The 144,179-nt window shown below is 46.1% G+C and overlaps 5 protein-coding genes across 7 annotated transcripts; 4 read left to right on the top strand and 1 right to left on the bottom strand.

The window, feature by feature from the left end:
• The first annotated feature begins 79,526 nt into the window (after positions 1–79,526).
• Positions 79,527–81,586, top strand: LOC140355971 (uncharacterized). Of its 3 annotated transcripts, none has more exons than XM_072440643.1 (2): positions 79,527–79,962; positions 80,802–81,586. In XM_072440643.1, exons 1-2 carry the CDS (start codon positions 79,662–79,664, stop codon positions 81,311–81,313), a joined length of 813 nt encoding a protein of 270 aa, XP_072296744.1. In that variant the 5' UTR covers positions 79,527–79,661; the 3' UTR covers positions 81,314–81,586. The 3 variants fall into 3 exon arrangements, with proteins under 3 accessions (XP_072296744.1, XP_072296743.1, XP_072296742.1); XM_072440642.1 differs by having other exon boundaries at positions 80,799–81,586; XM_072440641.1 differs by having other exon boundaries at positions 80,796–81,586.
• A 2,491-nt stretch (positions 81,587–84,077) lies between these two features.
• Positions 84,078–85,660, top strand: LOC140355972 (uncharacterized). Its single transcript, XM_072440644.1, has 2 exons — positions 84,078–84,511; positions 84,952–85,660. Exons 1-2 carry the CDS (start codon positions 84,211–84,213, stop codon positions 85,461–85,463), a joined length of 813 nt encoding a protein of 270 aa, XP_072296745.1. The 5' UTR covers positions 84,078–84,210; the 3' UTR covers positions 85,464–85,660.
• Positions 85,661–88,267: 2,607 nt separating this feature from the next.
• Positions 88,268–91,178, top strand: LOC140355970 (uncharacterized). The gene is made up of 2 exons (XM_072440639.1): positions 88,268–88,686; positions 90,491–91,178. The coding sequence occupies exons 1-2, from the start codon at positions 88,380–88,382 to the stop codon at positions 91,063–91,065; spliced, it is 882 nt and encodes a 293-aa protein (XP_072296740.1). The 5' UTR covers positions 88,268–88,379; the 3' UTR covers positions 91,066–91,178.
• A 1,907-nt stretch (positions 91,179–93,085) lies between these two features.
• Positions 93,086–121,743, top strand: LOC140355770 (uncharacterized). Its single transcript, XM_072440423.1, has 8 exons — positions 93,086–93,359; positions 97,598–98,086; positions 100,670–101,245; positions 104,209–104,704; positions 108,224–108,609; positions 114,729–114,793; positions 115,117–115,186; positions 119,839–121,743. The coding sequence occupies exons 1-8, from the start codon at positions 93,119–93,121 to the stop codon at positions 120,822–120,824; spliced, it is 3,309 nt and encodes a 1,102-aa protein (XP_072296524.1). The 5' UTR covers positions 93,086–93,118; the 3' UTR covers positions 120,825–121,743.
• An 8,811-nt stretch (positions 121,744–130,554) lies between these two features.
• LOC140355964 (purine nucleoside phosphorylase-like) lies at positions 130,555–139,949 on the bottom strand. The gene is made up of 6 exons (XM_072440633.1): positions 139,858–139,949; positions 137,541–137,710; positions 136,329–136,432; positions 135,662–135,837; positions 134,610–134,800; positions 130,555–132,713 (listed from the first exon to the last, which is right to left on the bottom strand). The coding sequence occupies exons 1-6, from the start codon at positions 139,875–139,877 to the stop codon at positions 132,475–132,477; spliced, it is 900 nt and encodes a 299-aa protein (XP_072296734.1). The 5' UTR covers positions 139,878–139,949; the 3' UTR covers positions 130,555–132,474.
• Positions 139,950–144,179: the final 4,230 nt, after the last annotated feature.

Raw genomic sequence — 144,179 nt, 5'->3', positions numbered from 1 at the left:
TCTGTTAGAATACGCTTAAAAGTACATTTTGCATAATATAATAAAGTGTCGGTGTAATCCCTCATTCGTCCAGGCGTGTTCCATAGTAGAAAAAGCTTCAGTTGTAGTCATCTGGACTCAGTTAGAAAAAAAAGACGTTTCGACTCTAATCCAAGAGTCATTGTCAATAACAGAATTTAGGTCGGGAACTCCGATATTAATACTGTTCTGTGGTAAGACCCGCCCATTGGGAGGAGCCTTCCTGAAGTAGAAAGAGTTGTTTGTTTCAACAGAAACTCCCCCCTTGTATCTACCGAGCTAGCCTATTCAGAATCTTAATGGGCTATTAGAATCCTCTTTGTCTTTGTGAGACCCTGGCTCAACCACCCTGAGTACCTGATTAGCATCTAAATGTCCTGGTCCTGGACCACTACCTTTCCAGGGGTTCAGTATACCATTATAGATACCAGGCAGATTGAATCTTAGCCCTCCATTCCTGTTTAAAGAAGGTCTTTCTTTTTTAACCAAAATAGCTTCCTTAACTCCTCTTTCAAACCATCTTTTCTCCCTGCTTAAAACCTTCACCTCACCGTCTTCAAACGAGTGATTAGAGGCTTCAAGATGGAGATGCACGGCACTCTGAGGTCCTGAACTTGTATTTCTTCTGTGCTGATAGAGCCTCTTGTGTAGAGGCTGTTTAGTCTCACCTATGTAACGTTCTTTACAGCTTTCTTCACTGCATTGGATCGAATAAACTACATTGCTCTGTTTTTGAGTCGGCAACTTGTCCTTAGGGTGAACCAGTTTTTGTCTTAAAGTGTTTCCTGGTTTAAAATAAACAGGGACTTCGTGTTGTCTAAAAATTCTCTGCAGTTTTTCCGACAGGCCAGACACATAAGGGATAGAAACACCCTTCCTTCTCTGTTCAGTTTCCCTTTTGTCTTGCTTCTTGGTTCTCTTCACTCTGTTGAGAGCCCAAGCGGGGTAACCACAGGCTGAGAGGGCATTTCGGACATGTTTTTCCTCTTTCTTCTTGCCCTCTGAGCTGGTGGGCACACCTTGAGCTCTGTGTTGTAAGGTTCTGATCACACCCAGCTTGTGCTGTAGTGGGTGGTTGGAACCAAAGAGCAGATACTGGTCTGTGTGTGTAGGTTTCCTATATACTTCTATTTGGAGTTTCCCGTCCTCTCCTCTGATCGTGGAACAATCAAGAAAGGCCAAGCGATTCTCCTTAGAGTCTTCTCTTGTAAACCTGATATGTGGGTCCACAGCATTGATGTGATCTGAGAAGGTTTCCAACTCTTGTTTCTTGATTGTTACAAAAGTATCATCGACATAGCGAAGCCACAGTTTTGGGGCTATGCCTGAGAAAGAGGCCAGTGCCTTCTTCTCAAAGTGCTCCATGTACAGGTATGGCCACTATAATATAATAAAAACAACATCCTTTTAAAGAGAGAAAGGTAATGAGCGTTTTTTGCTGTCATTTCTGAGTCTCAAGTGTTTTACTCACTAAAATTCAGAATGTCATGATGATTCAAATGAGTGCTGTATCACCTCGGTGGCAGATGAAGGGGAGAAGGTTTGCACATCTGTCCGTGATCCACTGATGCGTTCCCTCCTCCTCTTTCGCACAGTACCTGTGCTCTTCTGCAGGGATGATGGGTTTTCCTCCCTGCCAGTTGCTATAGGTGACTGGGCTCCCATCGGCCCACGCCCAGGCCTCTCGGGACAGTCCAATCCAGACGTTCAAGTCTGGTTTTGAGTTATAGATTTTTATATTAGTTTCAGCGTCCTCGATCATCACCAGGTCCGTGTGGTGCAGGCGACAGTAGGCTACGGCATCAGCCCACGTCTTTCCAGAGGCGACATACGTATGAGTGATGTTTGTGCCAGTCTCTGAAAGCATAAAGAGGATTTGTAATGAAGCTGAAGCTTAAATATGTAATTCAACCACCCTCATCAGTGCTATGCAGATGCTACAATGTTGAGCCAAAATCTTGAGCCAGCTTTTACCACGTTTGAGCAATGTCTCCATTCTCATGAACATGTTTTAAAACCAGTCCAGCCTGTTATTCTAACTCTGGAAGGAAACCACATACTTATGGTCAGCTCCCACAAGTATTGGGACATTAGGATAAACACCAAACTCTCCTTTATGTCGATAAGAAATACTTTACTTTTGATCGGAGGAAACACATAAATGACAGCACACTTTCAACTCGTTTCATGTTCTAATGTAAATGATTTGTTCAACTGTTTAATTTGTTTCTAGTGTTTTGAATGTTCTGGACACCATTGCCACTATGAAAGCTAATTCCATAAAATAATAACCCTAAAACCACCTAGACACTTAGAGCTAACTCACTTTGCACCTGTAACTGGCAAAACTGTCCATGAGATGATCACCAGTCTGAGTTCATCTACATGCTGCCTACATGTGTGACCCTCCAGATTTCTAAAGTCTGTGCTGAACAGTTTGTTAGCACCATTCACTCACATAGTTAACATGTCGCTTCAATCTGGAACATTCCCAATGTCTTTGAAAACTGCGGTCATAAAGCCTCTCCTAAAGAAGAGCAGTCTTGATGCTGCAGTCCTGAGTCATGACCGGCCCATCTCTAATCTGCCATTTTTTGGCAAAGTCCTTGAAAAGGTTGTTTACAACAGCTCACAGATTTCCTCTTAATAAACAACTCATTTGATGTTTTTCAGTCAGGTTTTAAGATAAGATAAGCCTTCATTTGCCCTAAAATGGGGAAATTCCTGTGTTGCAACACAAAGTAGGTACAGAAGTAAATAATAAACACTGAGGCGGCTCTTGTCAAGGTGACAGATGACATCCTGAACACTGACACGGGCAAAGCCTCAGTCTTAATTCTAGAGGACTGGGCGGGCATCACTGGTACTGCCCATTCACTATGTCACTGCATCCAACAGATCAGTTTGTGGAGCAAAACAACTTTCTCCAGCTGAACTCAGACAAGACTGAAATCATCGTCTTTGGCCAAAGAAGCAAAGAGAAAGTGTTCACCTCCAGAGTCTCACTCTAAAACCAACAAACCAAGTTAGAAATCTGGGGGTAATAATGGACTCAGACTTGAACTTTAACAGACACATCACATCAATAACATCAGCAGCTTTTTACCATCTAAAAAACATTGCCAAAATCAAAAATATAGTGTCTAAACCAGATTTGGAGAGACTTATCCATGTTTGTCTCCAGTAGATTAGACTACTGTAACGGCCTGCTCACTGGCCTCTCCAAACAAGTTGTAAAACAGCTGCAGTACATCCAGAACGCTGCTGCTCGGGTCCTGACTAGAACCAGGAAGTATGATCACATTAGTCCTGTTCTCAGGTCTCTGCACTGCCCCCTGTGGCTCAGAGAAGATACTTTAAAGCAGCTCTGCTTGTGTACAAGTCTCTCCATGGCCTAGCACCAAAGTACATCTCGGGCATGTCAGTGCAATATGAACCATCTCGGACTCTGAGGACCTCAGAGACCGGCCTCCTGCTGGTGCCAGAGTCAGGACTAAACATGGACCGGCCTCCTGCTGGTGCCAGAGTCAGGACTAAACATGGACCGGCCTCCTGCTGGTGCCAGAGTCAGGACTAAACATGGACCGGCCTCCTGCTGGTGCCAAAGTCAGGACTAATCATGGACCGGCCTCCTGCTGGTGCAAGAGTCAGGACTAAGCATGGACCGGCTTCCTGCTGGTGTCAGAGTCAGGACTAAGCATGGACCAGCCTCCTGCTGGTGCCAGAGTCAGGACTAAACATGGACCGGCCTCCTGCTGGTGCCAGAGTCAGGACTAAGAATGGACCGGCCTCCTGCTGGTGCCAGAGTCAGGACTAAATATGGACCGGCCTCCTGCTGGTGCCACAGGACTAAACATGGACCGGCCTCCTGCTGGTGCCAGAGTCAGGACTAAACAAGGACCAGCCTCCTGCTGGTGCCAGAGTCAGGACTAAACATGGACCGGCCTCCTGCTGGTGCCAGAGTCAGGACTAAGCATGGACCAGCCTCCTGCTGGTGCCAGAGTCAGGACTAATCATGGACCAGCCTCCTGCTGGTGCCAGAGTCAGGACTAAGCATGGACCAGCCTCCTGCTGGTGCCAGAGTCAGGACTAAACATGGACCGGCCTCCTGCTGGTTCCAGAGTCAGGACAAAGCATGGACCAGCCTCCTGCTGGTGCCAGAGTCAGGACTAAGCATGGACCAGCCTCCTGCTGGTGCCAGAGTCAGGACTAAACATGGACCGGCCTCCTGCTGGTGCCAGAGACAGGACTAAACATGGACCGGCCTCCTGCTGGTGCCAGAGTTAGGACTAAACATGGACCAGCCTCCTGCTGGTGCCAGAGTCAGGACTAAGCATGGGCCGGCCTCCTGCTGGTGTCAGAGTCAGGACTAAGCATGGACCGGCCTCCTGCTGGTGCCAGAGTCAGGACTAAACATGGACCGGCCTCCTGCTGGTGCCAGAGTCAGGACAAAACATGGACCGGCCTCCTGCTGGTGCCAGAGTCAGGACTAAACATGGACCGGCCTCCTGCTGGTGCCCAGAGTCAGGACTAAACATTGACCGGCCTCCTGCTGGTGCCAGAGTCAGGACTAAACATGGACCGGCCTCCTGCTGGTGCCAGAGTCAGGACTAAACATGGACCGGCCTCCTGCTGGTGCCAGAGTCAGGACTAAACATGGACCAGCCTCCTGCTGGTGCCAGAGTCAGGACTAAACATGGACCAGCCTCTTGTCCTCTCTCCTGAAGATAAACTGTGTGAACTCTCGGACATGGTTGACATGGGGAAACTTGGAAAGACAGCTTTTAGTTTTTATGCTCTGGAGAAGTGGAACAGGGTCCAGGACCCTCAAACTGGCACGACTTGTCCACATACAAACATTTCGATTTTTAAGGGAAGATGTTGTACATGTTTTGTTTTATTGTGTAAATCTTTTCATGTTTGGATTGGGTTCAGGGCCCTCTTGTAAATGGGCCCTCCCCGTCTTAATAAAGGTTAATACATAATATTTGTTACAAGGAAGACCATGAGACAGTTAACATGAGTAAAGTGAGATCATCGTGTCCGATGTTTTTGTAATCGAGAATAAATCAAATCTGGTATCAGTAAAAACTATATATACTTTGATGTGAACATCAAATATAGTATAGCTCGTATCAGGGGACGAATTGTGACATATGAAAAACAAATTCTTGGAAATACACCCTACCTTACAAAATGTACTCACCTGTGAAGCAGACAAAGTGATCAACTCTAGTACAGCCGATATCGCGCCATAAGCCATCATTAGATATAATGACACACAGCTCACTTGCTTCATAGTAATCTGGATCGCGTGGATAGGCGAAGTTTTGGTAACCGGTTGTACTTGGTTTCCCTGTCGCCGACCACATCCATGAGTTAACGGCGTTCCCCATGTGTGGTCTCCAGACCGTCTCATCATCTGACAAGCCGATCCAAGCATAGACACTGCTGAAGGGTTGAGGTCTGGACAGAAGTTGGATGTCCTCAGAGTTGTGGAATATGGCGATGTCGTGGTAGTTTTCTCTGCAGTACGCTCGAGCGTCCTGCCATGTTTTCTTAATGTCGATGTAGTAGTACTTTCTCGGAGGGTACAACTGGCCGTAGACTTGACCTGAACATGTAAAAATATGTTAATTCATTTAGGATGTATTGACAGTAACCTATTCTGAACACAGCTGTCCTGTGTGTCAAATCAAATCGCCCAGCCCTACTTCTCATGTCTCTCCTTTCACTCTTCTTTCCCACACTGTTATTATCTTTAGTTAATTTCTGGTCCAAGTAGGCTATCTCCAATCTAGCCAGCAGATGGGGCCCTAGGCAGATTAAGCTGCAGGACTAATTGTGCTCAGGTATACAGGTGTGCAGGGCACAGACCAAACGCATGAGTGAACAGGAGAGAACAAAGATGAGAAATTCCTTTATTGTCCCACATGGGGAAATTTCATTGGTGCAACGCAGGAAGATACAGAGGTAGATATAGAAGAACAGATCACTTATAGGAAGTCTGAAAAACACTTTCAGTAGAAGATCTCCTATAAACAAAAACTCCCATAGACAAAACCTCCCATTACCCAACAAGGGATGGAGGGGAAAATAATAAAGATAAAAATAAATAAATAAATACATAAATACCATTGCATGTGATCACGACAGTAATTGCACATATGACAGAATTGCACATCAGTATTAGGTTAGGTCAGTATTGCGAGTGTTCAGGACTAACAGTGTTTGTTATAAAGTCTGACAGCAGCAGAAGGAAAGACCTGTGAAACGTCTCCTTCACACAGCGAGAGTGGATCAGTCTCTCACTGAAGCTGCTCTCCAGAGCGGACAGAGTGTCCTGCAGGGGGCGACACTCATGGTCCAGCATAGATGTGAATCTAGCCAGGACCCTTCTGTCCCCCACCTCCTGCACCGAGTCCAGAGCACAGCCCAGGACGGAGCTGGACTTCTTGATGACTTTGTCCAGCCTCTTCCTCTCCCTCTCTGTGATGCTGCTGCTCCAGCAGGCCACACCTACAGGAGCTGATGCCACCACAGAGTCGTAGAAGGTCTTCAGGAGTGGCCCTGTCACTCCAAAAGACCTGAGTCTCCTCAGGAGGTAGAGCCGACTCTGGCTCTTCCTGTACAGTGCGTCTGTGTTATGAGTCCAGTCCAGTTTGTGGTTCAGATGAACACCAGGTACTTGTATGAGTCACTCTCTCAATGTCCCTTCCCTGGATGTTCACTGGTGAGTGGATTTGCTAGTTATTTTAACTTAGACCTGCTCAAAAGTCGAGATCATTTTGGCCTCATCTTAGGTTTAGCAACTTTTAAACTGAATCATTGTTAGCATTGAAAATGTTCATTTAGATCTAAGATAGGACATTTATGTAATGGAATATTTTATTTAATGTTTAAGATTGGGGAATAGTCATTTAACCTAAAAGCAATTTGGATCATTTAGAGCGGGTCGTGGAACTACTTGGAACAATGTATTTCTTTATTCATTAAAAACTGAATTAGTTTATTGTTTTAAACACATTAAAAGTTAGCATTGATAGAAGTGGATAAATTCCTATTTTATGGTTTGGAAAATTAGAAACATTAAAAATATTAAAATACTATTTCTGTATAAAATGTTTAAAACATAACAGAAATGAAGTGCCTTATTTTTGCATTTGTTTAAAGGTTTTTGACCTGCTTCCGCTTCTGCTGTTACTGCTTCTGCTTCTGCTGTTAACGGAATAAAAGTTTGAAGCTGAATTAGGACTTGCGTTTTTTTTCCTGGGTCTTTCAAGTTGGACCAGCATTCGTTCAATATAAACTTGACACTGTGTGGTAACGGAAATGAGACTGTTAATCCACTCCATCACGGGGGGCTCAGACTACCACCAATTACTCACACACTACGTTTACATGTACGCCAGGAAAACTGGATAACTTGCCGACTCCCCTCTTCTTTGCCCTGTCAGTCACTCCCAAAACCTCGGCTGGTGCACTTTTCATGGAAATGATAAACTTTAAAGGTTTGTGGCCCTTGTGGTGGAGTGAATAGCACACATGCCTGCCATGTGGGGCTGCAACGTTGTGGGATAGAATGAGCTGCATGTCTGTCCCATCTCATTCCCATTTCACTCTGCACTCATCCTTTTACAGGATCAAATAAAGCCTACGGGCCAAAAGTTTAACTCCTGTAATTGACAAAAAGTTTTAAAGTCTTTAAAATGTGAGTCTTTAAGTGTCTGTGTCGTCACACTTTGAGGAAACTGCTAATGAGATTTTACAAAACGTTACAAAAATAAATTGAATTGAATATTTATATCTGAGTTCTGCTTTTGACACTGTCAATCATGGGATTCTCATAGAGAGACAGGACAGGGTGGGCATCACTGGCAGGGCTCTAAATTGGTTCAAGTCTTATCTGGAAGACTTATCCATGTGTTGGTCGGCCTTGTTCACCGTTTTATGACATGCAACACCACATGCTGCGGAAATGTACTTGTAATATGTAAATATGTAAATGTACACATCCATGAATAGTAGAAAAAGATTCAGTGTAGTCTTCTTCTGGATAGGGATGTTCCGATCCGATCACGTCCAATCACGTTGTTTCAGACTCGATCGAAATCGGATGTTGCGTCCCGATCATTGATCGGATATACATTTTACTCTTATTAGTGTTACCAGCCTGGCTGGCCCTTTAAGAGAGAGGGGGGCATTGTGGGTTGCCCAGAAGTGTGTTGGTGTTTTTCGTTGGGTTTTCAGGGCGCGCGTGTGTCTGCCGGTCCTTTAAACGCCCCTGCACCGCTCGACGCCGAAAACGCAGGACGCGTTCGCTGCGCGTTTACATAGACTTTGAATGTAAACTGGACGCTTTGGACGCCCCGGTCTGGGGGCCCCTTTATGCTCTCTGCATCCTTGTTCATAACTAAATAAAATGGTGTTGCAAACGAGTCATCTGCTCAGCCTCTGTACTATGGTCAGGAGATGACTGGGCAGGGGAAGAATGTAACATTAGTTTGATCAGTGCTATACATTTCAAGCTCATTATTAGACATGAAAACCGCAGTAGAAGTCTCTCACCTCTGTAAAATGCATGAATGGATCACCACATTTTACACTTTTTTTATATTTACATTTTTATTTTTATTCAAATTTTGCACTATTATTTCTTATGCAAGCTACCTCAAAGAAAGGTGCACTGTGAAAGTGTTAACAAATACAATCATAACTGGGAACAACCTGTTAATGTTGCATTTGTAATTTTTTTTAATGTGTTACGAAAGTATCGGATCGGGACTCGGTATCGGCAGATACTCAAAATCAGATGACTCGGAATCGGATCGGGGCCAAAAAAAACCTGATGAGGACATCCCTACTTCTGAACTCTGTTTGTGGAAAAAACAAGACGTTTCGACTGCCACCAAACAGTCATTGTCAATCTGAGAATCAAGTCTGGGAACTTAGATATTTGTCCTACTCCGGGCGGGACCTCCTGATAAAGGGAGTTATTGGTTTCACTTGAAAAGACCCTCTTTGTTTACTTACAGCCCTGTAATGGGCTATCTACATCCTATTGTAACTTGACCTTGGCTCCCTCCTCTCTGAGTACCTAATAAGCATCAGAATGTCCTGGGCCGCTCCCGCTCCGGGGTTTCAGACACTATTATATTCGACCGGAAGGTTGAATCTTAAACCTCAAGGTCTGTTTAAGGAGGGATTTTCTTTTTTAACAAAGATTGTCTCTTTAACTCTTTCAAACCATCTTTTCTCCTGCTCAGAATCTTCTCCTCACTGTCTTTTATAGAGTTGTTTGTGGCTTTAAGATGAAAATGCACAGCGCTCTGTGGTCCTGAACTTCAGTGTCTTCTGTGCTGATAAAGCCTCTTGTGCAGTGGCTGTTTAATCTCACTATGTGGCGCTCTTTACAACTTTCTTCACTGCATTGGACAGAATAAACTACATTGCTCTGTTTTTTGTTCGGCATATCCATCCATTCATTCTCTTGCGCTTATCCGGGGCCGGGTCGCGGGGGCAGCAGTCTAAGCAGGGACTCCCAGACTTCCTCCTCCCCAGACACTTCCAACTCCTCCGGGGGGGATCCCTAAGCGTTCCCAGGCCAGCCGAGAGACATAGTCCCTCCAGCGTGTCCTGGGTCTTCCCCGGGGTCTCTTCCCAGTGGAACGTGCCCGGAACACCTCCCCAGGGAGGCGCCCAGGAGGCATCCGGAACAGATGCCCGAGCCACCTCAGCTGGAGGAGCAGCGGCTCTACTCCGAGCTCCCCCCGTGTGGCCGAGCTCCTCACCCTATCTCTAAGGGAGCGCCCAGCGACCCAGCAGAAAAACTCTGCTTGTATCCGCGATCTTGTCCTTTCGGTCACTACCCAAAGCTCATGACCATAGGTGAGGGCAGGAACGTAGACCGACCGGTAAATAGAGAGCTTTGCCTTTCGGCTCAGCTCCTTCTTCACCACAACGGTCCGATGCAGCGACTGCATCACTGCAGCCGCTGCACCGATCCAACTGTCAATCTCACGCTCCATCCTTCCCTCACTCGTGAACAAGACCCCGACATACTTGAACTCCTCCACTTGGGGCAAGGACACCCCACCCACCTGGAGAGGGCAAGCCACCTTTTTCCGGTCGAGAACCATGGCCTCGGATTTGGAGATGCTGATTCTCATCCCAGCCGCTTCACACTCGGCTGCAAACCGTCCCAGTGCATGTTGCAGGTCCGGGTTTGATGGAGCCATCAGGACAACATCGTCTGCAAACAGCAGAGATGAGATCCTGTGGTCCCCAAACCGGACACCCTCCGACCCCTGACCACACCCTCCGACCCCTGACCACACCCTCCGACCCCTGACTGCGCCTAGAAATTCTGTCCATAAAAACTATGAACAGAACCGGTGACAAAGGGCAGCCAACATGCACTGGGAACAGGTCTGACTTACTGCCGGCAATGCGAACACAGCTCCTGCTCCGGTCATACAGGGACTGCCCTCTGAGCTGGTGACCTCTTTCCCTTCGTGTGTGTAGGTTTCCTAGATACTTCTCTGAGCTGGTGGGCACCTCTTGCCCTCTGAGCTGGTGGGCACCTCTTGCCCTCTGAGCTGGTGGGCACCTCTTGCTCTCTGAGCTGGTGGGCACCTCTTGCCCTCTGAGCTGGTGGGCACCTCTTGGGCTCTGTGTTGTAAAGTTCTGATCACTCCCAGCTTGTGCTGTAGTGAGTGGTTAGAGCCAAAGAGCAGGTACTGGTGTGTGTAGGTTTCCTAGATACTTCAATTTGGAGCTTTCCTCCAAATGGAACAATGTTGTACATGTTTTGGTTGTTTGTTTAGTCCTGACTCTGGCACCAGCAGGAGAACGGTCCATTTTGAGTGAAGAGGGACACAACATTATATGAAACCATGAGGTCATCTGGGTCCATTTGGACATGTTTCACTTTGTCCACAAACTTCTGTGTGTTTTCCACATGATGTTCCGAGTTTCCCACCAATGGAACCAAGATGGTTGATAAATGTTTGGCCACATTGTATGTGATGGAGTCTGTGCTGCACACTATGGGTCTGAGTGGGACATCCCTTTAATGGATTTTAGGGAGGTCATAAATGCATGGAATCACTTCCCCAGGATACAGTCTGTAATACAGAAGTCTGTCTATCACCTCCTCTTTTTCAAGCTCTTGTAAACAGTCTCACACTTTCTTCTTGCAGCCACTGGTCGGACCTCTTTTCAAACGTTCGTATGTGGTTGTGTCCACGAGGAGGCTGTGCACTACAATCTGGAGCGGAACATCTTTTTATGAACTAAATGTCTCTGTACATTGTCCCTTCAAATGAAGACATAACAAAACTAGACCCTTTATAATAAAACATTAAAACATGAGGCTCACATTCTAGAATTTACCAAAACCTCAGACATACAAATAACAAAAGAAAAGGATCTTACCCAAAAGAAGCAGCAGAAGGAAGGCACAAGCCATTTTCAGGTCCAGTTCACAGACCTGCCATCAACATCACAGTGAAAATATGACATTCAAAAGGATTGATCACATAGTTCCATAAAGAGCTGGAGACATTTAACTCTCAAAATGGTAAAACTGGACATTCAGTATTGAAAATGGATTATATTCTGTATTGTTAGCGTTTTATCAATGATTAACGCAGCTTAGATGATGATGACAGGGAGATGAGGCGTCCTCCACTCCGATGCCAGGCCGGTATGCAAACTGCAGCGGGTCCATGGCTGAGCTCACTGTGGAGCGGAGGTGGTCCAGGACCAGCTCCAGTGTCTTCATCAGATTGGATTTATGGATAAAATTGTTTTCATTATTTTGGAGTCATCGAAATACTGAATATTTGTCTTTGCAAACATTTTGATATGATCAAAATTAAATAAACTTTAATTTTGATCTTTCAAATCAGGTTAAGGCGACACACTGCAGGCAAAACTCTTTTGTTTTGGGTCAGTTTTGCTCTCTCAACATATACTCTAGACTTTCATATGGAAACAACAAAGTTGTTGTTTTATTAGTTCTGAGTCCACTACATTCACATGGGAAATAACTTGTAAATCTGTGGGTGTAAGTGGACCGTTTATCTCACATACAGATCACGTCTTGAGGGTTCCTGGATGATGGTCTTCCAGCTCAGACAGACTTTGTTGTTTGCAGTTGAATCAGTTCGATTTATCCTTCTATATTACGAGTTCATCATGTCTGCGTGGGAGCAGATATATAATGAGCTTGGACACACATTTCTTGAAAATGCCTAAGAAACCGAACAAACACACCATCACGAGAGCCAGGCTAGTGATGCTACACCAAAGAAAATAAGCCCCGCCCCAGCTCCGCCCCTGCTTCCACGTCTGCCCACAAACGAAGCTCAAGCTCTGATCAAGGCGCTGCTCCGGAGGAGACCAGGAGCAGGATAGACCCAGTGATTTTGACAGCTCTGTGGAAGTTAACTGATAACATTTCACCAAACGAAATAAACGTTACTATTTCTCGTACGGGGACAAACAGAGGGGCGTGGCCACATCGGCCTCGAGCAGAAAAGCCTTTGAACAGAGTTTTGAAGACAAAGATAAAAGAAACTATTAGTGTGTTTACTTTGATAAATGTATAAGCATCACCAGGAAGCGACCTCACTTTCTTTACTAAAGTTACAAGAAAACGAGAATAGACTACTTTTTATTGTCAATAAAGATCAAACAAAAAATCCCAGAGAATAGATCAAAGTGATTATGACTCGATTTAGAACACTGTAGATTTGGAACAGAAACAAAAAAACTCACGTTTGGAGATTTAATGCTGGTCTAATTATGCAGATCTAGATCCGACTTTTTACAAAGAATAAATAGTCATTTGTTGATGAAATGTATTCATTCCTAAGTATTCACTTTTATTCTGAAAATACTTTATGATTTGCATATGACGTCTATTCTATTCTAAAATCATCTAGACTTGTCTTTAATGTAGATATTAACAACATAAAAATGTTCATCTTCCCTTAACAAAGTGCGTATCTCTGACAAGAATGAAATGAGCAAATGTCTCCTACGACGAGCGTTTACATTTGCAAAAAATGAATATTACTTTGTATCGTCATATTTTTTAGGAATATTTTCTTCAGGATTATTGTGGCTTTAAATCAAAATTTTCATTTTTGTCAATATTGCTCACAACGACCACAACATGTTTAAAATATAGTCAAATATATTGTGTTTACGGATATTGACAATGTAAATAAGACAAATGATAAAAATGAGAGTTTATTACTCACCAATATAATAGAAGTGTAAGCTGGAGTGTGCAGATGGTCCACAGTCCTTCTGAGGACGCTGCTGGATGTGGCACTGACTAAATAGAGCAGTATTTTCATATGCAAAGTCTGAATCAAGGAGAGTTTTCACCTTGTAAGGCATATTTGTGAACCCGAGCTGACAAAATATATATAATAACAATACAAACAGATACAAAAATGTACAAGGTCAGTCAGTCATATGTTACTCATGACTGTTTTCAGTTCAAAAGGCTCAATTCTCCAGCATCCCTGGAACATTCTAAAAGTGTACTCTACAGGATCCATCCTGTCGCTTCTATTGAGTTTACGTTTTAGTAGTAAACAAACAGGTCAAACAAGTTAGACCTTTTGTTACATTGAATCTCAGTGTTTTTTAGTACAACATTTTCATCAACCATCTTCGCTAACACTAAAGTGGAACAAAAAAAATCGACTATGCAAGGTGGAGATTTGAATCCCAGCCTGCCACGTGAGGGGAAAGGCAAATTGACTTCATCGACCAATTCATTACACAAATGAGTGTTGTTCACTTCTCCTCTGCACATGCTCAGTTAGAGCTTCTCTTCTCCTCTGCACATGCTCAGTTAGAGCTTCTCTTCTCCTCTGCACATGCTCAGTTAGAGCTTCACTTCTCCTCTACACATGCTCAGTTAGAGCTTCTCTTCTCCTCTGCACATGCTCAGTTAGAGCTTCTCTTCTCCTCTGCACATGCTCAGTTAGGGCTTCTCTTCTCCTCTGCACATGCTCAGTTAGAGCTTCTCTTCTCCTCTGCACATGCTCAGTTAGAGCTTCTCTTCTCCTCTGCACATGCTCAGTTAGAGCTTCTCTTCTCCTCTGCACATGCTCAGTTAGAGCTTCACTTCTCCTCTGCACATGCTCAGTTAGAGCTTCTCTTCTCCTCTGCACATGCTCAGTTAGAGCTTCTCTTCTCCTCTGCACATGCTCAGTTAGAGCTTCACTTCTCTGCACATGCTCAGTTAGAGCTTCACTTATCCTCTGCACATGCTCAGTTAGAGCTTCTCTTCTCCTCTGCACATGCTCAGTTAGAGCTTCTCTTCTCCTCTGCACATGCTCACTTAGAGCTTCTCTTCTCCTCTGCACATGCTCAGTTAGAGCTTCTCTTCTCCTCTACACATGCTCAGTTAGAGCTTGTCTTCTCCTCTGCACATGCTCAGTTAGAGCTTCTCTTCTCCTCTGCACATGCTCAGTTAGAGCTTCTCTTCTCCTCTGCACATGCTCAGTTAGAGCTTCTCTTCTCCTCTGCACATGCTCAGTTAGGGCTTCACTTCTCCTCTGCACATGCTCAGTTAGGGCCACACTTCTCCTCTGCACATGCTCAGTTAGAGCTTCTCTTCTCCTCTGCACATGCTCAGTTAGAGCTTCTCTTCTCCTCTGCACATGCTCAGTTAGAGCTTCTCTTCTCCTCTGCACATGCTCAGTTAGGGTTTCACTTCTCCTCTGCACATGCTCAGTTAGGGCCACACTTCTCCTCTGCACATGCTCAGTTAGAGCTTCTCTTCTCCTCTGCACATGCTCAGTTAGGGCTTCTCTTCTCCTCTGCACATGCTCAGTTAGAGCTTCTCTTCTCCTCTGCACATGCTCAGTTAGAGCTTCACTTCTCCTCTACACATGCTCAGTTAGAGCTTCTCTTCTCCTCTGCACATGCTCAGTTAGAGCTTCTCTTCTCCTCTGCACATGCTCAGTTAGAGCTTCTCTTCTCCTCTGCACATGCTCAGTTAGAGCTTCACTTCTCCTCTACACATGCTCAGTTAGAGCTTCACTTCTCCTCTACACATGCTCAGTTAGAGCTTCTCTTCTCCTCTGCACATGCTCAGTTAGAGCTTCTCTTCTCCTCTACACATGCTCAGTTAGAGCTTCTCTTCTCCTCTGCACATGCTCAGTTAGAGCTTCTCTTCTCCTCTGCACATGCTCAGTTAGAGCTTCACTTCTCCTCTACACATGCTCAGTTAGAGCTTCTCTTCTCCTCTGCACATGCTCAGTTAGAGCTTCTCTTCTCCTCTGCACATGCTCAGTTAGGGCTTCTCTTCTCCTCTGCACATGCTCAGTTAGAGCTTCTCTTCTCCTCTGCACATGCTCAGTTAGAGCTTCTCTTCTCCTCTGCACATGCTCAGTTAGAGCTTCTCTTCTCCTCTGCACATGCTCAGTTAGAGCTTCACTTCTCCTCTGCACATGCTCAGTTAGAGCTTCTCTTCTCCTCTGCACATGCTCAGTTAGAGCTTCACTTCTCCTCTGCACATGCTCAGTTAGAGCTTCTCTTCTCCTCTGCACATGCTCAGTTAGAGCTTCTCTTCTCCTCTGCACATGCTCAGTTAGAGCTTCACTTCTCTGCACATGCTCAGTTAGAGCTTCACTTATCCTCTGCACATGCTCAGTTAGAGCTTCTCTTCTCCTCTGCACATGCTCAGTTAGAGCTTCTCTTCTCCTCTGCACATGCTCACTTAGAGCTTCTCTTCTCCTCTGCACATGCTCAGTTAGAGCTTCTCTTCTCCTCTACACATGCTCAGTTAGAGCTTTTCTTCTCCTCTGCACATGCTCAGTTAGAGCTTCTCTTCTCCTCTGCACATGCTCAGTTAGAGCTTCTCTTCTCCTCTGCACATGCTCAGTTAGAGCTTCTCTTCTCCTCTGCACATGCTCAGTTAGGGCTTCACTTCTCCTCTGCACATGCTCAGTTAGGGCCACACTTCTCCTCTGCACATGCTCAGTTAGAGCTTCTCTTCTCCTCTGCACATGCTCAGTTAGAGCTTCTCTTCTCCTCTGCACATGCTCAGTTAGAGCTTCTCTTCTCCTCTGCACATGCTCAGTTAGGGTTTCACTTCTCCTCTGCACATGCTCAGTTAGGGCCACACTTCTCCTCTGCACATGCTCAGTTAGAGCTTCTCTTCTCCTCTGCACATGCTCAGTTAGGGCTTCTCTTCTCCTCTGCACATGCTCAGTTAGAGCTTCTCTTCTCCTCTGCACATGCTCAGTTAGAGCTTCACTTCTCCTCTGCACATGCTCAGTTAGAGCTTCTCTTCTCCTCTGCACATGCTCAGTTAGAGCTTCTCTTCTCCTCTGCACATGCTCAGTTAGAGCTTCTCTTCTCCTCTGCACATGCTCAGTTAGAGCTTCTCTTCTCCTCTGCACATGCTCAGTTAGAGCTTCACTTCTCCTCTGCACATGCTCAGTTAGAGCTTCACTTCTCCTCTACACATGCTCAGTTAGAGCTTCTCTTCTCCTCTGCACATGCTCAGTTAGAGCTTCTCTTCTCCTCTGCACATGCTCAGTTAGAGCTTCTCTTCTCCTCTGCACATGCTCAGTTAGAGCTTCACTTCTCCTCTACACATGCTCAGTTAGAGCTTCACTTCTCCTCTACACATGCTCAGTTAGAGCTTCTCTTCTCCTCTGCACATGCTCAGTTAGAGCTTCTCTTCTCCTCTGCACATGCTCAGTTAGGGCTTCTCTTCTCCTCTGCACATGCTCAGTTAGAGCTTCTCTTCTCCTCTGCACATGCTCAGTTAGAGCTTCTCTTCTCCTCTGCACATGCTCAGTTAGAGCTTCTCTTCTCCTCTGCACATGCTCAGTTAGAGCTTCACTTCTCCTCTGCACATGCTCAGTTAGAGCTTCTCTTCTCCTCTGCACATGCTCAGTTAGAGCTTCACTTCTCCTCTGCACATGCTCAGTTAGAGCTTCTCTTCTCCTCTGCACATGCTCAGTTAGAGCTTCTCTTCTCCTCTGCACATGCTCAGTTAGAGCTTCACTTCTCCTCTACACATGCTCAGTTAGAGCTTCTCTTCTCCTCTGCACATGCTCAGTTAGAGCTTCTCTTCTCCTCTGCACATGCTCAGTTAGGGCTTCTCTTCTCCTCTGCACATGCTCAGTTAGAGCTTCTCTTCTCCTCTGCACATGCTCAGTTAGAGCTTCTCTTCTCCTCTGCACATGCTCAGTTAGAGCTTCTCTTCTCCTCTGCACATGCTCAGTTAGAGCTTCACTTCTCCTCTGCACATGCTCAGTTAGAGCTTCTCTTCTCCTCTGCACATGCTCAGTTAGAGCTTCACTTCTCCTCTGCACATGCTCAGTTAGAGCTTCTCTTCTCCTCTGCACATGCTCAGTTAGAGCTTCTCTTCTCCTCTGCACATGCTCAGTTAGAGCTTCACTTCTCTGCACATGCTCAGTTAGAGCTTCACTTATCCTCTGCACATGCTCAGTTAGAGCTTCTCTTCTCCTCTGCACATGCTCAGTTAGAGCTTCTCTTCTCCTCTGCACATGCTCACTTAGAGCTTCTCTTCTCCTCTGCACATGCTCAGTTAGAGCTTCTCTTCTCCTCTACACATGCTCAGTTAGAGCTTTTCTTCTCCTCTGCACATGCTCAGTTAGAGCTTCTCTTCTCCTCTGCACATGCTCAGTTAGAGCTTCTCTTCTCCTCTGCACATGCTCAGTTAGAGCTTCTCTTCTCCTCTGCACATGCTCAGTTAGGGCTTCACTTCTCCTCTGCACATGCTCAGTTAGGGCCACACTTCTCCTCTGCACATGCTCAGTTAGAGCTTCTCTTCTCCTCTGCACATGCTCAGTTAGAGCTTCTCTTCTCCTCTGCACATGCTCAGTTAGAGCTTCTCTTCTCCTCTGCACATGCTCAGTTAGAGCTTCTCTTCTCCTCTGCACATGCTCAGTTAGGGTTTCACTTCTCCCCTTTACATGCTCAGTTAGGGCCACACTTCTCCTCTGCACATGCTCAGTTAGAGCTTCTCTTCTCCTCTGCACATGCTCAGTTAGGGCTTCTCTTCTCCTCTGCACATGCTCAGTTAGAGCTTCTCTTCTCCTCTGCACATGCTCAGTTAGAGCTTCTCTTCTCCTCTGCACATGCTCAGTTAGAGCTTCTCTTCTCCTCTGCACATGCTCAGTGCTCATGGTCAAGCTGCTGTCCGCTCTGGTTCTAAATGCTCTTGTTAGAGATCAGAGCATGAACAAGTCTCTGAACCCTGGCTCACTCTCTCTCCTCCTCGTGTAACTGATTAGCACCCGAATGCTCTGGGTGTCTACCTCTCCACGGATTGTTGAAACCAATAACACCTTTTATCAGGAAGCCCTGTGGGCGGGGCCCAATTCCATTATACATATAATGGAATGAAATGGACTGGAAGAAGAACTTTTAGGACTACGACAAAGTCTAAGGAATAAAGTCTGGCGGTAATGCAACACTCGGATGTCAACCGCCATAAAACAACAACAACAACAACAACAACAACGGACTACGACAGTCTGAGGACTACGAAAAGTCTGAGGAATAAAGTCTGGCGGTAATGCAACAATTGGATGCCAACCGCCATAAAACAACAACAACAGTCAGCGTTGGAATAAAGTCTAAAGAATAAAGTCTGGCGGTAATGCAACAATTGGATGCCAACCGCCATAAAACAACAACAACAACAACAACAACAACCATCAAACACGGCGTTGACAAAAATGCACCTTGTCATACTTTTAGCATCTGCTCCTACAGTTTTGAGTAAAAACACAAGACACAAAGCTGATACACTTTTGGGTATGGAAATCGTGAATATTAAACCAAGTCAAATTTTTTTGAAAATTTCTAACAATTTCAAAATTGTTAATGGAGCTTAATGCAATGATATGCAAATGTAGTGGCTAGCTAATAAAATGGCTCTCTAGCACCCTCTCCAAATTTGATATTTAATAATTCATAATAGACAATCTATTTGTCGTAGACAACAAAACATTTTTATTACAGGTTAATTTGTGACCGGCCACAATGTGAAAATTGTGGAATTGTGGAAAAATGGCCAAAAAGAGTTTGTGTTATTCCATCCATCCATCCATTTTCTACCGCTTGTTCCCATTCGGGGTCGCGGGTGATTGGAGCCTGGAGTTTGTGTTATTATTATTCTTTTTTTTCAACAAAACACCCCAATTTTGACGTAAAATGTCTCGCTAGCGCCACCCAAATTTTCAAAATATATTAGACTTATGTAAATTGGTACAAATGTACCTCATGTCAGGACAAGTAAAAAAATGATTATGACCCCACCCTAAATCCAACCAGGAGTCAGCCATTGTGGGGGCGGAACCCAATTTTTAAAACTTTTTACACCTCATACTTTATTTATTTTTTTAACTAAATAGTGTAGCCCCAGGAAGGGGCGTGAAAGGGGTGTGGTCCTGCTCCCGAACTTAAGATAACAAATTTTCATTTTTTGCCATTCTAAACAAAAAAACAATGACGGCACACCTCTAGCTGCAAGCATGTTACCGTGGCAACCTGACAAATACTGCCATAGACTTACATGCGTTTTGATTTGCACGACTACCACCCCACTGTAGCACCTGGCATTCAAGTGGTCTTCCAAGTACTAACCGGGCCCATCCCTGCTCAGCTTCTGAGATCTAACGAGACAGTGACAAGTCGGTTTGACAATAAAGTGAATTATTCAAAAGCTTTTGTTTTAGTTTTGTTGAGCCACCACACAAATGTGTATACCATCAACATGTTTGTTATTTATGGTATAATAGCAGAATGTTTACATTTTTACACTAAAAAGTACTACCTTTGGTTATTTTGGCCAATCTAGAAGGAAGCCTGAGGGCCAACAAAGAGGGCCCCCGCTCAGTATATTGATTGTGATATGTCATGATGGACTTCCTCTGATACTGAGGACAGTGTGAACATGAAAACACATTTTGTTATTCTACTTATTCAACACATCATTTTAGTAAACTTTTAACACCGGTTTTAAGGGATGAACCGGGAAGCGTATCGTATCATGTTCCATGTATCAGGATTCGTATCGTATCATAAGATAAGATAATCCTTTATCATGGAACCTGTATCAGGAAAAGTTTTGTATGTGAGGTACTGGGCAAGAGCCATGAAATATAATGGTATATCTGAGTCGTAATGAAGCAGAGAACTCAGTCTGTATCTGTCAGGACATTATTACTGAACATGAATAGTCACCTTACTATGTGTGTCACCATAAGCACACGGACTGATCTCTCTTCTGTTTACTTCACAACCATTACTATCAAAGAAGAATCTATTACCTAAACCTAAATATGTTTTTTCAAGATGTGTTCACATTAGTTTGGCAGAACATGAGCAGAACAATATTATGTCCAGCTCACTTAAATTAATATGTATGAGTTTTTCAGTCAATTTTTCCACCTTGAGCTGGGACTGGACGCTCTCATTGTGAGCCTATTCTCAGGCCGGTTTCCTGTCTAAATCTCTTCATTTGTTTGAACTTTGCATGTTCTTCTCAAAGCTGCTGATGACATCCCGATGTGAGCGCTGCAGATCCTGGTGTGGCTCAGCGTACAGCGTGATGTCATCCGTGTAGAGGAGGTGACCGATCACGGCACCGTTCCTGAGTCGGTGTCCATAAGGAGTCTTGTTGATTATTTGCCCTGAGGGGGTTCAGACCTCTGCAGAATAGCAGTGGGGACAGGGCACCTCCTTGATACATGCCACATTTGACGGATACTTGTGCAAGTGGTTTACCAAGGGCCTTGAGGGTGCTTTGCTCGTGTGTTGATCCATGTGCCCACTTTCCTTAGTCGCAGTGATGCCCGAAAAATGTGCACAATTTAAATAAACAATAAAAAGAAAATTGAAATAAGGTGGAGTGAAGGGTGTGTTCCAACTTCAGAGGGATCACACTCCTCAGCCGCCCCGGGAAGGTCCATTCCAGGGTACTGGTACGCTTAGTGCCCATCCAGTCCACAGGTGCTTTGTGGATCCGGGGAAGGCATTATTAGTCCCTTGTGGGGTCCTGTGGGGGGGCTCCGGGAGTATGGTGGGGGAAGTATGTTCTGGTGCAGTCAGTCAGCTGTTTGCAGGTTATGTTGTCCTGATGGCTCCATCAAACCCGGACCTGCAACAAGCACTGGGACGATTTGAGCCGAGTGTGAAGCGGCTGGGATGAGAATCAGCATCTCCAAATCCAAGGCCATGGTTCTCGACCCGGAAAAACGCTGCTTGTCCTCTCAAAAGAGGAAGCTCAATGAATAAATGAAAATGTAGGGAGTCCTTGCCCCAAGTGGAGGAGTTCAAGTATCTCTGGGTCTTGTTCACGAGTGAGTGAAGGATGGAGCGTGAGATCGACAGTTGGATCGGTGCAGCGGCTGCAGTGATGCAGTCGCTGCATCGACTGTTGTGGTGAAGAAGGAGCTGAGTCCAAAGACAAAGCTCGAGATTTCCTGGTACATTCCAGGTTCCTACCTCCCACTGGAAAAAATACCCTGGAACACAACTCCAGTTGGTCAATCCTTCTTGTGAACTGGTAACTGGGAATGTTGCACTTATGAAAACATGATATAGACATTTATAAGAAGTTGAACCACTTTGTGCAAATATCGAGTTCTAAATGTGATATTTAGCATTTCCACCCGTTACTTATGCCATACTTCAAAATGTGTATTAAAAATAAGGTGATGGAAACTTAGTTATTGAGAGCTTTTTGCCACGCAGTAAAAAAAAGATTGACGTGACAGGGAATGGTCTATAGTTAAAACACAGAGCTACCAGTGTGTGTTTATAGTCCCGGTTTATAGTTCCTGTCTTAATCTCTTCATTTGTCTAGGTTTCACAAAGGTTTATGGGGTTTCGCTGACGTCGCACCTGAAACACGCACCTCAGGTTACATCACAGCTCCTGATCGTTCTGTATCACGTTATGTAATATCTTATCCACATAAACTGTGTAACGTCATTATTTCATGACAGTTTGGGTCTAATTTGTAAAACTTTCATGGTATTAAAAACGGCCAACATTTGGGTAATTTGCCCAGCTCATGACCGTCTAGACCAATCAGAGCGCGTGTAGGTGAAGTGAACGCGCCGAGATGCCTTGAAAGAGCCCAAATGCCACGAATGAGCTACAGGCGTAAAACTATGAATAAGTTTAATAACAGAACAAATCATGGAACTAATGACTACCACGGATCTGAGGGCCGTGGATCTGAGGGCCCTGAGGGCCGTGGATCTGAGGGCCGTGGATCTGAGGGCCCTGAGGGCCGTGGATCTGAGGGCATTGGATCTGAGGGCCCTGAGGGCCGTGGATCTGAGGGCCGTGGATCTGAGGGCCCTGAGAGCCGTGGATCTGAGGGCCGTGGATCTGAGGGCCCTGAGGGCCGTGGATCTGAGGGCCGTGGATCTGAGGGCCCTGAGTGGATCTGAGGGCCCTGAGGGCCGTGGGTCTGAGGGCCGTGGGTCTGAGGGATCTGAGGGCCGTGGATCTGAGGGCCCTGAGGGCCGTGGATCTGAGGGCCCTGAGGGCCGTGGATCTGAGGGCCCTGAGGGCCGTGGATCTGAGGGCCCTGAGGGCCGTGGATCTGAGGGACCTGAGGGCCGTGGATCTGAGGGCTCTGAGGGCCGTGGGTCTGAGGGCCGTGGATCTGAGGGCCCTGAGGGCCGTGGGTCTGAGGGCCCTGAGGGCCGTGGATCTACTGCTCAGAAGCGATGTCTTGAAATGTTTATTCCTGAAAAACCAAATAACGTAATAAATGCTGTGGAAGGAAAACAAGGAAATGGAATGTTTTGCCAGATATAAAATAATGATGTTACTTTTCATGTCCATCAGTGTTGATATGTGCAGCATGAATACTGACTTCATCATGACTTTAGCATAAGTACTGACTTCATCATGACTTTAGCCTAAATACTGACTTCATCATGACTTTAGCCTAAGTACTGACTTCATCATGACTTTAGCCTAAGTACTGACTTCATCATGACTTTAGCATAAGTACTGACTTCATCATGACTTTAGCATAAGTACTGACTTCATCATGACTTTAGCCTAAGTACTGACTTCATCATGACTTTAGCCTAAGTACTGACTTCATCATGACTTTAGCCTAAGTACTGACTTCATCATGACTTTAGCCTAAGTACTGACTTCATCATGACTTTAGCATAAGTACTGACTTCATCATGACTTTAGCATAAGTACTGACTTCATCATAACTTTAGCATAAGTACTGACTTCATCATGACTTTAGCATAAGTACTGACTTCATCATGACTTTAGCCTAAGTACTGACTTCATCATGACTTTAGCATAAGTACTGACTTCATCATAACTTTAGCATAAATACTGACTTCATCATGACTTTAGCATAAATACTGACTTCATCATGACTTTAGCATAAATACTGACTTCATCATGACTTTAGCATAAATACTGACTTCATCATGACTTTAGCATAAATACTGACTTCAGCATGACTTTAGCATAAATACTGACTTCATCATGACTGTAGCATAAATACTGACTTCATCATGACTGTAGCATAAATACTGACTTCATCATGACTTTAGCATAAATACTGACTTCAGCATGACTTTAGCATAAATACTGACTTCATCATGACTTTAGCATAAATACTGACTTCATCATGACTTTAGCATAAATACTAACTTCATCATGACTTTAGCATAAATACTGACTTCATCATGACTTTAGCATAAGTACTGACTTCATCATAACTTTAGCATAAGTACTGACTTCATCATGAATTTAGCATAAATACTGACTTCATCATGACTTTAGCATAAATACTGACTTCATCATGACTTTAGCATAAATACTGACTTGAGCATGACTTTAGCATAAATACTGACTTCATCATGACTGTAGCATAAATACTGACTTCATCATGACTTTAGCATAAATACTGACTTCATCATGACTTTAGCCTAAATACTGACTTCATCATGACTTTAGCATAAATACTGACTTCATCATGACTTTAGCATAAGTACTGACTTCATCATGACTTTAGCATAATTACTGACTTCATCATGACTTTAGCATAAATACTGACTTCATCATGACTTTAGCATAAGTACTGACTTCATCATGACTTTAGCATAAATACTGACTTCATCATGACTTTAGCATAAATACTGACTTCATCATGACTTTAGCATAAGTACTGACTTTATCATGACTTTAGCATAAATACTGACTTCATCATGACTTTAGCATAAATACTGACTTCATCATGACTTTAGCATAAATACTGACTTCATCATGACTTTAGCATAAGTACTGACTTCATCATAACTTTAGCATAAGTACTGACTTCATCATGACTTTAGCATAAATACTGACTTCATCATGACTTTAGCATAAATACTGACTTCATCACGACTTTAGCATAAATACTGACTTCATCATGACTTTAGCATAAATACTGACTTCATCATGACTTTAGCATAAATACTGACTTCATCATGACTTTAGCATAAATACTGACTTCATCATGACTTTAGCATAAATACTGACTTCATCATGACTTTAGCATAAATACTGACTTCATCATGACTTTAGCATAAATACTGACTTCATCATGACTTTAGCATAAATACTGACTTCATCACTACTTTAGCATAAATACTGACTTCATCATGACTTTAGCATAAATACTGACTTCATCATGACTTTAGCATAAATACTGACTTCATCATGACTTTAGCATGTTTTGTGATAGATAAACATGTGAATACATTTGACATGTTGTAGAATGATTGGCATTAGGCAGATAAAAAATCCGTAATTTAAGAAATCAAATTTAGATCATACATTTTTTATGGTTTTATATTTTATTTGCGATAAACCACAAAACACTGAATAATTACACTTAAATATTGAGCCATGACAATTAATAGATTTTGGTAAATACATATATAAAATGCACAGTTTAGCACTATGTATAATATAATTACATTGACGTATAAAAACAAAATTGCGTTAATGATCAAATGTTCTGATGTCAAAGTGAAGAAGCAGCACAACAGCATTAGACCATGAGCTGGACTTTAAGGTGAAGCTCATATTTGAATAAATCCATGAGTGAAAACGGCTTGATTTTATGATGACGCAGTGACAGCTGCTCTCTGCTCTCTGCTCTCCTCGTCCTGTGCTCGGGTCATTTATTTTTTTCCGGTTCAAAATCCTTCAGTTTTCTTAAAACCAGTTGTTTAATAATTTACTTTATCTCACACTGTGCTCTGCACTGCTCTAGTAACTCTCTCTGATTGGTCAGCACGGTCACATGGTGCGCAAACCTGACACAAACCTCACTTCCGGGCCGTATTGCCCGAAGAGCTAAAGGCTCTGTTATAGGCCTCCGATGTTACCATTTCAAGAACAATATTCCTTTAAACACCTGCGCAGTGTCAGACCTCCACCCTTTAGAAACAATCTCACCTTTGTGAGTCATGGAAACGATTACCATAGTGATAAATATGCCCCTTAGTTCATGACAGATAAGATGGTGAACTTTCAAGGATAAAAGAGATAGTTAGCCCAAACCAGGTTAAAACATTTGCATTTACACATTTAAAAGCCAAATTCTACCATAAATATCTGACCTAGATGATAATCTATGAACAAAGCAGAATATTCTGATGACTCGTCAACACAACCTAAAACCAATAAATATATCATACTCTGTCTTGACCATCACTGATGTCTCTACTTCTACCAAATCACCAAACGTTATCTATTTAATACTCTACTCTACTCATGACACTTCATTTGTCTGGTAAACAGGACAGAACCATTTCTCCCCAATGAGAACCGTCTTGTGGTGTCTTCACTTCTCTCTCTGAGGCTGGATGCTCCAGCTCAGTTTGGAGACATGGTAACCACGAGCTCTGAGCACCTCCACCAGCTACAAAACAAGACCAGGATTAAAACTGTAGTTTATCAGAGAAATGTACTTTAAAGGCAGATGCTTTTTACCTTCTGCAGGATCTGGGCCTGAACAGAAGGGTCAGCCAGGTTTGCACTGCTATGGATGTTCACTTTGATTCTGTTCATCAGGGTGTACTCTGTTAAGAAGAATATTATTTACTCATCATGTTATTACTATTCTATTACTATGTTATAACTGGGTTTACAACATATACAAAGTAAAGCCTCTTTTCTTCATGAACTAGATTGTAACACTTTAGTAACATGGAACTGGGGTTTGTCACGTGTAAACTTAAGTAATGCAAGAATCATTTTTTAACTTTGCTCTTCACCTTATTCTGCTTTATTCTGCCCATTTTTGCCTCTTTTTGCTACAGATCAACACTTCTGTTGTAAAGGCACTTCCGGTCGAGCGGGAACTCTGTTCATTTAAGTGGAGAACAAGGGAAAAGCCTCATTGCTAAAATATGCTATAAAGTAGATTGATTTGTATAAAATGTCCAATGTTCATGTGATCAACAAGTCAACAACATAAAATATATCTGTATTTCTGCTGTTTAACAAGGGGCGACCTGTGTTGCGCCATCTACTGGCTACAGAAGGAATTACACCAAGAGCCACATCGTGGATTGTTAAAACGCAAGTTATTGAGAAGATTAAGAGTGTTTTTGACGCTTGGAGGGAGAGAACAGGAGTCATCAAACTAAAGTGAATGAGGCTAAATGCTCTGTTAGAATACGCTTAAAAGTACATTTTGCATAATATAATAAAGTGTCGGTGTAATCCCTCATTCGTCCAGGCGTGTTCCATAGTAGAAAAAGCTTCAGTTGTAGTCATCTGGACTCAGTTAGAAAAAAAAGACGTTTCGACTCTAATCCAAGAGTCATTGTCAATAACAGAATTTAGGTCGGGAACTCCGATATTTATACTCTTCTGTGGTAAGTCCAGCCCATTGGGCGGAGCCTTCCTGAAGTAGAAAGAGTTGTTTGTTTCAACAGAAACTCCCCCCTTGTATTTACCGAGCTAGCCTATTCAGAATCTTAATGGGCTATTAGAATCCTCTTTGTCTTTGTGAGACCCTGGCTCAACCACCCTGAGTACCTGATTAGCATCTAAATGTCCTGGTCCTGGACCACTACCTTTCCAGGGGTTCAGTATACCATTATAGATACCAGGCAGATTGAATCTTAGCCCTCCATTCCTGTTTAAAGAAGGTCTTTCTTTTTTAACCAAAATAGCTTCCTTAACTCCTCTTTCAAACCATCTTTTCTCCCTGCTTAAAACCTTCACCTCACCGTCTTCAAACGAGTGATTAGAGGCTTCAAGATGGAGATGCACGGCACTCTGAGGTCCTGAACTTGTATTTCTTCTGTGCTGATAGAGCCTCTTGTGTAGAGGCTGTTTAGTCTCACCTATGTAACGTTCTTTACAGCTTTCTTCACTGCATTGGATCGAATAAACTACATTGCTCTGTTTTTGAGTCGGCAACTTGTCCTTTGGGTGAACCAGTTTTTGTCTTAAAGTGTTTCCTGGTTTAAAATAAACAGGGACTTCGTGTTGTCTAAAAATTCTCTGCAGTTTTTCCGACAGGCCAGACACATAAGGGATAGAAACACCCTTCCTTCTCTGTTCAGTTTCCCTTTTGTCTTGCTTCTTGGTTCTCTTCACTCTGTTGAGAGCCCAAGCGGGGTAACCACAGGCTGAGAGGGCATTTCGGACATGTTTTTCCTCTTTCTTCTTGCCCTCTGAGCTGGTGGGCACACCTTGAGCTCTGTGTTGTAAGGTTCTGATCACACCCAGCTTGTGCTGTAGTGGGTGGTTGGAACCAAAGAGCAGATACTGGTCTGTGTGTGTAGGTTTCCTATATACTTCTATTTGGAGTTTCCCGTCCTCTCCTCTGATCGTGGAACAATCAAGAAAGGCCAAGCGATTCTCCTTAGCGTCTTCTCTTGTAAACCTGATATGTGGGTCCACAGCATTGATGTGATCTGAGAAGGTTTCCAACTCTTGTTTCTTGATTGTTACAAAAGTATCATCGACATAGCGAAGCCACAGTTTTGGGGCTATGCCTGAGAAAGAGGCCAGTGCCTTCTTCTCAAAGTGCTCCATGTACAGGTATGGCCACTATAATATAATAAAAACAACATCCTTTTAAAGAGAGAAAGGTAATGAGCGTTTTTTGCTGTCATTTCTGAGTCTCAAGTGTTTTACTCACTAAAATTCAGAATGTCATGATGATTCAAATGAGTGCTGTATCACCTCGGTGGCAGATGAAGGGGAGAAGGTTTGCACATCTGTCCGTGATCCACTGATGCGTTCCCTCCTCCTCTTTCGCACAGTACCTGTGCTCTTCTGCAGGGATGATGGGTTTTCCTCCCTGCCAGTTGCTATAGGTGACTGGACTCCCATCGGCCCACGCCCAGGCCTCTCGGGACAGTCCAATCCAGACGTTCAAGTCTGGTTTTGAGTTATAGATTTTTATATTAGTTTCAGCGTCCTCGATCATCACCAGGTCCGTGTGGTGCAGGCGACAGTAGGCTACGGCATCAGCCCACGTCTTTCCAGAGGCGACATACGTATGAGTGATGTTTGTGCCAGTCTCTGAAAGCATAAAGAGGATTTGTAATGAAGCTGAAGCTTAAATATGTAATTCAACCACCCTCATCAGTGCTATGCAGATGCTACAATGTTGAGCCAAAATCTTGAGCCAGCTTTTACCACGTTTGAGCAATGTCTCCATTCTCATGAACATGTTTTAAAACCAGTCCAGCCTGTTATTCTAACTCTGGAAGGAAACCACATACTTATGGTCAGCTCCCACAAGTATTGGGACATTAGGATAAACACCAAACTCTCCTTTATGTCGATAAGAAATACTTTACTTTTGATCGGAGGAAACACATAAATGACAGCACACTTTCAACTCGTTTCATGTTCTAATGTAAATGATTTGTTCAACTGTTTAATTTGTTTCTAGTGTTTTGAATGTTCTGGACACCATTGCCACTATGAAAGCTAATTCCATAAAATAATAACCCTAAAACCACCTAGACACTTAGAGCTAACTCACTTTGCACCTGTAACTGGCAAAACTGTCCATGAGATGATCACCAGTCTGAGTTCATCTACATGCTGCCTACATGTGTGACCCTCCAGATTTCTAAAGTCTGTGCTGAACAGTTTGTTAGCACCATTCACTCACATAGTTAACATGTCGCTTCAATCTGGAACATTCCCAATGTCTTTGAAAACTGCGGTCATAAAGCCTCTCCTAAAGAAGAGCAGTCTTGATGCTGCAGTCCTGAGTCATGACCGGCCCATCTCTAATCTGCCATTTTTTGGCAAAGTCCTTGAAAAGGTTGTTTACAACAGCTCACAGATTTCCTCTTAATAAACAACTCATTTGATGTTTTTCAGTCAGGTTTTAAGATAAGATAAGCCTTCATTTGCCCTAAAATGGGGAAATTCCTGTGTTGCAACACAAAGTAGGTACAGAAGTAAATAATAAACACTGAGGCGGCTCTTGTCAAGGTGACAGATGACATCCTGAACACTGACACGGGCAAAGCCTCAGTCTTAATTCTAGAGGACTGGGCGGGCATCACTGGTACTGCCCATTCACTATGTCACTGCATCCAACAGATCAGTTTGTGGAGCAAAACAACTTTCTCCAGCTGAACTCAGACAAGACTGAAATCATCGTCTTTGGCCAAAGAAGCAAAGAGAAAGTGTTCACCTCCAGAGTCTCACTCTAAAACCAACAAACCAAGTTAGAAATCTGGGGGTAATAATGGACTCAGACTTGAACTTTAACAGACACATCACATCAATAACATCAGCAGCTTTTTACCATCTAAAAAACATTGCCAAAATCAAAAATATAGTGTCTAAACCAGATTTGGAGAGACTTATCCATGTTTGTCTCCAGTAGATTAGACTACTGTAACGGCCTGCTCACTGGTCTCTCCAAACAAGTTGTAAAACAGCTGCAGTACATCCAGAACGCTGCTGCTCGGGTCCTGACTAGAACCAGGAAGTATGATCACATTAGTCCTGTTCTCAGGTCTCTGCACTGCCCCCTGTGGCTCAGAGAATAGACTTTAAAGCAGCTCTGCTTGTGTACAAGTCTCTCCATGGCCTAGCACCAAAGTACATCTCGGGCATGTCAGTGCCATATGAACCATCTCGGACTCTGAGGACCTCAGGGACCGGCCTCCTGCTGGTGCCAGTCAGGACTAAACATGGACCGGCCTCCTGCTGGTGCCAGAGTCAGGACTAAACATGGACCGGCCTCCTGCTGGTGCCAGAGTCAGGACTAAACATGGACCGGCCTCCTGCTGGTGCCAGAGTCAGGACTAAACATGGACCGGCCTCCTGCTGGTGCCAGAGTCAGGACTAATCATGGACCGGCCTCCTGCTGGTGCAAGAGTCAGGACTAAGCATGGACCGGCTTCCTGCTGGTGTCAGAGTCAGGACTAAGCATGGACCAGCCTCCTGCTGGTGCCAGAGTCAGGACTAAACATGGACCGGCCTCCTGCTGGTGCCAGAGTCAGGACTAAGAATGGACCGGCCTCCTGCTGGTGCCAGAGTCAGGACTAAGAATGGACCGGCCTCCTGCTGGTACCAGAGTCAGGACTAAACATGGACCGGCCTCCTGCTGGTGCCAGAGTCAGGACTAAACAAGGACCAGCCTCCTGCTGGTGCCAGAGTCAGGACTAAACATGGACCGGCCTCCTGCTGGTGCCAGAGTCAGGACTAAGCATGGACCAGCCTCCTGCTGGTGCCAGAGTCAGGACTAATCATGGACCAGCCTCCTGCTGGTGCCAGAGTCAGGACTAAGCATGGACCGGCCTCCTGCTGGTGCCAGAGTCAGGACTAAACATGGACAGGCCTCCTGCTGGTGCCAGAGTCAGGACTAAACATGGACCGGCCTCCTGCTGGTTCCAGAGTCAGGACTAAGCATGGACCAGCCTCCTGCTGGTGCCAGAGTCAGGACTAAGCATGGACCAGCCTCCTGCTGGTGCCAGAGTCAGGACTAAACATGGACCGGCCTCCTGCTGGTTCCAGAGTCAGGACAAAGCATGGACCAGCCTCCTGCTGGTGCCAGAGTCAGGACTAAGCATGGACCAGCCTCCTGCTGGTGCCAGAGTCAGGACTAAACATGGACCGGCCTCCTGCTGGTGCCAGAGTCAGGACTAAACATGGACCGGCCTCCTGCTGGTGCCAGAGTTAGGACTAAACATGGACCAGCCTCCTGCTGGTGCCAGAGTCAGGACTAAGCATGGGCCGGCCTCCTGCTGGTGTCAGAGTCAGGACTAAGCATGGACCGGCCTCCTGCTGGTGCCAGAGTCAGGACTAAACATGGACCGGCCTCCTGCTGGTGCCAGAGTCAGGACTAAACATGGACCGGCCTCCTGCTGGTTCCAGAGTCAGGACAAAGCATGGACCAGCCTCCTGCTGGTGCCAGAGTCAGGACTAAGCATGGACCAGCCTCCTGCTGGTGCCAGAGTCAGGACTAAACATGGACCGGCCTCCTGCTGGTGCCAGAGTCAGGACTAAACATGGACCGGCCTCCTGCTGGTGCCAGAGTTAGGACTAAACATGGACCAGCCTCCTGCTGGTGCCAGAGTCAGGACTAAGCATGGGCCGGCCTCCTGCTGGTGTCAGAGTCAGGACTAAGCATGGACCGGCCTCCTGCTGGTGCCAGAGTCAGGACTAAACATGGACCGGCCTCCTGCTGGTGCCAGAGTCAGGACAAAACATGGACCGGCCTCCTGCTGGTGCCAGAGTCAGGACTAAACATGGACCGGCCTCCTGCTGGTGCCAGAGTCAGGACTAAACATGGACCGGCCTCCTGCTGGTGCCAGAGTCAGGACTAAACATGGACCGGCCTCCTGCTGGTGCCAGAGTCAGGACTAAACATGGACCGGCCTCCTGCTGGTGCCAGAGTCAGGACTAAACATGGACCGGCCTCCTGCTGGTGCCAGAGTCAGGACTAAACATGGACCGGCCTCCTGCTGGTGCCAGAGTCAGGACTAAACATGGACCGGCCTCCTGCTGGTGCCAGAGTCAGGACTAAACATGGACCGGCCTCCTGCTGGTGCCAGAGTCAGGACTAAACATGGACCGGCCTCCTGCTGGTGCCAGAGTCAGGACTAAACATGGACCGGCCTCCTGCTGGTGCCAGAGTCAGGACTAAACATGGACCGGCCTCCTGCTGGTGCCAGAGTCAGGACTAAACATTGACCGGCCTCCTGCTGGTGCCAGAGTCAGGACTAAACATGGACCGGCCTCCTGCTGGTGCCAGAGTCAGGACTAAACATGGACCGGCCTCCTGCTGGTGCCAGAGTCAGGACTAAACATGGACCAGCCTCTTGTCCTCTCTCCTGAAGATAAACTGTGTGAACTCTCGGACATGGTTGACATGGGGAAACTTGGAAAGACAGCTTTTAGTTTTTATGCTCTGGAGAAGTGGAACAGGGTCCAGGACCCTCAAACTGGCACGACTTGTCCACATACAAACATTTAGATTTTTAAGGGAAGATGTTGTACATGTTTTGTTTTATTGTGTAAATCTTTTCATGTTTGGATTGGGTTCAGGGCCCTCTTGTAAATGGGCCCTCCCCGTCTTAATAAAGGTTAATACATAATATTTGTTACAAGGAAGACCATGAGACAGTTAACATGAGTAAAGTGAGATCATCGTGTCCGATGTTTTTGTAATCGAGAATAAATCAAATCTGGTATCAGTAAAAACTATATATACTTTGATGTGAACATCAAATATAGTATAGCTCGTATCAGGGGACGAATTGTGACATATGAAAAACAAATTCTTGGAAATACACCCTACCTTACAAAATGTACTCACCTGTGAAGCAGACAAAGTGATCAACTCTAGTACAGCCGATATCGCGCCATAAGCCATCATTAGATATAATGACACACAGCTCACTTGCTTCATAGTAATCTGGATCGCGTGGATAGGCGAAGTTTTGGTAACCGGTTGTACTTGGTTTCCCTGTCGCCGACCACATCCATGAGTTAACGGCGTTCCCCATGTGTGGTCTCCAGACCGTCTCATCATCTGACAAGCCGATCCAAGCATAGACACTGCTGAAGGGTTGAGGTCTGGACAGCAGTTGGATGTCCTCAGAGTTGTGGAATATGGCGATGTCGTGGTAGTTTTCTCTGCAGTACGCTCGAGCGTCCTGCCATGTTTTCTTAATGTCGATGTAGTAGTACTTTCTCGGAGGGTACAACTGGCCGTAGACTTGACCTGAACATGTAAAAATATGTTAATTCATTTAGGATGTATTGACAGTAACCTATTCTGAACACAGCTGTCCTGTGTGTCAAATCAAATCGCCCAGCCCTACTTCTCATGTCTCTCCTTTCACTCTTCTTTCCCACACTGTTATTATCTTTAGTTAATTTCTGGTCCAAGTAGGCTATCTCCAATCTAGCCAGCAGATGGGGCCCTAGGCAGATTAAGCTGCAGGACTAATTGTGCTCAGGTATACAGGTGTGCAGGGCACAGACCAAACGCATGAGTGAACAGGAGAGAACAAAGATGAGAAATTCCTTTATTGTCCCACATGGGGAAATTTCATTGGTGCAACGCAGGAAGATACAGAGGTAGATATAGAAGAACAGATCACTTATAGGAAGTCTGAAAAACACTTTCAGTAGAAGATCTCCTATAAACAAAAACTCCCATAGACAAAACCTCCCATTACCCAACAAGGGATGGAGGGGAAAATAATAAAGATAAAAATAAATAAATAAATACATAAATACCATTGCATGTGATCACGACAGTAATTGCACATATGACAGAATTGCACATCAGTATTAGGTTAGGTCAGTATTGCGAGTGTTCAGGACTAACAGTTTTTGTTATAAAGTCTGACAGCAGCAGAAGGAAAGACCTGTGAAACGTCTCCTTCACACAGCGAGAGTGGATCAGTCTCTCACTGAAGCTGCTCTCCAGAGCGGACAGAGTGTCCTGCAGGGGGCGACACTCATGGTCCAGCATAGATGTGAGTTTAGCCAGGACCCTTCTGTCCCCCACCTCCTGCACCGAGTCCAGAGCACAGCCCAGGACGGAGCTGGACTTCTTGATGACTTTGTCCAGCCTCTTCCTCTCCCTCTCTGTGATGCTGCTGCTCCAGCAGGCCACACCTACAGGAGCTGATGCCACCACAGAGTCGTAGAAGGTCTTCAGGAGTGGCCCTGTCACTCCAAAAGACCTGAGTCTCCTCAGGAGGTAGAGCCGACTCTGGCTCTTCCTGTACAGTGCGTCTGTGTTATGAGTCCAGTCCAGTTTGTGGTTCAGATGAACACCAGGTACTTGTATGAGTCACTCTCTCAATGTCCCTTCCCTGGATGTTCACTGGTGAGTGGATTTGCTAGTTATTTTAACTTAGACCTGCTCAAAAGTCGAGATCATTTTGGCCTCATCTTAGGTTTAGCAACTTTTAAACTGAATCATTGTTAGCATTGAAAATGTTCATTTAGATCTAAGATAGGACATTTATGTAATGGAATATTTTATTTAATGTTTAAGATTGGGGAATAGTCATTTAACCTAAAAGCCATTTGGATCATTTAGAGCGGGTCGTGGAACTACTTGGAACAATGTATTTCTTTATTCATTAAAAACTGAATTAGTTTATTGTTTTAAACACATTAAAAGTTAGCATTGATAGAAGTGGATAAATTCCTATTTTATGGTTTGGAAAATTAGAAACATTAAAAATATTAAAATACTATTTCTGTATAAAATGTTTAAAACATAACAGAAATGAAGTGCCTTATTTTTGCATTTGTTTAAAGGTTTTTGACCTGCTTCCGCTTCTGCTGTTACTGCTTCTGCTTCTGCTGTTAACGGAATAAAAGTTTGAAGCTGAATTAGGACTTGCGTTTTTTTTCCTGGGTCTTTCAAGTTGGACCAGCATTCGTTCAATATAAACTTGACACTGTGTGGTAACGGAAATGAGACTGTTAATCCACTCCATCACGGGGGGCTCAGACTACCACCAATCACTCACACACTACGTTTACATGTACGCCAGGAAAACTGGATAACTTGCCGACTCCCCTCTTCTTTGCCCTGTCAGTCACTCCCAAAACCTCGGCTGGTGCACTTTTCATGGAAATGATAAACTTTAAAGGTTTGTGGCCCTTGTGGTGGAGTGAATAGCACACATGCCTGCCATGTGGGGCTGCAACGTTGTGGGATAGAATGAGCTGCATGTCTGTCCCATCTCATTCCCATTTCACTCTGCACTCATCCTTTTACAGGATCAAATAAAGCCTACGGGCCAAAAGTTTAACTCCTGTAATTGACAAAAAGTTTTAAAGTCTTTAAAATGTGAGTCTTTAAGTGTCTGTGTCGTCACACTTTGAGGAAACTGCTAATGAGATTTTACAAAACGTTACAAAAATAAATTGAATTGAATATTTATATCTGAGTTCTGCTTTTGACACTGTCAATCATGGGATTCTCATAGAGAGACAGGACAGGGTGGGCATCACTGGCAGGGCTCTAAATTGGTTCAAGTCTTATCTGGAAGACTTATCCATGTGTTGGTCGGCCTTGTTCACCGTTTTATGACATGCAACACCACATGCTGCGGAAATGTACTTGTAATATGTAAATATGTAAATGTACACATCCATGAATAGTAGAAAAAGATTCAGTGTAGTCTTCTTCTGGATAGGGATGTTCCGATCCGATCACGTCCAATCACGTTGTTTCAGACTCGATCGAAATCGGATGTTGCGTCCCGATCATTGATCGGATATACATTTTACTCTTATTAGTGTTACCAGCCTGGCTGGCCCTTTAAGAGAGAGGGGGGCATTGTGGGTTGCCCAGAAGTGTGTTGGTGTTTTTCGTTGGGTTTTCAGGGCGCGCGTGTGTCTGCCGGTCCTTTAAACGCCCCTGCACCGCTCGACGCCGAAAACGCAGGACGCGTTCGCTGCGCGTTTACATAGACTTTGAATGTAAACTGGACGCTTTGGACGCCCCGGTCTGGGGGCCCCTTTATGCTCTCTGCATCCTTGTTCATAACTAAATAAAATGGTGTTGCAAACGAGTCATCTGCTCAGCCTCTGTACTATGGTCAGGAGATGACTGGGCAGGGGAAGAATGTAACATTAGTTTGATCAGTGCTATACATTTCAAGCTCATTATTAGACATGAAAACCGCAGTAGAAGTCTCTCACCTCTGTAAAATGCATGAATGGATCACCACATTTTACACTTTTTTTATATTTACATTTTTATTTTTATTCAAATTTTGCACTATTATTTCTTATGCAAGCTACCTCAAAGAAAGGTGCACTGTGAAAGTGTTAACAAATACAATCATAACTGGGAACAACCTGTTAATGTTGCATTTGTAATTTTTTTTAATGTGTTACGAAAGTATCGGATCGGGACTCGGTATCGGCAGATACTCAAAATCAGATGACTCGGAATCGGATCGGGGCCAAAAAAAACCTGATGAGGACATCCCTACTTCTGAACTCTGTTTGTGGAAAAAACAAGACGTTTCGACTGCCACCAAACAGTCATTGTCAATCTGAGAATCAAGTCTGGGAACTTAGATATTTGTCCTACTCCGGGCGGGACCTCCTGATAAAGGGAGTTATTGGTTTCACTTGAAAAGACCCTCTTTGTTTACTTACAGCCCTGTAATGGGCTATCTACATCCTATTGTAACTTGACCTTGGCTCCCTCCTCTCTGAGTACCTAATAAGCATCAGAATGTCCTGGGCCGCTCCCGCTCCGGGGTTTCAGACACTATTATATTCGACCGGAAGGTTGAATCTTAAACCTCAAGGTCTGTTTAAGGAGGGATTTTCTTTTTTAACAAAGATTGTCTCTTTAACTCTTTCAAACCATCTTTTCTCCTGCTCAGAATCTTCTCCTCACTGTCTTTTATAGAGTTGTTTGTGGCTTTAAGATGAAAATGCACAGCGCTCTGTGGTCCTGAACTTCAGTGTCTTCTGTGCTGATAAAGCCTCTTGTGCAGTGGCTGTTTAATCTCACTATGTGGCGCTCTTTACAACTTTCTTCACTGCATTGGACAGAATAAACTACATTGCTCTGTTTTTTGTTCGGCATATCCATCCATTCATTCTCTTGCGCTTATCCGGGGCCGGGTCGCGGGGGCAGCAGTCTAAGCAGGGACTCCCAGACTTCCTCCTCCCCAGACACTTCCAACTCCTCCGGGGGGGATCCCTAAGCGTTCCCAGGCCAGCCGAGAGACATAGTCCCTCCAGCGTGTCCTGGGTCTTCCCCGGGGTCTCTTCCCAGTGGAACGTGCCCGGAACACCTCCCCAGGGAGGCGCCCAGGAGGCATCCGGAACAGATGCCCGAGCCACCTCAGCTGGAGGAGCAGCGGCTCTACTCCGAGCTCCCCCCGTGTGGCCGAGCTCCTCACCCTATCTCTAAGGGAGCGCCCAGCGACCCAGCAGAAAAACTCTGCTTGTATCCGCGATCTTGTCCTTTCGGTCACTACCCAAAGCTCATGACCATAGGTGAGGGCAGGAACGTAGACCGACCGGTAAATCGAGAGCTTTGCCTTTCGGCTCAGCTCCTTCTTCACCACAACGGTCCGATGCAGCGACTGCATCACTGCAGCCGCTGCACCGATCCAACTGTCAATCTCACGCTCCATCCTTCCCTCACTCGTGAACAAGACCCCGACATACTTGAACTCCTCCACTTGGGGCAAGGACTCCCCACCCACCTGGAGAGGGCAAGCCACCTTTTTCCGGTCGAGAACCATGGCCTCGGATTTGGAGATGCTGATTCTCATCCCAGCCGCTTCACACTCGGCTGCAAACCGTCCCAGTGCAGCTGCAGGTCCGGGTTTGATGGAGCCATCAGGACAACATCGTCTGCAAACAGCAGAGATGAGATCCTGTGGTCCCCAAACCGGACACCCTCCGACCCCTGACCACACCCTCCGACCCCTGACCACACCCTCCGACCCCTGACTGCGCCTAGAAATTCTGTCCATAAAAACTATGAACAGAACCGGTGACAAAGGGCAGCCAACATGCACTGGGAACAGGTCTGACTTACTGCCGGCAATGCGAACACAGCTCCTGCTCCGGTCATACAGGGACTGCCCTCTGAGCTGGTGACCTCTTTCCCTCCGTGTGTGTAGGTTTCCTAGATACTTCTCTGAGCTGGTGGGCACCTCTTGCCCTCTGAGCTGGTGGGCACCTCTTGCCCTCTGAGCTGGTGGGCACCTCTTGGGCTCTGTGTTGTAAAGTTCTGATCACTCCCAGCTTGTGCTGTAGTGAGTGGTTAGAGCCAAAGAGCAGGTACTGGTGTGTGTAGGTTTCCTAGATACTTCAATTTGGAGCTTTCCTCCAAATGGAACAATGTTGTACATGTTTTGGTTGTTTGTTTAGTCCTGACTCTGGCACCAGCAGGAGAACGGTCCATTTTGAGTGAAGAGGGACACAACATTATATGAAACCATGAGGTCATCTGGGTCCATTTGGACATGTTTCACTTTGTCCACAAACTTCTGTGTGTTTTCCACATGATGTTCCGAGTTTCCCACCAATGGAACCAAGATGGTTGATAAATGTTTGGCCACATTGTATGTGATGGAGTCTGTGCTGCACACTATGGGTCTGAGTGGGACATCCCTTTAATGGATTTTAGGGAGGTCATAAATGCATGGAATCACTTCCCCAGGATACAGTCTGTAATACAGAAGTCTGTCTATCACCTCCTCTTTTTCAAGCTCTTGTAAACAGTCTCACACTTTCTTCTTGCAGCCACTGGTCGGACCTCTTTTCAAACGTTCGTATGTGGTTGTGTCCACGAGGAGGCTGTGCACTACAATCTGGAGCGGAACATCTTTTTATGAACTAAATGTCTCTGTACATTGTCCCTTCAAATGAAGACATAACAAAACTAGACCCTTTATAATAAAACATTAAAACATGAGGCTCACATTCTAGAATTTACCAAAACCTCAGACATACAAATAACAAAAGAAAAGGATCTTACCCAAAAGAAGCAGCAGAAGGAAGGCACAAGCCATTTTCAGGTCCAGTTCACAGACCTGCCATCAACATCACAGTGAAAATATGACATTCAAAAGGATTGATCACATAGTTCCATAAAGAGCTGGAGACATTTAACTCTCAAAATGGTAAAACTGGACATTCAGTATTGAAAATGGATTATATTCTGTATTGTTAGCGTTTTATCAATGATTAACGCAGCGTAGATGATGATGACAGGGAGATGAGGCGTCCTCCACTCCGATGCCAGGCCGGTATGCAAACTGCAGCGGGTCCATGGCTGAGCTCACTGTGGAGCGGAGGTGGTCCAGGACCAGCTCCAGTGTCTTCATCAGATTGGATTTATGGATAAAATTGTTTTCATTATTTTGGAGTCATCGAAATACTGAATATTTGTCTTTGCAAACATTTTGATATGATCAAAATTAAATAAACTTTAATTTTGATCTTTCAAATCAGGTTAAGGCGACACACTGCAGGCAAAACTCTTTTGTTTTGGGTCAGTTTTGCTCTCTCAACATATACTCTAGACTTTCATATGGAAACAACAAAGTTGTTGTTTTATTAGTTCTGAGTCCACTACATTCACATGGGAAATAACTTGTAAATCTGTGGGTGTAAGTGGACCGTTTATCTCACATACAGATCACGTCTTGAGGGTTCCTGGATGATGGTCTTCCAGCTCAGACAGACTTTGTTGTTTGCAGTTGAATCAGTTCGATTTATCCTTCTATATTACGAGTTCATCATGTCTGCGTGGGAGCAGATATATAATGAGCTTGGACACACATTTCTTGAAAATGCCTAAGAAACCGAACAAACACACCATCACGAGAGCCAGGCTAGTGATGCTACACCAAAGAAAATAAGCCCCGCCCCAGCTCCGCCCCTGCTTCCACGTCTGCCCACAAACGAAGCTCAAGCTCTGATCAAGGCGCTGCTCCGGAGGAGACCAGGAGCAGGATAGACCCAGTGATTTTGACAGCTCTGTGGAAGTTAACTGATAACATTTCACCAAACGAAATAAACGTTACTATTTCTCGTACGGGGACAAACAGAGGGGCGTGGCCACATCGGCCTCGAGCAGAAAAGCCTTTGAACAGAGTTTTGAAGACAAAGATAAAAGAAACTATTAGTGTGTTTACTTTGATAAATGTATAAGCATCACCAGGAAGCGACCTCACTTTCTTTACTAAAGTTACAAGAAAACGAGAATAGACTACTTTTTATTGTCAATAAAGATCAAACAAAAAATCCCAGAGAATAGATCAAAGTGATTATGACTCGATTTAGAACACTGTAGATTTGGAACAGAAACAAAAAAACTCACGTTTGGAGATTTAATGCTGGTCTAATTATGCAGATCTAGATCCGACTTTTTACAAAGAATAAATAGTCATTTGTTGATGAAATGTATTCATTCCTAAGTATTCACTTTTATTCTGAAAATACTTTATGATTTGCATATGACGTCTATTCTATTCTAAAATCATCTAGACTTGTCTTTAATGTAGATATTAACAACATAAAAATGTTCATCTTCCCTTAACAAAGTGCGTATCTCTGACAAGAATGAAATGAGCAAATGTCTCCTACGACGAGCGTTTACATTTGCAAAAAATGAATATTACTTTGTATCGTCATATTTTTTAGGAATATTTTCTTCAGGATTATTGTGGCTTTAAATCAAAATTTTCATTTTTGTCAATATTGCTCACAACGACCACAACATGTTTAAAATATAGTCAAATATATTGTGTTTACGGATATTGACAATGTAAATAAGACAAATGATAAAAATGAGAGTTTATTACTCACCAATATAATAGAAGTGTAAGCTGGAGTGTGCAGATGGTCCACAGTCCTTCTGAGGACGCTGCTGGATGTGGCACTGACTAAATAGAGCAGTATTTTCATATGCAAAGTCTGAATCAAGGAGAGTTTTCACCTTGTAAGGCATATTTGTGAACCCGAGCTGACAAAATATATATAATAACAATACAAACAGATACAAAAATGTACAAGGTCAGTCAGTCATATGTTACTCATGACTGTTTTCAGTTCAAAAGGCTCAATTCTCCAGCATCCCTGGAACATTCTAAAAGTGTACTCTACAGGATCCATCCTGTCGCTTCTATTGAGTTTACGTTTTAGTAGTAAACAAACAGGTCAAACAAGTTAGACCTTTTGTTACATTGAATCTCAGTGTTTTTTAGTACAACATTTTCATCAACCATCTTCGCTAACACTAAAGTGGAACAAAAAAAATCGACTATGCAAGGTGGAGATTTGAATCCCAGCCTGCCACGTGAGGGGAAAGGCAAATTGACTTCATCGACCAATTCATTACACAAATGAGTGTTGTTCACTTCTCCTCTGCACATGCTCAGTTAGAGCTTCTCTTCTCCTCTGCACATGCTCAGTTAGAGCTTCTCTTCTCCTCTGCACATGCTCAGTTAGAGCTTCTCTTCTCCTCTGCACATGCTCAGTTAGAGCTTCACTTCTCCTCTGCACATGCTCAGTTAGAGCTTCACTTCTCCTCTACACATGCTCAGTTAGAGCTTCTCTTCTCCTCTGCACATGCTCAGTTAGAGCTTCTCTTCTCCTCTGCACATGCTCAGTTAGAGCTTCTCTTCTCCTCTGCACATGCTCAGTTAGAGCTTCACTTCTCCTCTACACATGCTCAGTTAGAGCTTCTCTTCTCCTCTGCACATGCTCAGTTAGAGCTTCTCTTCTCCTCTGCACATGCTCAGTTAGGGCTTCTCTTCTCCTCTGCACATGCTCAGTTAGAGCTTCTCTTCTCCTCTGCACATGCTCAGTTAGAGCTTCTCTTCTCCTCTGCACATGCTCAGTTAGAGCTTCACTTCTCCTCTGCACATGCTCAGTTAGAGCTTCTCTTCTCCTCTGCACATGCTCAGTTAGAGCTTCACTTCTCCTCTGCACATGCTCAGTTAGAGCTTCTCTTCTCCTCTGCACATGCTCAGTTAGAGCTTCTCTTCTCCTCTGCACATGCTCAGTTAGAGCTTCACTTCTCTGCACATGCTCAGTTAGAGCTTCACTTATCCTCTGCACATGCTCAGTTAGAGCTTCTCTTCTCCTCTGCACATGCTCAGTTAGAGCTTCTCTTCTCCTCTGCACATGCTCACTTAGAGCTTCTCTTCTCCTCTGCACATGCTCAGTTAGAGCTTCTCTTCTCCTCTACACATGCTCAGTTAGAGCTTTTCTTCTCCTCTGCACATGCTCAGTTAGAGCTTCTCTTCTCCTCTGCACATGCTCAGTTAGAGCTTCTCTTCTCCTCTGCACATGCTCAGTTAGAGCTTCTCTTCTCCTCTGCACATGCTCAGTTAGGGCTTCACTTCTCCTCTGCACATGCTCAGTTAGGGCCACACTTCTCCTCTGCACATGCTCAGTTAGAGCTTCTCTTCTCCTCTGCACATGCTCAGTTAGAGCTTCTCTTCTCCTCTGCACATGCTCAGTTAGAGCTTCTCTTCTCCTCTGCACATGCTCAGTTAGGGTTTCACTTCTCCTCTGCACATGCTCAGTTAGGGCCACACTTCTCCTCTGCACATGCTCAGTTAGAGCTTCTCTTCTCCTCTGCACATGCTCAGTTAGGGCTTCTCTTCTCCTCTGCACATGCTCAGTTAGAGCTTCTCTTCTCCTCTGCACATGCTCAGTTAGAGCTTCACTTCTCCTCTGCACATGCTCAGTTAGAGCTTCTCTTCTCCTCTGCACATGCTCAGTTAGAGCTTCTCTTCTCCTCTGCACATGCTCAGTTAGAGCTTCTCTTCTCCTCTGCACATGCTCAGTTAGAGCTTCTCTTCTCCTCTGCACATGCTCAGTTAGAGCTTCACTTCTCCTCTGCACATGCTCAGTTAGAGCTTCACTTCTCCTCTACACATGCTCAGTTAGAGCTTCTCTTCTCCTCTGCACATGCTCAGTTAGAGCTTCACTTCTCCTCTGCACATGCTCAGTTAGAGCTTCTCTTCTCCTCTGCACATGCTCAGTTAGAGCTTCTCTTCTCCTCTGCACATGCTCAGTTAGGGCTTCTCTTCTCCTCTGCACATGCTCAGTTAGAGCTTCTCTTCTCCTCTGCACATGCTCAGTTAGGGCTTCTCTTCTCCTCTGCACATGCTCAGTTAGAGCTTCTCTTCTCCTCTGCACATGCTCAGTTAGAGCTTCTCTTCTCCTCTGCACATGCTCAGTTAGAGCTTCTCTTCTCCTCTGCACATGCTCAGTTAGAGCTTCTCTTCTCCTCTGCACATGCTCAGTTAGAGCTTCTCTTCTCCTCTGCACATGCTCAGTTAGAGCTTCTCTTCTCCTCTGCACATGCTCAGTGCTCATGGTCAAGCTGCTGTCCGCTCTGGTTCTAAATGCTCTTGTTAGAGATCAGAGCATGAACAAGTCTCTGAACCCTGGCTCACTCTCTCTCCTCCTCGTGTAACTGATTAGCACCCGAATGCTCTGGGTGTCTACCTCTCCACGGATTGTTGAAACCAATAACACCTTTTATCAGGAAGCCCTGTGGGCGGGGCCCAATTCCATTATACATATAATGGAATGAAATGGACTGGAAGAAGAACTTTTAGGACTACGACAAAGTCTAAGGAATAAAGTCTGGCGGTAATGCAACACTCGGATGTCAACCGCCATAAAACAACAACAACAACAACAACAACAACGGACTACGACAGTCTGAGGACTACGAAAAGTCTGAGGAATAAAGTCTGGCGGTAATGCAACAATTGGATGCCAACCGCCATAAAACAACAACAACAGTCAGCGTTGGAATAAAGTCTAAAGAATAAAGTCTGGCGGTAATGCAACAATTGGATGCCAACCGCCATAAAACAACAACAACAACAACAACAACAACCATCAAACACGGCGTTGACAAAAATGCACCTTGTCATACTTTTAGCATCTGCTCCTACAGTTTTGAGTAAAAACACAAGACACAAAGCTGATACACTTTTGGGTATGGAAATCGTGAATATTAAACCAAGTCAAATTTTTTTGAAAATTTCTAACAATTTCAAAATTGTTAATGGAGCTTAATGCAATGATATGCAAATGTAGTGGCTAGCTAATAAAATGGCTCTCTAGCACCCTCTCCAAATTTGATATTTAATAATTCATAATAGACAATCTATTTGTCGTAGACAACAAAACATTTTTATTACAGGTTAATTTGTGACCGGCCACAATGTGAAAATTGTGGAATTGTGGAAAAATGGCCAAAAAGAGTTTGTGTTATTCCATCCATCCATCCATTTTCTACCGCTTGTTCCCATTCGGGGTCGCGGGTGATTGGAGCCTGGAGTTTGTGTTATTATTATTCTTTTTTTTCAACAAAACACCCCAATTTTGACGTAAAATGTCTCGCTAGCGCCACCCAAATTTTCAAAATATATTAGACTTATGTAAATTGGTACAAATGTACCTCATGTCAGGACAAGTAAAAAAATGATTATGACCCCACCCTAAATCCAACCAGGAGTCAGCCATTGTGGGGGCGGAACCCAATTTTTAAAACTTTTTACACCTCATACTTTATTTATTTTTTTAACTAAATAGTGTAGCCCCAGGAAGGGGCGTGAAAGGGGTGTGGTCCTGCTCCCGAACTTAAGATAACAAATTTTCATTTTTTGCCATTCTAAACAAAAAAACAATGACGGCACACCTCTAGCTGCAAGCATGTTACCGTGGCAACCTGACAAATACTGCCATAGACTTACATGCGTTTTGATTTGCACGACTACCACCCCACTGTAGCACCTGGCATTCAAGTGGTCTTCCAAGTACTAACCGGGCCCATCCCTGCTCAGCTTCTGAGATCTAACGAGACAGTGACAAGTCGGTTTGACAATAAAGTGAATTATTCAAAAGCTTTTGTTTTAGTTTTGTTGAGCCACCACACAAATGTGTATACCATCAACATGTTTGTTATTTATGGTATAATAGCAGAATGTTTACATTTTTACACTAAAAAGTACTACCTTTGGTTATTTTGGCCAATCTAGAAGGAAGCCTGAGGGCCAACAAAGAGGGCCCCCGCTCAGTATATTGATTGTGATATGTCATGATGGACTTCCTCTGATACTGAGGACAGTGTGAACATGAAAACACATTTTGTTATTCTACTTATTCAACACATCATTTTAGTAAACTTTTAACACCGGTTTTAAGGGATGAACCGGGAAGCGTATCGTATCATGTTCCATGTATCAGGATTCGTATCGTATCATAAGATAAGATAATCCTTTATCATGGAACCTGTATCAGGAAAAGTTTTGTATGTGAGGTACTGGGCAAGAGCCATGAAATATAATGGTATATCTGAGTCGTAATGAAGCAGAGAACTCAGTCTGTATCTGTCAGGACATTATTACTGAACATGAATAGTCACCTTACTATGTGTGTCACCATAAGCACACGGACTGATCTCTCTTCTGTTTACTTCACAACCATTACTATCAAAGAAGAATCTATTACCTAAACCTAAATATGTTTTTTCAAGATGTGTTCACATTAGTTTGGCAGAACATGAGCAGAACAATATTATGTCCAGCTCACTTAAATTAATATGTATGAGTTTTTCAGTCAATTTTTCCACCTTGAGCTGGGACTGGACGCTCTCATTGTGAGCCTATTCTCAGGCCGGTTTCCTGTCTAAATCTCTTCATTTGTTTGAACTTTGCATGTTCTTCTCAAAGCTGCTGATGACATCCCGATGTGAGCGCTGCAGATCCTGGTGTGGCTCAGCGTACAGCGTGATGTCATCCGTGTAGAGGAGGTGACCGATCACGGCACCGTTCCTGAGTCGGTGTCCATAAGGAGTCTTGTTGATTATTTGCCCTGAGGGGGTTCAGACCTCTGCAGAATAGCAGTGGGGACAGGGCACCTCCTTGATACATGCCACATTTGACGGATACTTGTGCAAGTGGTTTACCAAGGGCCTTGAGGGTGCTTTGCTCGTGTGTTGATCCATGTGCCCACTTTCCTTAGTCGCAGTGATGCCCGAAAAATGTGCACAATTTAAATAAACAATAAAAAGAAAATTGAAATAAGGTGGAGTGAAGGGTGTGTTCCAACTTCAGAGGGATCACACTCCTCAGCCGCCCCGGGAAGGTCCATTCCAGGGTACTGGTACGCTTAGTGCCCATCCAGTCCACAGGTGCTTTGTGGATCCGGGGAAGGCATTATTAGTCCCTTGTGGGGTCCTGTGGGGGGGCTCCGGGAGTATGGTGGGGGAAGTATGTTCTGGTGCAGTCAGTCAGCTGTTTGCAGGTTATGTTGTCCTGATGGCTCCATCAAACCCGGACCTGCAACAAGCACTGGGACGATTTGAGCCGAGTGTGAAGCGGCTGGGATGAGAATCAGCATCTCCAAATCCAAGGCCATGGTTCTCGACCCGGAAAAACGCTGCTTGTCCTCTCAAAAGAGGAAGCTCAATGAATAAATGAAAATGTAGGGAGTCCTTGCCCCAAGTGGAGGAGTTCAAGTATCTCTGGGTCTTGTTCACGAGTGAGTGAAGGATGGAGCGTGAGATCGACAGTTGGATCGGTGCAGCGGCTGCAGTGATGCAGTCGCTGCATCGACTGTTGTGGTGAAGAAGGAGCTGAGTCCAAAGACAAAGCTCGAGATTTCCTGGTACATTCCAGGTTCCTACCTCCCACTGGAAAAAATACCCTGGAACACAACTCCAGTTGGTCAATCCTTCTTGTGAACTGGTAACTGGGAATGTTGCACTTATGAAAACATGATATAGACATTTATAAGAAGTTGAACCACTTTGTGCAAATATCGAGTTCTAAATGTGATATTTAGCATTTCCACCCGTTACTTATGCCATACTTCAAAATGTGTATTAAAAATAAGGTGATGGAAACTTAGTTATTGAGAGCTTTTTGCCACGCAGTAAAAAAAAGATTGACGTGACAGGGAATGGTCTATAGTTAAAACACAGAGCTACCAGTGTGTGTTTATAGTCCCGGTTTATAGTTCCTGTCTTAATCTCTTCATTTGTCTAGGTTTCACAAAGGTTTATGGGGTTTCGCTGACGTCGCACCTGAAACACGCACCTCAGGTTACATCACAGCTCCTGATCGTTCTGTATCACGTTATGTAATATCTTATCCACATAAACTGTGTAACGTCATTATTTCATGACAGTTTGGGTCTAATTTGTAAAACTTTCATGGTATTAAAAACGGCCAACATTTGGGTAATTTGCCCAGCTCATGACCGTCTAGACCAATCAGAGCGCGTGTAGGTGAAGTGAACGCGCCGAGATGCCTTGAAAGAGCCCAAATGCCACGAATGAGCTACAGGCGTAAAACTATGAATAAGTTTAATAACAGAACAAATCATGGAACTAATGACTACCACGGATCTGAGGGCCGTGGATCTGAGGGCCCTGAGGGCCGTGGATCTGAGGGCCGTGGATCTGAGGGCCCTGAGGGCCGTGGATCTGAGGGCATTGGATCTGAGGGCCCTGAGGGCCGTGGATCTGAGGGCCGTGGATCTGAGGGCCCTGAGAGCCGTGGATCTGAGGGCCCTGAGGGCCGTGGATCTGAGGGCCGTGGATCTGAGGGCCCTGAGTGGATCTGAGGGCCCTGAGGGCCGTGGGTCTGAGGGCCGTGGGTCTGAGGGATCTGAGGGCCGTGGATCTGAGGGCCCTGAGGGCCGTGGATCTGAGGGCCCTGAGGGCCGTGGATCTGAGGGCCCTGAGGGCCGTGGATCTGAGGGACCTGAGGGCCGTGGATCTGAGGGCTCTGAGGGCCGTGGGTCTGAGGGCCGTGGATCTGAGGGCCCTGAGGGCCGTGGGTCTGAGGGCCCTGAGGGCCGTGGATCTACTGCTCAGAAGCGATGTCTTGAAATGTTTATTCCTGAAAAACCAAATAACGTAATAAATGCTGTGGAAGGAAAACAAGGAAATGGAATGTTTTGCCAGATATAAAATAATGATGTTACTTTTCATGTCCATCAGTGTTGATATGTGCAGCATGAATACTGACTTCATCATGACTTTAGCATAAGTACTGACTTCATCATGACTTTAGCCTAAATACTGACTTCATCATGACTTTAGCATAAATACTGACTTCATCATGACTTTAGCATAAGTACTGACTTCATCATGACTTTAGCATAAATACTGACTTCATCATGACTTTAGCATAAATACTGACTTCAGCATGACTTTAGCCTAAATACTGACTTCATCATGACTTTAGCCTAAGTACTGACTTCATCATGACTTTAGCATAAGTACTGACTTCATCATGACTTTAGCATAAGTACTGATTTCATCATGACTTTAGCCTAAGTACTGACTTCATCATGACTTTAGCCTAAGTACTGACTTCATCATGACTTTAGCCTAAGTACTGACTTCATCATGACTTTAGCATAAGTACTGACTTCATCATGACTTTAGCCTAAGTACTGACTTCATCATGACTTTAGCATAAGTACTGACTTCATCATGACTTTAGCATAAGTACTGACTTCATCATAACTTTAGCATAAGTACTGACTTCATCATGACTTTAGCATAAATACTGACTTCATCATGACTTTAGCATAAATACTGACTTCATCATGACTTTAGCATAAATACTGACTTCATCATGACTTTAGCATAAATACTGACTTCAGCATGACTTTAGCATAAATACTGACTTCATCATGACTGTAGCATAAATACTGACTTCATCATGACTGTAGCATAAATACTGACTTCATCATGACTTTAGCATAAATACTGACTTCAGCATGACTTTAGCATAAATACTGACTTCATCATGACTTTAGCATAAATACTGACTTCATCATGACTTTAGCATAAATACTAACTTCATCATGACTTTAGCATAAATACTGACTTCATCATGACTTTAGCATAAGTACTGACTTCATCATAACTTTAGCATAAGTACTGACTTCATCATGAATTTAGCATAAATACTGACTTCATCATGACTTTAGCATAAATACTGACTTCATCATGACTTTAGCATAAATACTGACTTCAGCATGACTTTAGCATAAATACTGACTTCATCATGACTGTAGCATAAATACTGACTTCATCATGACTTTAGCATAAATACTGACTTCATCATGACTTTAGCCTAAATACTGACTTCATCATGACTTTAGCATAAATACTGACTTCATCATGACTTTAGCATAAGTACTGACTTCATCATGACTTTAGCATAATTACTGACTTCATCATGACTTTAGCATAAATACTGACTTCATCATGACTTTAGCATAAGTACTGACTTCATCATGACTTTAGCATAAATACTGACTTCATCATGACTTTAGCATAAATACTGACTTCATCATGACTTTAGCATAAGTACTGACTTTATCATGACTTTAGCATAAATACTGACTTCATCATGACTTTAGCATAAATACTGACTTCATCATGACTTTAGCATAAATACTGACTTCATCATGACTTTAGCATAAGTACTGACTTCATCATAACTTTAGCATAAGTACTGACTTCATCATGACTTTAGCATAAATACTGACTTCATCATGACTTTAGCATAAATACTGACTTCATCACGACTTTAGCATAAATACTGACTTCATCATGACTTTAGCATAAATACTGACTTCATCATGACTTTAGCATAAATACTGACTTCATCATGACTTTAGCATAAATACTGACTTCATCATGACTTTAGCATAAATACTGACTTCATCATGACTTTAGCATAAATACTGACTTCATCATGACTTTAGCATAAATACTGACTTCATCATGACAGTCAGCATAAATACTGACTTCATCATGACTTTAGCATAAATACTGACTTCATCATGACTTTAGCATAAATACTGACTTCATCATGACTTTAGCATAAATACTGACTTCATCATGACTTTAGCATAAATACTGACTTCATCACTACTTTAGCATAAATACTGACTTCATCATGACTTTAGCATAAATACTGACTTCATCATGACTTTAGCATAAATACTGACTTCATCATGACTTTAGCATGTTTTGTGATAGATAAACATGTGAATACATTTGACATGTTGTAGAATGATTGGCATTAGGCAGATAAAAAATCCGTAATTTAAGAAATCAAATTTAGATCATACATTTTTTATGGTTTTATATTTTATTTGCGATAAACCACAAAACACTGAATAATTACACTTAAATATTGAGCCATGACAATTAATAGATTTTGGTAAATACATATATAAAATGCACAGTTTAGCACTATGTATAATATAATTACATTGACGTATAAAAACAAAATTGCGTTAATGATCAAATGTTCTGATGTCAAAGTGAAGAAGCAGCACAACAGCATTAGACCATGAGCTGGACTTTAAGGTGAAGCTCATATTTGAATAAATCCATGAGTGAAAACGGCTTGATTTTATGATGACGCAGTGACAGCTGCTCTCTGCTCTCTGCTCTCCTCGTCCTGTGCTCGGGTCATTTATTTTTTTCCGGTTCAAAATCCTTCAGTTTTCTTAAAACCAGTTGTTTAATAATTTACTTTATCTCACACTGTGCTCTGCACTGCTCTAGTAACTCTCTCTGATTGGTCAGCACGGTCACATGGTGCGCAAACCTGACACAAACCTCACTTCCGGGCCGTATTGCCCGAAGAGCTAAAGGCTCTGTTATAGGCCTCCGATGTTACCATTTCAAGAACAATATTCCTTTAAACACCTGCGCAGTGTCAGACCTCCACCCTTTAGAAACAATCTCACCTTTGTGAGTCATGGAAACGATTACCATAGTGATAAATATGCCCCTTAGTTCATGACAGATAAGATGGTGAACTTTCAAGGATAAAAGAGATAGTTAGCCCAAACCAGGTTAAAACATTTGCATTTACACATTTAAAAGCCAAATTCTACCATAAATATCTGACCTAGATGATAATCTATGAACAAAGCAGAATATTCTGATGACTCGTCAACACAACCTAAAACCAATAAATATATCATACTCTGTCTTGACCATCACTGATGTCTCTACTTCTACCAAATCACCAAACGTTATCTATTTAATACTCTACTCTACTCATGACACTTCATTTGTCTGGTAAACAGGACAGAACCATTTCTCCCCAATGAGAACCGTCTTGTGGTGTCTTCACTTCTCTCTCTGAGGCTGGATGCTCCAGCTCAGTTTGGAGACATGGTAACCACGAGCTCTGAGCACCTCCACCAGCTACAAAACAAGACCAGGATTAAAACTGTAGTTTATCAGAGAAATGTACTTTAAAGGCAGATGCTTTTTACCTTCTGCAGGATCTGGGCCTGAACAGAAGGGTCAGCCAGGTTTGCACTGCTATGGATGTTCACTTTGATTCTTTTCATCAGGGTGTACTCTGTTAAGAAGAATATTATTTACTCATCATGTTATTACTATTCTATTACTATGTTATAACTGGGTTTACAACATATACAAAGTAAAGCCTCTTTTCTTCATGAACTAGATTGTAACACTTTAGTAACATGGAACTGGGGTTTGTCACGTGTAAACTTAAGTAATGCAAGAATCATTTTTTAACTTTGCTCTTCACCTTATTCTGCTTTATTCTGCCCATTTTTGCCTCTTTTTGCTACAGATCAACACTTCTGTTGTAAAGGCACTTCCGGTCGAGCGGGAACTCTGTTCATTTAAGTGGAGAACAAGGGAAAAGCCTCATTGCTAAAATATGCTATAAAGTAGATTGATTTGTATAAAATGTCCAATGTTCATGTGATCAACAAGTCAACAACATAAAATATATCTGTATTTCTGCTGTTTAACAAGGGGCGACCTGTGTTGCGCCATCTACTGGCTACAGAAGGAATTACACCAAGAGCCACATCGTGGATTGTTAAAACGCAAGTTATTGAGAAGATTAAGAGTGTTTTTGACGCTTGGAGGGAGAGAACAGGAGTCATCAAACTAAAGTGAATGAGGCTAAATGCTCTGTTAGAATACGCTTAAAAGTACATTTTGCATAATATAATAAAGTGTCGGTGTAATCCCTCATTCGTCCAGGCGTGTTCCATAGTAGAAAAAGCTTCAGTTGTAGTCATCTGGACTCAGTTAGAAAAAAAAGACGTTTCGACTCTAATCCAAGAGTCATTGTCAATAACAGAATTTAGGTCGGGAACTCCGATATTTATACTCTTCTGTGGTAAGTCCAGCCCATTGGGCGGAGCCTTCCTGAAGTAGAAAGAGTTGTTTGTTTCAACAGAAACTCCCCCCTTGTATTTACCGAGCTAGCCTATTCAGAATCTTAATGGGCTATTAGAATCCTCTTTGTCTTTGTGAGACCCTGGCTCAACCACCCTGAGTACCTGATTAGCATCTAAATGTCCTGGTCCTGGACCACTACCTTTCCAGGGGTTCAGTATACCATTATAGATACCAGGCAGATTGAATCTTAGCCCTCCATTCCTGTTTAAAGAAGGTCTTTCTTTTTTAACCAAAATAGCTTCCTTAACTCCTCTTTCAAACCATCTTTTCTCCCTGCTTAAAACCTTCACCTCACCGTCTTCAAACGAGTGATTAGAGGCTTCAAGATGGAGATGCACGGCACTCTGAGGTCCTGAACTTGTATTTCTTCTGTGCTGATAGAGCCTCTTGTGTAGAGGCTGTTTCGTCTCACCTATGAAACGTTCTTTACAGCTTTCTTCACTGCATTGGATCGAATAAACTACATTGCTCTGTTTTTGAGTCGGCAACTTGTCCTTTGGGTGAACCAGTTTTTGTCTTAAAGTGTTTCCTGGTTTAAAATAAACAGGGACTTCGTGTTGTCTAAAAATTCTCTGCAGTTTTTCCGACAGGCCAGACACATAAGGGATAGAAACACCCTTCCTTCTCTGTTCAGTTTCCCTTTTGTCTTGCTTCTTGGTTCTCTTCACTCTGTTGAGAGCCCAAGCGGGGTAACCACAGGCTGAGAGGGCATTTCGGACATGTTTTTCCTCTTTCTTCTTGCCCTCTGAGCTGGTGGGCACACCTTGAGCTCTGTGTTGTAAGGTTCTGATCACACCCAGCTTGTGCTGTAGTGGGTGGTTGGAACCAAAGAGCAGATACTGGTCTGTGTGTGTAGGTTTCCTATATACTTCTATTTGGAGTTTCCCGTCCTCTCCTCTGATCGTGGAACAATCAAGAAAGGCCAAGCGATTCTCCTTAGCGTCTTCTCTTGTAAACCTGATATGTGGGTCCACAGCATTGATGTGATCTGAGAAGGTTTCCAACTCTTGTTTCTTGATTGTTACAAAAGTATCATCGACATAGCGAAGCCACAGTTTTGGGGCTATGCCTGAGAAAGAGGCCAGTGCCTTCTTCTCAAAGTGCTCCATGTACAGGTATGGCCACTATAATATAATAAAAACAACATCCTTTTAAAGAGAGAAAGGTAATGAGCGTTTTTTGCTGTCATTTCTGAGTCTCAAGTGTTTTACTCACTAAAATTCAGAATGTCATGATGATTCAAATGAGTGCTGTATCACCTCGGTGGCAGATGAAGGGGAGAAGGTTTGCACATCTGTCCGTGATCCACTGATGCGTTCCCTCCTCCTCTTTCGCACAGTACCTGTGCTCTTCTGCAGGGATGATGGGTTTTCCTCCCTGCCAGTTGCTATAGGTGACTGGGCTCCCATCGGCCCACGCCCAGGCCTCTCGGGACAGTCCAATCCAGACGTTCAAGTCTGGTTTTGAGTTATAGATTTTTATATTAGTTTCAGCGTCCTCGATCATCACCAGGTCCGTGTGGTGCAGGCGACAGTAGGCTACGGCATCAGCCCACGTCTTTCCAGAGGCGACATACGTATGAGTGATGTTTGTGCCAGTCTCTGAAAGCATAAAGAGGATTTGTAATGAAGCTGAAGCTTAAATATGTAATTCAACCACCCTCATCAGTGCTATGCAGATGCTACAATGTTGAGCCAAAATCTTGAGCCAGCTTTTACCACGTTTGAGCAATGTCTCCATTCTCATGAACATGTTTTAAAACCAGTCCAGCCTGTTATTCTAACTCTGGAAGGAAACCACATACTTATGGTCAGCTCCCACAAGTATTGGGACATTAGGATAAACACCAAACTCTCCTTTATGTCGATAAGAAATACTTTACTTTTGATCGGAGGAAACACATAAATGACAGCACACTTTCAACTCGTTTCATGTTCTAATGTAAATGATTTGTTCAACTGTTTAATTTGTTTCTAGTGTTTTGAATGTTCTGGACACCATTGCCACTATGAAAGCTAATTCCATAAAATAATAACCCTAAAACCACCTAGACACTTAGAGCTAACTCACTTTGCACCTGTAACTGGCAAAACTGTCCATGAGATGATCACCAGTCTGAGTTCATCTACATGCTGCCTACATGTGTGACCCTCCAGATTTCTAAAGTCTGTGCTGAACAGTTTGTTAGCACCATTCACTCACATAGTTAACATGTCGCTTCAATCTGGAACATTCCCAATGTCTTTGAAAACTGCGGTCATAAAGCCTCTCCTAAAGAAGAGCAGTCTTGATGCTGCAGTCCTGAGTCATGACCGGCCCATCTCTAATCTGCCATTTTTTGGCAAAGTCCTTGAAAAGGTTGTTTACAACAGCTCACAGATTTCCTCTTAATAAACAACTCATTTGATGTTTTTCAGTCAGGTTTTAAGATAAGATAAGCCTTCATTTGCCCTAAAATGGGGAAATTCCTGTGTTGCAACACAAAGTAGGTACAGAAGTAAATAATAAACACTGAGGCGGCTCTTGTCAAGGTGACAGATGACATCCTGAACACTGACACGGGCAAAGCCTCAGTCTTAATTCTAGAGGACTGGGCGGGCATCACTGGTACTGCCCATTCACTATGTCACTGCATCCAACAGATCAGTTTGTGGAGCAAAACAACTTTCTCCAGCTGAACTCAGACAAGACTGAAATCATCGTCTTTGGCCAAAGAAGCAAAGAGAAAGTGTTCACCTCCAGAGTCTCACTCTAAAACCAACAAACCAAGTTAGAAATCTGGGGGTAATAATGGACTCAGACTTGAACTTTAACAGACACATCACATCAATAACATCAGCAGCTTTTTACCATCTAAAAAACATTGCCAAAATCAAAAATATAGTGTCTAAACCAGATTTGGAGAGACTTATCCATGTTTGTCTCCAGTAGATTAGACTACTGTAACGGCCTGCTCACTGGTCTCTCCAAACAAGTTGTAAAACAGCTGCAGTACATCCAGAACGCTGCTGCTCGGGTCCTGACTAGAACCAGGAAGTATGATCACATTAGTCCTGTTCTCAGGTCTCTGCACTGCCCCCTGTGGCTCAGAGAATAGACTTTAAAGCAGCTCTGCTTGTGTACAAGTCTCTCCATGGCCTAGCACCAAAGTACATCTCGGGCATGTCAGTGCCATATGAACCATCTCGGACTCTGAGGACCTCAGGGACCGGCCTCCTGCTGGTGCCAGAGTCAGGACTAAACATGGACCGGCCTCCTGCTGGTGCCAGAGTCAGGACTAAACATGGACCGGCCTCCTGCTGGTGCCAGAGTCAGGACTAAACATGGACCGGCCTCCTGCTGGTGCCAGAGTCAGGACTAAACATGGACCGGCCTCCTGCTGGTGCCAGAGTCAGGACTAATCATGGACCGGCCTCCTGCTGGTGCAAGAGTCAGGACTAAGCATGGACCGGCTTCCTGCTGGTGTCAGAGTCAGGACTAAGCATGGACCAGCCTCCTGCTGGTGCCAGAGTCAGGACTAAACATGGACCGGCCTCCTGCTGGTGCCAGAGTCAGGACTAAGAATGGACCGGCCTCCTGCTGGTGCCAGAGTCAGGACTAAATATGGACCGGCCTCCTGCTGGTGCCACAGGACTAAACATGGACCGGCCTCCTGCTGGTGCCAGAGTCAGGACTAAACAAGGACCAGCCTCCTGCTGGTGCCAGAGTCAGGACTAAGCATGGACCAGCCTCCTGCTGGTGCCAGAGTCAGGACTAATCATGGACCAGCCTCCTGCTGGTGCCAGAGTCAGGACTAAGCATGGACCGGCCTCCTGCTGGTGCCAGAGTCAGGACTAAACATGGACAGGCCTCCTGCTGGTGCCAGAGTCAGGACTAAACATGGACCGGCCTCCTGCTGGTTCCAGAGTCAGGACTAAGCATGGACCAGCCTCCTGCTGGTGCCAGAGTCAGGACTAAGCATGGACCAGCCTCCTGCTGGTGCCAGAGTCAGGACTAAACATGGACCGGCCTCCTGCTGGTTCCAGAGTCAGGACAAAGCATGGACCAGCCTCCTGCTGGTGCCAGAGTCAGGACTAAGCATGGACCAGCCTCCTGCTGGTGCCAGAGTCAGGACTAAACATGGACCGGCCTCCTGCTGGTGCCAGAGTTAGGACTAAACATGGACCAGCCTCCTGCTGGTGCCAGAGTCAGGACTAAACATGGACCGGCCTCCTGCTGGTGCCAGAGTTAGGACTAAACATGGACCAGCCTCCTGCTGGTGCCAGAGTCAGGACTAAGCATGGGCCGGCCTCCTGCTGGTGTCAGAGTCAGGACTAAGCATGGACCGGCCTCCTGCTGGTACCAGAGTCAGGACTAAACATGGACCGGCCTCCTGCTGGTGCCAGAGTCAGGACTAAACATGGACCGGCCTCCTGCTGGTGCCAGAGTCAGGACTAAACATGGACCGGCCTCCTGCTGGTGCCAGAGTCAGGACTAAACATGGACCGGCCTCCTGCTGGTGCCAGAGTCAGGACTAAACATGGACCGGCCTCCTGCTGGTGCCAGAGTCAGGACTAAACATGGACCGGCCTCCTGCTGGTGCCAGAGTCAGGACTAAACATGGACCGGCCTCCTGCTGGTGCCAGAGTCAGGACTAAACATGGACCAGCCTCTTGTCCTCTCTCCTGAAGATAAACTGTGTGAACTCTCGGACATGGTTGACATGGGGAAACTTGGAAAGACAGCTTTTAGTTTTTATGCTCTGGAGAAGTGGAACAGGGTCCAGGACCCTCAAACTGGCGCGACTTGTCCACATACAAACATTTAGATTTTTAAGGGAAGATGTTGTACATGTTTTGTTTTATTGTGTAAATCTTTTCATGTTTGGATTGGGTTCAGGGCCCTCTTGTAAATGGGCCCTCCCCGTCTTAATAAAGGTTAATACATAATATTTGTTACAAGGAAGACCATGAGACAGTTAACATGAGTAAAGTGAGATCATCGTGTCCGATGTTTTTGTAATCGAGAATAAATCAAATCTGGTATCAGTAAAAACTATATATACTTTGATGTGAACATCAAATATAGTATAGCTCGTATCAGGGGACGAATTGTGACATATGAAAAACAAATTCTTGGAAATACACCCTACCTTACAAAATGTACTCACCTGTGAAGCAGACAAAGTGATCAACTCTAGTACAGCCGATATCGCGCCATAAGCCATCATTAGATATAATGACACACAGCTCACTTGCTTCATAGTAATCTGGATCGCGTGGATAGGCGAAGTTTTGGTAACCGGTTGTACTTGGTTTCCCTGTCGCCGACCACATCCATGAGTTAACGGCGTTCCCCATGTGTGGTCTCCAGACCGTCTCATCATCTGACAAGCCGATCCAAGCATAGACACTGCTGAAGGGTTGAGGTCTGGACAGCAGTTGGATGTCCTCAGAGTTGTGGAATATGGCGATGTCGTGGTAGTTTTCTCTGCAGTACGCTCGAGCGTCCTGCCATGTTTTCTTAATGTCGATGTAGTAGTACTTTCTCGGAGGGTACAACTGGCCGTAGACTTGACCTGAACATGTAAAAATATGTTAATTCATTTAGGATGTATTGACAGTAACCTATTCTGAACACAGCTGTCCTGTGTGTCAAATCAAATCGCCCAGCCCTACTTCTCATGTCTCTCCTTTCACTCTTCTTTCCCACACTGTTATTATCTTTAGTTAATTTCTGGTCCAAGTAGGCTATCTCCAATCTAGCCAGCAGATGGGGCCCTAGGCAGATTAAGCTGCAGGACTAATTGTGCTCAGGTATACAGGTGTGCAGGGCACAGACCAAACGCATGAGTGAACAGGAGAGAACAAAGATGAGAAATTCCTTTATTGTCCCACATGGGGAAATTTCATTGGTGCAACGCAGGAAGATACAGAGGTAGATATAGAAGAACAGATCACTTATAGGAAGTCTGAAAAACACTTTCAGTAGAAGATCTCCTATAAACAAAAACTCCCATAGACAAAACCTCCCATTACCCAACAAGGGATGGAGGGGAAAATAATAAAGATAAAAATAAATAAATAAATACATAAATACCATTGCATGTGATCACGACAGTAATTGCACATATGACAGAATTGCACATCAGTATTAGGTTAGGTCAGTATTGCGAGTGTTCAGGACTAACAGTTTTTGTTATAAAGTCTGACAGCAGCAGAAGGAAAGACCTGTGAAACGTCTCCTTCACACAGCGAGAGTGGATCAGTCTCTCACTGAAGCTGCTCTCCAGAGCGGACAGAGTGTCCTGCAGGGGGCGACACTCATGGTCCAGCATAGATGTGAGTTTAGCCAGGACCCTTCTGTCCCCCACCTCCTGCACCGAGTCCAGAGCACAGCCCAGGACGGAGCTGGACTTCTTGATGACTTTGTCCAGCCTCTTCCTCTCCCTCTCTGTGATGCTGCTGCTCCAGCAGGCCACACCTACAGGAGCTGATGCCACCACAGAGTCGTAGAAGGTCTTCAGGAGTGGCCCTGTCACTCCAAAAGACCTGAGTCTCCTCAGGAGGTAGAGCCGACTCTGGCTCTTCCTGTACAGTGCGTCTGTGTTATGAGTCCAGTCCAGTTTGTGGTTCAGATGAACACCAGGTACTTGTATGAGTCACTCTCTCAATGTCCCTTCCCTGGATGTTCACTGGTGAGTGGATTTGCTAGTTATTTTAACTTAGACCTGCTCAAAAGTCGAGATCATTTTGGCCTCATCTTAGGTTTAGCAACTTTTAAACTGAATCATTGTTAGCATTGAAAATGTTCATTTAGATCTAAGATAGGACATTTATGTAATGGAATATTTTATTTAATGTTTAAGATTGGGGAATAGTCATTTAACCTAAAAGCCATTTGGATCATTTAGAGCGGGTCGTGGAACTACTTGGAACAATGTATTTCTTTATTCATTAAAAACTGAATTAGTTTATTGTTTTAAACACATTAAAAGTCAGCATTGATAGAAGTGGATAAATTCCTATTTTATGGTTTGGAAAATTAGAAACATTAAAAATATTAAAATACTATTTCTGTATAAAATGTTTAAAACATAACAGAAATGAAGTGCCTTATTTTTGCATTTGTTTAAAGGTTTTTGACCTGCTTCCGCTTCTGCTGTTACTGCTTCTGCTTCTGCTGTTAACGGAATAAAAGTTTGAAGCTGAATTAGGACTTGCGTTTTTTTTCCTGGGTCTTTCAAGTTGGACCAGCATTCGTTCAATATAAACTTGACACTGTGTGGTAACGGAAATGAGACTGTTAATCCACTCCATCACGGGGGGCTCAGACTACCACCAATCACTCACACACTACGTTTACATGTACGCCAGGAAAACTGGATAACTTGCCGACTCCCCTCTTCTTTGCCCTGTCAGTCACTCCCAAAACCTCGGCTGGTGCACTTTTCATGGAAATGATAAACTTTAAAGGTTTGTGGCCCTTGTGGTGGAGTGAATAGCACACATGCCTGCCATGTGGGGCTGCAACGTTGTGGGATAGAATGAGCTGCATGTCTGTCCCATCTCATTCCCATTTCACTCTGCACTCATCCTTTTACAGGATCAAATAAAGCCTACGGGCCAAAAGTTTAACTCCTGTAATTGACAAAAAGTTTTAAAGTCTTTAAAATGTGAGTCTTTAAGTGTCTGTGTCGTCACACTTTGAGGAAACTGCTAATGAGATTTTACAAAACGTTACAAAAATAAATTGAATTGAATATTTATATCTGAGTTCTGCTTTTGACACTGTCAATCATGGGATTCTCATAGAGAGACAGGACAGGGTGGGCATCACTGGCAGGGCTCTAAATTGGTTCAAGTCTTATCTGGAAGACTTATCCATGTGTTGGTCGGCCTTGTTCACCGTTTTATGACATGCAACACCACATGCTGCGGAAATGTACTTGTAATATGTAAATATGTAAATGTACACATCCATGAATAGTAGAAAAAGATTCAGTGTAGTCTTCTTCTGGATAGGGATGTTCCGATCCGATCACGTCCAATCACGTTGTTTCAGACTCGATCGAAATCGGATGTTGCGTCCCGATCATTGATCGGATATACATTTTACTCTTATTAGTGTTACCAGCCTGGCTGGCCCTTTAAGAGAGAGGGGGGCATTGTGGGTTGCCCAGAAGTGTGTTGGTGTTTTTCGTTGGGTTTTCAGGGCGCGCGTGTGTCTGCCGGTCCTTTAAACGCCCCTGCACCGCTCGACGCCGAAAACGCAGGACGCGTTCGCTGCGCGTTTACATAGACTTTGAATGTAAACTGGACGCTTTGGACGCCCCGGTCTGGGGGCCCCTTTATGCTCTCTGCATCCTTGTTCATAACTAAATAAAATGGTGTTGCAAACGAGTCATCTGCTCAGCCTCTGTACTATGGTCAGGAGATGACTGGGCAGGGGAAGAATGTAACATTAGTTTGATCAGTGCTATACATTTCAAGCTCATTATTAGACATGAAAACCGCAGTAGAAGTCTCTCACCTCTGTAAAATGCATGAATGGATCACCACATTTTACACTTTTTTTATATTTACATTTTTATTTTTATTCAAATTTTGCACTATTATTTCTTATGCAAGCTACCTCAAAGAAAGGTGCACTGTGAAAGTGTTAACAAATACAATCATAACTGGGAACAACCTGTTAATGTTGCATTTGTAATTTTTTTTAATGTGTTACGAAAGTATCGGATCGGGACTCGGTATCGGCAGATACTCAAAATCAGATGACTCGGAATCGGATCGGGGCCAAAAAAAACCTGATGAGGACATCCCTACTTCTGAACTCTGTTTGTGGAAAAAACAAGACGTTTCGACTGCCACCAAACAGTCATTGTCAATCTGAGAATCAAGTCTGGGAACTTAGATATTTGTCCTACTCCGGGCGGGACCTCCTGATAAAGGGAGTTATTGGTTTCACTTGAAAAGACCCTCTTTGTTTACTTACAGCCCTGTAATGGGCTATCTACATCCTATTGTAACTTGACCTTGGCTCCCTCCTCTCTGAGTACCTAATAAGCATCAGAATGTCCTGGGCCGCTCCCGCTCCGGGGTTTCAGACACTATTATATTCGACCGGAAGGTTGAATCTTAAACCTCAAGGTCTGTTTAAGGAGGGATTTTCTTTTTTAACAAAGATTGTCTCTTTAACTCTTTCAAACCATCTTTTCTCCTGCTCAGAATCTTCTCCTCACTGTCTTTTATAGAGTTGTTTGTGGCTTTAAGATGAAAATGCACAGCGCTCTGTGGTCCTGAACTTCAGTGTCTTCTGTGCTGATAAAGCCTCTTGTGCAGTGGCTGTTTAATCTCACTATGTGGCGCTCTTTACAACTTTCTTCACTGCATTGCATTTTTTGTTCGGCATATCCATCCATTCATTCTCTTGCGCTTATCCGGGGCCGGGTCGCGGGGGCAGCAGTCTAAGCAGGGACTCCCAGACTTCCTCCTCCCCAGACACTTCCAACTCCTCCGGGGGGGATCCCTAAGCGTTCCCAGGCCAGCCGAGAGACATAGTCCCTCCAGCGTGTCCTGGGTCTTCCCCGGGGTCTCTTCCCAGTGGAACGTGCCCGGAACACCTCCCCAGGGAGGCGCCCAGGAGGCATCCGGAACAGATGCCCGAGCCACCTCAGCTGGAGGAGCAGCGGCTCTACTCCGAGCTCCCCCCGTGTGGCCGAGCTCCTCACCCTATCTCTAAGGGAGCGCCCAGCGACCCAGCAGAAAAACTCTGCTTGTATCCGCGATCTTGTCCTTTCGGTCACTACACAAAGCTCATGACCATAGGTGAGGGCAGGAACGTAGACCGACCGGTAAATCGAGAGCTTTGCCTTTCGGCTCAGCTCCTTCTTCACCACAACGGTCCGATGCAGCGACTGCATCACTGCAGCCGCTGCACCGATCCAACTGTCAATCTCACGCTCCATCCTTCCCTCACTCGTGAACAAGACCCCGACATACTTGAACTCCTCCACTTGGGGCAAGGACTCCCCACCCACCTGGAGAGGGCAAGCCACCTTTTTCCGGTCGAGAACCATGGCCTCGGATTTGGAGATGCTGATTCTCATCCCAGCCGCTTCACACTCGGCTGCAAACCGTCCCAGTGCAGCTGCAGGTCCGGGTTTGATGGAGCCATCAGGACAACATCGTCTGCAAACAGCAGAGATGAGATCCTGTGGTCCCCAAACCGGACACCCTCCGACCCCTGACCACACCCTCCGACCCCTGACCACACCCTCCGACCCCTGACTGCGCCTAGAAATTCTGTCCATAAAAACTATGAACAGAACCGGTGACAAAGGGCAGCCAACATGCACTGGGAACAGGTCTGACTTACTGCCGGCAATGCGAACACAGCTCCTGCTCCGGTCATACAGGGACTGCCCTCTGAGCTGGTGACCTCTTTCCCTCCGTGTGTGTAGGTTTCCTAGATACTTCTCTGAGCTGGTGGGCACCTCTTGCCCTCTGAGCTGGTGGGCACCTCTTGGGCTCTGTGTTGTAAAGTTCTGATCACTCCCAGCTTGTGCTGTAGTGAGTGGTTAGAGCCAAAGAGCAGGTACTGGTGTGTGTAGGTTTCCTAGATACTTCAATTTGGAGCTTTCCTCCAAATGGAACAATGTTGTACATGTTTTGGTTGTTTGTTTAGTCCTGACTCTGGCACCAGCAGGAGAACGGTCCATTTTGAGTGAAGAGGGACACAACATTATATGAAACCATGAGGTCATCTGGGTCCATTTGGACATGTTTCACTTTGTCCACAAACTTCTGTGTGTTTTCCACATGATGTTCCGAGTTTCCCACCAATGGAACCAAGATGGTTGATAAATGTTTGGCCACATTGTATGTGATGGAGTCTGTGCTGCACACTATGGGTCTGAGTGGGACATCCCTTTAATGGATTTTAGGGAGGTCATAAATGCATGGAATCACTTCCCCAGGATACAGTCTGTAATACAGAAGTCTGTCTATCACCTCCTCTTTTTCAAGCTCTTGTAAACAGTCTCACACTTTCTTCTTGCAGCCACTGGTCGGACCTCTTTTCAAACGTTCGTATGTGGTTGTGTCCACGAGGAGGCTGTGCACTACAATCTGGAGCGGAACATCTTTTTATGAACTAAATGTCTCTGTACATTGTCCCTTCAAATGAAGACATAACAAAACTAGACCCTTTATAATAAAACATTAAAACATGAGGCTCACATTCTAGAATTTACCAAAACCTCAGACATACAAATAACAAAAGAAAAGGATCTTACCCAAAAGAAGCAGCAGAAGGAAGGCACAAGCCATTTTCAGGTCCAGTTCACAGACCTGCCATCAACATCACAGTGAAAATATGACATTCAAAAGGATTGATCACATAGTTCCATAAAGAGCTGGAGACATTTAACTCTCAAAATGGTAAAACTGGACATTCAGTATTGAAAATGGATTATATTCTGTATTGTTAGCGTTTTATCAATGATTAACGCAGCTTAGATGATGATGACAGGGAGATGAGGCGTCCTCCACTCCGATGCCAGGCCGGTATGCAAACTGCAGCGGGTCCATGGCTGAGCTCACTGTGGAGCGGAGGTGGTCCAGGACCAGCTCCAGTGTCTTCATCAGATTGGATTTATGGATAAAATTGTTTTCATTATTTTGGAGTCATCGAAATACTGAATATTTGTCTTTGCAAACATTTTGATATGATCAAAATTAAATAAACTTTAATTTTGATCTTTCAAATCAGGTTAAGGCGACACACTGCAGGCAAAACTCTTTTGTTTTGGGTCAGTTTTGCTCTCTCAACATATACTCTAGACTTTCATATGGAAACAACAAAGTTGTTGTTTTATTAGTTCTGAGTCCACTACATTCACATGGGAAATAACTTGTAAATCTGTGGGTGTAAGTGGACCGTTTATCTCACATACAGATCACGTCTTGAGGGTTCCTGGATGATGGTCTTCCAGCTCAGACAGACTTTGTTGTTTGCAGTTGAATCAGTTCGATTTATCCTTCTATATTACGAGTTCATCATGTCTGCGTGGGAGCAGATATATAATGAGCTTGGACACACATTTCTTGAAAATGCCTAAGAAACCGAACAAACACACCATCACGAGAGCCAGGCTAGTGATGCTACACCAAAGAAAATAAGCCCCGCCCCAGCTCCGCCCCTGCTTCCACGTCTGCCCACAAACGAAGCTCAAGCTCTGATCAAGGCGCTGCTCCGGAGGAGACCAGGAGCAGGATAGACCCAGTGATTTTGACAGCTCTGTGGAAGTTAACTGATAACATTTCACCAAACGAAATAAACGTTACTATTTCTCGTACGGGGACAAACAGAGGGGCGTGGCCACATCGGCCTCGAGCAGAAAAGCCTTTGAACAGAGTTTTGAAGACAAAGATAAAAGAAACTATTAGTGTGTTTACTTTGATAAATGTATAAGCATCACCAGGAAGCGACCTCACTTTCTTTACTAAAGTTACAAGAAAACGAGAATAGACTACTTTTTATTGTCAATAAAGATCAAACAAAAAATCCCAGAGAATAGATCAAAGTGATTATGACTCGATTTAGAACACTGTAGATTTGGAACAGAAACAAAAAAACTCACGTTTGGAGATTTAATGCTGGTCTAATTATGCAGATCTAGATCCGACTTTTTACAAAGAATAAATAGTCATTTGTTGATGAAATGTATTCATTCCTAAGTATTCACTTTTATTCTGAAAATACTTTATGATTTGCATATGACGTCTATTCTATTCTAAAATCATCTAGACTTGTCTTTAATGTAGATATTAACAACATAAAAATGTTCATCTTCCCTTAACAAAGTGCGTATCTCTGACAAGAATGAAATGAGCAAATGTCTCCTACGACGAGCGTTTACATTTGCAAAAAATGAATATTACTTTGTATCGTCATATTTTTTAGGAATATTTTCTTCAGGATTATTGTGGCTTTAAATCAAAATTTTCATTTTTGTCAATATTGCTCACAACGACCACAACATGTTTAAAATATAGTCAAATATATTGTGTTTACGGATATTGACAATGTAAATAAGACAAATGATAAAAATGAGAGTTTATTACTCACCAATATAATAGAAGTGTAAGCTGGAGTGTGCAGATGGTCCACAGTCCTTCTGAGGACGCTGCTGGATGTGGCACTGACTAAATAGAGCAGTATTTTCATATGCAAAGTCTGAATCAAGGAGAGTTTTCACCTTGTAAGGCATATTTGTGAACCCGAGCTGACAAAATATATATAATAACAATACAAACAGATACAAAAATGTACAAGGTCAGTCAGTCATATGTTACTCATGACTGTTTTCAGTTCAAAAGGCTCAATTCTCCAGCATCCCTGGAACATTCTAAAAGTGTACTCTACAGGATCCATCCTGTCGCTTCTATTGAGTTTACGTTTTAGTAGTAAACAAACAGGTCAAACAAGTTAGACCTTTTGTTACATTGAATCTCAGTGTTTTTTAGTACAACATTTTCATCAACCATCTTCGCTAACACTAAAGTGGAACAAAAAAAATCGACTATGCAAGGTGGAGATTTGAATCCCAGCCTGCCACGTGAGGGGAAAGGCAAATTGACTTCATCGACCAATTCATTACACAAATGAGTGTTGTTCACTTCTCCTCTGCACATGCTCAGTTAGAGCTTCTCTTCTCCTCTGCACATGCTCAGTTAGAGCTTCTCTTCTCCTCTGCACATGCTCAGTTAGAGCTTCACTTCTCCTCTACACATGCTCAGTTAGAGCTTCTCTTCTCCTCTGCACATGCTCAGTTAGAGCTTCTCTTCTCCTCTGCACATGCTCAGTTAGGGCTTCTCTTCTCCTCTGCACATGCTCAGTTAGAGCTTCTCTTCTCCTCTGCACATGCTCAGTTAGAGCTTCTCTTCTCCTCTGCACATGCTCAGTTAGAGCTTCTCTTCTCCTCTGCACATGCTCAGTTAGAGCTTCACTTCTCCTCTGCACATGCTCAGTTAGAGCTTCTCTTCTCCTCTGCACATGCTCAGTTAGAGCTTCACTTCTCCTCTGCACATGCTCAGTTAGAGCTTCTCTTCTCCTCTGCACATGCTCAGTTAGAGCTTCTCTTCTCCTCTGCACATGCTCAGTTAGGGCTTCACTTCTCCTCTGCACATGCTCAGTTAGGGCCACACTTCTCCTCTGCACATGCTCAGTTAGAGCTTCTCTTCTCCTCTGCACATGCTCAGTTAGAGCTTCTCTTCTCCTCTGCACATGCTCAGTTAGAGCTTCTCTTCTCCTCTGCACATGCTCAGTTAGGGTTTCACTTCTCCTCTGCACATGCTCAGTTAGGGCCACACTTCTCCTCTGCACATGCTCAGTTAGAGCTTCTCTTCTCCTCTGCACATGCTCAGTTAGGGCTTCTCTTCTCCTCTGCACATGCTCAGTTAGAGCTTCTCTTCTCCTCTGCACATGCTCAGTTAGAGCTTCACTTCTCCTCTGCACATGCTCAGTTAGAGCTTCTCTTCTCCTCTGCACATGCTCAGTTAGAGCTTCTCTTCTCCTCTGCACATGCTCAGTTAGAGCTTCTCTTCTCCTCTGCACATGCTCAGTTAGAGCTTCTCTTCTCCTCTGCACATGCTCAGTTAGAGCTTCACTTCTCCTCTGCACATGCTCAGTTAGAGCTTCACTTCTCCTCTACACATGCTCAGTTAGAGCTTCTCTTCTCCTCTGCACATGCTCAGTTAGAGCTTCTCTTCTCCTCTGCACATGCTCAGTTAGAGCTTCTCTTCTCCTCTGCACATGCTCAGTTAGAGCTTCACTTCTCCTCTACACATGCTCAGTTAGAGCTTCTCTTCTCCTCTGCACATGCTCAGTTAGAGCTTCTCTTCTCCTCTGCACATGCTCAGTTAGGGCTTCTCTTCTCCTCTGCACATGCTCAGTTAGAGCTTCTCTTCTCCTCTGCACATGCTCAGTTAGAGCTTCTCTTCTCCTCTGCACATGCTCAGTTAGAGCTTCTCTTCTCCTCTGCACATGCTCAGTTAGAGCTTCACTTCTCCTCTGCACATGCTCAGTTAGAGCTTCTCTTCTCCTCTGCACATGCTCAGTTAGAGCTTCACTTCTCCTCTGCACATGCTCAGTTAGAGCTTCTCTTCTCCTCTGCACATGCTCAGTTAGAGCTTCTCTTCTCCTCTGCACATGCTCAGTTAGAGCTTCACTTCTCTGCACATGCTCAGTTAGAGCTTCACTTATCCTCTGCACATGCTCAGTTAGAGCTTCTCTTCTCCTCTGCACATGCTCAGTTAGAGCTTCTCTTCTCCTCTGCACATGCTCAGTTAGAGCTTCTCTTCTCCTCTGCACATGCTCAGTTAGGGCTTCACTTCTCCTCTGCACATGCTCAGTTAGGGCCACACTTCTCCTCTGCACATGCTCAGTTAGAGCTTCTCTTCTCCTCTGCACATGCTCAGTTAGAGCTTCTCTTCTCCTCTGCACATGCTCAGTTAGAGCTTCTCTTCTCCTCTGCACATGCTCAGTTAGAGCTTCTCTTCTCCTCTGCACATGCTCAGTTAGGGTTTCACTTCTCCTCTGCACATGCTCAGTTAGGGCCACACTTCTCCTCTGCACATGCTCAGTTAGAGCTTCTCTTCTCCTCTGCACATGCTCAGTTAGGGCTTCTCTTCTCCTCTGCACATGCTCAGTTAGAGCTTCTCTTCTCCTCTGCACATGCTCAGTTAGAGCTTCTCTTCTCCTCTGCACATGCTCAGTTAGAGCTTCTCTTCTCCTCTGCACATGCTCAGTGCTCATGGTCAAGCTGCTGTCCGCTCTGGTTCTAAATGCTCTTGTTAGAGATCAGAGCATGAACAAGTCTCTGAACCCTGGCTCACTCTCTCTCCTCCTCGTGTAACTGATTAGCACCCGAATGCTCTGGGTGTCTACCTCTCCACGGATTGTTGAAACCAATAACACCTTTTATCAGGAAGCCCTGTGGGCGGGGCCCAATTCCATTATACATATAATGGAATGAAATGGACTGGAAGAAGAACTTTTAGGACTACGACAAAGTCTAAGGAATAAAGTCTGGCGGTAATGCAACACTCGGATGTCAACCGCCATAAAACAACAACAACAACAACAACAACAACGGACTACGACAGTCTGAGGACTACGAAAAGTCTGAGGAATAAAGTCTGGCGGTAATGCAACAATTGGATGCCAACCGCCATAAAACAACAACAACAGTCAGCGTTGGAATAAAGTCTAAAGAATAAAGTCTGGCGGTAATGCAACAATTGGATGCCAACCGCCATAAAACAACAACAACAACAACAACAACAACCATCAAACACGGCGTTGACAAAAATGCACCTTGTCATACTTTTAGCATCTGCTCCTACAGTTTTGAGTAAAAACACAAGACACAAAGCTGATACACTTTTGGGTATGGAAATCGTGAATATTAAACCAAGTCAAATTTTTTTGAAAATTTCTAACAATTTCAAAATTGTTAATGGAGCTTAATGCAATGATATGCAAATGTAGTGGCTAGCTAATAAAATGGCTCTCTAGCACCCTCTCCAAATTTGATATTTAATAATTCATAATAGACAATCTATTTGTCGTAGACAACAAAACATTTTTATCACAGGTTAATTTGTGACCGGCCACAATGTGAAAATTGTGGAATTGTGGAAAAATGGCCAAAAAGAGTTTGTGTTATTCCATCCATCCATCCATTTTCTACCGCTTGTTCCCATTCGGGGTCGCGGGTGATTGGAGCCTGGAGTTTGTGTTATTATTATTCTTTTTTTTCAACAAAACACCCCAATTTTGACGTAAAATGTCTCGCTAGCGCCACCCAAATTTTCAAAATATATTAGACTTATGTAAATTGGTACAAATGTACCTCATGTCAGGACAAGTAAAAAAATGATTATGACCCCACCCTAAATCCAACCAGGAGTCAGCCATTGTGGGGGCGGAACCCAATTTTTAAAACTTTTTACACCTCATACTTTATTTATTTTTTTAACTAAATAGTGTAGCCCCAGGAAGGGGCGTGAAAGGGGTGTGGTCCTGCTCCCGAACTTAAGATAACAAATTTTCATTTTTTGCCATTCTAAACAAAAAAACAATGACGGCACACCTCTAGCTGCAAGCATGTTACCGTGGCAACCTGACAAATACTGCCATAGACTTACATGCGTTTTGATTTGCACGACTACCACCCCACTGTAGCACCTGGCATTCAAGTGGTCTTCCAAGTACTAACCGGGCCCATCCCTGCTCAGCTTCTGAGATCTAACGAGACAGTGACAAGTCGGTTTGACAATAAAGTGAATTATTCAAAAGCTTTTGTTTTAGTTTTGTTGAGCCACCACACAAATGTGTATACCATCAACATGTTTGTTATTTATGGTATAATAGCAGAATGTTTACATTTTTACACTAAAAAGTACTACCTTTGGTTATTTTGGCCAATCTAGAAGGAAGCCTGAGGGCCAACAAAGAGGGCCCCCGCTCAGTATATTGATTGTGATATGTCATGATGGACTTCCTCTGATACTGAGGACAGTGTGAACATGAAAACACATTTTGTTATTCTACTTATTCAACACATCATTTTAGTAAACTTTTAACACCGGTTTTAAGGGATGAACCGGGAAGCGTATCGTATCATGTTCCATGTATCAGGATTCGTATCGTATCATAAGATAAGATAATCCTTTATCATGGAACCTGTATCAGGAAAAGTTTTGTATGTGAGGTACTGGGCAAGAGCCATGAAATATAATGGTATATCTGAGTCGTAATGAAGCAGAGAACTCAGTCTGTATCTGTCAGGACATTATTACTGAACATGAATAGTCACCTTACTATGTGTGTCACCATAAGCACACGGACTGATCTCTCTTCTGTTTACTTCACAACCATTACTATCAAAGAAGAATCTATTACCTAAACCTAAATATGTTTTTTCAAGATGTGTTCACATTAGTTTGGCAGAACATGAGCAGAACAATATTATGTCCAGCTCACTTAAATTAATATGTATGAGTTTTTCAGTCAATTTTTCCACCTTGAGCTGGGACTGGACGCTCTCATTGTGAGCCTATTCTCAGGCCGGTTTCCTGTCTAAATCTCTTCATTTGTTTGAACTTTGCATGTTCTTCTCAAAGCTGCGGACGTCACACTTCTGCACTTCTGTCTCGACTACACCTCTCAAGGCCGAATGACATCCCGATGTGAGCGCTGCAGATCCTGGTGTGGCTCAGCGTACAGCGTGATGTCATCCGTGTAGAGGAGGTGACCGATCACGGCACCGTTCCTGAGTCGGTGTCCATAAGGAGTCTTGTTGATTATTTGCCCTGAGGGGGTTCAGACCTCTGCAGAATAGCAGTGGGGACAGGGCACCTCCTTGATACATGCCACATTTGACGGATACTTGTGCAAGTGGTTTACCAAGGGCCTTGAGGGTGCTTTGCTCGTGTGTTGATCCATGTGCCCACTTTCCTTAGTCGCAGTGATGCCCGAAAAATGTGCACAATTTAAATAAACAATAAAAAGAAAATTGAAATAAGGTGGAGTGAAGGGTGTGTTCCAACTTCAGAGGGATCACACTCCTCAGCCGCCCCGGGAAGGTCCATTCCAGGGTACTGGTACGCTTAGTGCCCATCCAGTCCACAGGTGCTTTGTGGATCCGGGGAAGGCATTATTAGTCCCTTGTGGGGTCCTGTGGGGGGGCTCCGGGAGTATGGTGGGGGAAGTATGTTCTGGTGCAGTCAGTCAGCTGTTTGCAGGTTATGTTGTCCTGATGGCTCCATCAAACCCGGACCTGCAACAAGCACTGGGACGATTTGAGCCGAGTGTGAAGCGGCTGGGATGAGAATCAGCATCTCCAAATCCAAGGCCATGGTTCTCGACCCGGAAAAACGCTGCTTGTCCTCTCAAAAGAGGAAGCTCAATGAATAAATGAAAATGTAGGGAGTCCTTGCCCCAAGTGGAGGAGTTCAAGTATCTCTGGGTCTTGTTCACGAGTGAGTGAAGGATGGAGCGTGAGATCGACAGTTGGATCGGTGCAGCGGCTGCAGTGATGCAGTCGCTGCATCGACTGTTGTGGTGAAGAAGGAGCTGAGTCCAAAGACAAAGCTCGAGATTTCCTGGTACATTCCAGGTTCCTACCTCCCACTGGAAAAAATACCCTGGAACACAACTCCAGTTGGTCAATCCTTCTTGTGAACTGGTAACTGGGAATGTTGCACTTATGAAAACATGATATAGACATTTATAAGAAGTTGAACCACTTTGTGCAAATATCGAGTTCTAAATGTGATATTTAGCATTTCCACCCGTTACTTATGCCATACTTCAAAATGTGTATTAAAAATAAGGTGATGGAAACTTAGTTATTGAGAGCTTTTTGCCACGCAGTAAAAAAAAGATTGACGTGACAGGGAATGGTCTATAGTTAAAACACAGAGCTACCAGTGTGTGTTTATAGTCCCGGTTTATAGTTCCTGTCTTAATCTCTTCATTTGTCTAGGTTTCACAAAGGTTTATGGGGTTTCGCTGACGTCGCACCTGAAACACGCACCTCAGGTTACATCACAGCTCCTGATCGTTCTGTATCACGTTATGTAATATCTTATCCACATAAACTGTTTAACGTCATTATTTCATGACAGTTTGGGTCTAATTTGTAAAACTTTCATGGTATTAAAAACGGCCAACATTTGTGTAATTAGTTTATTTTGTGGCATTAGTTTGGCATCTGTCCAGTTCAAAATCTATTTAAGATATATCTAAGTTTAAATTCACAACACACAATCTATTATCAATTAAAGTCCACTCTCTAAACGAGTAGAACCCAAACACAATGTCCAATCTACGTTTAACAAAAAATAAATAATAATTACACAATGAATTTGTTTTTGATACCGATTGTTCTGTTCTTGTTCTTATTGTTGTGCCGTTTGATATAAGATATAACAGATGTGCCAAATATAGTGACATAATTACTTTCTGTGTTAAATAAAGAGAGCGTGCAAGACCGTTATTGACTTTTATAATTTCCCACCTAATGTTTCTGTCAGCCCGCCAAAGTTCAGTGAGCTAGAACCGGCCCTGGTCCCTTGTTGATCAGTATCGGATCGGAGAGCTGACTGTAAGACCCGCAGTGCCACGCCCAGCTGCGCCCTACAGGGTCATGGGGGAAGTGCATGTTGAGGGTTGTCGGTTGGAAAAGGAAGCAGCAAAGTATTCTGAATAGTGTGTGTCAGTTACAAGGCACAGATGATCCCCAGGGTGCTTGAAAGGGTTTGCAGATGCCTCTAGAATGGGTCAAAAGGTCAGGGTGGTCTTTATTATGCCAGAAATGAGTCTCGGCGGGAGTCTGATCACGCTTGCCTTGAGTTATGTAGAGACTAATCAACCGCAGGAAGTTGGTGTTGCTTCAGACTTCAATGGTGCTGATTTGGGTCCCAATCACCACATTGGTTTGGGGGTATTGAACTGGCCACCAGGCGGCACAGAGGAGGGAGGAGAGCCACAGGACCTGTGCCGTACAATAAGAGCTGAGGCAAGAGCGTTGGTTAAGGAGAAGTCGAGACAAAATGGCAGGGGGTTGTGGGATAAAAATAAAACCCCGGTCATGAACCAACCAGCCTAAATCTACCGCGCCCGACGCAGAAGTTAGACGCCTGTACATACTCGACGCGCCGGACTCACGTCCGTAAAATACACTCAGGAGCAGACGTGCGTCCGAGTTGTGCTGTGTTGCTTTTCTCGTGGTGTAAATGGAGTTTATTGTTGGACCATGGCTTTGTTTTATTAACTTTACAAAGTCCAAAAGCTGAGGCGATGGGCCCCGGGGCCAGTCTGGGACCCGCATATACTTCAGAGGTGAACAGAGTTTAGACAATATCATTATTTGCTCCAAGAGCTGTGTCTTTGGTGCCCTCAAAACAACGTTGTCTTTATTGATAACTGGAGTGTGTTTTGGGGAAAGCCCGGGCTCATACGCAGGGATGGCATTCATCCGACTTCGGAGGGTACATCCCTATTAGTTCGGAATTTGACCGATAGTCTTAGTCGTGTTAAGTGACCATCTAGGGATGAGCCCCAGGTGCAGAGCAGCAGTTCAAGACGCTCCTCTGTCGCTGAACTCTCGCCCGTTCTGTTACATGTGAAGTGTTCATATTCAAGACAGATAGAGACTGTGTGTGTCCCTCGTGTCCCTCGTGTCCCTCGTGTCCCTCGTACAAATAATGCCAAAAAGTCACATCTCAGAAAAAATATTTCAGGCGTCAGACCAAATAACTTAAGGAAAATAACAATCACAAATGACACAAATACACAAATGAATAAACACATAAAATGTGGACTGCTAAACATTAGAGCAATTTCCTCCAAATCGCTCTTAGTTAATGAATTAATTAGTGACTATAACATAGATCTTCTAGCTCTAACTGAAACGTGGCTTCAACAAGACGACTACGTCAGACTAAATGAGTCCACCCCACCCACCCATGTTAACTTTCAGACTGCCAGGAGCACAGGCCGAGGTGGTGGTGTGGCAGTGATCTCACACTCAAGCCTACTCATGAGCCCTAAAACTAACAATGCATTTCACTCATTTGAAAGCCTTATGCTGTCAATCACATGTCCAAATATGAAAAACCAAAAAGGAGTTTTGTTCATAGTTATCTACCGACCCCCTGGTCCCTACTCAGAGTTTTTAACAGAGTTTTCTGAGCACTATCCTCTTCTTCTTCTGACTACTTATTCTATCAAACAATATTTATTTTTTGATTCCACTTGCAAACTGTTCACCGCCTTCTTTTCTTTCTCTCACTCCTGAGGACCTGTGGACCCAGATGCCCCTCCCCTGGTGAAGTGGTCCCTGCCCTGTGTGGACGGTCCCTCATCTGCCTGAGGAGTGGGTCCAGCTCGCCCCCGACGGTCCCTCATCTGCCTGAAGAGTGGGTCCAGCTCGCCTCCGACAGTCCCTCATCTGCCTGAAGAGTGGGTCCAGCTCGCCCCCGACGGTCCCTCATCTGCCTGAAGAGTGGGTCCAGCTCGCCTCCGACGGTCCCTCATCTGCCTGAAGAGTGAGTCCAGCTCGCCTCAGTCGGTCCCTCATCTGCCTGAAGAGTGGGTCCAGCTCGCCTCAGTCGGTCCCTCATCTGCCTGAAGAGTGGGTCCAGTTCGCCTCAGACGGTCCCTCATCTGCCTGAAGAGTGGGTCCAGCTCGCCTCAGTCGGTCCCTCATCTGCCTGAAGAGTGGGTCCAGCTCGCCTCAGTCGGTCCCTCATCTGCCTGAAGAGTGGGTCCAGTTCGCCTCAGACGGTCCCTCATCTGCCTGAAGAGTGGGTCCAGCTCGCCTCAGTCGGTCCCTCATCTGCCTGAAGAGTGGGTCCAGCTCGCCTCAGTCGGTCCCTCATCTGCCTGAAGAGTGGGTCCAGTTCGCCTCAGACGGTCCCTCATCTGCCTGAAGAGTGGGTCCAGCTCGCCTCAGTCGGTCCCTCATCTGCCTGAAGAGTGGGTCCAGCTCGCCTCAGTCGGTCCCTCATCTGCCTGAAGAGTGGGTCCAGTTCGCCTCAGACGGTCCCTCATCTGCCTGAAGAGTGAGTCCAGCTCGCCTCAGTCGGTCCCTCATCTGCCTGAAGAGTGGGTCCAGCTCGCCTCAGTCGGTCCCTCATCTGCCTGAAGAGTGGGTCCAGTTCGCCTCAGACGGTCCCTCATCTGCCTGAAGAGTGGGTCCAGCTCCAGTCTCCCTCGTGTCCGTCTGTCCGTCTGTGAGAGTCGGATCTCTCCTTCACTGGAACTCCTCCAGGTTTCTACGCTTTTTTCCCAAAGAGGGTTTTTTTGTAGTTTTTCCTGGCCAAGAAGGAGAGTCTAAGGACAGAGGACCCTGGGACATCGTCCCTCGCCACCACAGACATTGTCTGACTTCATCGCCACCACAGACATTGTTGATTCATTTCTCCCTGTGGCCCTCAGAGGCAACTGTTGTTGTGATTTTGGGCCTTACAAAAATAAATTGATTTGATTTGATTTGGTCTTAAGGATCTTGCGGGGTTTGTTTTGGGTCTTTTTCCGGGTCGTGCGTAGCACGTCATCTCTGATTGGCTGCTGCGGCGCATCTGCTGCAGAAAGTTGAACAAAGCTGAACATGTCACGCCGGCCGCTTTAGACGCCTCATACGCGCGCTCAAAGCGCCGAGAGCGTACGAAAACGCAGGAATCGAGCCGCAAAAAAGTAGACTTAGTATGTAAACTGGACGCTTTGGACGCAGCGGTGTGTAACCCCCTCAAGATTGTGACACCTTTCTTTAGTTTGTGCGTTTTGACTAGCTCTTTTCAAGTCGTAGGCACAGATTTTACCCAAGGATTCTCAGTTTCCCCCGTTTGACTCGACCCTTTGTCATCTGCCAGTAAGACCTGTACAGGACACTGCGGCACAACGTTGCAGTCAGGACACCCAGGATATTTAAACCTGTACTCGTAATTAAGTGTAATTCGAGCCGGCAATTGTCATTTCTTCCTTCTTTTGACCTTTGACCTATGAAAATTACAATCTGCAGCCTACTGTACTTATTTTGACAACTGCAGTTCAAACAAAACTACAGTACGTATGTAAAGTAAGGTTAGGCTTTGGCGCCATCTATTGTACTATTGTAGTACAACATAGTGATATTATTGGACATTGAAATAGTAAATACCAGGCCTTCTCTGCTAGCCTAAACATAATCAGAATACAATTTAAAAATATATTTATTTTCCAACAAATATTTATTTTTGGTCTTTATGTTAGATCTTTTATCCAATCATATTCAGCCATCATGTGTTGCCAGGGATCTAAAATCTGCCCTCTGACCTTCAGACTCAACAGTGAGGGTGCTTGTAGCTTAAAGTGAATGGAAATGAAAAGGATGAAAATGATGTATCAACCAATCAGCTTCAGAGTTGGCTCTTGTACGTCTGCAGCTGTTACACAGGAGCAGCAGGTGCATCACGTGCACGTCTTTTGATTGGATCACCAATATTGAGAGGCGGGTCCTATGGGCGGGGCTCTGCGAAACCTCAGAACGAGGAAAGTGAATTGATAAACAAATTAATCCGTGTACTACTAAGCTATATTTTCAACCCACAACGGCGGAAGGAGGACAATATATCCATCTGGTCGAGGATATAATTATAACGCCTTTCTCAAGACAAACTTTTCATTAAAAGTTAGACATTGTAAGGAGAGGCCGTCCGACGCCCGACGCTGCAAAGCCTGTTGCAGGCGGGTTCGTTCCCCACTTTCAAAGTTCCAGCGCGGACATTGGCGCGTTCAAAACGCACGGAGAACAGCGCAGAAAACGTGCGGACAAGGTGTCGCAACGCCTGGTTGAACTGCGTTAATTCAGCTTGGTTAACTTCTCCTCTGAAGCAGCAGCACATTTATGCTCGGCCTTATCTTGTCCCACTATTGCATCAGCTGTGGGGGGCGGGCCACACCACGGTTACACCCTTTAGAGGCAGTGTATAAACCAGCCTTAAAGATTGTCCATCACTGTAACATCTTGGCCAAACATCTTCTGAGTTTTGAAGATGTCAGACTATTAGCAAACCTGAGCCTGGAGTCCAAACTTCTAAATGGCTTGGATTTTGCTGTTTGATGAAGGATATTGTGGGTTATAGTGGTGCAAACCTTCTCTTCACGACTCTATCAGACCATTTTATCACTCATTTGGGACAATCAGCTTTCTCAGTGAAGGCCACAGCAAATGGCCCTTCCAGACCATTCCAGACAACGCATTTCCCATGTCTTCACAAGCAAGGACCAGGCCACAGCAATGGAAAACGAAAGAATGTTTATTTACAATAGTGACGACGGAGCGACGACGGAGCGACGACGGAGCGACGACGGAGCGTTGACGGAGCGACGACGGAGCGTTGACGGAGTGATGACGGAGCGTTGACGGAGCGACGACGGAGCGTTGACGGAGCGACGACGGAGCGTTGACGGAGCGACGACGGAGCGTTGACGGAGCGACGACGGAGCGTTGACGGAGCGACGACGGAGCGTTGACGGAGCGACGACGGAGCGTTGACGGAGCGACGACGGAGCGTTGACGGAGCGACGACGGAGCGTTGACGGAGTGACGACGGAGCGTTGACGGAGTGATGACGGAGCGTTGACGGAGTGATGACGGAGCGTTGACGGGGCGATGAGAGTTGGCTGGGTAGAGACTCAGGATGGGGGCTCTGTCTCGGGTAATCAGCCCAACCGATTCAGAACCCCGCCTCCGTAGATGGTGATGTGTTAAGGTGAAGATGAGAGATGGGGTGGGAGGGCGGGGTCGAGAGAGTAGAGTCAACCATTTAGGGGGGAATTGTGGTGTTGGTGTGGTGTGGAGATGCTGGGATTGGCCTGTGTATATATAGGCCTTCTGGGTAATTAGAGGCGTGGTTAAAAAGTGTCCGGTTGATATGTTGCCGTCGCTTCCATGTCGTCAGGTCCTTTTGGTTTTGTTGATTGTGTTGTCTTATAGGAGACTGTGATGTTTCCCTCTGTTACTGGACGCAACAGTTTTTTTCTTGACTTTTTTTGTCATTTGAATCATGGGGTTGGCTTTGCCCTCTTTTCTTTTTCTTCTGACCATTGCACTCTCCTCTTCTTTGCTACCGCTCTCTTCTTTTTCACTGTCGCTCTTCCCATTCACCCAGATCATTTCTTGTTTGATATTTTGAAGATAGAAGTTCATGAAGCAGCTTTTGGCTCTCCAGTGTTTCTCTGCCATCTTTGTTTAGTATTAAAAACAATCAAGACAGAAACAGCGCCATCTAGAGCAGAGCTTCTCAAACTTTTTCTGGCGCGGCCGCCTTGGGAGATCAAGTATCCACGCCCCCCACAGCCTCCGGGACAGCTCAGAATTACTGCTTCACACACTCACCTCACTTCTCTTCACTGTGGATCACTTTGACCTCTGCGGGTCCACGACAGTCACACACAGACTGCTTTCTGCAGAGCTGACTCGTAACACTGCTTTAAAAAGGAAAGGAAAGCTTAATTATATGACGACATAAAGCGCATTTGCCACCACATAAAAAAATATGTCTATGTTCTGGTAATTTAGATATATCACAGTCACATCTGAACAGGAAATCTAGACCACCGACCATGTGCCACCACACGTGTGCCACCACGCGTGTGCCACCACGCGTGTGCCACCACACGTGTGCCACCACGCATGTGCCACCACACGTGTGCCACCACGCGTGTGCCACCACGCGTGTGCCACCGACCATGTGCCACCACGCGTGTGCCACCACGCGTGTGCCACCACACGTGTGCCACCACACGTGTGCCACCACGCGTGTGCCACCGACCATGTGCCACCACGCGTGTGCCACCACGCGTGTGCCACCACGCGTGTGCCACCACGCGTGTGCCACCACGCGTGTGCCACCGACCATGTGCCACCACGCGTGTGCCACCACACGTGTGCCACCACACGTGTGCCACCACGCGTGTGCCACCACGCGTGTGCCACCGACCATGTGCCACCACGCGTGTGCCACCACGCGTGTGCCACCACGCGTGTGCCACCGACCATGTGCCACCACACGTGTGCCACCACACTTGTGCCACCTCACGTGTGCCACCGCACGTGTGCCACCGACCATGTGCCACCAACCATGTGCCACCACACGTGTACCACCGACCATGTGCCCTCACGCCCTTACCCAGTGTACCATTAGGTTGTTTTGACAGTTTTTCAGACAGTTATTTTGGTCATTTTAAACCTAAATATTACAGTTGTAACAATTGAGTCCCATCTTGTTGCAAAATGTAAATAATGTAACGTAAAAAATCTACATTTACAGACATTTTTTTATTGGGCCAATTTAGCCGGAAGCCTGAGGGCCAAGTCACCAAAGAAAGTCATAATTTAAATAACAAACATTTTGATGTTAAACACACATAAAGGTGGTGGCTCTTCAAAACTGTCAAATGTTTAATGATTCACTTCATGGGCCTGTCATCTGTGGAGCTACATGTCTGTGCCACACGGTGGCGCTACATGTCTGTGCCACACGGTGGCGCTACATGTCTGTGCCACACGGTGGCGCCATCACAAAACTTGACTCTCGTCTGTTCATGAAGAAGTCTCTTTCCGGAAGAAAACAAAAACCGCAGACTTGTGGGTCAAAGAAGCTCCATTGATTTTTCCCATATTTGGAGGTTTAGTTACTTTGTATTTTATTTCGTCCACCTTTATTCACCAGGAAGAGGGACCTGGCCACGGCTCGTTTAGTCCGAGAGCAGCATGTCTTTCCCGGCGTCGTTCGGCTCGCAGCTCACGGCCGTCATGGAGGCTCTGCTGAAGGCGGTGGTGGCTGAAGTGACTGCGGTGGTGGAGGATCGTGTCGTGGAGCTGAGGCTGGAGCTCCGGGACAGAGACCGGGAGATACGGGAGAAGCAGCGGGAGATCGAGCAGCGCGACCGGCACATACTGGATCTGCGAGCCGCCGTGGAGGAGCTCAGAGGCCGGGAGGAGGCGGCTGTGAGCCCCGGGGAGGAGAGACCGGAGCAGACCGAGAGCTGCTCCCAACAAGTGTGGACCAAAGGTGAGGGACACGGGGCACATGACGGGGATTTAACACTCACTAGTGCAACGGGTTATTTCTATTACACACGGAGCATTTGTCAATATATTATGCACATTATTGTGACTGTGAAGGCTTCTGGATATACAATATTCAGGATTAAAGTGCGTTATTGTTTAAGATCTGCTGCTGTATTTTCATATTAAAGGTATTTTAATGTGTTTTAGAGTCTATATAGTCCAGAGAATCATGATCAAAATATGATCATGACTGACTAATAAAGGTTTTCACAATTATTTGTTGCAGCTTCTCTAATTTTTGTGCTGTAAAAAAGTTGGTATTCCCTCTTATTTTTTAAACTTCCTTCACAAGTTGCAACTTAACAGAAGTAAAACTACCATAACAATTAAAATGTCATGTTTTCAGAAAGAAATAAGGCTTTTTATGTTTGAAAACGGACAAAATTGCACATAATTGGGACATATAAATCCGTAAAAAAAGCCAGCGCCAGGTTTAAATGTCGACATATTAGAAACAAAAACAGGATTTGGCTTTTGAGTTAGATCTAGTTTGACTCAAAACCCAAAATATCCCGACAACTTCTTATTCAAAACTTTAATAAATCGAGCTTGGAATTAGATATGAAGAAGTCCTTCTGAGGTCTCGGTTGTCTTTGTTGAATTGCAATTCCCTCAAGTCGGTCGTTAAGAGTTAATTTATAATCATGTAATCAAATCGAGCACAAAAATTGAACCGAATAGATGGTGATATCATTCATCAACAAGCAAATCTTCACATTTAAACAACACAGGCATTTGAATTTATAGTTTAACATGAATATACTTGTTTTTCAGAAGAAGAAGAAGAAGAAGAAGAAGAAGATGCGGAGTGCTTAATGAAATGGGAGACGGATTTTCTTCGTCCTCCACCGTCTCTCCTGCCAGCTCCTCTGTCCTCTCCTGCTGATCATACTGCTCCTGCTGCTGCTGCTCCTCCTGCTGCTGCCCCTCCTCCTGCTCCTCCTTCTCCTGCTCCTGTGCCTGGCTGCTCACACGACAAGAGCAGCATCGACGGCAGTTTTCATGCGTACAGTTCTCCGGAAACGGAGGACTTCTCTCAGCTCCCACATGCGGATCTGGCGTTCGACTCGCCGGGGAGCGTGAGCCGAGCGCTCTTCCACTCCATCACCCAACAGTTCAGCGGATTCCGGTGCGACCAGTGCGGGAAGACGTTCACGGGGAAGAAGCGGCTCCTCACGCACCAGAGCGTCCACACGGGCGCCCGGCCGTACATCTGTCTGAAGTGTGGCAAGCGCTTCACCCGCAGCGACAGCCTCGTGCGCCACCAGAAACTAGACTCGTGCTGCAAGTAAACAACGCCCTCGTCGGGGGTTTCAGCTCCAGGGATCATTGGACTGGACTGTTGCCACCGGCGACCGCGCTGGTCATTGGGTTGTTTTCACTCAGACGTCACGGTCAGTCCAGCCAGAGGACACTTAGGCAAAACAGACAGATGTAAAAAGTCACATTTTAGCAGAATGATGGACGATTGTGTTTAATAAAGATGAAATGGAAGCGCTGGTTTGTGAGGAACGTCACGTCTGGGCCAATCCACATCAAACATTGACATTTAAAGTGTAGATGAAACTGTAAACAGCTTTTATATTATTTTGGTAATAAAAAATGTAACAATTGTACAATTTGAGTCGTTTATTGAAAGGTTTTTGTGGATCTCCATGGCGATGAGCAGTCACACAGGACTCTTGCTTCATTCTTCTTTATTGTCCAGGTAACAATTATAACGATCAAAATACAACAATTATGTCATTGAATAGTAAATTAGGCGTTGCCGCGGCTCTAACAGTCACAACAGGAGCCAAAAGTCATTATTTTATCACAAGTTATGATTTAAAACCTTTTAGGAGCGTGTTTACCAAAGAGCACCTTCTGCCAGCGTTTCAGGAGCATTTTCCTTCCATAATAACAACACTTTTGGCCAAATGAAAAGGTCCTTTTCACGACACCGAGCGGCGAGTTCCGGTTGCCTTAAAACTGCAGAGCTCCACTTCCTGCTCCGATCATTCCTTAAAATGAAATACATCAATAATAAATAAACACAAAGAGTAATAATCACGTTAAACGCTTCACCTGGAGTTAGGGTTGCCAACCGTCCCGGATTGCCCGTCCCGAATTATGGGCGACTTTGATTTGTCCCGTCCGGGACAGCTCCAGTCCCGTGTTTCAATCACAGCCTCGCCGGCCAACGCTGCAAACGCGCTACACAGACATTTACCACGCGCCTCTGAAGCTCCACTTCCTGGAATTACCGTGACAGACGTGCGTCTCAGCCAATCAGCGCGCAGCAGTCGAACAGCGGCTGCTGCGCTGATCCGAGGTCAGATTGAATTAAAATCCCTGTCCTGTCCTCGCTCTCTGATGCCACCGCCAGCTCAAGATCAAGTATTATTCATATCCAGAGAGGGAAACAGAAGGTAAAGCGTGTTTAAACCGAGGCGAACGATTTTGACTTTGTTAATTTAAAATTCTTATTTATGCCCCACACATAACCTCATAGGTTTGGGGCAGTATTTCTCAAACTAAGAATGATTTGCTTCTGTCATTTACTGCAGGGTCAGAGGAGGTCCATGAAACAGACAGAGACACAGACAACTGAGGACAACACAGTCAAGAAGACAATACAGTGTAAGAAACAACAGAAACAGGCCAGGAGAGCATCACCAACACAATTTTATGTAGGAGAGAAAAACTGAAGACTAAAATGTTTTTTAAAAGCTTAAATGTCAGAGTTATAATAAAATGTTAAAGGTGGTATGGACGATTTTTTTCAGCAAATTTTTTATCATATTTCCTCGTGGCGTGGAGAAATCATTTGTCCTGCCACGTATCAATCATAAAACACACCTACCGTTCACCTGCAGCCGCGTCAGGCTCGTCCCCACGTTTCCGCGTGCCTAAGCGCATGGATCTATCAGTTCGAGCTGACGCAGAAGTGGACAGAAATCTACGGGAGACGAGCGATGTGATGCGCTCCGTTGCGCTAATAAACAAACGCACGTGTGTGTTGTATCGTTCCGCACGGGGGAGTGCGCATGCGCACTTCCGCCTGCGTTCTCAAATCGCCGAAAAATCGTCCATACCACCTTTAATGTATAACTTACATAAATGTCTGTCTTTTTCCCCCTCAATATGATATGGCCTCATGTACTGCTCAGAACTGGGATAAATTAGTTTGACAATGGTTTAGGCCTAAAGCTTTTCAGTGTCTGCGGCATATGGTTATAATCTAATGCTAACATGACATTTGAGAGAAAATTGTAATAATTGTCTTCACTATTCCCATGAACAATACATCCAAGCAAGTACAGTAGTGGTTTGCCAAAGATACACTGAAATTAGTAGGTTTATGGTATGGCTAATGAAACCTTGCTAGTTCCATTATTGTTGGTCAGCTGTTGGCGCGCGCGCCTGAAGAAAGTGTCCCTCATTTGTGGTTGAGGTAGTTGGCGACACTACCTGAAGACGTGTTTATAAAAGCAAGTGCTTTTCACGCTAAGCTAATGCTAACATACAATAAATGTAATAAATCATGTTAAAATAACACCACAAACTGAACGGACCTGATTAAATACCTTATATGAACTTAAAAAAAAAAAAAAAAGATTAAAGCTTTATTAGACATGTTTTATATTTAAGCTAACGTACGTTAGCCTTTAGCTGTGAGACAAGAACACGTCTCCTCCAGTGACATATTTACACGGGCCGTGTCTGAACCTGCTGCAGCGACAATTACACCAGGAACTCTCTGTTTAATTCAGCTTTATATTTGATTAGGTTCAGCAAAACTTGACTGATTCCCACAGAAAATGAACTGAACAAGAATTGAAGATCTGCACTTTTACTGCAACAGGAACTATAGAAAATAACCTATAGTCAAGACAAGAAGCTATAGCGAAGAGAACCTATAGTGGATTAAAAGGATCTGCAGGCTACACTTTTCCGTTACATGTCTGTGCCACACGGTGGCGCTACATGTCTGTGCCACACGGTGGCGCCATCACAAAACTTGACTCTCGTCTGTTCATGAAGAAGTCTCTTTCCGGAAGAAAACAAAAACCGCAGACTTGTGGGTCAAAGAAGCTCCATTGATTTTTCCCATATTTGGAGGTTTAGTTACTTTGTATTTTATTTCGTCCACCTTTATTCACCAGGAAGAGGGACCTGGCCACGGCTCGTTTAGTCCGAGAGCAGCATGTCTTTCCCGGCGTCGTTCGGCTCGCAGCTCACGGCCGTCATGGAGGCTCTGCTGAAGGCGGTGGTGGCTGAAGTGACCGCGCTGGTGGAGGACGGAGCCGTGGAGCTGAGGCTGGAGCTCCGGGACAGAGACCGAGAGATACGGGAGAAGCAGCGGGAGATCGAGCAGCGCGACCGGCACATACTGGATCTGCGAGCCGCCGTGGAGGAGCTCAGAGGCCGGGAGGAGGCGGCTGTGAGCCCCGGGGAGGAGAGACCGGAGCAGACCGAGAGCTGCTCCCAACAAGTGTGGACCAAAGGTGAGGGACACGGGGGGAGCAGCGTTCTGTCCTTCTGGTGGTGCAGCGGTCAAGATTATTTGGTTATCTACAATCGTAATTATTCAGGTCAATCTGGACAATTTTAGACGCCAAATTAAACATTTTGTGTAGAATAATCAGTTTTAAATGTTAATAATGTCTTTCTGTTTGATTATGACATATTTAACTTTATTTTGTCTTTCAGAAAGTAACATTTCTGTAAAGTCGGACACAAACTTGAGGAACAGTCACGGGAATGAAAGAAAATTCAATATTTCACTGTAGTTTGGTCCCAGCCTCAGTAATGGCCGTGAACAATCGCAAAGTTGTGATGTTTTTCTCGCCGTAATCGTGACGTTTAAATGCGACTTCGCCGGTGCGGAACAAACCGTCAATTTAGTCCCGACCGCCTCTGATCTCGATGTGTTTGTTGTGTTCAGAAAATGACCCGGAGCCGGTGGTGAAGTGCGAGCCGATCGAGGAGCTGACCGACCCGCGCCGGTCTCTCTGGCCTCCGCCCCCGCTGCCCGCCGCCGCCCGCCCGTACGACGAGAGCGGCGCCGAGCACGCGCACAGGCCGAGCGCGTACGGCTGCGAGAAGACGGAAGACTTCGCTCATCTGGACGCGGCCGACCTGCACCTGGACTCGCTCCAGCACTTCTACGCGCAGCTCCCGGCGTTTTCGCTCATGCCCGGCCTGTCCCGAGCGCGAGACGACGGCGACGCGGGCCACGCCAAGAGGCTGAGCTGCGGCGGCGGCTTCCGGTGCGACCAGTGCGGGAAGACGTTCACGGTGAAGTGGCGGCTCGTAAGTCACCAGAGCGTGCACACCGGTGCCAAGCCGTTCAGCTGCGCCAAGTGCGGCGCCCGCTTTTCCCGCAGAGACAGTTGTGTGCGGCACGAGAAGAAAGCCTGCTGCAAGGACGGCCTACTGCTGATGCAAGAGAGATGACCAACGCCAACGCCGGCCTACTGCTGATGCAAGAGAGATGACCAACGCCAACGCCGGCCTACTGCTGATGCAAGAGAGATGACCAACGCCAACGCCGGCCTACTGCTGATGCAAGAGAGATGACCAACGCCAGCCTACTGCTGATGCAAGAGAGATGACCAATGCCGGCCTACTGCTGATGCAAGAGAGATGACCAACGCCAGCCTACTGCTGATGCAAGAGAGATGACCAACGCCAGCCTACTGCTGATGCAAGAGAGATGACCAATGCCAGCCTACTGCTGATGCAAGAGAGATGACCAATGCCGGCCTACTGCTGATGCAAGAGAGATGACCAATGCCGGCCTACTGCTGATGCAAGAGAGATGACCAACGCCGGCCTACTGCTGATGCAAGAGAGATGACCAACGCCGGCCTACTGCTGATGCAAGAGAGATGACCAGCGGCGCGACATTATCTCCACTTAACTATAACTTTGCTCGTTTTAAGCTTTAAGTGTCGATGTTTTTGTTTAAGTTAAAGACTGAAAGATGCTGGATTTTCATGTTGCGATTGCGAAGACATTTTCACACATTCAGAGAAAACTGATAATTGAATCCATGCAGTTCAAAACATGCTCGTTAAAGATCCCATATCATGCTATTTTTCCTGTTTCGTAGTCTACACTAAGTGTATATTTGAAAATAAGGGTTGTGCAACACCCATAACATAATAGTTATCAAATATCACCCATATCTTGGACCCCAAGACAAACCCGGAAATGCAGACGGCTTAGTTTGAGATTCACCCCCACCCTTGCGAAGAGCGATCTGCCTCCCCCGCCCAACCCGTGACGTAGTCTCAGTGAGAGAGCGCGTTCCCCGCCCACCCCGTGATGTAGTCTCAGTGCGAGCGAGCGCTCCCCGCCCACCCCGTGATGTAGTCTCAGTGAGAGAGCGCGTTCCCCGCCCACCCCGTGATGTAGTCTCAGTGCGAGCGAGCGCTCCCCGCCCACCCCGTGATGTAGTCTCAGTGAGAGAGCGCGTTCCCCGCCCACCCCGTGATGTAGTCTCAGCAAGAGAGCGCGTTCCCCGCCCACCCCGTGATGTAGTCTCAGCGAGAGAGCGCGTTCCCCGCCCACCCCGTGATGTAGTCTCAGCGAGAGAGCGCGTTCCCCGCCCACCCCGTGATGTAGTCTCAGCGAGAGAGCGCGTTGCCCGCCCACCCCGTGATGTAGTCTCAGCGAGAGAGCGCGTTCCCCGCCCACCCCGTGATGTAGTCTCAGCAAGAGAGCGCGTTCCCCGCCCACCCCGTGACGTAGTCTCAGCGAGAGAGCGCGTTCCCCGCCCACCCCGTGATGTAGTCTCAGCGAGAGAGCGCGTTCCCCGCCCACCCCGTGATGTAGTCTCAGCAAGAGAGCGCGTTCCCCGCCCACCCCGTGATGTAGTCTCAGCGAGAGAGCGCGTTGCCCGCCCACCCCGTGATGTAGTCTCAGCGAGAGAGAGCGCGTTCCCCGCCCACCCCGTGATGTAGTCTCAGCGAGAGAGCGCGTTCCCCGCCCACCCCGTGACGTAGTCTCAGTGAGAGAGCGCGTTGCCCGCCCACCCCGTGATGTAGTCTCAGCGAGAGCGAGCGTTCCCCGCCCACCCCGTGATGTAGTCTCAGCGAGAGCGAGCGTTCCCCGCCCACCCCGTGATGTAGTCTCAGCGAGAGAGCGCGTTCCCCGCCCACCCCGTGATGTAGTCTCAGCGAGAGAGAGCGCGTTCCCCGCCCACCCCGTGACGTAGTCTCAGCGAGAGAGCGCGTTCCCCGCCCACCCCGTGATGTAGTCTCAGCAAGAGAGCGCGTTCCCCGCCCACCCCGTGATGTAGTCTCAGCGAGAGCGAGCGTTCCCCGCCCACCCCGTGATGTAGTCTCAGCGAGAGAGCGCGTTGCCCGCCCACCCCGTGATGTAGTCTCAGCGAGAGAGCGCGTTCCCCGCCCACCCCGTGATGTAGTCTCAGCGAGAGCGAGCGTTCCCCGCCCACCCCGTGATGTAGTCTCAGCGAGAGCGAGCGTTCCCCGCCCACCCCGTGATGTAGTCTCAGCGTGGAGACGGTGGGAATGTAAACAGAGGCCGAGCCGTCGCTACACAGGGGCACACGGGAATGCAGTGGTTATAACGCGTTGCTGTGTCGGCCCCATCCGTCTGCAGATCTGAGGAGGAGGATATAGACTGTTCTCTCGCTAAAAACTGCAGGAATCAATCAAAAAACACTTTGGGCACTTGAGGCACCAATAGCACTGTAAGAAGGTTAAAAGCTCTGAAAAGTCCATTTTGCATGATATGGGACCTTTAAAGTTGAGATAGACTTACATTATATTTGTTGCCATACGATTATTGTCAAGGAGAAGGAATTCCCTGGCATAGTTGAAATACAATACATTTCTTTGAATTATTGAAACCGTTTGAAGAGAAAGAGTCTGAATATGTTCATGAGGTGTTTTGCATTTAAATAAGTTCCATAAAACTTCCCAAACGTATCTGCAACCTCTTATTTGTTGTATATTGACTCCGATCAAAAGTACACACGTCACAACTTGAAATTAAGTGAAATGCTATTTTTATACGTGGAATTAAACTCAATTATTTTTTATTATGAAACATGTAAAGTTGCAAATTCTTTTTTAAAAAAGCGTGCATATTATTTACCTTTTGTCATACGATAATGTGTGATATATATTTCTTATATGACTGAAACGAAATAAAGACGCACTTCCTCAAGCCGACACGTGTCCACAGTCTCCAGCAGGTGGCGCCCTTCTCCTGTGGCTGTGTGACCGCAGAAGAAGTGGACACCGGAAGTAAACAAAACCCCAAAAAGCGTCAGCGAAGAAAGTGACAAAAGGAGCTCGGTTTTCCCCCGTGTTTGGAGGCTCGTTTAGTCCCGAGAACAGCATGTCTTTCCCGGCGTCGTTCGGCTCGCAGCTCACGGCCGTCATGGAGGCTCTGCTGAAGGCGGTGGTGGCTGAAGTGACCGCGCTGGTGGAGGACGGAGCCGTGGAGCTGAGGCTGGAGCTCCGGGAGCGAGACCGGGAGATAAGGGAGAAGCAGCGGGAGATCGAACAGCGCGACCGGGACATACTGGAGCTGCGGGCCGCCGTGGAGGAGCTCAGAGGCCGCGACGAGGCGGCTGTGAGCCCCGGGGAGGAGGAGAGATCGCCGGAGCAGACCGAGAGCTGCTCCCAACAAGTGTGGACCAAGGGTGAGGGACACGGCGCCTGGGTCAAGATGCTCCAGGGACAGTTTTAATTATCAATACACTACTTCTACTACTACTACTTCTACTACTACTAGTACTACTACCACTACTACTACTACTTGTACTGCAAAATCAATCGTCAACGATATGGCTCAGTTTTGTTTGAAAGGTCAACAGCCAATCCACTGTCAGTGTGGAGCTCAACAGGGACCGCCCACCGGAAGTAAAATTCCCATTAACCAGATATTTTTTAATAGAAATTTATCATACACATTTTTTTATTTATTATATGACTAGTATGTTTAAGACTAATCGGCAGTGTGAGGTAGCTAAACGCCACAAGAACTATATTCATCCATCCATCCATTTTCTTCCTCTTTATCCGGGGCCAGGTCGCGGGGGCAGCAGTCTAAGCAGGGACTCCCAGACTTCCCCCTTCCCAGACACTTCCTCCAACTGCTCCGGGGGGATCCCGAGGCGTTCCCAGGCCAGCCGATAGACATAGTCTCTCCAGCGTGTCCTGGGTCTTCCCCGGGGCCTCTTCCCGGTGGGACATGCCCGGAACACCTCTGGAGGCCTCCGGAACAGACCGGACCTCAGCTGGAGGAGCAGCGGCTCTACTCCGAGCTCCCCCCGTGTGGTGTAGCTGCTCTCCCTATCTCTAAGGGAGCGCCCAGCCACACGGCGGAGGAAACTCATTTCGACCGCTTGTATCTGCGATCTTGTTCTTTCGGTCACTACCCAAAGCTCATTACCATAGGTGAGGGTAGGAACGTAGACCGACCGGTAAATAGAGAGCTTTGCCTTTCGGCTCAGCTCCTTCTTCACCACAACGGTCCGATGCAGCGACTGCATCACTGCAGCCGCTGCACCGATCCAACTGTCAATCTCACGCTCCATCCTTCCCTCACTCGTGAACAAGACCCGACATACTTGAACTCCTCCACTTGGGGCAAGGACTCCCCACCCACCTGAAGACAAGAACTATAGTTTTATTTTATTTATTTATGTTTCTAACACTTTATTAAAACTATATACTAAGTTTTAAATGTGTGTGTATTTTGGTGTTATGGAAATTCTGGTTCGCCTCCGTCATATGTCTTTAGTTTAAACTTAATATTACAATGTTTTTAAAAAATTCTAGAGTTTTTCCTCTAGATTTTCAATGGTAAATTTACTTCCGGAACCATCTGAGGAAAACGGTCCTGTCTGGAGCGAACGTAGGTCGTCTCCGTCTGTTGTTTACACTAAAGATACACTCTGTAACTTTTCTATAAGAGAGTCTGCCACCTGCTGGTCTCCACGAGTCAGATCGGTGGAGAAGTGACCATTTTCACTGTAAGAATGAATGTTTTAAGCAATAAAAGCAACCAATATTTGCTTATTAAAAAACAAACTTGGTTATTAAACCTGAAAAAGTAAATGAAGTGCTGTGTTTACAGCTTTGTTAAGAGTTTGCAGTGAAATGATTTTGTAGAAAAGTTTGTGGCAATTGCAAACCATATAATTTGTGGGAAATTATAAAAATCATCTCTAAAATACCGACAGAAAACTAAATCTGTTTATGGAAAAATCCTAAAAAAAATCTCTTCTCTGTGTTTCATTTTAATTTAATTTGAAAGTATTTTAGTTTAATTTCAATATTTTTCTCTCATTGTCTCACTTTATTTTTTATCTTTCTTTTTTCCCCCCAAAATAAAATAAATAACAACAAACACACCGGTCCATCTCTCGTACCGTGGAATGTTCCCTGTGAAGTGATAATAACAGACGAGCCGCGTTGTAAAAACATCCTCTTCCGTTTCAGAGGAGGATTCTGATCCGGTGGTGAAGCGCGAGCCGGACGAAGACTTCACCCCAGAAGCCGAACCGGACCTCCACTCGTGTCTGTGGCCCCCGTCCCCGTTGCCCGCCGCCGGCTCCACCGCCGACACGAACGCTTCCGCCGCCCTCGCCGCTCCCGCCGACACCTGTGCGTACGAAGCCGGCGGCGCAGCACAAAACTACCACGCGTATTACTCCGAAGCTGGAGAAGACTTCTCTCCGTCCGATCAGGCCGACCTCTCGCTTGACTCGCTTCTGAACGAGAACCAGGAGCAGTTCCTCTCGCAGAAGCCCGGGTTCTACCAGTTCCCCGTCGCGCAGATCCGGCCCTGCAACGGACTCGCCAGGAGGAGGTCCCTGAGCGGCAAGACGCTGGGCCCCGGCGAGCTCCGGTGCGACCTCCGGTGCGACCAGTGCGGTAAGACGTTCACCGCCAAGAAGCGCCTGATGAGCCACCAGAGCGTCCACACCGGGGCCAAGCCGTTCAGCTGCAGGATGTGCGGCAAGGTGTTCTCCCGGCAGGACAACTGCGTGCGGCACGAGAAGTCGCACAGGTAGTCGCGGCAACGGGCTCCGTCCGCGGCGACCGAGACGAACTCGCAAACCGGGGACGAAACGGAAGCGCTTTTGTCACTTCCGCGACCGGCGACTGAACGAAAAGACTCAAAAGACAGGCACGAAGAGGTTTTACGTTGTGGGTTAAAGCCGCTGCGATTTTTACCGTCTTTTTTTTTAAAAAAACGTGCAAAGCAGAACTACCGTATTTTCCACACTACAAGGCGCGCTCAAAAGCTTTCAATCCGGTGCGTCTTGTGTATGAAAAATGATTGAAAATAGACCATTCATTGACAGTGCGGTTTATAATCCAGTGCGCCTTATAGTGCGGAAAATACGGTAGATTATTTTAAAGCGTATGGCTGTGGTCCAAACGTATTCCTCACTGTCCGGACACATTTATTATTCACCGCAACAAGTTTATATTTGGATGGATTAAGGGTGGACTAAACCTGGAACTAGAGGTTTATATTCAGACGGTATGTATGCAGAAACCATGTCTTTTAAATGTGTTTGTTCAGGTTTATGTGTTCAACTTTTCCCGCCAGAACCTCCAAAATGACCACAAAAACGACCCGAAACCTCCACAGAAAAAATACACTGATTTCTGTAATAATTTCGACTTTCAAACCATTTTATTATCAGGTTTGATTGTATTTATTCCCGTAGTTTATTGCATTATCTGACCCAATTTCACACAAAAAAAGAGCTTGATAACAGTGTCGTAATAACTTCCTGTTGAGCTCACCCCGCGACCCGCACTTTGGGAACCACTGCATCAGACTGAGATCTAAAACTGCAGAAACATGACTTTAAACCTCCTCATTAACGACATAAAGATCGCCCCGAAACGACAACGTCAGCAGAGGACAATAAACCCCTCCCCCTGCTGTAAACACATGGTGACGGGTGTCGGCCCAAAGTCCTCCCCCAGGGCCGCGTCGGACCAGTTTCTTCCCCAAAAAATGAAGTAAAAGTGACTGAAAAAAGGCGACAGGACGAAACGTTGTAATACGGTCGTGTCCGAATGCGACGTAAACAAAGACGTAAACAAACATCAGACTTCGAGAATAATAACGGTTTTGTGAAAAGTGTAACTATTGTAACGTGTGAGTCATTTCCCGTGTGGGTCACAAAAAAAAAACACACTGTTTTTTAAATGTGTTGTAATAATGTCATATTTTCCTTTTTTCGTGATTATGTTTTAAGCTTTTGATTTATTCATATTTTGTCTTTTTAAAATAATGATAATAGTTCTGAGTAATATTCCCGTTATGCGTTATGTTAAAATGTAAAAAGTGTATTTCTGGGAATAAATGTGATCGATATTTTGTGATGAATGTGTGAATGTGATGCTTTGATGCTGATGTATTTAAACAAAAGATCTGCAAAATATAAAAAAATTAAGCATAATTATATGAAGTTATTTTACCCAAATCCACTAAAGCGATTTTTAGTAATAATACAGTTTTATTTAGGTTATAATTGACTTTGTATTTCAGTACTGTTCAAATCCTCTTTAATAGTTTTTTTTTACACTAAACAGCCAAACAAAACTCGATGTAAAAGTATTCCAAGTTTCCTTCTGTGATTTATTCAGAAAACAACACTTTTATTTGGTCATGTTATGGTAAAACACGTGACAAAGTACATTTTAATCCCACATATACGAACTGAAAACACACGTCTCATAATTCCACAGCGTAAACCAGGATAAACCGTAAACCGCTCTGACATAATAAGAAAGGCCCTGCGCCACGTCCCCGCAGTTACGGTAATTACATCACTTCCGTAAAACGAGACGTCTTTTCTATTATTTTGTCGATTGTTGCCAATTAGCCGCCGCTAGCTCCGCGCGACGCGCTCCAGAGCTGAGCCTGGGTGTTTCCGAGCGGCCAGCGCGGCACGTGTCGCTCCTTTCGCCGCCTCGAGGCTTCGCTTTGCGGCGACGCTTCTTGGGACTCGTGCGTAAAAAAGTTCTGCCGCCGCCGCCGCGCGCGCCCCGGCTCCGCTCGCTAGTTTTGTTCCCCGCGTCCGTGTCTGGCCGACCGGAGCCATGATGTTGAGCAGCGGCGCGATCCGGACGCGCATCGGGACCATCGTGGAGTCGCTGTGCCGCACCGCCGTCACCGAGATCTCCAAGATCGTGGAGGACGGGATGATGGTGCTGCGCCTGGAGACGTGCTACCGGGAGAGCGAGATCAAGCGGCTGAAGGGGGACATCGCGCGGCTCCAGGCGGAGCTGAGAGCGGCGCAGGAGGCGGGGGCCACGCCGAGGAGGGAGCACGGAGCACGGGGTGAGGCACGGGGGGCTAGGGAGGCACGGGGGGCGAGGGGGGCGAGGGAGGCACGGGGGGCTAGGGAGGCACGGGGGCTAGGGAGGCACGGGGGGTGAGGGAGGTGAGGGTGGCACTAGGTGAGGCAGGGAAAACAGGAGGCACGGGAGGTGAGGGGGGTACGGGGGTTGAGGCACGTGAGGTCAGGGAGGCGAGGGGGGGACGGGAGGCCCGGGAGGTGGGGGAGACAGGCGGCACGGGAGTCTGGGAATGGACCGGCATGTTGGCCTCGCCTTAAAAAATCTGTGCAAAATCAGTGTCAATGTTTCCAAATTATTCATGAATATTTAGCACAAACTGCAGAGTAAGTGTTCTTAGTGTGAGTCACGGGTCATGACCCGGACCGGGGCCAAACTGTTGCCGGATCGCTGCCATCCCCACCCTCCCTAATGTTCCCCGGACCCTCCCTAATGTTCTCCGGACCCTCTAATGTTCTCCGGACCCTCTAATGTTCTCCGGACCCTCTAATGTTCCCGGACCCTCCACCCTCAGAAGTGTAGAGAAGGAGGAACGTGTCCCTCAAACTGGAGCTCACCTCGAGCCCCGATCAAAGGTGGAACCGGGTCTTTGTAGGTCTCAAGTCTTTGGGGTCACGCGGGGTCATGTCGGGGTCCCAAGTCCCCAAAAAAGAATATCCCGATGTTTTTTTTGCGTTTGGCAGTTGAAGAAAGCATCAGGAATGTGTTGTGTCGGTAAGCGTCTTAATGAGGCTCAAATGTCGCAAAAGAGCAAGAATATCACTTCATCTTTACGCCAGAATCCAGGTCCAGATGATGCAGCAGAATCTTTGTCTACGATGAGTATTACAAGTGTTTATACCGAGTCGAGTATAACGTCAAATCAAGTCGAGTCCCAAGTCTTGGTCGGTTTGATCAAGTCCAGGCTCAAATCGTCAAAAATAATGAAGTCGTTGCACGTCCACAACTCTGGAAAGAAACACGCAAAAAGTACAAAAAAAACGGGGTAAAATGACGGATCAGATGAAGACGAAACCCGTCTCTCACAGGAAGTATCGCACTTCTTCATGACTTGAGACGAGGGCAGCGCGACATCCCGTAAAGCGTCCAGCTCCTCACAATCTCGCCGTTATCGTCATCTCGACATTTAGCGGCGCGAGACGTGTCGTCATCGTTTTGGGAAATGTAGAATGCGGAGTGTACGAAGTCTACGACGACTAAAACGAGCGGGAACGTGCGGCGTAAAGTGACATTTTTGCACCTTTTCTGCGGTTCGTCTCGTCGTCCATCACATTTTGAACCTCGGCGAGACGTTTACTGGCATATTTTTGGCCCGTTCAAGAGAAAACGACTGTTCCGAAACTGGCAGAACTGGCACCTTCTGGAGGAACCGTGGCTAGTTCCGGTGACTGGCCCTGGTTTTTGGTTTTTGCTTGTTCGTTCGGACGCTCTCGAGACCCCCGTTTAGACCCGGATAATCACGCATCTGGAGGTATTCTCTGAGCGCTGGTGTGTTCGAGGACCAGCGGAGGTTTTTGTGGGGGGAGGGGAAGCAGCTATGATTAGGGCAAGGCTTTTACGGCGACCGGAATAACCCCCTCTGGCCTTTCGTGCCACGCCCCTACGACGGACGTGCCAAATACGGCTTTCGTCACTGGTTAAAGAGTTTGCGGCGCATGAGATCGATCGTAAGATGTCGAGTTTGTGTCGAGCAAACGTCAAACTTTGGAGAAAACTACCGTGTGGATCGGCGCGATGTATCGAAAAAGTATCGGCTGACGCGATAATCGATGTTGCGGCGAGTGAAACGTCGCAATAACATCACAGTCCTCCATCTGTTAGAAAATGTCTGTATTTATTCATTGTAACGCTAGAAAAAAAGAACGATTTTATTCAAAATTTTCCTCATTAACTGCGGACGAATCGCGCCCGACGCAGAATTTGAGCGCGTGTACATCAGAAAGACAAACGCACCGGACGTGCGTTCTCGACGCGCCGGACTCATTTTATTGAACTGGTTAAGTGTTGTTTGCACAACTAATGTTATGGCGCTTCTGCTGCTCCTAAAATGTGTTTTGAGTGTCTAATGTTTAATGAGATTACAATGTTTCTGACGTTACCTTTGAATTTTGCACGTAAAAATGCGATTAATCGTGATTAATCAGGGAAATAATGCGATTAAAAATTGTAATCGTTGCCCAGCCCTACAAACTTCTTCTTCTTCTTCTTCTTCTTCTTCTTCTTCTTCTTCTTCTTCTTCTTCTTCTTCTTCTTCTTCTTCTTCTTCTTCTTCTTCTTCTTCTTCTTCTTCTTCTTCTTCTTCTTCTTCTTCTTCTTCTTCTTCTTCTTCTTCTTCTTCTTCTTCTTCCTCTTCTTCCTCTTCTTCCTCTTCTTCCTCTTCCTCTCACAAACGGCGAGTGTTTCTTCACTGTTCAACCAAAAAGCATGTTCTTTTTCTTCATATTTGTACCATAAGTTCAGTGCACCTGAATATATATCAATACTTTTCACTCTGTCCTTGATTTACCTGCGTGCGTCTGTCCGTCTCCCCGTCTGGCTCTGTACTTGGCGAGAGAGTAAAACCACCAACTAAACTACTTCTTCTTCTTCGTCTTCACGACCCTCAGAGGAGTGCTTAGTGGTCAGAATGGCCCGGGTGCCACGCCTTGTGCTCACGTAACGTATCATGTAATCTGTATAATCCCGTGGTCTCGCCTGAGTTCTCGTCACACGTTGGTTGACCCGGCGTGTGGCTCTTATCTCTGTAATGACCGGGCTGATCCACATCCAACAAAAACTGCCGCAAAGTTCAGCGTCTTCTCTCTCGCTCGTCGTACATAAAAAAAGGATTCTGTAAACGTGCAGCGCTCCTGCTGAAAACGTGCAGCGCTTCTGTAAAGGTGCAATGCTCCTGCTGTAAAGGTGCAGCGCTCCTGCTGTAAAGGTGCAGCGCTCCTGCTGTAAACGTGCAGCGCAGCGCTCCTGCTGTAAACGTGCAGAGCTCCTGCTGTAAACGTGCAGCGCTCCTGCTGTAAAGGTGCAGCGCTCCTGCTGTAAACGTGCAGCGCTCCTGCTGTAAACGTGCAGCGCTCCTGCTGTAAACGTGCAGAGCTCCTGCTGTAAACGTGCAGCGCTCCTGCTGTAAACGTGCAGCGCTCCTGCTGTAAACGTGCAGCGCTCCTGCTGTAAACGTGCAGCGCTCCTGCTGTAAACGTGCAGCGCTCCTGCTGTAAACGTGCAGCGCTCCTGCTGTAAACGTGCAGCGCTCCTGCTGTAAACGTGCAGCGCTCCTGCTGTAAACGTGCAGAGCTCCTGCTGTAAACGTGCAGCGCTCCTGCTGTAAACGTGCAGCGCTCCTGCTGTAAACGTGCAGCGCTCCTGCTGTAAACGTGCAGCGCTCCTGCTGTAAACGTGCAGCGCTCCTGCTGTAAACGTGCAGCGCTCCTGCTGTAAACGTGCAGCGCTCCTGCTGTAAACGTGCAGAGCTCCTGCTGTAAACGTGCAGAGCTCCTGCTGTAAACGTGCAGAGCTCCTGCTGTAAACGTGCAGAGCTCCTGCTGTAAACGTGCAGCGCTCCTGCTGTAAACGTGCAGCGCTCCTGCTGTAAACGTGCAGCGCTCCTGCTGTAAACGTGCAGCGCTCCTCGTCGCCGTCACAAACACACATACATTTGGACCTTGAGTGTTTTGAGGGAAAACGTGAACATAAAGTGTGAGTCTGTGGTGGAGGTCACACCAACCGCTTATCTGCCCTGGAATGTTCCACAGTCTGGCATTAAGCTTACAGGTCGGCTCTGTGGAGAGGCAGTGTTTTTCATGGTATTTCTCCACAAATGCAAGATTGATACATTTAATGCCGCATTGTGTAATCTTTTGGGCTGTAAGCGTTTGGATGTTTAGTCAAGTAATTCGTAAAATGTGTATGATTTTGTTTCGCAAAATTGAAAATACATTTACCGTATTTTCCGGAGTATAAGTCGCACCAGCCAAAAAATGCATAATATATAATAAAATAATTTTAAAAAACATAAGTCGCACTGGAGTATGAAATGCGGTTGCAAGTGTGAAAATAACAAATGATATCACATATAAGTCGCTCCGGAGTATAAGTATAAGTATAAATATAAGTATAAGTCGCACCCCGGCCAAAACTATCGGAAAATACGGTATCTTAACTGCATTTTAGTTCAATGAGTTTAGATAGTTGGAGCTAACATCGATGGCGTCTTTCATGTCTTCACAGAAAACCTCGCCGTCCAGAACAAAGAGACGTCGTCCATTTTTGTCACTTTTATCCCGACGCTCGACCACAACAGCCGGCCCGTGTCGTCGGTGCAAAGCCGAGCGACCGAGGACCGCGGCGGAGACCCCGCGCCGAGGCCCCCGGAACCGCCCCGCGCCGCCGTCTCCGAGCGAGACTGCGACCAAGCCACGCCTCAAAACGCCAACCCGGGCTGCTCGGAGAACCGCCCGCCCCATCTGGCGAGCCCCCCGGAAGATGGGGCGGCGGGCGGCAGCGCTAGGCACTTTGGCTTCGGCCCGTACGGCGGCGGCGGCGAGCCCAAGAAGGAGAAGATCTGTCCGTACTGCGGGAAGTGCTTCGAGCGCTCAGCCCACCTGGAGCGCCACAAGATGATCCACACGGGCGAGAAGCCCTTCCAGTGCGAGACGTGCGGGCGCTGCTTCAACCAGAAGTGCAGCCTGAAGGAGCACCGCAAGATCCACGTCCGAGGTGAGCGCGCCGGGGGGCGGGGTCTGAGGGGGTCTGAGGGCGTGTCCAAAAGGGTGTCCAGATGTAGGGGGTGTCCGAGAGGGTGTCCGAGAGGGTCTCCAAGAGGGTCTCCAAGAGGGTGTCCAGATGTAATGTGTGTCCAAGAGGGGGTCCAAGAGGGGGTCCAGATGTAATGTGTGTCCAAGAGGGGGTCCAAGAGGGGGTCCAAGAGGGTGTCCAGATGTAATGTGTGTCCAAGAGGGGGTCCAAGAGGGGGTCCAAGAGGGTGTCCAGATGTAATGTGTGTCCAAGAGGGTGTCCAGATGTAATGTGTATCCAAGAGGGGGTCCAGATGTAATGTGTGTCCAAGAGGGGGTCCAAGAGGGTGTCCAGATGTAATGTGTGTCCAAGAGGGGGTCCAAGAGGGTGTCCAGATGTAATGTGGGTTCAAGAGGGGGTCCAAGAGGGTGTCCAGATGTAATGTGTGTCCAAGAGGGGGTCCAAGAGGGTGTCCGGATGTAATGTGTGTCCAAGAGGGGGTCCAAGAGGGTGTCCAGATGTAATGTGGGTCCAAGAGGGGGTCCAGATGTAATGTGTGTCCAAGAGGGGGTCCAAGAGGGTGTCCAGATGTAATGTGTGTCCAAGAGGGGGTCCAAGAGGGTGTCCAGATGTAATGTGGGTCCAAGAGGGGGTCCAGAAGTGTGACCGCTAGGGCTGCAAACTGACTTTCTCTGGGGCTGCAACAGTTAACTATTTGTGACTTGTCGACTATAACAAATAACTTAGCCTCACACTTAAAACGTCCCACACTTTTTCTTTATTTATTCCATTTTGTCCACATGGGGACCTCTTGAGCTGCTTGATCTGCTGTACATAAACATAAAGCTTTAACTCTCTTATTTCCAGTCAAATGAGTAATTCTGAGAAGCATCAGGCTGAGTTTGTTCTTCAAACTAGGTAAAAAAAATTACCTTAAAATAAAATGAAGATGACTTTTATATGGATTTTGCCGTGACATTTTTGCTTCATTTAGTCCCTAAAACAATTTTTTTGTGAATTTACCTTCAGCTTTTAAAAGAGAATTGTCCAAACAGAGGCTCATTTCAGTGTCAATCGGTCGATCGCTATAGAAACCAGCTTCACATTCATGTATTTAACAAAGAAAATCTAGGTGTGATTTAGAGTCTGATTTCCTCCTGAGCAGAGCGTGTTTTTGCTTATGACTAGAATAAAACAGTCTAAAATTACAGCGTCTACAATACACTTTAGTCATAAATATTCTCTTTCTAGAAGCCCATATTTCAACCGTTCAAAAGTGTTTTTAAAGTCTCAGTGTTTCGTCGATACTAAAATAATCCTTTGTTGCTTTTTACATGTAATAAAGTGACATTTGTTCGTCTCGAGGGCAGATGTGTCGTAAAAGCCGCTCTTGGGGTCAAAATGAGGCCGCTGTCTGCATCGAATAACAGAACAGATTTACCCGCGCGCTGGAGACATCGGCTTTACGGCGAAACAAGTTGTGATAAACGCTCATAAACTCCGCGCACAGCTTTACTAGGACGCTAGGAATGTGGACATGAACCGCTCGGAAACTGTTTAAAATGAACCGCTCTGTTTTTGGGACGTTTCCAGACGGCTCAAAGTGGTTTGGTCGGAGTCGGAGCCGCGTCTCTGCCCAAGTCGTAAATCCCGTAAAAACCGACGCGCTCCAGGTCCAAGACAAACAGCAGCTGCAGAGTCTCCAGCACCAACGCGTTCAATCGCAGCGCGCCGTGGAACCCTTAAATCTGGAGCGCCGGGACCGCGTTATGGAACCGCGGGGAACGAAAAGGGCCAATTCACGACTGTCACGACGCGGTCCGAGTGAAATACGCACGTGTCGAGGAATGCGGGGATTAGAGACGAGTTACGGGACGAGATTAACCCCAAGTCGTAAATGGTTTTGGGGGAGTTTGTCGGCGTCAAACGTGGGAAAAGTTACCGTTTCTTTAAAGTGAGACAGACATCGTCCAAAGGGTTAAGAAGCCTCGAGCTGGTTCAAACACGGAGCTTCAAACTGGAGCGTCAAAGAGTTTCTTCTTCTTCTCAGTTTGTGGCTCGTGACAAAGGTTTAGACGGATTTGAACTTTGAACGCGAAGGAGAGACTCGTGCGCGGATCGTTCCGCTTTCCGTTTGGAGAGTCGTCGAAAAACCGCGAAACGTCGACGACAACTCCATCAACGACTTGTCCATCGTGTCCAGTGTTTTTGTGCTCGAGACTTCACAGTTGTTGCGGTAAAGACACATTTGACGAGTCGTGTTGATCAAATATCAAAATAAATGCCTTTTAATGTGTCCAAATGTGACAGCGTTTGTCTTCACAAAATGGACACAGAAATGGCACGATTTTGAATTTTTTTTTGTATTATTTGCTGGAGGTTCAAGTCTTTAGATCGTCCTTTGTAACTGGATATATATTTTATCATCCAACTATTTATTATTTTTGTTGTCAGATTTTTGAAGAATACAAAATAAAATAAATAAAATAAATAAAATAAATAAAATAAATAAAATAAATAAAATAATCTGAAACAGTTTCTAATATTCTCCTCTCTTCCTGATAGATGCCCAACTCGCACTCCAACACTCGGCGTCCGGAGACAAGTCCAAAACCACAGAGTCCATCCAAAACCACTCGCTGAAACAGGAGGAGACCCAGCCGACGGCGCCCGACCCCGCCCCCCTCGTCCAGAGCCAGGACGACGTCCCCTTCTCGTCGCCCGCGGTCAAGTCCGAACCCATCGAGCCGCGATACGAACCCGCGCCCCCCGACCTGACCGTTCCCCAAGCGCTCGACGACGGCAACGACCTGTGCCTGATCGGACCGTCCACCTCGTTCCTCAGCCTGCGTCCGCTCTCCCCGCCCCTGGATGCCTCCGGTGGCGGCCAGCAGTACTGCATCAATGACGGCGGCGTGTTCGACCTGCCGAGGAGGGCGCCGAGACCCAAGAAGATGTACCCGTGCCCGTACTGTCCCAAGGTGTTCTGGCGGAGCGAGCACTTGGAGAGGCACGTCCGCATCCACACGGGCGAGAAGCCTTACGGGTGCTACATCTGCGGGCGCTTCTTCAGCCAGACCAGCAGCCTCAAAGGACACATGAAGACGCACATCAACGTCAAGATCAGAGGCAATCGTCTAGGTGAGATCGTGCTCCGCGTCCGACCGGCCAAACGAGCTGTTAAAAACCTGCACGAATGCGTTTGTGAATCGATTGGCGATCTTAGCGGTCTTTTATTCTTAGATCACAAAGCGTTTTTAAGACATGTACGTGATTTTCCACTGGGGATGTCACGATTTTACATTTTAGTGCAACGAAGTTTGTGAGCGTAAACATTGCGATTATAGAGTGTTCGCGATTAAGATGAAATGAGATACGACGATTCCAGCTTTGCAACACAGATTAGGAACAGAAGTATCAGAATGAAAACAGATCTTAGAAATAACTTGTTTAAGGCTTAAGCCCCAAATAAATTGTCTGTTTGCTGTAACCCGAGTCAACATTTTTCAAGTGGGTCGGACGGTAGGCAAATTCTTATTTTTTTTACTTTGAAGGCAAAAAAAAGATCAAAATTTTGCAATTTTTTGACTCGGAGTGACCGCCAAGGGTCAGGCTTCAACAGTCCAGGGGTCGGGCTTCAACAGTCCAGGGGTCAGGCTTCAACAGTCCAGGGGTCAGGCTTCAACAGTCCAGGGGTCAGGCTTCAACAGTCCAGGGGTCAGGCTTCAACATTCCAGGGGTCAGGCTTCAACAGTCCAGGGGTCAGGCTTCAACAGTCCAGGGGTCAGGCTTCAACAGTCCAGGGGTCAGGCTTCAACAGTCCAGGGGTCAGGCTTCAACAGTCCAGGGGTCAGGCTTCAACAGTCCAGGGGTCAGGCTTCAACAGTCCTGGGGTCAGGCTTCAACAGTCCAGGGGTCAGGCTTCAACAGTCCAGGGGTCAGGCTTCAACAGTCCAGGGGTCAGGCTTCAACAGTCCAGGGGTCAGGCTTCAACAGTCCTGGGGTCAGGCTTCAACAGTCCAGGGGTCAGGCTTCAACAGTCCAGGGGTCAGGCTTCAACAGTCAAAGGGTCAGGCTTCAACTGTCAATGACGGAAAACGTCTCGATCAATCCGATCAGGAGACTAAATCACACACAATTTTAAGGCGAGCGGGGGGAATATGTGGGGGACACGGGCGCCGCCATGTTTGTTGTGATGACGCTGCTGGACGTGTTTCAATCCCAGAATGCATTGCGTAAGTCAAATTTCACACTGTGGTAGAGAAACACATCCTATGGACATTATTGATTGATTATGACAGAATTGCGCATGATGCACATGATTATGACAGTATTGCACATGGGTATGACAGTATTGCACATGATTATGAAGCACCGTCTCCTTGGTCTTCTCCGTGTAGTAGCACGTGATTATAAGATAAGATATTCCTTTATTGTCCACACATGGGGAAATTTCATTGTTGCAACGCAGGTAGATACAGAGGAAAAGAACAGATAACTTATAGGAAGTTTGAAAAACACTCTCAATAGAAGATCTCTTATAATATGACAGTATTGCACTTGATTATGACAGTATTGCACGTTATTATGATTGACAGTATTGCACGTGATTATGACTGTATTGCACGTGATTATGACTGTATTGCACGTGATTATGACTGTATTGCACATGGGTATGACAGTATTGCACATGATTATGAAGCACCGTCTCCTTGGTCTTCTCCGTGTTGATGAGGAGGTGGTTCTGCTGACAACAGTCCATAAACTTTATTAACATCACGACCAAAACGACAATAAAATCCTAAACGTTCCTCCTGGTTTTCTTCACTCGTGACCTGCTGCTCCTGAGCGTGCGTCCCTAATTTCCACGCGAGACCTTCAGAGCTTCAGAGCTTTTGGTCCGGACCCCGAAGCGGTTTTCAGTCTGAATAATTTAAAATCGAGGGCTGATTGATGAACTATGGCAGAGAAACTGGCTGTGGATCAGGAGAGTGTGTTCAAACCTCAGAGGAGACGGTCAGACTCACTTGGATCATTGTTACTCTCCAGACTCTGCTGACCGTCTCATGTGTTCATATTAGGGCTGGGCAACAATTAAAATGTTTAATTATTTCCCTGATTAATCACGATTAATCGCATTTTTACGTGCAAAATTCAAAAGAAGTGTAAAGTGCATCAGCATTTTTATTCAGTAGCAGTTAAATAAAATATGAAGTATTCACTTTCCACAAAATCCTGAGCCTCAATCATTAAAGATGAACAGGCCACTTCAGAGGTAACGTCAGAAACATTGTAATCTCATTAAACATTAGACACTCAAAACACATTTTAGGAGCAGCAGAACCAGTCTAGTACCAAATGTCCCTAAAGCAGGAAACACTTCAGTACAGTTTGTACATTCTTAGAAGCGCCATAACATTAGTTGTGCAAACAAACACTTAACCAGTTCAATACAAATAAATACATTGTGTACATTTGACCTTAAACAATGTCATCAAACACAAAACTAAAGCTTATTGCCACTGCCAGGGCGTTGAAAAGAACCAGAAAAGTTTGTAGATTCCTAAAACTGGGTGTTTTTTTTACTCCTCTGCACTAAGCCAGTTGCTAAGGCACCAGATTATTTAAGTTTTCAGCTGATAAAGACGCGCGCCGGGCCCTTCTCGCCGATCTCCCCAGCTACGGCGCCCGTCGGGACCTGCTCACGCGGGCCCCGGCCGGCGGGACCTGCTCACGCGGGCCCCCGGCGGGCCCCGCTGACTTTGTAAAGTTAATAAACCAAAGCCATGATCTGCCATTAAACTCCATTTACACCATGGACCAACACCAAGAAAAGCAGCACAGCACAACTCCTCCACTGAGCATGTGCAGGAGTAAGTTCTTCTGAACAGGAAGTCAATGGACCGGTTTCTTTTATGAAGCCGTTTTAGATCAATTTTTACGATTTACTGTCAACACAATGCAACTTAAAAATCTACTTATTATAGTTCAATTGTTAGTACTTTGTAAAAAATTCAGCCGATAATAATGTCATAATAAACATGTTTGTGATTCATAAACGTAGAGCGAGACATTTGCTCACCCTGTCTTCGTGTTCTTCCCAGGGGACAACAGTGGACTTCTGAACGCTCAACACGCAAACCTCCCCTCCGAAAACCACACTTTTATCAACGTTTTCGACTCGACGACCCCGCCCGAGTGGCACCAGAGCACCATGGTGAAGCTGGAGCCCAAAGAGGAGCCGCTGGACTCCGAATGTGGCGAGAGCCTTACGCTCATGAGCCAGGACGAGCCGTGGACCTCCGGGATCGGCGTGGACCCGCTCAAAACCGAAGACATGGACTTGGATGGCGCTCAGATCAACATCGAGCTGGTGCCCAACGACGGCCGCTGCTCGCCTTTGATCGCCGTTGAGACGGGACGGGACGATGACCCGAAGCAGAACGGGAACGCGTTCGAGTTCAAAGATCAAGCTCCCGGCGGCGCGAGCGAGCAGAGCATGAGCTCCTACATCTGCTCCGTCTGTGGAGAGAACTACGACAACTTTAATTTATTTCAGAAGCACCAGTGTCTAGAACAGTTGCACAGCGACGAGATCTGAACCCAAACTGCCACTTTAAACTGTAAGAATGATGTCATGTCCTTCTGTTCATCTGTTTGTTGAAGATGCATTTGAATCTGTTTTGTTTATCTGCTAACACGGAACTCTGAAGAAGAACAATCAAAAACGCTGCAAAGAGACAATAAAAGACCAAGAGATGAAGTCGTTTTGTCCCGTTTGATCATGAGCTCAAACTGTAGTAAAAAAAAGGGCAAAACGAGCCTCTTCCACACGAGTTTAACACGACTAACAGGGTTTAAAGGTGCTCCATCCGCCAGGCTCATGCTTTCACAGTGGATGTTCCGCAGTGAGGCATTAAACGTCCAGGGTCTAGAACATGGGGGGGGGGCCCTCTGGGACGGGGGGGGGCTCTGGGACGGGACACTTACTACTTTAGTCGTTTAGTCGGTTCATTCAGCTCATTTAATTTGGCATTAAATGCTTTATTTGGGACAAAGTGCCTCTGAGTTCTGACTTGTATCTCTCACATAAACATTAATGGTGTTTTTGTGTAAACTCCAGTGCAGTTTGGGTCAAATGCAGAGACACTCGACTCATTCACTCGACCACAGCCTTTATTCACAAATGTCTCACTTCCTGGTTAAATTGCAGAGGAAACTGACGCTGGGATTTCAGTTACAGAAGTAAATTGCATTCATTTGAATTTGGATCTTGCTTTAGTGTTTTTCTTTAACGCTCCATGAGCCAGTGGCTTTGGCTCCTTTTCTTTTTTTCTGAAATATAAACATAAAACGAGGAACACGACTAGAGCAAGAGCAATGAAAAAATATATTAATAAATTAAGTGATATTAATATTAATAATAGTAATACAGATGGCACAGCATGTCCCACATACAAGTCCCATTTAGTCCAAAACATTGTCTTGTTTCTATGGCAACAAATGAGTTTAATGTCATATTGTGCAACATTCCACCAGAAAAGTGACGGTGCACCTTTAACCACGTAAATCAAAACGTGACCAGGTTACGTAGGGCAGCGAGCTAAAAAAGGACTCCTGAACCTCCACCTCCCCAGACGCTTCCTTCAGTCCCAGAACTCCAGCTCATTTCAAGAAAAAGGTTTTTGTGTTTTTAACCGTGGAAACATCTAGAGCTTTAGAAACATCTAGAGCTTTAGAAACATCTAGAGCTTTAGAAACGACTAGAGCTTTAGAAACATCTAGAGCTCGAGAAACATCTAGAGCTTTAGAAACGACTAGAGCTTTAGAAACATCTAGAGCTCGAGAAACATCTAGAGCTTTAGAAACGACTAGAGCTTTAGAAACATCTAGAGCTCGAGAAACATCTAGAACTTTAAAAACATCTAAAGCTTTAGAAACATTTAGAGCTTTAGAAACATCTAGAGCTTTAGAAACATCTAGAGCTTTAGAAACGACTAAAGCTTTGGAAACGACTAGAGCTTTAGAAACATCTAGAGCTTTAGAACCATCTAGAGCTTTAGAAACATCTAGAGCTTTAGAAACGACTAGAGCTTTAGAAACATCTAGAGCTTTAGAACCATCTAGAGCGTTGGAAACATCTAGAGCGTTGGAAACATCTAGAGCTTTGGAAACATCTAGAGCTTTAGAAACATCTAGAGCTTTAGAAACATCTAGAGCTTTAGAAACATCTAGAGCTTTAGAAACGACCACAGCTTTGGAAACGACTAGAGCTTTAGAAACATCTAGAGCTTCAGAAACATCTAGAGCTTTAGAAACATCTAGAGCTTTAGAAACATCTAGAGCTTTAGAACCATCTAGAGCTTTGGAAACGACTAGAGCTTTAGAAACATCTAGAGCTTTAGAAACATCTAGAGCTTTAGAAACATCTAGAGCTTCAGAAACATCTAGAGCTTCGGAAACATCTAGAGCTTTAGAAACATCTAGAGCTTTAGAAACGACTAAAGCTTTGGAAACGACTAGAGCTTTAGAAACATCTAGAGCTTTAGAAACATCTAGAGCTTTAGAACCATCTAGAGCTTTAGAAACGACTAAAGCTTTGGAAACGACTAGAGCTTTAGAAACATCTAGAGCTTTAGAAACATCTAGAGCTTTGGAAACGACTAAAGCTTTGGAAACGACTAGAGCTTTAGAAACATCTAGAGCTTTAGAACCATCTAGAGCTTTAGAAACATCTAGAGCTTTAGAAACATCTAGAGCTTTAGAAACGACCACAGCTTTGGAAACGACTAGAGCTTTAGAAACATCTAGAGCTTCAGAAACATCTAGAGCTTTAGAAACATCTAGAGCTTTAGAAACATCTAGAGCTTTAGAAACATCTAGAGCTTTAGAAACGACCACAGCTTTGGAAACGACTAGAGCTTTAGAAACATCTAGAGCTTTAGAAACATCTAGAGCTTTAGAAACATCTTTCCGTGGCTTCTGGAGCGCGTCCGTGGGCTTCACTGTCATTAATCACACAATGGTTTGGAAAAGGCGCGTGCGACCTTTGAACTTTCCGATGGACAAACACGACACTTGATTTAATATATTTTGTACTGTCTGTTTAGTATTTTGAAATATTCCGTGTAAAAAACATTTGACTGTGAATGTGCCATGAATGTGCTTTTAAAGATTTGACTGAACTGTTCTTTGACTCGGTGCCATTTCTTTTACACACTGCACTTTAAGAGAGTTTGAACAACGTGTTTCATTTGTTTAGGGCTCAAAGAAAAACTATGATTTCAACTTAACAAAAAAAACATTATAGCGTGTGTGGCTGAAGTTTGTTTTAGAAGAGTTTCTGTGGGATAAAAGGCGTGAGGTGGAAAAGCTGAACATTTAGTGGTGGTTCATAAGTTTGATCTGACTTTATATAGATAATAATATAAGTGTTTCCGTGTAGTTTTCTGGGTTTAATTAGTTTAGATAGTGAGTGCAGTTTTGCATTTTCGTAGGGCTGTGCATATGGGAAAAAAACTACATGATTTTAGAATAATTTAATAAAATATTTTTTTTCTTCACATTGATTTTTTGATTTTATTTACTTGGTCACATATTGAATATATGAATATTTTTTTATTTGGTCATTTTAAAAAGTAAATATGGTAATGAATCTGTGCCATTTAATAAACCAAATTTTTTTGGCATCTTTTCAAAATATAATAAAAAAATAAAAATAATGTATATTTTATATATATTATATAATATATATATATATATATAGGTATATATAATATATGTATATATATCATATATATATGTATATTTATATAATATATTATATATACTTTTTGTTAAAATAATAGACAGTTTTCCTTTTGCCTTCAGTGATGTTTTAATATGCTTCTTAAGTATGTTGTTTATGATTTATTTATGCCAATTAGTGAGTTCCTACATTTCAGCTGCGCCTCTCCGTCCTGCTTTACGGTAAAACACACACGGAAGACAAACCCGAGCCTCAATAACACGAGCATCGGATTTTTTTATTTCCCCCGCGTGTGCGCGCGTGAGTGCGCGTGAGTGTGCGTGTGCGCGCGCCTCGGCTCGTTTCTGACGCTTCTTTCCGCTTCCACGCAGCGCAAACCCGTCCGTCTGCGCCTCTCCGAAACTGCATGAACCGTTACGCGCAAACATGGCGACGTGCGCTCCGTTCCAGAGCCAGCTCTCGTCCATCATGGAGGCTCTGGTGCGCGCGGCGGTGGCGGAGATCTCCAAACTGGTGGACGAGAAATGCGCCTTTCTTCACCTGGAGATCTCACGGAAGCAAAGCGACAACGAGCTGCTCCAGCGGAAAGTGCGGGCGCTGGAGAACCGGAGCGGGCTGGAGAACCGGAGCGGGCTGGAGAACCGGAGCGGGCTGGAGAACCGGAGCGGGCTGGAGAACCGGAGCGGGCTGGAGAACCGGAGCGGGCTGGAGAACCGGAGCGGGCTGGAGAACCGGAGCGCGCTGCTGCAGGGCTTCGGTACGTCTCTGCGGCTCATTGTTGTTTCAGTGTTTATTACAAAGCCTCCGGAGGGCTGTGTTTACATGCGCACCGCGAATCCGATCGTTATCCGATTTCTGGAGGTATCACATTATTGGAATTGTAAACAGTGACGTGCTGCTTTTGGCAATTACATTAACATTGTCATTTTAAAATACTGCTATATACTTTAAGTCACGTGCCACCAGATGTTTTGGGTGATCGGATTTCTCTTGCGCTGAAAACACACACGGAAATCAGATCTAATTAGTGGAATATTTGATTATTAGTTCATTTAATGTGTAAATGAACTGTTTCCCGTTAGAACGTATTCTCCAACAAGATAAACAAGCTATTTGTACTAAAAATGTATACTTTTGTATTTGAGCAGCATTATCCAAGTATTAATATTGCAATAATCTACATGGCATTTTATTTATTTATATTTACAGAAAGTGGATTCTTGTATATTTCAAATGTAGTTTTTGTCGCGTGTTAAATGAAGTGTAATATGGACATGTGTGGACATCACCATAGCGGCGGGTAAACAAATGAGCCACTTTGAAGGACTAGCTTCGATAACTGATCCCTCGTCCAGCAAACAGACACAAACATGTTCAATATTCTCCGAGCGGCTCGTAGATCGTGTTATAACAACCCTGTTACATAGTCATAACTCCCCTGAGCCGCGCGTTACACAGTTATAACTCCCCTGAGCCGCGCGTTAAACAGTTCTAACGCCCCTGAGCCGCGCGTTACACAGTTCTAACGCCCCTGAGCCGCGCGTTACACAGTTCTAACGCCCCTGAGCCGCGCGTTACACAGTTAAAACGCCCCTGAGCCGCGCGTTACAGTTATAACGCCCCTGAGCCGCGCGTTACAGTTAAAACGCCCCTGAGCTGCGCGTTACACAGTTCTAACTCCCCTGAGCCGCGCGTTACACAGTTCTAACTCCCCTGAGCCGCGCGTTACACAGTTAAAACGCCCCTGAGCCGCGCGTTACACAGTTAAAACGCCACTGAGCCGCGCGTTACACAGTTAAAACGCCCCTGAGCCGCGCGTTACACAGTTAAAACGCCACTGAGCCGCGCGTTACACAGTTAAAACGCCCCTGAGCCGCGCGTTACACAGTTAAAACGCCCCTGAGCCGCGCATTACACAGTTATACCGCCCTGAGCCGCGCGTTACAGTTTTAACGCCCCTGAGCCGCGCGTTACACAGTTATAACGCCTCTGAGCCGCGCATTAAACAGTTATAACGCCCCTGAGCCGCGCGTTACACAGTTAAAACGCCACTGAGCCGCGCGTTACACAGTTAAAACGCCCCTGAGCCGCGCGTTACACAGTTAAAACGCCCCTGAGCCGCGCATTACACAGTTATACCGCCCTGAGCCGCGCGTTACAGTTTTAACGCCCCTGAGCCGCGCGTTACAGTTACAACGCCCCTGAGCCGCACGTTACACAGTTATAAATCAAATCAAATTATTTTTGTAAGGCCCAAAATCACAACAACAGTTGCCTCTGAGGGCCACAGGGAGAAATGAATCAACAATGTCTGTGGTGGCGATGGAGTCAGACAATGTCTGTGGTGGCGAGGGACGATGTCCCAGGGTCCTCTGTCCTTAGACTCTCCTTCTCGACCAGGAAAAACTACAAAAAAACCTCTTTGGGAAAAAAGCGTAGAAACCTGGAGGAGTTCCAGTGAAGGAGAGATCCGACTCTCACAGACGGACAGACGGACACGAGGAGACTCGAGCTGGACCCACTCTTCAGGCAGATGAGGGACCGTCCACACAGGGCAGGGACCACTTCACCAGGGGAGGGACATCTGGGTCCACAGGTCCTCAGGAGTGAGAGAAAGAAAAGAAGGCGGTGAACAGTTTGCAAGTGGAATCAAAAATAAACATTGTTTGATAGAATAAGTAGTCAGAAGAAGAAGAGGATAGTGCTCAAGCTGTCATACTTCCCCCAGCATAGTTACTCCTAGGGCAGCGTAGCTGAAGCTGTGGGTTTATGTTTCTGTTCCTAACTAGTCTGACCATAAGCGATTTCAAAGAGGAACGTTTTAAGCCTGGACTTAAATGAAGAGACTGTGTCAGCAGATTTAACATGGGTCGGGAGCTGATTCCATAACACAGGAGCTTGGTAGCTAAACGCTCTACCTCCTACAGTACTTTTAGAGACTCTTGGCACCACCAGAAGGCCAGCATTCTGAGAGCGAAGAGCTCTGTTTGGATGATATGGTTCTAGAGCATCTTTGAGGTAGGATGGGGCCATGTCATTTATGGCTTTGTAGGTCAGGAGTAGAATTTTAAATTTGATTCTGGACTCGACGGGGAGCCAGTGAAGAGACTTCAGCACCGGCGTAATGTGCTCTCTTCTTTTTGTTCCTGTTAGTAATCTTGCTGCTGCATTTTGAACCAGTTGAAAGCTTTTTATGGAGCTTTTAGGACACGCTGCAAGCAGGGAGTTACAGTAGTCTAATCTAGTCGTTACAAATGCATGGATACGTTTTTCGGCATCACTTTTAGGCAGGATTCTTCTGATTTTGGCGATGTTGCGCAAATGGAAATAGGCTGTTTTACAAGCTTGATTTATATGAGCTTTAAATGAGAGCTCCTGGTCAAATAAGACTCCAAGGTTTCTTACTGTAGAACTGGAGGCTACACTGACATTGTCCAGTGTGACTATCTGCTCAGATAGAGAGTCTCGTAGATGCTTAGGGCCAAGCACAATGACCTCGGTTTTTTCAGGGTTAAGAAGCAGGTAGTTTAGTGTCATCCAGGTTTTTATCTCCTTCACACAAGTACTAAGTCTGTCTACTTGATCGCTCTGATCAGGTTTCATTGATAAATACAGCTGAGTGTCATCTGCAGAGCAGTGGAAGTTAATGCCATGCTTTCTGATAATGTTGCCTAATGGCAGCATATAAAGAGTAAACAGAATTGGACCGAGTACCGAACCCTGTGGCACACCGTAAATTACTTTAGAGCTTGGTGAGGAGCTCTGGTTTACATTAACAAATTGGTACCTATCAGATAGATAGGATTTAAACCAGCTGAGGGCTGTTCCTCCAACACCTACATCACATTCTAACCTCTGCAGTAGAATGTTGTGGTCGATGGTGTCAAACGCTGCGCTGAGGTCCAACAGAACCAGGACTGAGACCAGTCCATCGTCAGCGGCTAATAACAAATCATTTGTGACTTTAACTAGTGCAGTTTCAGTGCTGTGGTGGGCTCTGAACCCTGACTGGAAAACTTCAAATAAGTTATTGTCCTGCAGGTGGCGACAAAGCTGTTTTACTACAACTTTTTCAAGGATTTTAGAGACGAAGGGAAGATTTGAAATAGGTCTGTAGTTTACCAATAGGCCGGGATCTAGATTAGGCTTTTTCAGAAGAGGTTTAATGACTGCATGTTTGAAGGACTGTGGAACATAGCCACTTTGGAGTGAAGTATTTATTATATTAAGAATAGAGTCTATAATTAGGGGAAGAATGTCTTTGAGGAGTCTGCTTGGAATGGGGTCTAGGACACAAGTTGAGCTTTTAGAGGACATAATGGCTGAAGTTATCTCTGCTTGATCAACAGCTGTGAACCTTTCTAAGTTTACAGGTGGATTTATATGGGACGTTAGATTTACAGCTTGGGCTAGTTCAGGGCTAATAGCAGGGGTAATTTCATCTAATTTATCTCTGATTGTTTTTATTTTATTATTAAAAAATAGGAGGAAATCATCAGAGCTAAGTGTAGCTGGGATTGAGGGCTCTACTGCACTGTGACAGTTTGTTAGCCTGGCTACAGTGCTGAAAAGGAATTTAGTGTTACTTTTGTTGACTTCTATTAGATTTGAATAATATCTGGTTTGGGCCTCACACAGAGCTGCTGACAGGACAGCAGGCAACTTTTCCATGCTTTTAGGGATTCTTCGGTGTGAGAGCGACGAAATAATCCCTCTAACTTTCTAACTTTTTGTTTATGTGAACGCAGTTCTTGGTTGTACCATGGGGAGGCGCGCTTTGGCCTAATGACCTTCTGTTTTAACGGCGCGACAACGTCAAGAGCAGACTTCAGAGAATTCATGGTCAAGTCGACAAATTGATCACTTAAACTGGGACTAAAGCTGTTCTCAGCAGGATCACATGACATGTCACTGAATATTGGCTCTATTATTTCTTTGAATTTTGAGATAGATTTTTCAGATATTGTCCTTTTCATTATAACTTTATTTTGTGGGACTGGTTGATCTTTAAGAATAAACTGAAAGGTAATTAGGAAATTATCTGACAATATAGGGTTTTGAGGGAAGACAATGAGGTCACTAATCTCTGTTCCATACGTTAGGACAAGATCCAGAGTGTTCTTGTGAGTGTGAGTCGGTTTATTTACATTCTGAGTGAAACCAATGCTGTCTAACAAGGCGCTGAAGGCATTACTGAGAGCGTCATCACTCATGTTCACGTGGATATTAAAGTCTCCAACTATAACTATTTTATCCCAGGCTAACACTAAGTTTGATATAAAGTCAGAAAACTCTGTTAAAAACTCTGAGTAGGGACCAGGGGGTCGGTAGATAACTATGAACAAAACTCCTTTTTGGTTTTTCATATTTGGACATGTGATCGACAGCATAAGGCTTTCAAATGAGTGAAATGCATTGTTAGTTTTAGGGCTCATGAGTAGGCTTGAGTGTGAGATCACTGCCACACCACCACCTCGGCCTGTGCTCCTGGCGCCCCTGAGCCGCACGTTAAAGTTATAACGCCCCTGAGCCGCGCGTTAAAGTTATAACGCCCCTGAGCCGCGCGTTAAAGTTATAACGCCCCTGAGCTGCGCGTTACACAGACTGAAATAATCGTTTTTGGCCCACAGAAACAAAGAGAAAGTGTTAGCGTCACCTCCAGAGTCTCGCTCTAAAACCTACAAACCAAGTTAGAAATCTGGGGGTAATAAATGGACTCAGACTTGAACTTTAATAGCCACGTCAAATCAATAACATCAGCAGCTTTTTACCATCTAAAAAACATAATATACTGTCAAAACCAGATTTAGAGAGACTTATCCATGCGTTTGTCTCCAGTAGATTAGACTACTGTAACGGCCTGCTCACTGGTCTCTCCAAACGAGCTGTAAAACAGCTGCAGTACATCCAGAACGCTGCTGCTCGGGTCCTGACTAGAACCAGGAAGTTTGATCACATTAGTCCTGTTCTCAGGTCTCTGCACTGGCTCCCTGTGGCTCAGAGAAGAGACTTTAAAGCAGCTCTGCTTGTGTACAAGTCTCTCCATGGCCTAGCACCAAAGTACATCTTGGATATGTTAGTGCCATATGAACCATCTCGGACTCTGAGGACCTCAGGGACCGGCCTCCTGCTGGTGCCCAGAGTCAGGACTAAACATGGGGAATCTGCGTTTCAGTTTTATGCAGCTAAAATCTGGAACAGTCTTCCTGAAGATGTGAGACAGGCTTCTACTCTGACAATGTTCAAATCTAAGCTAAAAACAGTTTTGTTTAGCTGCGCATATGACTGAAAGGATTTTTTCTTTGCACTCTTCTCTTTTGTTTGTGATTTTATTAGTTTAGAAAATCAGTTGGATTGATAATTTTTAATTTAGTTAATTTTATTGTAGTTAATTTTTATCTTTGCACTCTTCTCTTTTGTTTGTGATTTTATTAGTTTAGAAAATCAGTTGGATTGATAATTTTTAATTTAGTTAATTTTATTGTATTTCTGTAATTTCTTTGTGATTTGAATGCATTTTTCCTGCTGTGTGAAGCACTTTGAATTGCCTTGTGTATGAAATGTGCTCTACAAATAAACTTGCCTTGCCTTGCCTTATAACGCCCCTGAGCCGCGCGTTGTTTAACTGTTGGTTTTTACAGTGATCCAGTTTGAATTGTAATTCCATTAAATCATCTATATTATTCTTAATACTTTTGCTTAAGTCACACTTTCTTTACTTTGAAATGGCACAATCATCTCGTTATCACATGTTAAAGTTATGAAAAATTTGCATTCTTTTCTCACCATGAGCCGCATAGTGAATAATTCTGTTAAACTGTGTCAGCCACAAAACCTTTTATAGACGTGAAAAACAGTTTTATCTTGTGTTTGCAGAAAAATACATGGAGCGCGGCATCGCCGTGGACAACAGCAGTGCCGCGGCGCAAGGAGACCTGAAGGTTTGTTTGAATGCATTCTCTAAATGATGTTTGTATAATATGTCAACAAAATGATGCAAGACGCTGGATGCATCTGTCAGTTTTATGTCCATAAAAGGGCAATTTTGGCAACTTTTACACATAAAACGCCCTAATTCTATATTAAATTCATACACAATGAAAAAAACTTTTGTTTCTCACATTCATAGAAGTAAAGAATCTCTCTAAATGTGAGACTGTCCTGTTCACTTAACAAAACACGGTTATGAGAGCCATGTTTGTGATTTGTTTAACAGTTTAGTGTTTATAATGTGTGTTTTAAATGTGTTTCTTTGTCCGTTTAGTTTGAGATCAGCCCAGCTCCGTTCACCGTGAAAGAGGAAAGTCCAGACGAGCTGTGGATCGGTGAATCCGGTGAGACCCGTCGTGACCCCCAGTGACCCGCCGTGACCCGCAGTGACCCGCCATGACCCGCAGTGACCCGCCATGACCCGCAGTGACCCCTGGTGACCCGCAGTGACCCGAAGCTTTATTTGTCGTGCGCTGTTGATACGGAGATGCTGCAAAACATGGATAATGGCACAATCGTTTATAATAAGTAATAACAAAAGGATTCAAATTATCTGAAAAATGAAATAAACGGCTCGTGTGATTCCCAAACACTTTTATAAAGCGATATTTTTACACTTTTGTGGGTAATTTTTAAGTTCCGCACACGTTTTCCTGACGCTTTGTGAAAATAACTTCTGAATATTGTTTACATATCCATCAAAATACTAAATAAATAGGCCGTGGCTGCAGAGCTGCGGCGCGGTTAAATAGCCCAGCAGTTTCGGGAGCCGCGGCACGGCCATATAGCCTCATGGCTAATCCTAACCTTAACCCTAACCCTAACCTTAACCCTAACCCTAACCTTAACCCTAATCCTAACCTTAACCCTAATCCTAACCTTAACCTTAACCCTAACCCTAACCTTAACCCTAATCCTAACCTTAACCCTAATCCTAACCTTAACCCTAACCCTAACCTTAACCCTAATCCTAACCTTAACCCTAATCCTAACCTTAACCCTAACCCCAAGACCTAACCCGGCGCGGTCAAATAGCCCAGCAGTTTCAGGAGCTGCAGCACAAAATAACATGGCAGTGTCGCGGCTCTGTAGACACTCCCAAATAAATATGTCCCGTCTTACGCGCGTCGCTAGTGTTTGCAACATGCTATTCACGACAGATAAGGGGCCACCAGGGGGCCACCAGGGGGCCGTCAGAGAGTCCAGGCTTTTAGATAGGATTTAAAAACACCCCGTCCAAATATTTTTGTCCCAAAAAGAACTTTTAAAAATGTGCGCACGCCATAGCCAAAATGATGATCACACTCCGCCACTTAGGAGCGGCGTATCGCACTGTATTTTCCGACGCTTTTACTAAATAAAGCGGCGCTTTTAGCTGTGTCTGACGTAAGCCGTGCACCGTTAACGAGCGGCGTAATCTATGCCGCTCTGTGTTCTCTTAATTTATGCCATACACCGCTCCTATTGTGGCAAAGTGTGATCATATTGTCGCCGCGGGCGGCACGTGCAGAAAAGTTACACTACAGCGCGCGCGCGGACGGTGATCTGGTGAACAGGTGATCTGGTGAACAGGTGATCTGGTGAACAGGTGATCTGGTGAACAGGTGATCGGGTGAACAGGTGAACAGGTGATCTGGTGAACAGGTGATCTGGTGAACAGGTGATCGGGTGAACAGGTGATCTGGTGAACAGGTGATCTGGTGAACAGGTGATCTGGTGAACAGGTGATCGGGTGAACAGGTGATCGGGTGAACAGGTGATCGGGTGAACAGGTGAACAGGTGATCTGGTGAACAGGTGATCGGGTGAACAGGTGATCTGGTGAACAGGTGATCTGGTGAACAGGTGATCTGGTGAACAGGTGATCGGGTGAACAGGTGATCGGGTGAACAGGTGAACAGGTGATCTGGTGAACAGGTGATCGGGTGAACAGGTGATCTGGTGAACAGGTGATCTGGTGAACAGGTGATCGGGTGAACAGGTGATCGGGTGAACAGGTGATCTGGTGAACAGGTGATCGGGTTAACAGGTGATCTGGTGAACAGGTGATCTGGTGAACAGGTGATCTGGTGAACAGGTGATCGGGTGAACAGGTGATCGGGTGAACAGGTGAACAGGTGATCTGGTGAACAGGTGATCGGGTGAACAGGTGATCTGGTGAACAGGTGATCTGGTGAACAGGTGAACAGGTGATCTGGTGAACAGGTGATCGGGTGAACAGGTGATCTGGTGAACAGGTGATCGGGTGAACGGGTGATCGGGTGAACGGGTGATCGGGTGAACGGGTGAACAGGTGATCGGGTGAACAGGTGATTGGGTGAACAGGTGAACAGGTGATCTGGTGAACAGGTGATCGGGTGAACAGGTGATCTGGTGAATAGGTGAATAGGTGATCTGGTGAACAGGTGATCGGGTGAACAGGTGAACAGGTGATCTGGTGAACAGGTGATCGGGTGAACAGGTGATCGGGTGAACAGGTGATCTGGTGAACAGGTGATCGGGTGAACAGGTGAACAGGTGATCTGGTGAACAGGTGATCGGGTGAACAGGTGATCGGGTGAACAGGTGATCGGGTGAACAGGTGATCTGGTGAACAGGTGAATAGGTGATCTGGTGAACAGGTGATCGGGTGAACAGGTGAACAGGTGATCTGGTGAACAGGTGATCGGGTGAACAGGTGATCGGGTGAACAGGTGATCTGGTGAACAGGTGATCGGGTGAACAGGTGAACAGGTGATCGGGTGATCGGGTGAACAGGTGATCGGGTGAACAGGTGAACAGGTGATCGGGTGAACAGGTGATCGGGTGAACAGGTGAACAGGTGATCTGGTGAACAGGTGATCTGGTGAACAGGTGATCGGGTGAACAGGTGATCTGGTGAACAGGTGAATAGGTGATCTGGTGAACAGGTGATCGGGTGAACAGGTGATCTGGTGAACAGGTGATCGGGTGAACAGGTGATCGGGTGAACAGGTGATCTGGTGAACAGGTGATCGGGTGAACAGGTGAACAGGTGAACAGGTGATCTGGTGAACAGGTGATCGGGTGAACAGGTGATCGGGTGAACAGGTGATCGGGTGAATAGGTGAACAGGTGATCGGGTGAACAGGTGATCGGGTGAACAGGTGATCGGGTGAACAGGTGATCAGGTGAACAGGTGATCTGGTGAACAGGTGATCGGGTGAACAGGTGAACAGGTGATCTGGTGAACAGGTGATCGGGTGAACAGGTGATCGGGTGAACAGGTGATCGGGTGAATAGGTGAACAGGTGATCGGGTGAACAGGTGATCGGGTGAACAGGTGATCTGGTGAACAGGTGAATAGGTGATCTGGTGAACAGGTGATCGGGTGAACAGGTGATCTGGTGAACAGGTGATCTGGTGAACAGGTGATCGGGTGAACAGGTGATCGGGTGAACAGGTGATCTGGTGAACAGGTGATCGGGTGAACAGGTGAACAGGTGATCGGGTGATCGGGTGAACAGGTGATCGGGTGAACAGGTGAACAGGTGATCGGGTGAACAGGTGATCGGGTGAACAGGTGAACAGGTGATCTGGTGAACAGGTGATCTGGTGAACAGGTGATCGGGTGAACAGGTGATCTGGTGAACAGGTGAATAGGTGATCTGGTGAACAGGTGATCGGGTGAACAGGTGATCTGGTGAACAGGTGATCGGGTGAACAGGTGATCGGGTGAACAGGTGATCTGGTGAACAGGTGATCGGGTGAACAGGTGAACAGGTGATCTGGTGAACAGGTGATCGGGTGAACAGGTGATCGGGTGAACAGGTGATCGGGTGAATAGGTGAACAGGTGATCGGGTGAACAGGTGATCGGGTGAACAGGTGATCGGGTGAACAGGTGATCGGGTGAACAGGTGATCGGGTGAACAGGTGATCGGGTGAACAGGTGATCTGGTGAACAGGTGCTAAATAAACATTTGGGACCAGAATGGAAGTCGGCTACGTTATTGTCAATTGACAGATAAAAATAACCTTGTGCAAATCCGTACCTAGTTTCGGCGATCTTCGTCAATTTAATGAGGTTTCGATGAAATTCTATCAAAGTGCGCGAAAAAACGTGGAGCTTCGGGAAATGCGTAGCTTCGGAATTCTCCGGACCAGGACTCAGCAGCCAATCAGAGCCAAGCACACAAATTTCGTCGACCAATCAGCGCGTAGCGTGCACATTTTCACTTTTAAACAGTAAGCTGTCATGGCGCGGACCGTGGCGGACTATCGTCAAACGCTTCCCGGCCTGATTTAATGATAGTATTCCCTTTTCTAAAAAATAGTAATAAAAATGACCCCGTCCTTGCACTCGAAAATGCCCGTCCACATGTCAAAATACCCCGTCCAAAGTACGGGAAGACGGGCCTCTAGCTAAAAGCACGAGAGAGTCCGTTGAAGCGCATTATAATTCTCAATGAACTGCATTTGCTCCTGAATTTAATGTATTTCCATTTGCTTTTATAGTTTTTAAATGTAAACAAACAGAACAAAAAGAACAGAACAGGACAGAGAAAGAGAGAAAAGTAAATAAAGACAAACAAAAGCACAAACTGTTCAACATAAACGTCCAACATTTGTCAAATGTGTCCATTTTCAAATGACGTAAGAAGTTCATTTTGTCCGTGTTTCTGACGTCGATCCCTGTCCGTCCTCGAGCGTCGGTGCAGTTTGTGTCTTTCATTTCTTTCTTTTGGCCTGTTTCTCGAGTCCAAAAGGGATCCATTTGTCGTGTCCGTGGCAGGAGTTTTAAGGCCCAAAACACAATAATAAAATAATAATGCCAACGTCAAATAATGAGTCAGATGTTACGTGCAAACAGTTATTCTTGAGTAGTAGTTTCCCCAATACTTTTGTACTTGTAATTTATTGGACTGATACTTTATGCTGTTGCAATATCCAAACTAAATACTTATCTCTTGAATGTTAAAGAATCCTCCAAATGTGAATCCACGGCTCTTAAAGTAACTGTTTCTCGTCCCTTTCCAGGTTCTTCTGTTCAGTTCGCGAGCGGCGGCGGCTCTGAGCGGCAGCGCTTCCAAAAGAACTGTCAGCTGATCCAGGCGGACGGAAACGCCTCGCAGAAGAACATGGATATAAGCCACGCCTACAACCCGTCCCACCACAGCCTTCACCAGAACTTCACCGTCAAAACGGAGAAAGTGGAGCACCGGTCCGGCTTCGGCCAGGACAGCTGTCGACACCGCAGCGCCAGGAAGCCGCAGACGCCCGCCGACAACGCCAATAACGGCGACTTTTCCATGGACGAACGCGGCAGCCAGCTCTGGTCGTCGATCATGGACGTAAACGAGATCGATTCGAGCTTCCCGGACTTCTCCAGCGTGGTGGACGAGTACTCGAGCACGTTTACGGAGCAAACGGAAGCGGCGGTCAAAGCGAGCGGCGTCCATCAGGTCCCGACGCATTGCAACGACGGCGACTTCCCCAAAGACGCGTCGCAGATGGCAAACTTCCAGCCCGCCGTCCCGAGCGACCTGCACGACACGCTTCTGCACGAAAGAGAAGCGAGCGACAGAGCCATCGTGGGCCAGGCCGGCGGCGTTTTCGAGCAGAGCAGTTACAGCCCGCAGCATGGACAGACCTTCCAGAACAAGACGGCGTCGGCGACACCGCGGGGTTACGGCTGCGCGCAGTGCGGCAAGACATTCGGGCGCTTGCACCAGTTCAAGCTGCACCAGCAGAGCCACCGGAGGAAGCGGGCGTTCTGGTGCGCCGTGTGCGGGAAAAGCTTCATGTGCTCGTCCCACCTGAGGATCCACCATCGCACGCACACGGGCGAGAAGCCTTTCGGGTGTTCGGTCTGCGGGAAGAGGTTCACGCAGCAGAGCAGCCTCAGGGTGCACCAGAGGACTCACAGCGGGGAGAGACCTTACAGCTGTTCAGACTGTGGGAAAACTTTTATTCTGATGCACCATCTGAAGAGGCATAAGATTATTCACACGTACAATGGGTAGGCGAGGTTTGAACTGGCCGCCAGCCACTTAGCCCTCTGTGACACAGACATTTAAGGTCATGGCCGCTTGTCTCCATGGAGATGTTATTGCTTTGGTCATGTTCCACAGTGTGGCTTTAAAGTGCATCTACACAATTACAGTTTTTATTACCTCGAAAACCTGCATTTCATTCTTACTGGGAGTGAACTCGCCACTCCACAGATCTGACCAGCATCTTGGCCTTGCAGCGTCACCTGCTCGTCTCCATGGAGATAGTTTAATGCCACGTCGCGAAACCTTCCGTGCAAAGAAATAACCTTGCGCCGAAAGTGGGATTGTGGCGAGGTTTGAGTCCGTGCGACGTTTGCAGAAGTGATCCAGAGTCAGAAACGGTAGAAGTGTTGTCGCCATGGCAACGTTTCAAACTTGATGACGACACTTAAGGAATCCTCTCGAGCACAGTGATGATTAAGAATGATCTTTTTTCTAGGTCGAGTTTGACACCTTCAACGCCAAATAATAGTCACGTCTTCTGATAAAGAGCATTTTAAACGTATCAGGAACGCTCCGATTATTCAGCGATACTAGATACTTTCTCAATTGAGTATCTAGTATCGATACCAGCTTTAGTACCGATTAGTATTAAGTATTACCGTGATATCGATGGGCTGCTGTGATTGGCTGAAACGATCTTGTCGCGAGCCGCGCCGGATTGAAGAAGAACCGCAAGAGCTTCGACCCGGCACCGTCCAGCCCTCCGCCGGCCGCAGTGACCAATGCACCTTTAACCGTCGCCATGGGGATACGGGTCCTCTGCTTTTGACCCGGATCCAGAGCCGGGCCCCGTTGTCAGGAGGAGGAGCCACAGAGACCGAGGCCAGCTCTTCTGCTCTAACCAAAAACCCTGCACTGAAGTGTCGTCGTAGAGATTGAACCACAAACTCCCTGGCTAGCGGGCGCAGCTCTGTACCAGCGGGTGCTCTGCATGAAACGTCGCCCCAAAAACGCCTTCAGGTTTTTGTTTTGCTAATTTAAACCAGACTGTGCGGAAACCAGAACGAAGATAGTTTTAGTCAAACGTTTCTCCATCGTTTCTGCCTTTTTTCTGCATTCATTTATGAAGAATATGTGTATTTAGACGTTTTATTTCATTTTACATGTGTACGTTGTGTAATTTGACCCAGCTTTTCTTTCTTATAACGTTGTAACTATTAAATTATCAAAATATACGACTGCCGCCTGTTTTGCAGCGAGTATTTTAGGCCCTTTAGATTGTTACGTGAAAAAGATAAGATACAACTGTGTAACGTGTTATTTTAGAACATCTCAGCGTGCTAAAGTTAAAACAAATGCAAATACAATATCAAAAAAATATATTACAAAACAGTTTAGTTATTATTTGTCCGTTTCTATTTAAAAGAAAACACTAGAAAACATTAAAAACGACCACATGAACAAACAATGGACAGAAGTTACATTAAGTACAGAGCTAAAACGGTCAATTGGAAGCGCTATTGACGTGGATGCTCCAGTAGAGGGCGGTAAAGTGCAGACAGAGTGTAATTAAAGTGTCCCGAGCGCCTGGAAGTTCCTCTTCTGTGTTTGTCAGAGGTTTGTACTTCCTTTTTTCTCTTCTGACAGGTTCAAAACCACCTGCCCGGCCCCGGTCTCTCTGTGACACGGGGAAAGTCGCATGTTCAAACTAAAATGTCTCTCCTCGACCTCGTCCTTTGCGTAGAACCAGTTTATTAGACCGGGATCTGCCACAGAGATTCACAGTGTTAAAAGCGTTGCACCCGCTCGTCTCCATGGAAACGAGCACCGCCACAAACGTTATGCTGTGCACCTTTAAAATACTCAAATGTACAGAGCGACGCTGCAGTAAACTGTACAAATTACTCGACAAAGTGCACTACATTTAACTCTCAATGTCAGGGACTATTTCTGAACTAAAATAACAGAGTTTGTGCTTAATTATGATTCTTTTTGTCTGTTAAAGCACTTATAACGCGACCGGGAGTGTGACGTATGGTGAAACGTGCCTTTTGGAGGTGTCAGGGCTTTGAACGCAGTGGGACAAACGATCCGAGCGCCGCTAAAGCTGAAAAGATGACATTTTCAGTCAAGCTTTTCAGCCTCGTGTTCTTTTTTTTTAAATATATTTAGTTCTGTTCTTAGCCCCCATCCATCCGCTACCGAGACGACCTGAGCAACCAGTGAAAGATTCCTGTCCTTTTAAAGTAAGAGGGTTGCTGCTGTGGGAGCCAAGAATAACAGAACGTCTCCTTTTATCTCCTGAGTCTTTGTCTTAACTCGATTTTTCAGGATGTTTGGGAGCTGTGGGTCATTTTGTCTCTGTTTTATGGCGTTGTGCTCTCCTTAAACCTGCTGTCGAAGCTTTGATTTGAAAAAACTGGTCTCGATCCCACAGTTTGATCAAATTGTTGTCTAATTTCCAAAGTCCTTTCTGTGTCTCAGGCTGTAGAGAAAAGCTGCAGACTTTCTGAGAGGCAAAGGACAATAAAGCATTTCACAGAACTGAGTCGGCCCTTTAAAGGTTTTTAATGACCTTTTTGTTCACAGTCGACCACTCTTTTTGTTCTTTTAAACATCCTGTGGTGACTTAAATCCAGGACAGGGCCTTCACTTCTGCCTCACGTCTGAACAGCCCCCAGTGTTTTAAATATCGTCTGAAGACACACTTTTATTTTGATTTATTTTATTTATTATTTATTTTATTTTTTACAAATGTATTTAATTTATTTTTTTCATATGTGTATTTTCTTCTTTTTTATTGTTTTATTTTTTAATGCATGTTTTATTTTCTATTTTAATATTTTTTTATTGAATTTGTATGTGTGTATTTGAATTTAACAGCGAGCCTTTTCTGGTGTTTTTTTTATTTTGAATGCAAAACTAACTGTATTTATTTTTGCAGCGCACTCCGATCTTGTAATCTTTGTTTTTCTGTCAGATAATTCACTTCCTCCTCCCGTCTGTAGTCACGGTGACGTCATGGAAACAGCCAGACCCAAGGCCGAACTGGAGGTCACGAGAAACATTCACAACAGGCTCCAACTGCAGCGCTCGCTCAGGCCGTCCAGGTGTGTGAACCAAACGCACCAGAGGAGACGGTTCAGAGAGACAAGACGGGGACAACCAGGTAGAAGACAACAACAAAGAGTCCAAGTTTTGCGGTCCTCTTGAAATTGCACCTTCAAAGTTTTGTCATAAATACTATACATCAAAACAAGTCTGAACTATAGAGATAAAATAATACAGTCAGGAAAAAATGCACATGTTTTCTGAATACGTTACCTATGGCATTGGCAGCATATACATAAAGTGTGAACAGAATTGGTCCGAGTACTGCACCCTGTGGCACGCCATAGGTTATTTAGTTTGCAAAGTGCTTTAAAAGGTAGTGAAGTGTTATAAGATAAGATAAGATAAGATATTCCTTTATTGTCCCACATGGGGAAATTTCATTGGTGCAACGCAGGTAGATACAGAGGTAGATACAGAAGAACAGATCACTTATAGGAAGTCTGAAAAACACTTTCAGTAGAAGATCTCCTATAAATAAATAAAAACTCCCATAGACAAATAAATAAATACCATTGCATGTGATCACGACAGTAATTGCACATGAATATGTGTCACGACAGCACATGGATTGCACATGAATTTCACAGTAATTGCACATGAATTGCACATGAATTCCAACAGTAATTGCACATACGACAGAATTGCACATCAGTATTAGGTTAGGTCAGTATTGCGACGGGATAACGTGACGATCTCCGGGTGAGACGACTGTTCTCCGCAGTTTCATGAGTTCCTCCTTTGTGGAAACGCGGTACGAGCCGGGGGGCGGGGCCGGAGCCGGGGGCGGGGCCGGAGCCGGGGGGCGGGGCCGGAGCCAAGACACATCGCAACGACACGACGAAAACACTCAATCCAGCCGAATAAAGTCAAAACAAGTTAATTTAAAGCGATTCCAGTGCGTGTCCCGATCGTTCGTGAAGTTCCTCTTTCATATAAACGTGTATATAAACGTGTACCGACGACACGCCGTACTTTAGCGCGGCCGGAGGGCGCGGGGGGCGGAGCTAGCTCACGTCACAACAACACAACGAACGCAACGAAAAACGCTCAAATCCAGCCGAAAAAAGTCAAAAACAGTTGAATTAAAAAACTATTCCAGCGCGTGTCCCTATCGTACAGAAAAATAGAAAAAATATACTAACTATATTTACAAAATATAGGAGATAAAGCACAATAAGTGTGAGAAAGAAGAGAGAGCGTTTACACCGGGCTGCCAGCTGTACCAGCGCCTTATGACGATAAGTCATAAGTCATAAGTCATCTAAATCTTATACTGTAAGATTTAGATGTTCTTTTAGTGCTGTAGCAGACGATGTAATCTGAAAACAGCACAGCAAAGGCCATAAAAGATAAACACAGGTGATCGTCCTCTTCATTATATGTTGGTTCACAGGAGGTTAGTGTCTGCACGTGCTCGGTCACGCGTCTGTAACTGCACGTGCTCGGTCACACGTCTGTAACTGCACATGCTCGGTCACACGTCTAACTGCACGTGCTCGGTCACGCGTCTGTAACTGCACGTGCTCGGTCACGCGTCTGTAACTGCACATGCTCGGTCACGCGTCTGTAACTGCACGTGCTCGGTCACACGTCTGTAACTGCACGTGCTCGGTCACGCGTCTGTAACTGCACGTGCTCGGTCACACGTCTAACTGCACGTGCTCGGTCACGCGTCTGTAACTGCACGTGCTCGGTCACGCGTCTGTAACTGCACGTGCTCGGTCACACGTCTGTAACTGCACGTGCTCGGTCACGCGTCTGTAACTGCACGTGCTCGGTCACGCGTCTGTAACTGCACGTGCTCGGTCACACGTCTGTAACTGCACGTGCTCGGTCACGCGTCTGTAACTGTACGTGCTCGGTCACACGTCTAACTGCACGTGCTCGGTCACACGTCTAACTGCACGTGCTCGGTCACACGTCTAACTGCACGTGCTCGGTCACGCGTCTGTAACTGCACGTGCTCGGTCACGCGTCTGTAACTGCACGTGCTCGGTCACGCGTCTGTAACTGCACGTGCTCGGTCACACGTCTGTAACTGCACGTGCTCGGTCACGCGTCTGTAACTGCACGTGCTCGGTCACGCGTCTGTAACTGCACGTGCTCGGTCACACGTCTAACTGCACGTGCTCGGTCACGCGTCTGTAACTGCACGTGCTCGGTCACACGTCTAACTGCACGTGCTCGGTCACGCGTCTGTAACTGTACGTGCTCGGTCACACGTCTAACTGCACGTGCTCGGTCACACGTCTAACTGCACGTGCTCGGTCACGCGTCTGTAACTGCACGTGCTCGGTCACGCGTCTGTAACTGCACGTGCTCGGTCACGCGTCTGTAACTGCACGTGCTCGGTCACGCGTCTGTAACTGCACGTGCTCGGTCACGCGTCTGTAACTGCACGTGCTCGGTCACACGTCTAACTGCACGTGCTCGGTCACACGTCTAACTGCACGTGCTCGGTCACGCGTCTGTAACTGCACATGCTCGGTCACGCGTCTGTAACTGCACGTGCTCGGTCACGCGTCTGTAACTGCACGTGCTCGGTCACACGTCTAACTGCACGTGCTCGGTCACACGTCTGTAACTGCACATGCTCGGTCACGCGTCTGTAACTGCACATGCTCGGTCACACGTCTGTAACTGCACATGCTCGGTCACACGTCTGTAACTGCACGTGCTCGGTCACACGTCTGTAACTGCACGTGCTCGGTCACACGTCTGTAACTGCACGTGCTCGGTCACACGTCTGTAACTGCACGTGCTCGGTCACACGTCTGTAACTGCACGTGCTCGGTCACGCGTCTGTAACTGCACATGCTCGGTCACGCGTCTGTAACTGCACATGCTCGGTCACGCGTCTGTAACTGCACATGCTCGGTCACGCGTCTGTAACTGCACATGCTCGGTCACGCGTCTGTAACTGCACATGCTCGGTCACGCGTCTGTAACTGCACATGCTCGGTCACACGTCTAACTGCACGTGCTCGGTCACACGTCTGTAACTGCACATGCTCGGTCACGCGTCTGTAACTGCACGTGCTCGGTCACACGTCTGTAACTGCACGTGCTCGGTCACGCGTCTGTAACTGCACGTGCTCGGTCACACGTCTAACTGCACGTGCTCGGTCACACGTCTGTAACTGCACATGCTCGGTCACACGTCTGTAACTGCACATGCTCGGTCACACGTCTGTAACTGCACATGCTCGGTCACACGTCTGTAACTGCACATGCTCGGTCACACGTCTAACTGCACGTGCTCGGTCACGCGTCTGTAACTGCACGTGCTCGGTCACGCGTCTGTAACTGCACGTGCTCGGTCACGCGTCTGTAACTGCACGTGCTCGGTCACACGTCTAACTGCACGTGCTCGGTCACGCGTCTGTAACTGCACGTGCTCGGTCACACGTCTGTAACTGCGCGTCTGTAACTGCACGTGCTCGGTCACGCGTCTGTAACTGCACGTGCTCGGTCACACGTCTGTAACTGCACATGCTCGGTCACGCGTCTGTAACTGCACATGCTCGGTCACGCGTCTGTAACTGCACATGCTCGGTCACGCGTCTGTAACTGCACATGCTCGGTCACACGTCTAACTGCACGTGCTCGGTCACACGTCTGTAACTGCACATGCTCGGTCACGCGTCTGTAACTGCACGTGCTCGGTCACACGTCTGTAACTGCACGTGCTCGGTCACGCGTCTGTAACTGCACGTGCTCGGTCACACGTCTAACTGCACGTGCTCGGTCACACGTCTGTAACTGCACATGCTCGGTCACACGTCTGTAACTGCACATGCTCGGTCACGCGTCTGTAACTGCACATGCTCGGTCACGCGTCTGTAACTGCACATGCTCGGTCACACGTCTGTAACTGCACATGCTCGGTCACACGTCTGTAACTGCACGTGCTCGGTCGCACGTCTAACTGCACGTGCTCGGTCACGCGTCTGTAACTGCACATGCTCGGTCACACGTCTAACTGCACGTGCTCGGTCACACGTCTGTAACTGCACGTGCTCGGTCACACGTCTGTAACTGCACATGCTCGGTCACACGTCTGTAACTGCACGTGCTCGGTCACACGTCTGTAACTGCACGTGCTCGGTCACGCGTCTGTAACTGCACGTGCTCGGTCACGCGTCTGTAACTGCACGTGCTCGGTCACGCGTCTGTAACTGCACGTGCTCGGTCACGCGTCTGTAACTGCACGTGCTCGGTCACACGTCTAACTGCACGTGCTCGGTCACGCGTCTGTAACTGCACGTGCTCGGTCACGCGTCTGTAACTGCACGTGCTCGGTCACACGTCTGTAACTGCGCGTCTGTAACTGCACGTGCTCGGTCACGCGTCTGTAACTGCACGTGCTCGGTCACGCGTCTGTAACTGCACGTGCTCGGTCACGCGTCTGTAACTGCACGTGCTCGGTCACGCGTCTGTAACTGCACGTGCTCGGTCACGCGTCTGTAACTGCACATGCTCGGTCACGCGTCTGTAACTGCACATGCTCGGTCACACGTCTGTAACTGCACGTGCTCGGTCACGCGTCTGTAACTGCACATGCTCGGTCACGCGTCTGTAACTGCACGTGCTCGGTCACACGTCTAACTGCACGTGCTCGGTCACGCGTCTGTAACTGCACGTGCTCGGTCACGCGTCTGTAACTGCACGTGCTCGGTCACGCGTCTGTAACTGCACGTGCTCGGTCACGCGTCTGTAACTGCACGTGCTCGGTCACACGTCTAACTGCACGTGCTCGGTCACGCGTCTGTAACTGCACATGCTCGGTCACACGTCTGTAACTGCACGTGCTCGGTCACACGTCTGTAACTGCACGTGCTCGGTCACGCGTCTGTAACTGCACGTGCTCGGTCACGCGTCTGTAACTGCACGTGCTCGGTCACGCGTCTGTAACTGCACGTGCTCGGTCACGCGTCTGTAACTGCACGTGCTCGGTCACACGTCTGTAACTGCACATGCTCGGTCACGCGTCTGTAACTGCACATGCTCGGTCACGCGTCTGTAACTGCACGTGCTCGGTCACGCGTCTGTAACTGCACGTGCTCGGTCACACGTCTAACTGCACGTGCTCGGTCACACGTCTGTAACTGCACATGCTCGGTCACGCGTCTGTAACTGCACATGCTCGGTCACACGTCTGTAACTGCACATGCTCGGTCACGCGTCTGTAACTGCACGTGCTCGGTCACGCGTCTGTAACTGCACGTGCTCGGTCACACGTCTAACTGCACGTGCTCGGTCACGCGTCTGTAACTGCACATGCTCGGTCACACGTCTGTAACTGCACATGCTCGGTCACGCGTCTGTAACTGCACATGCTCGGTCACGCGTCTGTAACTGCACGTGCTCGGTCACGCGTCTGTAACTGCACATGCTCGGTCACACGTCTGTAACTGCACGTGCTCGGTCACGCGTCTGTAACTGCACGTGCTCGGTCACACGTCTGTAACTGCACATGCTCGGTCACACGTCTGTAACTGCACATGCTCGGTCACACGTCTAACTGCACGTGCTCGGTCACGCGTCTGTAACTGCACATGCTCGGTCACGCGTCTGTAACTGCACGTGCTCGGTCACGCGTCTGTAACTGCACGTGCTCGGTCACGCGTCTGTAACTGCACGTGCTCGGTCACGCGTCTGTAACTGCACGTGCTCGGTCACGCGTCTGTAACTGCACATGCTCGGTCACGCGTCTGTAACTGCACGTGCTCGGTCACGCGTCTGTAACTGCACGTGCTCGGTCACACGTCTAACTGCACGTGCTCGGTCACGCGTCTGTAACTGCACGTGCTCGGTCACGCGTCTGTAACTGCACGTGCTCGGTCACGCGTCTGTAACTGCACGTGCTCGGTCACACGTCTGTAACTGCACGTGCTCGGTCACGCGTCTGTAACTGCACGTGCTCGGTCACGCGTCTGTAACTGCACGTGCTCGGTCACGCGTCTGTAACTGCACATGCTCGGTCACGCGTCTGTAACTGCACGTGCTCGGTCACACGTCTAACTGCACGTGCTCGGTCACGCGTCTGTAACTGCACGTGCTCGGTCACACGTCTGTAACTGCACGTGCTCGGTCACACGTCTGTAACTGCACGTGCTCGGTCACGCGTCTGTAACTGCACATGCTCGGTCACGCGTCTGTAACTGCACGTGCTCGGTCACACGTCTGTAACTGCACATGCTCGGTCACGCGTCTGTAACTGCACATGCTCGGTCACGCGTCTGTAACTGCACGTGCTCGGTCGCACGTCTGTAACTGCACGTGCTCGGTCACACGTCTGTAACTGCACATGCTCGGTCACGCGTCTGTAACTGCACGTGCTCGGTCGCACGTCAGGTCCAAACTAGATTAAACCAGGTCTAAACTAGATCAAACCAGGTCCAAACTAGATTAAACCAGGTCCAAACTAGATAAAACCAGGTCTAAACTAGATTAAACCAGATTAAACCAGGTATGTGAACCGATTTGGCATTAGGCCTTTGCTGATGTGGATCATGCGACTGGAGAAATGTGAACACAAAGAGCAGGATTGTCAGAGGATTAAAATCTTTTCAGTTATTTTAGCGACACAGGAAACATGTGAAGTCGAGACAAAACAGAAGCCGCGGATACAAAGGCCATAAAGTCGTTTTTATTCAGCAGTTTTAGGTCCATCCATGAATAAAACCACAGTTTGTACAGTTTTCAGAAACAGTCATCTTCAATAATTTAGCACTTTTGTTTACATTTAGACAGGAAACCATTTTAAACTCTGTCCTTAAATATCTGATGACAATATACATATTTAAAAATCTACAAATGCCACTAACGCTACTTTAAAGCCGCGCTGCGCAACTTTTCTGCCTTTAATTCAACTTAAGACGAGCGGAAAAGTGACGTAGTGCCCCTTTAAGGCTTTGAGTTGGTCCATAGCCCTCCCTTTAAGTCACCCACACAATAAAAAACAGCTTTAACCGAATCTAAAGCGTTAAATAACTATATTAACTATACATTAAGTTATTAAGTTAAGCAATCAAATATGTAAACAGTACCAAACTAAAAAGACAAATCTACAACGCAAACAGCTGAAAGGAGTGTAAAGGTATTCCAAGAGTTAAAAAGTCAGAACATTTGTGATTTTGCATTTAGTTTTTTCACCTCAAGAGGCACGTTTCCACTGGCTCCGGGTCCCGACATAACAAATGTTTTCTTAATGAATAAATTCTAAATCGTACCTGAAAATATATTTATATAGTTTTTAATCAGAAAGTTCAACTCAGTAAGTCACAAAAATAGGTTCAGTTATTCCAATTTTGTGGCGCTGTGAGTAAACAGGAAACTGAACGGGAAACTACTTCCTGTTTATCGTCTACTCTGCACATTGTTTTACCGTCTCTTTATGTAACGCAGTGGTTATTTACTAGTCTCTTATGAACAAACCTCATCATACGCTCTGTAGCCGTCCTCACAAGACGATAAACAGGAAACGGCTGATGCTAACGTGCTTTGCTAGCTCTCTGTTGCTAAGGCTCGACATATACGTTAGCATCGGTGGAAATACGGCGCTTTAGCACGAGAACAAGTCAGCGTTTGGTGAGGAGTGATTATTTTGTGTTTCTATCTGCTTTTTGCCGTCTTGAGTCTGCGTTCTCTCTTATCCAATCACCTGGCTGTGGGCGGAGCTTCTCGTTAGCTAAAGACGACCTGGAGAACAAAGGAGAGTGACCTGAAGGCGAAACGTTCCTTGTGCAGTGTTGAATACGTGTCGTACTTAAGTGCTTTTTCGGCGTTTGGATTGAACAGTAACAGAACGGTTGTAACACGCCAAAGCCACGCAACAGACGCGACAATAAAAGCAAGAATATTTGAAGTTCTTCATCCGGCGGCGAGTTAAAGTGGGTTTAATTCAGAACATTTATGGATTTAAGGGTCATTTTGTTTGCCGATCCATTGGTTTGTGGTGTTTTTTCACTTTAGAACTGTCACAACGGCTGTTTTTTTCTTCTTATGTCAAGCTAAATACGTAACATAGAATTAACATTATTCGAGTCAAAGTGCAATTTAACGTGACAGAAACGTGTTTTTTTAAGTTGTCTATGAGTGTTTTGGCTGTTTTAATATATTACCAATAATCTTTCTTCCAAGCCAAAAATATTAGTTATATTGACTAAAAACATACTTTTGCCTTTAAAATATATACATTTTAAACCAGTGTGAAAATAGGTTGTAAAACTAAATCAGGACCAAGAAACTAATATCGATACTGAAATAAATTACATAAAACTGGATCTTTTCTGAATTATTTTTAAATGGTCTTGATCCATTTCAGAAAACCACTACTAATATTTGTGTTAAAAATGACTCTTTTGTTTGTTTTTTTATCATTAAAATTGCTATTGGGTTTGAGTATTAAATATTTTCCGTACTATTTAGTTTGAAATGTCAGTTTTGTGATAATTCTAGAGTGAAATATCTGAGCCAAAAACATTTTCACCAATATAAATAAAACCTGTTCAAATCCAGATAAAGGTCGTGATTTCAGGCGCTTTTCGCTCGCGCAGACTCAGTTTGGCCGCGGCGCGTTTCTCAGCAGACGTTGTTGTTCTTCGATGCGTCCCACCAGCGTCGACACCAGCTTCTCCAGCTGCACGGCGCGCAGTCGCCCGGTCTCCAGCACCTCCTCGTGATTGGCCCGCGCCTCCGAGTCGTAGTCCATCACGGCTTTGTTGCTGATGAGCGAGAGAGCGAAGCAGCGCATCCCGGCGTGACGGGCAACGATCACCTCGTGGGCCGTGCTCATGCCTGACGACGGAACAGAGACACCGTCAGACACGACAAAGGGTCAACTCAGGACCAAAGACGAGCCCCGTTCACACACGCGCACCTGACCTGGGAATTTACCTGCATTTTGCCCGAGCAGGGACGCGTGTGACTGGAGCCAGAAAAGCGCGAGTACCGGAGTCCGTTTGATTGGTTTCGAGCTCGGTTTCCGTCCGTTACACTGTTAAGATACTGTATTTTCCGGACTATAAGTCACACTTTTTTCATAGTTTTGTACTCCAGAGCGACTTATATGTGATATTATTCATTATTCTTACACTGACAACACAAGAGGGCGCTCTAGGCTCTGAGCGACGCAGAAGAAGAATCTGCACTTCCTCTTCCTCTGGAGTTTGTGGAGTTGTTTAGAAGTGACACAGAGGAAGAAGAATTCAATGGATTTAGTGATTTGGGGTAAAACTGATGCTTTGCTAAACTTGTTAGCATGTTCTTTATGCTATAGTTATCTGAATAACTGTTCATATGTTACGTTAACATACCAGACACTTACCACAGTTCTGTCTGTGCCTCATGTAGCTGAAGGTGTTAGCGTTAGCATACGTCATGTAGCTGAAGGTGTTAGCGTTAGCATACGTCATGTAGCTGAAGGTGTTAGCGTTAGCATACGTCATGTAGCTGAAGGTGTTAGCGTTAGCATACGTCATGTAGCTGAAGGTGTTAGCGTTAGCATACGTCATGTTGCTGAAGGTGTTAGCGTTAGCATACGTCATGTAGCTGAAGGTGTTAGCGTTAGCATACGTCATGTAGCTGAAGGTGTTAGCGTTAGCATACGTCATGTAGCTGAAGGTGTTAGCGTTAGCATACGTCATGTAGCTGAAGGGGTTAGCGTTAGCATACGTCATGTAGCTGAAGGTGTTAGCGTTAGCATACGTCATGTAGCTGAAGGTGTTAGCGTTAGCATACGTCATGTAGCTGAAGGTGTTAGTGTTAGCATACGTCATGTAGCTGAAGGTGTTAGCGTTAGCATACGGCATGTAGCTGAAGGTGTTAGCGTTAGCATACGTCATGTAGCTGAAGGTGTTAGCGTTAGCATACGTCATGTTGCTGAAGGTGTTAGCGTTAGCATACGTCATGTAGCTGAAGGTGTTAGCGTTAGCATACGTCATGTAGCTGAAGGTGTTAGCGTTAGCATACGTCATGTAGCTGAAGGTGTTAGCGTTAGCATACGTCATGTAGCTGAAGGTGTTAGCGTTAGCATACGTCATGTAGCTGAAGGTGTTAGCGTTAGCATACGTCATGTAGCTGAAGGTGTTAGCATTAGCATACGTCATGTAGCTGAAGGTGTTAGCGTTAGCATACGTACACCTATTCACCATGTTCTCTCATCTGTTATTATTTTAAACTGCATTTACAGATGAAATGTCTGTTCTTGGTCTTGGATTTGATCAAATACATTTCCCCCAAAAATGCGACTTATACTTTAGTGCGACTTATAGGACGGGAAATACGATAAGTTTAATTTTCCTTCAGTTTGAACAGAGCGAACGCGGCAATGTTCTGGGACCTGTGTGAAGAGGGGCGGAGCTGAGCGTTCTGGAGATCTGCACCGCGTGAACGGGACTTTTAAGTAACTGCCATGAACTGGGACCTAATTCGATTTAATTTACTAACTTCAGCTAGCATGCAACGCTAGCCTCTTACGGTATTTATTCTATTTAATTCACCTTTATTTAACCAGAACCCACTGAGAGCGAGCCCTCTTTTCCACTCACAGAATAAAAACACTTACACGACACATATACAAATATAATAAAAAACAGAGCTGCATTTAGAAGCACTTTTTGCAAGATTTACGCTCTTCATTTTTAAAAAATGGAGCAAAAACCCCAAAAGTTTGCTTGTCGCGCCTCGACTCACCGACGGCGTCCGCCCCGAGTCGGTTCAGCAGGCGGCACTCGGCGATGGTCTCGAAGGACGGCCCCCCGAGCACGCAGTACACGCCCTCTTTCAGGAAGTCGCTGAAGCCGAGGTCCGCCCCGACGGCCAGGGCCATCCGCCGCAGCTCCCGGTCGTACGCGTCGGACATGCACGGGAATCGAACCCCGAACCTGAACACGAGAGGTAAAAATGATCAGTCCAAATGTGAGGTTTGGGACAGAATTCAGACTTTGGACGAACAATCTGAGTAATCCTTGTGTCAAATGGCAATGATTCAAAGTCTGTATTGTTCATTTATACTGAAACACATTTTAATTCCCATTTAATACGACACAATACTAATCGAATTGAACATTTTGATGAAGAAAAAGTGCTCTTTATCTGTATTATTTGTGTTGGGGGCGTGGGGTTTTATCGTTGTGTTTGCAGTAGTTTGTTACTCAAATACAGCTTCACACTATTCAAATATTTAAACTTCACAGTATCAATTAATGGACTTCAAGTGGCAACGAGTAAATGTTTGAGTCAGCCGAGCCCGGATTATGATATAACAGTCTCATAAACTGGACTAAACCAGGTGTACGATGGGTGTACGATGGGTGTACGATGGGTGTACGATGGGTGTACGATGGGTCTGTGTTGAGTCTGTGTTGAGTCTACGTTGGGTCTGTGCTAGGTCCGTGTTGGGTCTATATTGGGTCTACGTCGGGTCTATGTTGGGTCCACGTTGGGTCCGTGTTGAGTCTACGTTGGGTCTACGTTGGGTCTACGTCGGGTCTATGTTGGGTTTACGTTGGGTCTACGTCGGGGTCTACGTTGGGTCTACGTCGGGGTCTACGTCGGGGTCTGCGTCGGGGTCTGCGTTGGGTCCGTGTTGGGTCTACATTGGGTCTGTGTTGGGTCTACGTCGGGTCTGCGTCGGGTCTGTGTTGGGTCTGTGTTGGGTCTACATTGGGTCTGTGTTGGGTCTGCGTCGGGTCTGTGTTGGGTCTGTGTTGGGTCTGTGTTGGGTCTATGCCCGGCTCTCAGACCTGTCCTCGTTGGGCCCGCTCAGTGGGTTGACTCCAGCGAACCCGGGCATGTTGATGTGGTCTTTGATGATCATGACGTCGCCCACTCTAAAGTCCGGGTTCAGACCTCCGGCCGCGTTGGTCATGATCATGGTCTGGACGCCCATCAGCTTGAACACCCGCATCGGGAGAGTGATCTGGGACAAGCGGTACAACCTCAATGGGTCATCATCATCATCGTCATCGTCATCATCATATTTTTTTTTTTATTATCATTGTAGTCAGTTACTCTGTCAGTTACTCATACTCGAGTACATGGACCACTACTTTGTACTTGTACTTATATTTTTGGATACTCTACCTCTGTAGATTACTGACAAGTCACTTGGAAACAGCTCAAGAACAAACTTAGAAAACACATAAAATCTTGTCATACGTGTTAATCTTGTCAAACGTGTTGAACGACATGTCAGTGGCGGAAAGCATAAGCGGCGTTTGCTTTGGGCCACGGCTCAAAGACTCGCTGTCTGTTTGTCTTTATTCATGTTTTGTGAGACAGGTTTTTGGATACGGCGCATGGGAAAAAGTAGCTCAAAGTTATTAGCACAGAATATTGACAAAAGTACTTTGAGCGTCCTTAAAATGAGATGTAAAGCCTGGCCACGCCCGGCTGCGTGTCTGCGTTCACCTTCTGGACGGGATATCCTTCGTAGAGGTGGAAGCGTCCCTGCATGCACACGCACGGCTTCCCACTGAGCGTCCCGAACACCAGGCAACCAGCGTGACCGTGCACTGCAACACAGAGCGCACGGCGAGGGTCAGAGAGGCGGGGTCAGAGAGGCGGGGTCAGAGAGGTGAGGGTCAGAGAGGCGAGGGTCAGAGAGGCGCGGGTCAGAGAGGCGCGGGTCAGAGAGGCGAGGGTCAGAGAGGCGGAGTCAGAGAGGCGGGGTCAGAGAGGTGAGGGTCAGAGAGGCGGAGTCAGAGAGGCGGGGTCAGAGAGGTGAGGGTCAGAGAGGCGAGGGTCAGAGGCGAGGGTCAGAGAGGCGGGGTCAGAGAGGTGAGGGTCAGAGAGGCGGGGTCAGAGAGGTGAGGGTCAGAGAGGCGAGGGTCAGAGGCGAGGTCAGAGAGGTGGGGTCAGAGAGGTGAGGGTCAGAGGTGGGGTCAGAGAGGAGAGGGTCAGAGAGGCGGGTCAGAGAGGTGAGGGTCAGAGAGGCGGGGTCAGAGAGGGAGTCAGAGAGGTGGGGTCAGAGAGGCGGGGTCAGAGAGGTGAGGGTCAGAGAGGCGGAGTCAGAGAGGTGAGGGTCAGAGAGGTGGGGTCAGAGAGGTGGGGTCAGAGAGGCGGAGTCAGAGAGGTGCGGGTCAGAGAGGCGGGGTCAGAGAGGTGAGGGTCAGAGAGGCGGGGTCAGAGAGGTGGGGTCAGAGAGGCGGGGTCAGAGAGGCGGGGTCAGAGAAGTGAGGGTCAGAGAGGTGAGGGTCAGAGAGGTGAGGGTCAGAGAGGCGGGGTCAGAGAGGCGGAGTCAGAGAGGTGGGGTCAGAGAGGTGAGGGTCAGAGAGGCGGAGTCAGAGAGGTGAGGGTCAGAGAGGCGGGGTCAGAGAGGTGAGGGTCAGAGAGGTGAGGGTCAGAGAGGCGGGGTCAGAGAGGTGAGGGTCAGAGAGGCGGGGTCAGAGAGGTGAGGGTCAGAGAGGCGGAGTCAGAGAGGTGAGGGTCAGAGAGGCGGAGTCAGAGAGGCGGGGTCAGAGAGGTGAGAGTCAGAGAGGCGGAGTCAGAGAGGTGAGGGTCAGAGAGGCGGGGTCAGAGAGGTGAGGGTCAGAGAGGCGGAGTCAGAGAGGCGGAGTCAGAGAGGCGGAGTCAGAGAGGCGGAGTCAGAGAGGCGAAGGTCAAAGAAGTGTGGAAACAAACCTGTGCTTTTGGGGAAATTTGGGATGTCGGAGTATTCAAAGACATCGCTGTCTTTGATCATGTCGGCGAGACCACCCAAACCCGAGCCACACACGATCCCAACCACGGGCCGGACCTGGGTCTTGGCCATGAGCCAGTCTGCGGTCGAGCGGCACAACTTGAAACTGACACTGGAGAGAGGGAGGGGGGGGTGTTTCACATGCAGAAGGTCACGACGCTCACATTTCAAATATTTAGAAAAATCCTTGATCCTGGATAACATTATGATATCAGTATATATGACATGTGGGCACAGGGCAGAGGGTGTGGTCAGACACGCCCGTCATACACACACACACACACACACACACACTGGGGACGCAGTCGCGCGGCGGGCGCAGACACACGCTCAGATCATAGGAATGTGCAGGTTTGAGGCCCTCTTTGGTCAGAACACGTCTTCAGATCTGATAAATATGACATTCATTCAAAAAGGTTTCCAGTCGTGGCGTCGTTGTGGCCGGACACAGAAACGCCACTTTCCGTCCGGAGCAGATCTGTGACCGTTTGATTCACGAGGCGTTTCCTTGAATTCAAAGTCCCACTTTCAGCGTTCACAACAGACGGCGTGAGGGGGTGTGGCTTCCTGTCCCGGGGGGGCTCGTAAAAAACCCGTCCTGCTGCGTTCACTGTCACCTGAGATAAACCTGCTGCGCACACGCCTCAGGGAAAACCACTTCAAACGCCCTCGATTATTATTCACACGAGCAGAGACACGCTCCAGGTGAAAACTCATCACATTTAAATATGTCAATGTGAAACTCACTCACAAAAATGTACCACAGGGTTTTTTAAATATAGAAATAAGGCGTTTTATGTGTAAAAAACAAGCTAAAATTGCACATATTTGTGACATTTCAATCTGAAAAATGGACAGGTTCAAATGTTGACATGTTGGTTACAAAAGAATGAAATAAACTTATTTTAATGAGCTTTTTAAACAAGTGAAAACTTAAACAAAAAGTACAGTTTTGTGCAATAATCGAAATAATCGAACCTCAGCAAAGACAAAACAGGAACAAATCTGATGCAAACAGGTCATTTGAACATTAATGATGAAGCAGAAAATTAGTCCCGATTTTGACGTAGTGAATGTGATTTCAAAGTGATCTCAAATTGTTCACGTCATTTAATTTGATCGGTATTGTTCAAAAAAACAACAAAGAAAACAGAAACAGTTCCAACTAATAATGAATAAATAAATCCACAAATAAATAAAGGCATAAATATAGAAATGAATAAATAAATAAATCCATAATTACATAAATAAACCCTGCTTCTTTCAGAGCTCATTAACATAAACATACTGTGCAGGTCAGCGCGCGCTATTAGCCTTAATTAAACTCCCGGTGCATAAAGCGTCCGCCCTCGAGAACACGTGCCTGTCCTACGTGCTCTGCGTCACGTCCGCGCATGGGCTTCAGACCGCGTCTAAAACACGGGACTGTCCCGGGACTGTCCCCCTGTCCCGTGCCCCTGTCCCGTCCCCCTGTCCCGTGCCCTGTCCCACCCATCTGTCCCGTGCCCTGTCCCGTCCCTCTGTCCCGTGCCCTGTCCCGTCCCTCTGTCCCGTCCCTCTGTCCCGTCCCTCTGTCCCGTCCCTCTGTCCCGTCCCTCTGTCCCGTGCCCTGTCCCGTCCCTCTGTCCCGTCCCCCTGTCCCGTGCCCTGTCCCGTGCCCTGTCCCGTCCCTCTGTCCCGTCCCTCTGTCCCGTCCCTCTGTCCCGTCCCTCTGTCCCGTCCCTCTGTCCCGTGCCCTGTCCCGTCTCCTCAGAAGTCACCGGGTTTTCCGAAATGACGTCACCGCGCAGGACGCAGCAGCGGCGGTCGCGCCCGCGTGGGGTTTTCCTCAGCATCACGCGTGGTAAACTGAGCACAATCACCGTTTAAAGCAGTTCAGGCGCGACACCGGGAGAAACACGTAGAACATGAGCAACTAAAGAACCGGCAAAACATGACGTAAACCTCCACGTGACCGTAACCGTGTAAATGTGTGAGACGTTTGCATATTTATGATGTTCACGCGCCGCGTCCCACCGACACGTGCGTCTTCTGTCTGGGACCACACGCGCGCGCGCCGACAAACGCCAAACCTCCCGAACAACCGGCGCGTTTAACCGACAAAACCCCGAGCGACACGACATCGGCCGCGCAACGAACGTCACGACGAAGCCGCGATCCCGAGAAGAGCGCGTGAGTTTACCGCGCGCGCTGCCGGTTCCCATCACGGCGCGTTTTTTTTTTTTTTTTTACTCCATCTGCGCGTCAAACGGAACTCACCAGTGCGCGAGCTCCGCCATGTCTGCGTGAAGTGTCCGAGGCGCGGGCTGAGGATGCGGGATGCTCTTCCTGTTCCGCGCGGGCGAAGCTGGAGCCGCGGCCGGTTTTGTGACACATCCCACGTCACGTCACGCCCGTGCCGCGCGCCCATTGGACACGGCGCGCGGGGCTGTCGCGGCGCGCTGCCTCTGATGCGCTCGGTGTCATGGCAACGAGACGAGCTGCGTTCAATGGCGTCGCGGAAAAAAACCCAATGAAAAGAGAAAAGAGAAAAGAGCAGATCAAACTGCGTGAAGGAGTTTGAGGCAGACAAACAAACAAACAAACAAACAAACAAACACGCAAATATTTATATTAAAAGTCCAGCTTGTTTATTTCCTGTCAATGTTTTTTCTCATCAAATAAAAAATAAAGGCTAGAAAATCCAGTACATGACAAAGTACAAACTCCGAGAGGATTTGTTCTGCTGTAAACATGAACATTTGAACCTGTTTAGTTTATTTGTGAAAACAGTTGAAGACAGAAGCGGGTCAAAGGGTCAAACGGGCAGTTGTGGCCTCCTGCTGGTGTGGCCTCCTGCTGGTGTGGCCTCCTGTTGGTGTGGCCTCCTACTAGTGTGGCCTCCTGTTGGTGTGGCCTCCTACTAGTGTGGCCTCATGCTGCTGTGGCCTCCTGCTGCTGTGGCCTCCTGCTGCTGTGGCCTCCTGCTAGTGTGGCCTCCTGTTGGTGTGGCCTCATGTTGGTGTGGCCTCCTGCTGCTGTGGCCTCCTGCTGGTGTGGCCTCCTGCTGGTGTGGCCTCCTGTTGGTGTGGCCTCCTGTTGGTGTGGCCTCCTACTAGTGTGGCCTCCTGTTGGTGTGGCCTCCTACTAGTGTGGCCTCATGCTGCTGTGGCCTCCTGCTAGTGTGGCCTCCTGCTGCTGTGGCCTCCTGCTAGTGTGGCCTCCTGCTGCTGTGGCCTCCTGCTGGTGTGGCCTCCTGCTAGTGTGGCCTCCTGTTGGTGTGGCCTCCTGCTAGTGTGGCCTCCTGCTGGTGTGGCCTCCTGCTAGTGTGGCCTCCTGTTGGTGTGGCCTCCTGCTAGTGTGGCCTCCTGTTGGTGTGGCCTCCTGTTGGTGTGGCCTCCTGTTGGTGTGGCCTCCTGCTGGTGTGGCCTCCTGCTAGTGTGGCCTCCTGCTGCTGTGGCCTCCTGCTGCTGTGGCCTCCTGCTGCTGTGGCCTCCTGTTGGTGTGGCCTCCTGCTAGTGTGGTCTCCTGTTGGTGTGTCCTCCTGCTGGTGTGGCCTCCTGCTGGTGTGGCCTCCTGCTGGTGTGGCCTCCTGCTGCTGTGGCCTCCTGCTGGTGTGGCCTCCTGCTAGTGTGGCCTCCTGTTGGTGTGGCCTCCTGCTAGTGTGGCCTCCTGCTAGTGTGGCCTCCTGTTGGTGTGGCCTCCTGCTAGTGTGGCCTCCTGCTGGTGTGGCCTCCTGCTGGTGTGGCATCCTGCTGGTGTGGCCTCCTGCTAGTGTGGCCTCCTGTTGGTGTGGCCTCCTGCTGGTGTGGCCTCCTGCTAGTGTGGCCTCCTGTTGGTGTGGCCTCCTGCTGGTGTGGCCTCCTGCTGCTGTGGCCTCCTGCTGCTGTGGCCTCCTGCTAGTGTGGCCTCCTGTTGGTGTGGCCTCCTGCTAGTGTGGCCTCCTGTTGGTGTGGCCTCCTGCTAGTGTGGCCTCCTGCTAGTGTGGCCTCCTGTTGGTGTGGCCTCCTGCTAGTGTGGCCTCCTGTTGTTGTGGCCTCCTGTTGGTGTGGCCTCCTGCTGGTGTGGCCTCCTGCTGGTGTGGCATCCTGCTGGTGTGGCCTCCTGCTAGTGTGGCCTCCTGTTGGTGTGGCCTCCTGCTGGTGTGGCCTCCTGCTAGTGTGGCCTCCTGTTGGTGTGGCCTCCTGCTGGTGTGGCCTCCTGCTGGTGTGGCCTCCTGCTGGTGTGGCCTCCTGCTGCTGTGGCCTCCTGCTAGTGTGGCCTCCTGTTGGTGTGGCCTCCTGCTAGTGTGGCCTCCTGCTAGTGTGGCCTCCTGTTGGTGTGGCCTCCTGCTAGTGTGGCCTCCTGTTGGTGTGGCCTCCTGCTAGTGTGGCCTCCTGCTAGTGTGGCCTCCTGTTGGTGTGGCCTCCTGCTGGTGTGGCCTCCTGTTGGTGTGGCCTCCTGCTAGTGTGGCCTCCTGTTGGTGTGGCCTCCTGCTAGTGTGGCCTCCTGCTAGTGTGGCCTCCTGCTAGTGTGGCCTCCTGTTGTTGTGGCCTCCTGTTGGTGTGGCCTCCTGTTGGTGTGGCCTCCTGCTGGTGTGGCCTCCTGTTGGTGTGGCCTCCTGTTGTTGTGGCCTCCTGTTGGTGTGGCCTCCTGTTGGTGTGGCATCCTGCTGGTGTGGCCTCCTGCTGGTGTGGCCTCCTGTTGGTGTGGCCTCCTGCTGGTGCCTGAGGTGAAACAGGTTCTACAATGTTCATATTGTGACTAAAACAGTTCAGTTTAGTCGTTCATGTGACTCTGACCTTTTAAACTACATTGTTAGTTTGTTTTACTTCCTGTTCTTGGCCCTCACTTGGCTCTCGCTCGGCGCTCGCCTGGCTCTCGCTCCGCCCTCACTTGGCCCTCACTTGGCCCTCGCTCCGCCCTCACTTGGCTCTCGCTCGGCGCTCGCCTGGCTCTCGCTCCGCCCTCACTTGGCCCTCACTTGGCCCTCGCTCCGCCCTCACTTGGCCCTCGCTCGGCGCTCGCTTGGCTCTCGACACATAAACGTGCTTCTTTCGGAGCGGCCCCTAAACGCCTCCGGGTCTGAATCCTTTCATTCAGAGCTGGAGCTGCACACGTGGTCTTGTTGCTGCTCCAGCTGAATGATGCAACACTCTGCAGAGGCCTGAGCACATGCTGACATTTATGTGTCTGCTATTATTATTACATTACTATTATTATTACATTACTATTGTTATTATTATTATTAATATTATTAATATTATTAATATTATTAATATTATTAATATTATTAATATTATTACTACTATTATTATTACTATTATTATTATTACTATTATTATTACTATAACTAGTACTGTTACTATTATTATTATTATTATTATTATTATATTATCATTATTATTATTATCACTATTACTAGTACTGTTACTATTATTACTATTATTATCATTACTATTATTATTACTATTACTAGTACTGTTACTATTATTATTATTACTATTATTATTATTATATTATCATTACTATTATTATTACTAATATTATTACTACTATTATTATTATTATTATATTATTATTATTATTACTATTATTATTACTATTCTTATCATTATTATTATTACTATTATTAATATTAATATTATTATATTATTATCATTACTATTATTATTATATTAATATTATTATTATTATTATTAATATTATTACTATTATTATTATTATTGCTGTTATTATTATTATTATTATTAATATATTATTATTTAGAACAACAGCAAAAAAATACTTTTACTTCTACTTTTTGGACTAAAACAATCTAACAAATGTAAATATAAAGATGTCCAAATATTTGTATGAATATGCTACAGTGAAACACGCTTTATTTGTGTTAGAAAGTGGGTCACTAAACATTTCAAAGGTCCCGACAGGTTTAAGAACACTGTGAACATTGTCTGAGCCTCTAAATGTCGGGACGTGTGTTACTCTGTGGCCTGACGCTCTCATACATTTTGGCTTTATTATAATTATTACAGTTGTGATCTTGGTCTTGTACTTCGGTGTTTATTCAAAGTGATTAGTAAAAGTGTCTGTTGGAGTGTCAGAGCCAGATAAAGACACTTTTACACATTATACTCACTTTAGAGAAGTAAAACCTCAGGCCATCGAGGCGTGAACGAGAACAGAGGCAAATTTAACTCTTTTATGGATTAACTGGGAAAAATAAAGATTTGATTATGTTAATTTAGCATCATTTCAATAATTTAGCTCAACAATCGGGCGTTGGGACCCACAAAAACACTAAGATGAGCACATTTAAACATTATTTTTATGATTATGTTTTATTCTTCTTATTAGTTTTGTGTTCATGTTGTGTGTAATGTGAGGATGAGACACAAAGTTCTATTTAAACCCTCAACATTTGTGATTAAATGATTCTCCTCTGAAATGTTTTGCTTCATGTTTAATATCTGTATTTACTATTTTATGTATTTAATATTTCTTTGATTTTCAGGATGAATTGACTGATGATGGTTGACACTTTGCTGATGATGTGTGTTTATAATAAAAGAGGGTTTCATAATAATCATAAGATGTCATTCTCTCTATGCGGTTATCGTTTG

This window comes from Eucyclogobius newberryi, unplaced genomic scaffold (assembly GCF_026437365.1).
Source record: "Eucyclogobius newberryi isolate DKJ021-1_F unplaced genomic scaffold, fEucNew1.0.hap1 SCAF_12, whole genome shotgun sequence".
NCBI classification, from domain to species: domain Eukaryota; kingdom Metazoa; phylum Chordata; class Actinopteri; order Gobiiformes; family Gobiidae; genus Eucyclogobius; species Eucyclogobius newberryi.
The sequence above is the reverse complement of the archived record's forward strand: the minus strand, read 5'-3'. Positions and strand labels throughout refer to the sequence as shown.

Bases quoted from the DNA above. Each gene is read 5' to 3' on its own strand.
- LOC140355971 (XM_072440641.1), top strand. From the start codon at position 79,662: ATGTCTTTCCCGGCGTCGTTCGGCTCGCAGCTCACGGCCGTCATGGAG. The intron at 79,963-80,795 runs GTGAGGGACACG...CTTGTTTTTCAG, and splicing joins CCAACAAGTGTGGACCAAAG to AAGAAGAAGAAGAAGAAGAA.
- LOC140355972 (XM_072440644.1), top strand. From the start codon at position 84,211: ATGTCTTTCCCGGCGTCGTTCGGCTCGCAGCTCACGGCCGTCATGGAG. The intron at 84,512-84,951 runs GTGAGGGACACG...TGTTGTGTTCAG, and splicing joins CCAACAAGTGTGGACCAAAG to AAAATGACCCGGAGCCGGTG.
- LOC140355970 (XM_072440639.1), top strand. From the start codon at position 88,380: ATGTCTTTCCCGGCGTCGTTCGGCTCGCAGCTCACGGCCGTCATGGAG. The intron at 88,687-90,490 runs GTGAGGGACACG...CTTCCGTTTCAG, and splicing joins CCAACAAGTGTGGACCAAGG to AGGAGGATTCTGATCCGGTG.
- LOC140355770 (XM_072440423.1), top strand. From the start codon at position 93,119: ATGATGTTGAGCAGCGGCGCGATCCGGACGCGCATCGGGACCATCGTG. The intron at 98,087-100,669 runs GTGAGCGCGCCG...TCTTCCTGATAG, and splicing joins CCGCAAGATCCACGTCCGAG to ATGCCCAACTCGCACTCCAA. The intron at 101,246-104,208 runs GTGAGATCGTGC...TGTTCTTCCCAG, and splicing joins GATCAGAGGCAATCGTCTAG to GGGACAACAGTGGACTTCTG.
- LOC140355964 (XM_072440633.1), bottom strand. From the start codon at position 139,877: ATGGCGGAGCTCGCGCACTG. The intron at 137,711-139,857 runs GTGAGTTCCGTT...CCCTCTCTCCAG, and splicing joins ATGGCGGAGCTCGCGCACTG to TGTCAGTTTCAAGTTGTGCC. The intron at 135,838-136,328 runs GTGAACGCAGAC...CGCTTGTCCCAG, and splicing joins AAGGATATCCCGTCCAGAAG to ATCACTCTCCCGATGCGGGT.